Source organism: Electrona antarctica (genome assembly GCF_951216825.1).
Source record: "Electrona antarctica genome assembly, chromosome: 20".
Lineage (NCBI taxonomy): Eukaryota > Metazoa > Chordata > Actinopteri > Myctophiformes > Myctophidae > Electrona > Electrona antarctica.
The window spans coordinates 8,815,335-8,959,513 of NC_136801.1; the positions used below are offsets into that span (position 1 = coordinate 8,815,335).

The 144,179-nt window shown below is 42.3% G+C and overlaps 5 protein-coding genes across 9 annotated transcripts in view; 2 read left to right on the forward strand and 3 right to left on the reverse strand.

Annotated features, from left to right (window-relative positions):
• Positions 1-47,929: 47,929 nt before the first annotated feature.
• mtrr (5-methyltetrahydrofolate-homocysteine methyltransferase reductase) lies at positions 47,930-95,067 on the reverse strand. Of its 5 annotated transcripts, none has more exons than XR_013788414.1 (16): positions 94,958-95,067; positions 93,906-94,050; positions 92,765-92,918; positions 92,182-92,299; positions 91,502-91,976; positions 89,620-89,733; positions 89,225-89,381; positions 88,196-88,284; positions 84,589-84,769; positions 76,942-76,984; positions 74,114-74,288; positions 69,019-69,137; positions 59,700-59,792; positions 53,934-54,128; positions 48,698-50,070; positions 47,930-48,419 (listed from the first exon to the last, which is right to left on the reverse strand). XR_013788414.1 is itself a non-coding variant. In XM_079489021.1 (15 exons), exons 1-15 carry the CDS (start codon positions 94,618-94,620, stop codon positions 49,926-49,928), a joined length of 2,301 nt encoding a protein of 766 aa, XP_079345147.1. In that variant the 5' UTR covers positions 94,621-95,028; the 3' UTR covers positions 48,635-49,925. The 5 variants fall into 5 exon arrangements, 2 of the variants coding, with proteins under 2 accessions (XP_079345147.1, XP_079345148.1); XR_013788416.1 differs by having other exon boundaries at positions 94,523-95,028; XR_013788415.1 differs by lacking the exon at positions 53,934-54,128 and having other exon boundaries at positions 94,523-95,028.
• An 858-nt stretch (positions 95,068-95,925) lies between these two features.
• On the forward strand, positions 95,926-105,752 carry cct5 (chaperonin containing TCP1, subunit 5 (epsilon)). Its single transcript, XM_079489023.1, has 11 exons — positions 95,926-96,178; positions 96,739-96,799; positions 96,985-97,149; positions 98,852-99,050; positions 100,037-100,229; positions 100,413-100,562; positions 100,840-100,959; positions 101,830-102,015; positions 102,688-102,825; positions 103,143-103,323; positions 105,471-105,752. Exons 1-11 carry the CDS (start codon positions 96,074-96,076, stop codon positions 105,596-105,598), a joined length of 1,626 nt encoding a protein of 541 aa, XP_079345149.1. The 5' UTR covers positions 95,926-96,073; the 3' UTR covers positions 105,599-105,752.
• A 91-nt stretch (positions 105,753-105,843) lies between these two features.
• cmbl (carboxymethylenebutenolidase homolog (Pseudomonas)) lies at positions 105,844-111,349 on the reverse strand. The gene is made up of 6 exons (XM_079489034.1): positions 111,307-111,349; positions 110,178-110,392; positions 109,956-110,063; positions 109,265-109,407; positions 108,491-108,582; positions 105,844-106,377 (listed from the first exon to the last, which is right to left on the reverse strand). Exons 1-6 carry the CDS (start codon positions 111,346-111,348, stop codon positions 106,198-106,200), a joined length of 780 nt encoding a protein of 259 aa, XP_079345160.1. The 5' UTR covers position 111,349; the 3' UTR covers positions 105,844-106,197.
• A 1,813-nt stretch (positions 111,350-113,162) lies between these two features.
• Positions 113,163-117,367, reverse strand: LOC306913106 (carboxymethylenebutenolidase homolog). Its single transcript, XM_079489645.1, has 6 exons — positions 117,325-117,367; positions 116,288-116,478; positions 115,971-116,078; positions 115,201-115,343; positions 114,746-114,837; positions 113,163-113,679 (listed from the first exon to the last, which is right to left on the reverse strand). The coding sequence occupies exons 2-6, from the start codon at positions 116,476-116,478 to the stop codon at positions 113,500-113,502; spliced, it is 714 nt and encodes a 237-aa protein (XP_079345771.1). The 5' UTR covers positions 117,325-117,367; the 3' UTR covers positions 113,163-113,499.
• Positions 117,368-123,825: 6,458 nt separating this feature from the next.
• The window catches only part of LOC306912645 (E3 ubiquitin-protein ligase MARCHF6-like), a 24,577-nt gene continuing 4,223 nt past the window's right edge, over positions 123,826-144,179 (forward strand). Inside the window, exons 1-19 of the mRNA XM_079489020.1 lie at positions 123,826-124,290; positions 124,779-124,878; positions 127,020-127,093; positions 127,868-128,011; positions 130,050-130,122; positions 130,632-130,800; positions 131,222-131,429; positions 132,402-132,463; positions 132,640-132,672; positions 132,786-132,837; positions 133,749-133,807; positions 133,918-133,998; positions 134,486-134,554; positions 135,334-135,408; positions 136,088-136,222; positions 137,651-137,871; positions 139,570-139,707; positions 141,034-141,256; positions 143,512-143,581. Of these exons, the coding sequence (XP_079345146.1) occupies positions 124,272-124,290; positions 124,779-124,878; positions 127,020-127,093; positions 127,868-128,011; positions 130,050-130,122; positions 130,632-130,800; positions 131,222-131,429; positions 132,402-132,463; positions 132,640-132,672; positions 132,786-132,837; positions 133,749-133,807; positions 133,918-133,998; positions 134,486-134,554; positions 135,334-135,408; positions 136,088-136,222; positions 137,651-137,871; positions 139,570-139,707; positions 141,034-141,256; positions 143,512-143,581 (2,005 nt within the window). The 5' untranslated portion in view covers positions 123,826-124,271. The remainder of the gene's footprint in view (positions 124,291-124,778; positions 124,879-127,019; positions 127,094-127,867; positions 128,012-130,049; positions 130,123-130,631; positions 130,801-131,221; positions 131,430-132,401; positions 132,464-132,639; positions 132,673-132,785; positions 132,838-133,748; positions 133,808-133,917; positions 133,999-134,485; positions 134,555-135,333; positions 135,409-136,087; positions 136,223-137,650; positions 137,872-139,569; positions 139,708-141,033; positions 141,257-143,511; positions 143,582-144,179) is intronic.

Genomic DNA, 144,179 nt, shown 5'->3' on the forward strand with positions numbered 1-144,179 from the left:
GTAGGGAGGATTATCCAGAAAAAAAGAAAAAATAAGTGATATTTGAATTAAGTCAAATCACTGAATATACCTTTAATGAGATAATTTGCACATTTGATGTAAAGGTAAATTATCTTTATTGTTAATGGCATTTACTGTTTGTGTATTTAACATGAAATATCCAGTCAACAACAGAGCACATATTTATTATTTATTTATTGTCTCCACCAGGCCGAAGGCATGGGGAGAGAGTATGTATCTTGCACAACCTCCTGGCATAAATTATACATTTTTAGACTTATCTAGGGCAGAACGTAGAATGTAGTTCACCATATAATTATGTATATAATTGGTTGCTAACTTATTCATCTTTTGGTCACAAATGTATTCATCCATAATCTTTCTGTATTACTTTTCTGTATTAGTCGGATATTGTTTATCGGAGATTGCCTCACGTTCATTGTATAAACATGCATGTGACAAATAAAGTCTTTCATTCTTTGACTCTTTTAACCATGTAGATTTGATGAGTAACACTTGCCAGGTCACTAATTAAAATAGTTCTGGTGGTACTGTAGGTTAAATGAAATTCATTGATACATAATAACACAAGGCTACTGCATGCTTAAAAATCTATGAATACATGTATTATACACTGCAGCATTGTAGCCAGTATTAAAGTCCTTGCACAATTTAGGGAACCGGAGCACTCAGAACATATAGGTCTACAAAATAGGTTAAAGAATAGAGGGTATGCGCATGCTTAAAGTGAATGGCACATCGAGTGGCAAAGCAACAGGCAAAGTGAGTTTAACATTGTTTAATGTTGTTTAATGCAATCAGATTTTCTTTGTGGATGTATGGGCCACTCAGTAGGCTTACCCGCATAACTTCCTGGTTTGATGATGTCACGCGCATACCCTCTATAATTGAATTCATGAATAATTCTAACCACTGAGAAAAAACTGCTAAAATCAAGAAAATAATAACCAACAGCATATATTAAGTGAAAAAAAGAACAAAAAGATTATCAAATCATATTGGTTGTCTTTTTGTTCATGATATGAATCGCTCTCTCTCCCCTCCCCCCTCTCCTCTTCAATCTGGAGAACAGCACAACCTCTCTGACAGACAATGGATAATACTGAAAAAATGATGCTGAAGTGGTTAAATCCAAAACCAGGTCACCCAAAGGATTTATTGGCACATGCCTACATTACAAGCTTTTGCAACATTGCAGGCAGTGGCACATTTGTACTTCCTTTAGGTTCCTTCATTCATTGTGGTAAAATAACAGTTGAAGAGAGGCATTTGTGAGAGCACCTCTCCACCACCACACCTTAGTCTGGCCTCCATGTTCTTCAGCTGCACCCACTTCTCCATCACAATGCTTTCCGTGAGGTACGTGCCTCAGCTCCTTGGTCAGTCGTCAGTTTATGGGACATCTGTCCTTTACTTTCACAATCAGCTCTAGCATTGCCCTTGCACTCTCTACTCTTTCCTTGAGCCCATTATGCCAAAGATGGATATAAGAGCAGACCTACATTGCTCTTCATTCTGACATATCTATCATCATTGTGTGGAGAAATGATCTGTGCGACTCAGGACCATATTTTAGAACTGTATATACACACTGTATGATTTACTGATGTACAGTAAATCATTGGATAGTAAACTTCATTGCACAGTCCATAGACGATCACAAAATCCTTCTGGGTGGTGGTCTTATTACCAGCTGTGGCACGTTTTGTACCATGACTCCTGTCAAATCATCTGTAAGCCGTTTGCAATCTGCCTGCCAAGGATACTGTCAGCCAGGGCCAACATAGATATGTCTCAGGCCCTGAGCCAAAAGGGACTGATGCAGAATTAACATTTTGATGGCAACTACTGTCAACAATGTGTACCAAGGCCCATAAGGTCACTATTGTTAACTGGGGGCTTGTACATTCTGTACTTAAAAGTACCGTGCTGCAGTGGCGTGCAGACATTTAGAGGGGCAGGTGCTCAAGTGAAAAAAGGGCACCTTGTGCTGCGTGCGGAACTGCCGGTTGCCTTGTGTGAGATTTATAGATTTTGGGGCATAAATAATATATTAGAGGCATTTAATCCAGAATGTATCGATGTCATCATGGGCCACATACTGTACAGTACACTGTACAAAACAAAAATAAAATGAACAACCTGTACAAAAAATAAACTTTCAAAATTTGCTGTCCTGAGGGCAATCTGTGCACGCAACTGCCGTGATGCCGTTTTGTCTAAACAAGGAAAAATATCACACCTGTTTGAACTGAAGGGAGCTCTTATCATCATACATCATCACACGTAATCTCATTCACAATTTGCGTGAGGGCTGCTATCTACCTCTTTCCTAGTGCTTTTAACAAGGGTCAACATACCTGTGAAACAAGTATGGGCACAAATCCAAAACAGCTAAAATAACAAATCAAACGAGAAGGCAACGTGCAAAGTGAAAAGGAAAGCCAAGACATTGAGAAATCTCACGAGGTGATTTATAGTAGGGGTTGTTGGCATCAGCTGATTGGCTGGTGCCAGGAACCAGGGTGATGCAAGACTAATTGGGGGATTGGAAGTGTAATTGACTGGATGAATGATGGGACACCTGGATGATTCATAGATGAAGACATACAGCGAGAGAATACAAACATCACCCGATAGGCCGATACCTTGACACATAACCACTTGAAGCCTATCGTCCACATTCTGGGGGGTCGGGGGAACATTTGCCAAAAATAACAAATCTAGGCCTACAGGGGGAACAAAAGCAATACAGCCCTGGGTAACCCGGCCCTGTCAACTCAGCATTAGTTTACTATAGAGGCTATGGGCGTGACATCATCGTACCTGGAAGTTATGCAGGAACATACGTACACTCCACTCAGGTTTACTTTACTGTACCTTTAGTTAGTATTGAATTTGGTAAACATGCCTTTTCCTTTAAAGCCCCTACAGACTGGAATACCAAATAATATTAGATCCATCTCAACATTCCCAGTTTTCAAAAGTGCACTGTCTTCTTACTTTAAAGTTTTATGTTCACTACACCAACTATAAAAGAATACAATGGTGAACGATATAGTTATAGTTATCATAATGCTCAGTGTGAACGGCCCTTAACTGCTTCTACAGCCGGCCAGCAGGGGGGGAAATAGAAGTAGATAACACCTCAAGGTTCAAGGTTCTTATCACATGCACTTGCAATAGACTATTGCGGGCTGGGTCTTGGCTGGGGGCTACACATGCATAGAGAAGCACCAGGGATTACTAACAAGGAATTGTCATGTTTTTCCAAGAGTGTCAACACACAGTCACATAGTGTCACCGAGTGTGGATATTCTGGCAGCCCAAAGGTGCACAATAACAAAAGATCAGTATGTTGGATGTGATGTTGGGGCACATTATTGCTAATTATTGTCCAGTCATTTCACACTACACTATTGTTAATAATTCCTACCTCTATAGATCATATTTGGCAGACTATTCAACTCAGAGCTCAGAGCTCACTTTATCGATTTTTGAAGCATTTAAAATCTGGACAAAATGAGCGGCGTGAAGACATCCATTATACAAGTTGTGAGTCAGGCCTAAGGCCTAAGGCCTGACTCACACGTGCACAACAGATTGATGTAGGCTATAGCTGATGCATGAGACTTGTTAAAACCACAGATATTTCGTCTCCGCCTACAGGAAATACGTTGCCTGCGACCATGAGACCCGTTTCTGAATCGGTCTATAGGGATGACGCACACGCAGTGGGAAAGCATGGCTTGCAGCAGCCCCACGGGCCAGCTTCTAGGAGACACTCAAGCAAACAGAGCAGGTGCTGCCTAAATACTGGTAGCAATCAGGCCACTGATGAGTGGGCGGAGCATGGGCTGCACAGTGGGGAACCAAAGCCCATCCTGCTACATATGCATGATGGCATAGGTGTCTGTACTCTCTCTGAATGAGAGATACTCTAAGAGTTTTAACAGTAACTTGACTTCAGTTCTATAAGCTGTAGAACTGTATTCACTCTAATTAATCTTTTTAACAATGTGCAATCAATGTGCATATAGTAATCATGCAGCAGTCCAAGTGGTTGTTGTCTGGCCACCACCACTAAAGTACCCTACAGTGGTCTTGAAAAGAATTGTCCACAACAATAATAAAAGGTTTTAAAGTCTTACATTTGACTTCATGGACCCGGCAGCTAGACACCCAGCCATTCATTGTGTGTTCTTGATTAAACCATAAACACCACAAGAAAGTGGTGCTTGCTTTAAGACATTTGTAAAAGAAAATGGCCTGCTGGGAGTACTGACTGCTGCCTGGGTTAGGACGTGAGAACATTTAAAGCTAAAGTAATTTCTTGGAAACTTTGTCTTAATGTTATAGTACTACAGTACTACAGTACAAACTTGTTTGGACTTTGGAGGCAAAGCACATTTCAATTAAGTGCTTTACACAAAACCGTAAGCATTAAGAGAGTACAAAATAAACAAATACAAGGACATTTGAATATTAAAACATAACAAATAGAAAGAGCAGAACTGGGAGTTGTTGTGGTGCATAAAAACTGAATACTGCTTTTCCATGTTAGTTCTGATTATGCAGGGACAGAAATAGACCTGTCCTGTCCCAGTCTCCCAGATGACTTGGTATGATGTTTTAATTGTAGCACAAGATCATGAATGTATTTTGGCCGTAAACTATTCAGTAGTTTACTGAAAACAGGGAGCTAGTGTAAACATCAAAGAATTGAAGTGATACGGTCCACTTTCTTGGTATTAGTAAGGACTCGAGTGATCTGATCGATTTCTTTTTTCTAGGGAGATCTTTAAGGGCTTGAAATGTCAGGTGTTAGTACTGAGGGTGGTGAACTGGTATGATGCCATGGATGAGGCAATAGGTGTCAGTCCATCCATAACACCTCCTAGCTGTCGATTATTGCGTCAGCCAACGAGGATGCTGCTGTATGCTCGGCAGTCCTCCTCACCACCCTCCAACACTGAGAGGAGGAGGAGGAACACACTCCTGTGAGGAAGAGCAGGAGGATCGATGTCCTTCAGAGTACTAGTGAGAAAGCGAGGCGCAGGAGAGAGAGAGAGAGAGAGATGAGAGGCGAAAGATGGAGAGAATTGAAAGACAAGAAAAATCAGACCTGTCTGAAGTGAGTGGTGCAACAGCGCCCCCTGTTGGTACCCTAAACATACAGACATAGGGATGGACATAGGGAGGGACGGACATTGCTGTTCCTTGGAGTGGTTGCACCACTCAAAAATAGAAAGGGAGATACCTTCTAGCTTCTAGCTTCTTTCCCCGAACAATCGGATACATGAACGAACTGATGAGAAAGAGCCGTTTCGACCGATAATTCCCAGTAGGTTACTTATTACGCCGATCTTATCTAGCCGATCAGACCTACTGCATGTAGTCTGGAGCCTACTGGCTGCGATTGGTGTTGATGACACGTTAACCGATCTTATCGGTCTACTCAGGTCTACTGGACATGCTGGGAGCCTACTGAAAATGACAAGCCTCCTCATACCCTCCCCTAAATTTAACCGCAAGCATGTCGCAGTGCGGTCCTAATATTAACGCATGTTCGCCAACCTTAATCCTGTCGTTTTGGTCTACTGCCTACTAAAAACGAGAAGCCTCCTCATACCCTCCCCTAAACTTAACCGCAAGCATGTCGCAGCGCGGTCCTAATATTAACGCATGTTCGCCAACCTTAATCCTGTCGTAGAGCATGCCCATACTCGTCGAAAACAATCGTACTGATCCTAAGTGATCACTGCGGTCTTGTCTATTGATAACAGTCGAAACAGGTGTGAGAAACGGGGATGCGAATCAGGGAAAAGGAAAACACTAGCCCCCCCGCACCTTTGACCTCTTCTCATACTGTCTTTATCAACCAAGTTGCCGTTGTCCAAACAGATGTTGTAAAGAATGGCACAACAGGGCAATGCTTTTGTTATTTGTTTTGTTATTGCTTAATGTAAATCGCTCTGGATTAAGAGCGTCTGCTAAATGCCTAAATTGTAAATTGTAAATTGTAACAAAGGTGGGACCTCACTTCAAGTCCAAGAAAATGTAATGCCAGAGGGTCTCTCTCTCTGTCCTAAACACCAGTCCATTGATGCTCTGAGCTTTTGAGAGTTTCTGGCTGAAGCGCACTTTCAAAGACGCAGGGGCAGCCATGCGGCTCCATCTCCTAAAATACACTTCCCCACTGATGTGTCTGCCTTATGCAAACAGGGTTGCTTTTCAGGACATAATATATGTGTTGTGGACTGAGCATGGGTATACTGCACCCCTGTGATGGTCAAAGATGGCCTATGGAGGAAATACAGCTTCCAGTTGAAATACATTTGAATAAATTGCTGCTACTTGTGGCTCAGGGGTAGAGTGCCTGCCAGTTCAAACCCGGGCTCCCCCAGAGTTAGTGTCGAAGTGTCCTTGAGCAAGACACTGAACCCCTAATTGCTCCCGATGTGCTAGTTGGTGCCTTGGCATGGTTTCCGCTGCCATCGTGTATGAATGTGTGTGTGTGAATGGGTGAATGTAATGCACAATCTCTGTAAAGCGCCTTGGATAAAGGCGCTATATAAATGCACCATTTACCATTTACTTGTCGCAAATGTTTTTATACTAAGTGAATGCAAAAACATTGAAATACTGCTGTCAACTTTCAAAAGTATAAAGCTAACGTCTCCTATATGGATGTATAACTCTCCGACAGAAAATGCACAATATTTGTATAGTTTCGCAAGATAGTATTACCCAAAGTGTTAATGTAACACAGCTCTGGTTACACCTTTATTTAATTCCTATTTATATTCAATATTTATTTGTACATACATTGTTTTATCTTGATTGAATTGAATTGAATTGAATTGAAATTGAGAGAGAGAGAGAGAGAGAGAGAGAGAGAGGGAGAGGGAGAGGGAGAGGGAGAGGGAGAGGGAGAGAGAGAGAGAGAGAGAGGCTCATGTTGACTTCTATCAGTGCTGCAAACCAAACAATGATGAGAAGGAGTGTCCTACACTTACAGGATGCAAACAGACAGAGCTACAGTGCATCTATATTTATTAGTATTACTCTGATATGAAATTCCCATACTGGTTTCCATAGTTTGGGTTTCCTCCACGTTCCCTGAACCCTGTGTTATTTTTCAGATAAGGCTTGTCATAACAGAATTTAAAACATTTGGCTGACAGAATCAAGGTTGGAATTGACCGTTTACTTGCATACTTCTTCGATGGCATGATGGTAAAAACTGTAAAATAATATACAATACAAACATTTAGTGTGAATACTCTAGTACTTTATATTTATATACCTCTGATTGCAATTTTGCACTGATCTTGTGATACTCTTGTGATACTGTAGGCCCCTACTTGTACATTGCTGCTATTGTGTATTGTCTGTCTGTTTTAAAAAGCGTCATGTACTACTGCACTTTTGCCCAAGACAAATTTCACCTCGTGGGACAATAAAGTATATCTCATCTCATAATCTCATCTCATCATCTCAAACATTAAATTCTCTTTATTGTTAATGGCATTTAATGTAAATTAAATGCGTACATTTTCCCTTCATTGTCAATGGCGTTTTAAAAAAAACATTGAACTAAAAACAAACATTGAACCTGTATACACAAATGATCGGAATCGGATCAGGAGAAAATAAACGTGATCGGGACATCCCTAATTATTATACATTTTCACTCTTTAATTGCCCCATATTTATGAAAGAAGAAGACACGCAATATTATTGTTTGGCATTAAGCATGGAGTCATGGAGAAATAGATGCCAGCCCAGGTGATGTTTTTTCTCTTATTAGCCAAGTTAATGAAAGAAATAAGCACACATCGGCTATGATTGCAGTCCAGATATGCCCTACAAGCTCCTCATTATTTTCACATTCCTTGAATGTTTATCAAGTTAAAGTTGGAGGCCAGGCTCCACGCTATCTTATGTGTGCACACAACACATTACAGACGTTTGTTGAATTTCAATGATGGCGCGCACTGCCATTGAATTGTAATTTTCCCCTACAGTGCCAGCTGTCTGTTTGCTGGTATTGTGACATGTGACCTCGTGTGACGCTTCTCAACCAGCTGTTTTAATAACAACAGCCTTGGAGTGATGTATTCAGATGTGGACAAAATGTATATTAAAGGACCACTTCACCACTTTTCAACCTATCTTCATATAATAGGTCCTCACTATTAATCATGAAAAAATGGCGCAATTTTTTTCTACTCTGTGTCTCATAGGAGGGCTGTGGGCAGTTAAAAAAAAACGTCCTCCAGTGACATCATCGATGGGGAATACAAGCTAATAGAAACTGCAGGCTTTCTTGTCTGCCCTCCTATGAGACACAGACCGAGTAGAACAAAATCGTGCCATTTTATCATGATTATTAGTGAGGACTGAGGACCTATTATATGAATATAGGTTGAAAAGTGGTGAAGTGGTCCTTTAAGTAAAAAATCACACCCGTGTGAACTGAGTGGTGTAAGGTCTTATATAGACTGATCAGCTGTGGTCTGACGTAATGTCTGACGTAATGAAATCACACCCGTGTGAACTGGGTGACCTTAGCAACCGTGCTCATTTTTTGAGCACAGACAGACAGACAGACAGACAGACTAACAAAGCCAGTTGTAGGAGTGGTTTACACCACTCAAAAAGAAAGAAGCAGAACTCAAGAAGCATGACTCAGTAGGGGATTTGAAAACACAATCACTACAGACATAATCAGAATAGCCACATGCACACATGTAAGTATTTTCAAATGTCATTTAACCCAGGACTGGGTCTGAGAAAACGTGCAGCAGGATGCAGCAGCCTGATTGGTGCAGTATAGTATCCACAGTATATCTACGAATTAACGGCATGTCTGCATGTGTTTATCTGTTTGTCTGGCTGTCCTTCATGAATATCTCAAGAACCCTCCAACCAATCAACTTCAAACTTGCTGAGGACCGAAAGCGTTCCAATCAATCAGCGGTTCTATAAGTCCACAAATCTCTATGTATCTGCCTTTCTGTGTGTGTGTGTGTGTGTGTGTGTGTGTGTGTGTGTGTGTGTGTGTGTGTGTGTGTGTGTGTGTGTGTGTGTGTGTGTGTGTGTGTGTGTGTGTGTGTGTGCGTGTGTGCGTGCGTGCGTGCGTGCGTGCGTGCGTGCGTGCGTGCGTGCGTGCGTGCGTGCGTGCGTGCGTGCGCGATTCCCTTCTATAGCTGTCTGGTCTCCAAAAAAAGTACTCTGACAACGGGTACTGCATTAAAGAGGGAGTGCCACAATTTTTGTATTTTTCCAGTTTTTCATGTGTCTATGAGGTGACAGTACTTCATTAGACACCCTGGAGTCGTTTGTATGTGCAATGGTGTATTAACTTTGTATTTAGGGTTTCTTCCTGGAGGCTGAACCCTTGACAGTCAAACGGGCCAATGAAATAAACAGTAATATAGTGACATCACACTATCAGCCCCTCCCCTAACCCCTCCCCCTTTATCATACAACTACAGCTCTGGGTGCGGCTTCAGTTCAGGTGGATCACCACCCATCACCACCCACCAGGCAAACCAGGCATACTTAATGAACTGGTGGGCGTGCCCACATAAAAACAACATTTTAACAAATACTGTACACTTTTTTGAAAAAAGGATACCTCCTTATATAACAATAAGACCTGGTGATCATGTTTTAGGGTGGAAAAAAAATCACGGCACTCCATCTTTAAGTACTCTGACAACGGCTACTGCAGTCTGCACTACTAGTCTCACTAATGACAGCAGCAGAGGTCATGGATGAATACATCACACTCATCACCTGCTGAATGACAAATGAGCCCCTTCACAACCACAGGAAAGGAACAGATGAGAGCAGGGTGGGGGGGGGGGAGTAGAGAGATACTGGAGAAGCTATAGGGATGGATAGGAGAGAGAAAGAGGGGATAATAACACTTATGACTCATTCTGTTCTACGGTGGTGGACAGTAGCCATACTTGAGTCAAAGTATAGAGCGTCGCAGTCCCGCCCCTTTCATGATGACGCCAGGCCCAGGAAATAATTCCCAATGCATTTTTCCCATAGACATTTCAAAAAGTTATTATTTAAAGACCTTTCGGTAAGACCCAACGATGCTTCTCTGTAACATTTTTATTTTAATTAATCACTTAATTATTATAATTTTGTTCTATTCTTTTTTCACCTAAACATCATCATTGATGTTCATTGTTTAGTCTTGCAATGCCATTGGTCATGATATTTGCATATAAATACCCCCCACAGAGGCACAAATTTACACAACTTCAAAATCTCTGGACTGTGTAATTTCTAATCAAAATTGACCTATGACCTTTAATCTTTAACCCTGATAAAAGTAACTAAAATGCATGTAATACATATATTTGTGTGATCATTAGTATGTCTATAACATGTATCATGTATTATTGTGAAATATATCCACCGAATGTAAATTATTAATTTATTATTATTATTTTAATAATTATTATAAATGTGCATAACATTTTCATTAAACTTTTTTTTTTTTTTTTTAACATATTTTTTTAACATAAGTCCTAGTAGTACAAAGTAGTAGTAAGGTTGAAATCTTTTTTTTGCAAGTACAAATGTATCCGGGTCTTACAGGGGCGTCGTACAAAGCCAACTCGAGTTGTGACAAATCATGACAACAAACACAATATTTTGGACCAAACAAATAATTACAAAGAAGAAAAACAACAAAAAAAGTCTTTTTTCTTCTTTCTAATTATTTGTTCGGCCCAAAAAATTGTGTTTGTTGTCATGATTTGTCACAACTCGAGTTGGCTTTGTACGAGGCTTAAAAGGTCTTTAAATAAATACTTTTTGAAATGTCTATGAGGAAAATGAACGGGGAATCGTTTCCTGGGCCCTGGTAGGGGGCGGGACTGCGACGCTCTATAGATACTCCTGGTCAAATATTACTCAGCTTTCATTTACAAGTGAAAGTTGCTCAGGGTTAAAGTACTGGAGTACTTGCTTTTAAATATACCTAATAAGTATTCAAAAAGCACATGCTTAAAAAAAATATATCAACAATAGTGAACATAGCAGATCTACCAGCTCACAACATGTCACATCACGACACGTTGTGAGCTTGTAGATCTGATATCTTCACTACATTTGAAATAGTGCTTAACACATAATTTGCTAAGCACGTATCTGTACGTTATTAATTAATCAAACGTCCGGTGCGAATCACGTATCCATACGTTTTAATCACTTTTTTATTGCATACTTTCATTCATCTTTTTACCCACCCGGACAATGAAGAACCATCCCCCTGTCATTGCTGCTTAGTCCCGCTCAAGTGATCAGAAAAAGAAAAAAAACCCCTCCCCTCCTGAAAACAGGAGGGCGGGCCGCTTTACGTGTAGAAGCCAGGGTAAAATGGACGCGCCCATGCCATGATCTAGTCGGTGTGTGAATAGAAGAATCAAATTTCACCTAACCTCGCCTCACCAGGCTTTCCTCCACCTCGGACATTTCACCCAACACTATAATACTCGATTCCCCCCTCCCCTCCTGTTTCTCCTGAGGAGGAGGGCCTTGCGAGATGGGGGCTCTGTCTCTCGGAAAAAAACATGATGAACGGAATGCTGCCTAAACACATGATCTGCACCGGATCGGCATTGCATAACGTCTGCAACACACATGGACAGATGCATGTTTCCTTCTTCATACTACGAACTAACAAACGAACCACAGTATCGAGGGGCCGCCATGACAACAGACAGTCTACCGTTGGGGGATCACGTATCGCCATGCAGAGCCGTCATAATCGGAGATCGCTCGGACGTGTGATTGTAACGCTTTTTTATTCATTATAATTGTAGTGATAAGACCGCAATGAACGTGTCGGGGACGTAATCGACCCGGGTGTAATGTATAACGAACTTTTCCCTCGTCCTAAACCGTGGTGTTGTGGTGTTTCCTTCTTCATACTACGAACTAACAAACGAACCACAGTATCGAGGGGCCGCCATGACAACAGACAGTCTACCGTTGGGGGATCACGTATCGCCATGCAGAGCCGTCATAGTCGGAGATCGCTCGGACGTGTGATTGTAACGCTTTTTTATTCATTATAATTGTAGTGATAAGACCGCAATGAACGTGTCGGGGACGTAATCGACCCGGGTGTAATGTATAACGAACTTTTCCCTCGTCCTAAACCGTGGTGTTGTGATCTGTGGAAGTCATTTTTTCCTTGTCGTCGACATCACAGCCGGGCTTAGCACCTCTCTGGACACTCCCGGTGAAGCTTTTTTCCATCGCTCCTACGGGGGAGCGATGACAAGCTGCATGCCCAGGCATGTTCCCCTATACTAGCTTGAAAAACAAAATCAGCTAATGATGACAACGCGTCTCACCGTTATACTATAGTTCTGAACCGAACGGTGGAATGGGACTTTTTATAGCCGTACGGATCAAGACTTTTGCTGCCCAATGTGCCCATGACCCCCCCCCCCCCCAATGTTACTGCGATCAAAACAATGAAAGCAGTGAATCATCATCATCATCTAAAGGATGCAGAGTTATGAAGGTTTATAGTCAACATTGACAGGCAGATATAACAATAAACACAATAAATATGCTATACATCCTATACACCAAATGAAAGCCCTGAATGTGTACTTTTACAAGGAAAAGAGTAAACATTGATCCCATGTACAGTTTGTCATAAATTGGTTACTGGATGCACCTTGTGCCCACCAGATATAACTGCAGAGAAGACATGGACCCGAACTCAAGATTCACAAAATAAGGCCTATTGCGACATATAAATACTATATACCGTATGAAACAGAAGACTCTCTGCTTTCATAAGAAAAAAATCACACCCGTGTGAACTGAGTGGTGTAAGGTTTTATATAGCATGATCAGCTGTGGTCTGACGTAATGTCTGACGTCCGATGTGAGGTATTATATAAGGTAAGGTATTATATAGCCTGATCAGCTCTGATCTGACGTAATGAAATCACACCTGGATGTGATTTCACAACTGGCTTTTTTTGTGCAGAAAAAATGACCATGGTTGCTACGGTCATCCAGTTCACCCGGGTGTGATTTAATTACGTCAGAAATTATTTTGAACATAGCAACCATGCTCATTTTTTTCTGCACACAAAAGCCAGTTGTAGGAGTGGTTTACACCACTCAAAAACTTCTACTGTAGTAATAATAAAAATCACACCCCTGTGAAGTGAGTGGTGCAACGGACTGAGACAGAAAGTCATGTAAACCTTTTATTTACAGTTTGGTCTGTAAACTTCTACTGTAATAATAAAAATCACACCTGTGAAGTGAGCGGTGCAACTGTTCTCTACAGTTGCACCGCGCAACTGTTGCACCGCGCAACTGTAGAGAACAGTTGCACCCAATTTATGACAAACTGTACAAAACTGTACAATTTTTACTCTTTTCCTCGTAAAAGTACACATTCAGGGCTTTCATTCGGTGTATAGGATGTATAGCATATTTATTGTGTTTATTTTTATATCTGCCTGTCAATGTCTCTGACTTTAAACCATCCATAACTCTGCTCGCTGTTCAAGAGAACCACTTCCAGGCAAAAGCAGGTGTTGCAAAAAGGTCAATATCTCCAGAATGGAAGATGGTAAAATCAAAATGTACATTTTTTTTTTAAATTGAAGTGGACAAGTTCAGCTTTCTTTTGATGTATGCGTGTGATTCTCGCTATAAGAGAACATTTTGCTGTGGGCCCCCGAACAAGGCCTTCGTGCAATGTTAAACGGTAGCAACATCAAAATAGGCCTGGGGAGATTCTGTAGCAATCAAAGTGTTAAGTGGTGAATTCTTAATGTAACTTTTCCCTCCCTATAAAATGTAATGTAGTCAAAAAGTAATGAAAAATACAAATACTCAAGTAAATTAAAGAAAACATGTACAGCACTCATTACCACTACACATATAATATTTAATAACAGTTTAACTTTTTTTACAGCCATTTTTTTTCACATGCTGCAGTGGACGGATCATCCCTCCGAGGTGTGGTTTGTCTCTTTGAGTAATGATAGCACTCAATGCAGGCTGTAAAACACTTACAGGATTCACGCGCATAGGAAAATTGATTACCCATAACAAGAAAACAATGGAGAGTGGGGAGAAGTGTAATGATTTTGCACCTGTTTTACTCCACGATCATTACAAGGTGCAGGAAAGCAATCATTGTGTTTTGTATGACTAAACAGTGATAGTAATGGCTCCCATAAATGTCAGTGAAAACACTCGCTTTGTTCAATAAGAAACTCATCTAGAGCTCATTTTAATTGCAGGCATCGTGCAGCAAAATTGAACATTAATATCACAGACAAATACTGTTCAACTTTGATCAAAAAGAAAGCCTTGGGTTTATTGTTAGACTAATGCACAAGTGGTTCTAGTCTTTTGTGTTGCTATGAACACACTGTAATAAACTCAATTCAACATTACACAGGAGAGTTTGTTGACACGACAATGATAGTTTTCTACTGTGTTGTCCTTTGTTCCACAGATAACCACTAAATGTCCCTCTACTGTACCCTTCTTAACTACAGATAAGTCAGGATTGCATTTTGCTGTTTACTCTTTCAGTTTTTCACCACCCCATTAAACCCATAACCTTAGCTAATGAGCTCTGTGATGAGCTATCGATTTGCACCCGATTGTATCAGGAACATGGCTACAAGACTACACTCAAACAACAGAAATACACAAGAGTCATCAAAACTCTTCTTCGGACGCTGTATCAAGGAAGGTCAGCATTTTTGGGATGTGGCAAGTTCTAGCATTCCACATTTTGAGAAAAGGTTTAACCTTGCAATGATTCTTGCAGTGGTGAGTAATGTTGTGTCTAACATGAGAATCCATTTGAAACTAAACTGGATAGATTAATGCAAACGACAACCATCTGAGCTGCTGACCTTTGAAAATGAGTTTTAATCAATCATTGGCCCTCTTAATATGGATGCTAGTACTACCAACATGCCCTTTCCCTTCCATACACCAATTGTAAAGAACTTCAAATGAAGGCCAAAATACAATATGGCCCCAAAAATACAGGGAACTCTTCCTCAGCAATGTCATATGTGCTATCACTGTCAGTGATAAAGTTTTTCATTAATAGACCAGGACCAGATAGCCTACTGTACAAGTGAGAATGAATGATTAATGTAATTAGGAGAGAGGTTATCTCATCGTAACCCTCTGCCTCCCAAACCGCCCTCAAAGGACTTTCCATCTGGAACCAAACAGCTCTGAGGCCAAGATTAATAGCACCCACTCGTCACCTCTCTTTGTGATTTAAGGATTATATGAGTTCACAGATTCATGAATCGTCATGGAAAACCACATAGTTCTTGACTTTTCACCTATACCTATGACTTTTCTTTTTCTTGCCCCAACAGATACGTGTATATTCCACATTGATGTGGAATAGACATTGATGCATTCATCTTCTCTCTGTGTGGAGTTTCCCGTACCATGATTCTATTTGTTCAAGATAAATAAAGATCAAATCAATGATCAAATACAGATTTTATACTAAACTTACTGTAAAATGTTTTCTAGAGATTGCCACTTCTCAAGCCCCGGCCTAGAGGGTCTTTAGGCATACTCCCTCATATTTTACTCAATGCTTGCTGTATGTGTTTAATTGTTTTGTGAGTGGGGAAAGTGAGAAAGTTGTTAACGGCTTAAATCCTAGCATCCCTATTCTGAGGGGAACATTTGCTGAAACTTTCGGAACTACTGTACAAGCTCACATGTTGCTTCGCGTTGTGACTGTGAGCTTCTGGATCAGCTAAAAAGACCCAAGTCAACTAGGTATTAGTTCACTAAGTATGGAGGGTTTAAGTGGTTAAACAATTCTATGCACATGGGAACAACTATTCCAACTGAGTGTGACATGAGGTCCCGCTCCATGCAAACACAGTTTAATAGATACAGCTATGGAAGCTATGATTTCCCCTCCAATCATTCAAACAATGCTCTATTATATTTTCTACACTTCTCCATTTATTCATAGAGTAGTTTTTTTTCCCTGCTCCTTGCAAAGATTTGCAAGGTGGTAGAATTTGATCTCCCCCCTGAACAAATTGAGATGTGCTGCTCTTGCAGCGCTCAGCAGTGGGGCAGTCCAGCAGCTTAGGGAAGCCATGCTGTGCTGACTCAACTACAGCGCGCTCACCTCACACGCCTCCACTGTACAATGGACCTCTATTCCCAAGCACTGTGAGAGGAATACATAAAAGTTCACAGGTGTGCGTGTGTGTGTGTGTGTGTGTGTGTGTGTGTGTGTGTGTGTGTGTGTGTGTGTGTGTGTGTGTGTGTGCGTGCGTGCGTGCGTGCGTGCGTGCGTGCGTGCGTGCGTGCGTGCGTGCGTGCGTGTGCTGTGGTGGACAGTATCTAAGTAGATGTATTGAGTACTGTAGCCTATACTTACCGGTAAGTAAAATGTTCAAGTAACTGTATTTAATGATTTTTTTTTACTCCACTACATTTCAAAGATAAATATTGTACTCTTGACTCCACAAGGTGATCGTTACTCATTACTTTTTAGCATATAGTCCACTTGCCAGAATGTGAACTCAGTTAAGTACACCAAGGTTTTATGTTAGAAATGTTGAGTATGGGTCCCCAGCATATAGAAACTGCCAGATTTCATGATGCTGAATCCATTCCAAGCATTAGTTTTGCAAAAAAACACTCAATGGGCTAAAAACTAAAAAAAATGTGCTGACATCATCACATTTGTGATGACAGCAATGGCGTTTTTAGCCCAATGAGTGTTTTTTTTGCAAAACTAATGATTGGAATGGATTCAGCATCATGAAAACCCCCTAGTTTGACACGTCACATGCTACATAAAGCATGATGACATTTTGAATATTTTGCCGTCTATAGGTTGTTAATGGTCACATATTATCCCAATTATGAAAATTGCTGAACATATGCAAGTTAGCATCCGGCAGTTTCTACATGCTGGGGACCCATACTCAACATTTCTAACATAAAACCTTGGTGTACTCAACATGTCCGGGTTCACAATGGGGCTCTATGGGCTGGCTAATAGTAGACTAATAGCTTCAAACAACTTAAAAATCTCTGGACTCTGAACATTTTTAACCTTTAACCCTGAAGGTATTCCTCACAAAAAAGTAAGTAAAATGCCTGTAATATATATTTGTTGTGATCATTAGAGTGTCTAGAACATGTACATTTATTATTGTGAAAGATATCCTTATTATTATTTCCCTAATAATTATTACTCTTCATGTGACCACCGCGCTCTGACTGTAGGTGCACTACCCGTGCGCGTTATTACACAGTCCCAATCTGTGATTACCCACCGGGTGTGATGTGAGGTGATTAGCGGTGATTTTGTGCACCTGCACCATGTCACCACTCCTTTAAAAGGAACCTACTTTCAGTCACACTCCACACTGATGAAGGCTGGATAGCCGAAACGTTTGTCCCTGTTCAAATATGAAATAAACAATTTGAACTGAAGTCTTGGTGTTATTATTCCCGTTACTACCGTTATTTTTGATATTCCTAATAATTATTATAAATGTGCATAACATTCGCAATAAAATGCAATATCCATCCTATGTTTCTCACAGGAGGGAACTATTACATTTCAGTACCTGTTCTGAATGGATATATATATTTAAAAGCTCTTTTCTACGAGGACTTCAATCAGTTCAATGGCCACACGCTGTTCCTCAAAGCAGGAAACCAATTATCACAGCATCCGCTTTCAACAACGGCGCGAGAGCATACCTGGCAATCTGTCGCTCAAGTTAAATACAGTCCTAACCGCCTCTGCTACATGTGAAGGGCTTTTTCTTGTGCTGCTGCATTAATCGTCACTACAAGAAGGGGAAGGATTAATCTGTATGATTATGAGACCGTTCTGATACCGATATGGCATTTATATGGCCGAACTTCTACTGAAGTTAAATAAGGACTTCTTCAACTTTGAATACTATAGTCACCAACCACTAGAGACTGTTTCACCTCATTTGAGATGGACAGTATATGCCTACAGATTTAGCAAAAATCCCCCTGTTGGTGGCGCTATAGCAGGCCAATGTGAAAAGGGTGGGATTTGTTCTTCAGCCTAGTAGGAAAGTATGTGCAACATGTCACTTTGATTTGAGGCTTTTTGTTAAAAAACAGGCCAATCCTGAAACTTTGGAAGCCAATGTTAGCCAATTAGGATGGAATATGAAATATCGGACAGGTCCGTCTTGAGCACATGACTATAGAGATACTGTGTAGCGATGTGCGGGATGTTTGGACAGAATCTGGAGGAGTAATATAAAGAAATGTGTTTTACAAAAGTCGCCCTCTTGGTGGTGCTATAAAAGGCAGATGTGAATACAGGGCAAAGGTTTTTCCTTGGCCTCTAGGGAGTGTGCATTCAACGTTTCACAGATCGTTATAGGTAAAATATGAAAATCTGCCTCATGGTGGCGCTATATCAGGCCGTTCTGGAGAATTTGGGGCGGAAGTTTGTCGTTGGTATCCAGGGAGTGTGTGTGCAAAGTTTGGCATCGACTGGGTTAACGATTAGCTGTTAACGGACGGACAGACGGAGGGCAAAACATACTCTCCCCATGCGTGCCTTCGGCCTGGTGGAGACAATGAGGTCATAAATGCATTGTGATGATAACAATACAGGAGAGAGCGGACAAACAAAACATAAATGTGATCAGATGTATATTTATTTCTGCCTTTGGGTACAAAATATTTATTTTATTTTTGTGTTGTTTATGTGTTCAGGAAGTGAATGTGATTTTGTTTATTCATGTTTTTGGTGTGTTATAGTCCCGTAAGGAATACGGTAATTTTATTACAAGACACGAAAATAAAAATGTATTCATTCATTTGTTCATATTAGAGAGATGACTTCCACACACCCGGTTTAATTTTACAGCAGGTGCGTATAGGTCCTGGCAGTGCAGCAAACGTTTGGAGACGGCCGAAAGGCCGAAACGTTGCTCTTATTTAAATAAACCTCTTGAACCAGAAAGAGTGTGCGGGTCTCTCCTCCTTCTCCATTAATTTGTTCATAAAATAATATGTTGATTTAATATAACTTATATAACTATAATAATTTTAAAATAATAGTAATTAAAGAAGGTTATACTTACAGTGAAACAACAATCAATTCTGTAGGAATGTATTGGACTTCCTCTACTGATATAGTGTGGATAACCATTACCTGTGCCTGCGTGCTGCAGTCTGATATGTTTGGTTCAGCGTCCAAAATAGAAAACCTTTTATTCCCCTTTTGTCATAAAATGACAAATATGACAAAATGATAGACCGCAATATCAATAAATGAAGAAGAAGACATGCGTATATTTAGCACTCTCCAAGAAATACTATATTTTGTCTATTCTCCTCCATTTCCCTCTAATGCTCCTTCGTGTGTGTGTGTGCGTGTGTGTGTGTGTGTGTGTGTGTGTGTGTGTGTGTGTGTGTGTGTGTGTGTGTGTGTGTGTGTGTGTGTGTGTGTGCGCGTGAGTGCGTGCGTGCGTGCGTGCGTGCACACACACACCGCCTGTAAACAAAGCCCATGTGTGCATGCAACAGTGTCCTTACGGCCTGCACACTTAGATTTTGTAGTGTGTGTGTGTGTGTGTGTGTGTGTGTGTGTGTGTGTGTGTGTGTGTGTGTGTGTCTCTCTCTCTCAGGAGGGGCTGCCTCATCCATCTTCACTCCTCAGTAATGGGGGCTCAGGGTGGCTTATGCGTGGCCCCCTGATCCGTCCTCATTTGGGTGGCATTTCGTTCCGGGCCAGACACTCTGCTCTGACACCGACAGAAGAAACCCAGACTGTCCCTCCACCACCACCACCCTTCTCTCCATCTGCACTGACACGCGCACACGCACACCCACCCACCCATCCACCCACACACCCACGCATGCACGCACGCACATGCACACCCGTTCCCCCATGGCTGCATCTCGGCTTTCACAGCACAGCCACCACCGAATGAGAGCAAAATGAGGACAAATTGATATGAAACCGGAGAGAATAAGGAGGTGAGGGAAAAAAAGAAGGGGGAAAAATGGTAGCTGTACCGGTGAGGTCACTGTAAGCATAATTATATTCAGTGACACATTACTGTGATGTTCTTTCACGAAGTGTGTCATTAATCAGGCCCATGACGGTCACATAGGAAAAGCCTCCACAGGATTAGCTGCTACCATTAGCAGCCTTAGACACCTATGTTAATGTTTCTTTTCCCTTTTTACCTCCATTATGATGAATTCCTGTTCTGTTCTTTGTCTATAGAAGTGTCTATTTGTACGTCTCTAAATGTTTTGATGAATTGAACATGGTGGACCCTCTTGTAAACAAGTGTAATGCTTAATTGGGTCGTCCACTCACAGTTAACAGCCTTTGTATTGAGTTTGTGCTTGAAATGTACTGTAATTCTGCAAACTGTTGATAAATATTTCAATCAATCAATCAATCAATCAATACCAGTGTTGATTTTGGCAGCACATTTTGATCTAGTTTTAGTCAGTCTTTTGAATAGAATTTCATTTAGTTTTAGTCATATGAAATATTTTACTGTTTTATATAACCAACCATCATCATGAAACTCCTCTCAGTTTATCTCCACCTTAATAAGGTAAATGTGAACGTGCATGTGAACAGTAGTGGAAGAATATAGTGCTCGGATTGTTAATTTGCATAAGTAAAAGTAGTAATAGCATAATTTAGAAATACTAAACTCCAATATTATTAAAAATGTTACTGAAGTAAAACTGCAAAAGTATTGGCCTAAAAAATGTAATAGCCTAAATAGATGTCCCATTTCACCACTTTTTTCGCAAAATGTGTCAAACATTGGAAGGACTTAAAGGTAGGGTATGTGATTTTTTTTGGTTAAAATAAGTGTTAAAAAGTTTTATATTCTGATAGTACTCATTGCTATAAAGTGTTTGTTCAGTTAACGGGAGTCTCCATGTCTTGATCTCCAGCTTGTTAAACGGAAAATGCATTTTCAGGTCGGGATACAAATTTTATCCAATCAGGATAGAGAATGCAGTCAGGACAGAGATTAAACAAGTGATAACACAAAGAAATGAGCAGACAAAATTAGAACCGGAACACTATAAACAAATTATATTATTCTCTCCTAATTGGCTGAAATGTTGGCCTACCTGAAAATGTATTTGGACACACAGGGAGACCCCTGTTATTGAACAAACACTCTATGGATACGATCGTAATATAGTGATTTCACCTTTTAAGTTTTGTTTTAACAACAATATATTACTTACCCTATACCTTTAACTAATGTATGTTTTGTAATAAGCAGCAAGGACTTTCTTGGTGCTATCCTTTTAGACTATGGGCTCCATCTTGCGCCACCCCTATTCCTTATCCCTAAACTTATTTACCATTTTTTACTATTTTGAAAATCATTTTAAAATAGTTCAACTAGCCGATCTACATCTACACGTTGTGAGCTTGTAGATCAGCTATTTGAACTATTTTAAAAGGTTTTTTAAAATAGTAAAAAATGGCAAATAAATGGGGTAAGATATAGCCCTATGTGTTTGCACTCTGTGCTGTTTACAATCAATCAATCTACAGTAAAGTGACTAGTACTAAAGTTACCAAATAGTTGTAGTGGCATCAAAAGTACAATATATGCCTCCAAGATGTAGTGTAAAAATGGAAATACTCAAGTAAAGAACATAAAAATTGTACTTAAGTACAGTATGACCCCATCAGTATACCACATGGTGGGGGTCACATCTGATGTGTGATGCAGTCTTTGATATTATATGCATTGAGCGTTTGCTCTGTGTCAAAGTGTCAAAGTGGGTCTTTAAACAGAGGCTGTGCATGCGTGTGTGCGTGTGTGTGTGTGTGTGTGTGTGTGTGCGTGCGTGCGTGCGTGCGTGCGTGCGTGCGTGCGTGCGTGCGTGCGTGCGTGCGTGCGTGCGTGCGTGCGTGCGTGCGTGCGTGCGTGCGTGCGTAGTCTGTGTACACTAAACAAATAAAGGTGAAAAGAGTCAATCTGGGAGAAGTGATTTTCCTCTCTTTCAACATTCTCTCCATTGATGTGATTTTCTTCTCTTGGCCAGAGGCCAGAGTAAATGCAAGGCCCCACAGTGCACTGCGCCGCACGCACATCCCCCCTGCGGCTTAAAACGGCAGCCGGCAGCAAGCTGAGACAGACCTCATCTCTGCTAAAGGCAATTCTCCTTCAAGAGTGGCTCTCCAGCCCCAAGCTGCCTGGTTCAAAAACAAAGCCAGTCAATCTAATCATGAGAGATGTTGAGGCAGAGGGCGAAGGGTTTTGTGGGCAAGAAGAGTGTGCGTGGAGAGGGAGCGACCGAGGGAGAGATGAACCTCGGTGTGACTGCGAGTGTATATGAGACTGTATAGACGTGTGTGTCTGTCTGTGAGAGAGCGAGTGGGGGAGAGGGGGCTTTGCAACATCAATCCTATATGAACTGAGAGGACCCTGGCTGCCTCTCCTGAGGTGTTTGTCTAAACCCAGAATCATCCTGACCCACTGCTCACACTCTCTGTGAGAAAAGCTGGCACGAGAGGAGAATTTACTAGCGAAAATTCTTCTGCCCATGCAGTGCCGTTACCCAAGTTACATATATACTGTATAAGTGTACATTCCCTTCTATAATGAACACGCATAACTCTATATGCATAGATATAGTTGTCGTCTAAATGTAACAGCAATCCTTTCTTTTATTTTAAATACCTTTATGGGGAAAAAACTAATAACCAGGAAATATTGCATACAGTAACTCTGCCAACACTGCACAACTGTCAAGATATATGCATGAGTAGATATGAGGTTTCACCTTGTACGTGATTGTGACCTTGTACTTTGACCTTTCTGAACCAAAAAGTTAATCTCTCCAAAGGAGCATACTGATCATATTGAACAGTATGATGCACCATATCATACATTAAGAGCCCTATCTTAGCCCACTTATCCTGTAAGACCCACTGATGCTTTTCGGTAACATTTTTATATTAAAGGACCACTTCACCACTTTTCAACCCATCTTCATATAATTAGTCCTCACTAATAATCATGATACAATGGCACCATTATTTTCTACTCAGTCTGCTTCTCATAGGAGGACTGTGGGCAGTTCAGAAACCCGTCCACCATCATCGTTAGGCAGATTTTTTTTAAACAATATTCTTTTACAAAAATGTTTAGATTTTTATTATTGTGAAAACGATGGCTTCCATTTTCGCATTGCAACTTTTCAGGACTAGAAAGCCTGCAGTTTCTATTAGCTTGTATTCCCCATCGATGATGTCACTGGTGGACGGGTTTCTGAACTGCCCACAGCCCTCCTATGACACACAGACTGAGTAGAAAAAAATGGTAGCCATTTTATCATGATTAATTATTTAATTAATATATATTTTTTCCTGTTCTTTTTTCACCTAAACATCATCATTGATGTTCATTGTTTCGTCTTGCAATGCCATTGGTCATGATATTTGCATATACAATTTATAAATACCCCCAACAGAGGCACAAATTTACGCAACTTAAAAATCTCTGGACAATTTTTAACCTATGACCTATGACCTTTAACCCTGATAAAAGTAAGTAAAATAACTGTAATATATGTTTTATTGTGATCATTAGAATGTCTATAACATGTTTTATTCATTATTGTGAAAGATATCCCCCAAATGTAAATTATTAATTTATTATTATTATTTTAATAATTATTATAAATGTGCATAAACGGTCGAGAAATGATAGAGTTACCGTGTAGGGGTCCCCGGGGGTTCCCCGGAACATCCAGACCCCCAGGAACGCGCCGAGGGGGGGTGGCCCGGTTCCGGCGAGCCTCCCCGCTTCTGAAATGGTTGAGAAATGACAGAGTTACCGTGTGGGGGTCCCCAGGGGGTCCCTCTACTGTACTGTACTGTCACTGTACTGTACTGTACTGTAACACCCAAAATCATCATATATACAGTTAATGTGTGTGTGCGTGCGTGCGTGCGTGCGTGCGTGCGTGCGTGCGTGCGTGCGTGCGTGCGTGCGTGCGTGCGTGCGTGCGTGCGTGCGTGCAGTGACCCAGGCAGGGACCCAGGGACACACAAACACAAACTGTCTATAAGAGTGGTTGCACCACTCAAACAAATGGCCAAAAAGTTGAAAGATAAGGGATAACGCCAATAAAACCAATGTTCAATGTGTTGCCATGGTTGTAGATATGCTATTGTCTTTGAATGTTCGCATATTGACATGCCCAAAATAGGGACACGATGGTGCATGTGGTTAAGGTAGGCTAATTGAGGTACTTTAAGGCAAATAAAATGGATCTTATATGTTGTACCTTTTACGATTAATCAAGATTATATTCAACCAGCAAACACTGGCTTTTCTGTTGATAGATCTACATTCTGATACTAATCATTGCTAAAGAAAATAGTTTTGGTGTTTGTTCAGGAACAAATCTCTTCGTCTGTCCAGCTCTTTAGTAATTGTAACGGGAACACTATGGACTTTTAAGCTGATTGGATGAAACTGCCACCCAACTGAAAATTTATTTATTTATTAAAGAGATGGAGAGATGGGAACAAATGCTCTAATGAGCGTTTGTTCCCAGTATCAGAATACAGAGATTTTACTTTTTAACAAACAAACAAAAACCTTTTTTTTTTCTTCATATAATAAGAATAACACATTTCTAAAGCAATACATTACAAATATTTAAGATCTTAAGAGTTGGCTACACGGTAAAAAGAGAAATAACTTTAGAGCCATACGTGTCTACAGTATTTCACATGATAATTTGCAGATAGATAACAAATAAAACCATATTTTCAGAAGCCATTTAGGCTACTACTCAGAACCCAATAAATGGTACTTTCCTTTATGTCAGATCAATAGCCAACCCATCAAAACTCATTCTATCAATGATTTATTTATGTACACTGCTCCCTTGAAGTTCACTCAGATAAAACAAATGAACACACGCACACGCGCACGCGCACACGCACACGCACACGCACACACACACACACACACACACACACACACACACACACACACACACACACACACACACACACACACACACCATGTACCACTTAACGCATGTGAAGTGTAAGCTCATGGAGTGAGACTAAAGAGCTTCATTTTACTAATGCCTATCTGCACAATGCTCTCCAATGTCTCCATCAATAATAGAGGAGCCATCAGAAGAAGAGCTGAATGAGGAGGGTTTATGGTGCGTCACCAGCAGGAGGAGAGAGTTATGACAGCAATCAACTCTTTTCACGATGAGTGATAATGAGGCAAGTTATATGTACAATGTAATACAACACTCGTATGACCCCTGCTAAGAGAGACGTGGTTAAGAGGGATTTTGACCAATTTGGAGCACTTAACGCCAACTGCTGTCTCTATGACTACATTTAATGGACATGCACATACAGTAGCCACTGACATGAAGAATAATTGATTTACTGTAGCAGGAACAATTTGAGCGTTATGTTGTGGTTTGTTACATGATAGCTGATATAGGTTTGAATTCCTAGGTTATGATTCACTATATTATAGGCTATAAAACAGTGGTTCTCAAACTGTGGGTCGGGGCCCAAATGGGTTTTGGGGGATCTCCAGAAGATTTGCTTGTGTTGTATTACTCAACAGTACACAATGTAAAACCCCATAGACCCACATGGCGTCAGAAATTACTCTAGAAGCACAATAAACTGACACTAGTCTGGTTGCCCTGTGGCCAAACAAACGAATTAACACTTTCAGCGCCCCCTGCTGTTCATTTGAAATGACCGCAGGCAGCCAGCTATATCCCCTATATAGGGCACACAGCCCAATACAACGAGAGGAGGAGCAAAAACTTTTTTCGAGCATGTTAGGTTTCACAACAAGCGGTAACATGGCTGGCGCGATGCGATCAGAAATCACTATTTACATCCGAACGCTGGGCGGATTGGACTAAAACAACAACTTTGGAGTATTTTTCGGAGAAAACAAGCAACAAAGAAACAACAATGAGTGGATCCTTATGGGAGGCGCGCGCATTGATCCTCGGGAAGAACGTATAGGCGCTATCTAGCAGCCTGGGCAGCACGGAAGGTTAGTGTTGAGCTTCGGCTGCTTGGTATTGATATAACTCTTGCAACCCGCCATCTGACGGGTTCGGCGACCTCCTGGGTTAAATCTTAACACTGCGGGAAACGGTTTTCTACGTGGTCCAAATCCCAACGGTCCGATGCGGGACACAGAGATTTACGTTTAGCGCATATCTTTATTGATTTCAATCACCTTTCTACCCACCCGGACAATAGATCAAGCAGCCCCGATTCATGCCACAACATTCCGGTCACATAATCAAAAAAGAAAATAAAAGTTGCCTCTCCCCCTCCCCTCCTGAAAACAGGACGGGAGGGGCGCATTGTGTAGAATAGTATCCGTAACCGCCCATGCTCTGTACGAGCGTACATACGAGTTGTACATACAACTGTACGAGTTGTACATACAACTCCAGTCAACATAATCACACTGCATAACATCCGATCGGCTTGCCTCCACCTCCCCTCCTGTTTCTCCCTCCTCCCCTCCCCTCCTGTTTGTTTCAGGGGAGACATATGAAGACATAATAGAGCTGAGACCCAACATTGTCCCCCCCACCTAGAGAAATCATTTGTGCAACAGGAAACTCCCCCTTATAGAACACATCTCAGACAGAAACAGACGCTAAGGGAGGCGGCCATCTGCCTGTGGTTTCTTTCTCACACTGATTCTCGCACACATCTTCAAGGTTGCTATTTTCTTGCTGTGAACGCAACGCACGTGTGTGCCTTGAGATTTCAACTTATCCTTTTGTGTGCCTTAGGCACAAAAAGTTTGAAAACCACTGGTGTATCACGGTGAGAAAACTAACAGCTGGGTACTGTAGGCCCACCACAGCTAGATCCCTTCCAGTTCTTCCCCGCAGGCTGACGCATCAGAGCCCCCAATGCAGCTCAACCGCCTAAAATCCTCCTTTGTCTTAGCCTGGAAACCAGACCAGTGCAAAAACTAAAAAATAGCACACTAATATACCACAAATGTGTGATATTAGTCTGGCCATGCGAGGGTACGTTTGTCACCCAGACCCAGTCCAACCCCAAAATGTCATTTTGTGATTGTTTAGCAGAATATACTAGAGAGACTGAGAGAGAGAGAGAGAGAGAGAGAGAGAGGAGAGAGAGAGGAGAGAGAGAGAGAGAGAGCTCTCTATCCCCTGTTATTTTTATTCTTGTCCCAGTGGGCTGTGCTCCTGCTGTGTTTATGCCATAGATGCATTTCAATTAGTCAGGAAATCAAGCCAGGGGAAACAGACATGATCTGATTTGGACCCTTCACATAGGGGGACTATAATCAGGTTTCCTCTCCAAATATAATTTGGATGGAGGCCAGAGGACATAGACCATGCTGTGTAGAGGAATTGTCCTCTGAGGTATCACGGCACACTATGATGTGCTCCAATCACGACTCCCCCTGTGTCCTGGGGGGGGGGGGGGCATCTAAGTTTACAGTTAACCTACTGTAAACTTTAACACAAGGTGACGGAGAACGTTCGCTGTGTGCCCTCGGGCGATTCGGTGGCACCAGATAACCGAGGACTGGAGGCGACTGCATAATGTCAGCAGCGACAGGGAATAAGGGAACCTGTAAACAAAAGTGTGATATTTTATTCACACCTTGGACACCTAGTACGTACAGTACCGGTGCCTGATGCTCTGATATGCAGTGACACCAAACATCTGTTGGTTAATGAGTCTGAAAGCCCTGCCTCATCAAGGGCATCTGCTGTCTCCCACAACCGGGGACAAGAGGAGAGACTCAACAGCCTGCCTACGGCTGCTGCTATCGATACAAACAAGCACCGACAGAGCACTTCGATCAGTCTGCTGAGGCGGTCACGGAGACAGAGAGAAAGAAAACAAACAAACAAACACGTGGAAAAGGGAAAGAAAAAGGCAAAGAAGATGAAGTAAAGGTAAACTGAAAAGGGAAAATGGGTGAGGATGGACGAAGTACTCAACCCTGTAGGTGGGTCGCAGAGCACAGTGCCTGCGAGGGAAACAGGAAGGTGCAGAGAATAGCGAGTTACAGAAAGCAGCAAGAGATGCTGGGGTTATTCACTATGCCAAGCATTGTTGTGACTATTTGGATGCTGCTGCAGTCCAACAACTCCTTCAGTGACCAAGGACAGAGAAAGGACACAAATAATGATTTCTGCCATACACGGACAGGCCCATACAAAAATAGGAAATAACTAACTACACAGTTGTATATTGAATGATGAGAGTGTGCCTGCTGGAGTTCATGCTGAACTATATCGTAAATTATGTTGACCCAGGGTTAATGTGGCGAGACAGGGCCCTCTGGGTCACTGCCACATTTCAGCAGTGTATAATAACCCTGCTCTCAGTCCAATTATCTAATGCCTTAATTACTTTTATCCATTTCCCTGGGAGATACATACTCGGATACAACCATAAATGTTGTACGTTATAGTATATATTCTCATATTTCCCATTAAAACGATATACAAAGTTAAAATAGAAGACCTAGGAACAAACACAGATCACTTTGTGGCTAAGATTGGTCACGGACGGCGTGCATCAAAAGCGTGCAGTGGAAAAACAAATACCCACCACTTCACTCAACTCCTAAAGCATAAAGCGTACAGCAGCCGTGCACATAAAGAGAGCACCTCATTCATCAAACCCCAGTTGGCCAGCAGTGGGTGGGCAGCATTGTCAAAAGGCCAATTAACAAGAAGCGCATCCTGAGAAGTACAGAGCTGCACAGGGGAGGCCAACCATTAGCAGAGATTCATCATTAGAAGGTAATGGGTCCAGGAAAGAAGAGACTTCCTCTACCGCTGACTGACTGGACTGCATATTAACTGCCTGAATATTATACCAGAAAAAAGGTGTGCGGTATACGTACAGTATATTATCTACTGATTGCTCATCCGAGGCTATTTTCTGGGAGTGTGTGCAAAAGTGCATCTCACAGATGAGTCAGAGTGGCGCCCTTTCATGATGTCAGAGTGAGAGTGGGAGGCCAAGGCCCCACAACAGCACAACTACATGGCTCAGACATCTGTGTCCAGCTTGTCAATAAATGGAGATGAAACTTTCAGCTGTACGTAGAAACGCCGGCAGAAGGGAGAGCAGCGGAATTTCCCGCTGTGAGAAATTCAATAAAGCACAAAGAGAATACCTGATCAGGACAGATGAGTTATGGGTAGGGTATACGAGGAGCGTGTCCAGCAGAGAGACCAGTTGTTCAATGTGATGTTCAAACTGTATTCTTTAACCTAGTATTTTTCAAACTTTTTTGGCTTCAGTGTTTTGGTTTCCCTTTTCCTCATTTCTAATACCAAAAAAGGGCAAGATTCTAGAATATGATGCTATGAAAAATAGAGAAATGGAGTGAAAGAGTTGTAATTAGTGCCTCCTGATCGGATTAATTTGAGATAAAGAAAAATGTTGTTTTAAATTGAGATGAATTAAAAAAATCACACCCGTGTGAACTGAGTGGTGTAAGGTCTTATATAGACTGATCAGCTGTGGTCTGACGTAATGTCTGACGTAATGAAATCACACCCGTGTGAACTGGGTGACCATAGCAACCATGCTCATTTTTTGGTACGAACAGACAGACAGACAAACTAACAAAGCCAGTTGTAGGAGTGGTTTACACCACTCAAAAAATCAATACGAAATCATCAACGTAAGTAGGTGTGGTGCTCTGCTTAGGCTTAATGGTGGAGTGAGGCTGTAAAGTTAGGTAGATGGACGGGTGGCATGTTTATGTGGCTTTAATTTGAATAGGTTCTCGAGGGTCCTGTAGGTTTGTGGATTGAAACAGAGGGAAGATTTAAAGGACCATTCCACTGGCAATACATGTCTATTCACAGCTTTGGCAGATAAACAGACCATTTTCCTGTTAATGGCTATATGTTTCCACATGACATTTAAACATTTTCTCCGTAGTCATTAATACGTTTCCAAACGTATCTGAATAACTGAACTTATGCTTTGTAAAAGGCTCAGCAGCAATAATATCAATACAGTGAATAGTTGTCAATGTGATAAACGTGCCAGAACACCAGTAGGCCTATAATAGTCCTTTAAGCTCTATTTTCCAGCAGGAAATAAAGATTGGAAAAATACGAGCACTTGAAAAATAACGGAGGAGAGGGTGTAAAATCAAGGTACTTTATTAATTGCAAAAAAGTTAAAAAGCCAACTGGCCTTCATCAGGGCAAGTATCCGCCGTTATTTTTTGAGTTCTCGGATCGCTCCTCCTTTTTCAAGTTTTAGTTCCCGTTGATCCTAGAAGCACCAACCTACGTTTTTGTTGAGCGCCTGGTAGATCTCTCTTTCGCTTAGGAAATAAAGATGTTATTGTTTCTGCTGAATTAGCCTACTGTTCTGTATGTCGTTCCAGGTAGAGAATGTTGCATGTAATGAGTCCATCCCTTAGGTCCATCCCCGGCTCTAATAAGCCTTAATTGATGTCCCAAACATTTGGTGCGGTCAGCTTTCATCTTGCATCATTGTAGACCATAGCTATACATTCCGAATTAGTCGCTCACTATAACTGCATGCGGATGCATGTTGGTGTGAATCTGTGATTGAGCTTTGACAGCAGGCGAAGTCAAGGTTGCATGTAGCGTTCCCCAGGGGCAGAGAGAGTGTAGTCGTTAATGGATCTGATAGCCAGCTGTGAGCTGTCCCACTCAACCGCACCACCGTCAAGCACTTCTGAAAACTCTCACTTCCACTGCACTCACCTCCAAAACAAACACAGTTTGAAATATAAAACAAAAATGTACTTTTATTTGTGCCCAATATATACATAGGCGTACTATGTAGGACTGACTCTGGGACTTTCCAACTATCTTTAGTTTGTTGTCTCTAAACAAAACTTGAGGGAAGGCTTGATCTCTCGCTCTCTCCGTCTCTCCAGCAGTGGGAGACTCACATGCTATATGCACTGACTGTGTAAACCGAGGCCTTCCAAGGTCAGGGTGATGGGCTGTCAGTAGGCTGTCAGTCAAGCTGGCATTGGCAGGGCAACCTGGGTGCAGAAGATCAATGACAGTGATAGTGGGCGTGTCAGCAGTGACAGTTCGGTAGTGCAGTAACAACTGGGGGTGTTGAGGGCTAACTAAGGCAAAGGAAAGTAAACTAGAAAAAGTAGTCCTCGGAGGACAGGTCTCCACCAGGTCAGGAACATTTGTTGTGGGGGGGTGCATTGTTGTGTTTCACATAAGTTGGCCTCCTGGTGGCGTTATAAAAGGCAGATTTGAAAAATACAGGCTATAGACATTTGTCCTTGGCCTCTAGGGAAGGTGCATACAAAGTTGTTCGCAGATCGGTGCAGTTACAGTATAGGTAACTGCACCGACTCGGACTGGTATAGCCCTACAGGCAAAATATCAAGTCGCATTTCTGACTCAGCCTAGTCACTAGGCTGAGAAGCTGTGGATGCACATTCCCACTAGGCCCTAGTGGGAATGTGCATGCACAGTTTCACCACAATAGGATGCTGCGTTCATGATTTGCGGCATTTTGTTCAAAATGCTCCTTCAACTCCTTCAAACTTGAGATCTTAGCCAATCAGGAGGGAATATAATACACCAAACAGATCCGTCTTGATCACATGACTATACAGTTCATGTGTACCAATTGTGAAATGTGGATAAAATGAGTAATATATATATTTTAATTAAATACGTATCCAGCCTGGTTGACACTTTAAATGTGCGTGATAACGTGGCTTACTGGGAGTGTGCATGCAAAGTTTGGTCCAATGGCGAGATGCACACTAGGCATATAGGCGGGGACACACACACACAGACGGACGGACGGACAGACGGACACAATCACACACACAATCACACACACATGGACGGAGTGCAAAACATACTCTCTATTCGGCCTGGTGGAGACAATAAACTGAACTCAACTCAACTCTCTGATCGAGGCTCTCTACCGAAAGGGACGGGCAAGCTGTTCTTCCTAAGGAGGCTCAGGTCTTTCAATGTGTGCAATAAGCTGCTGCAGATGTTCTACCAGTATGTAGCCAGGAAGGGTTTAACTTCAACAACAAGGGATGTGTTGGGATTATCCAGATTATTCCCACTGTCGTAGGTCAGCATTTATTTTACATTTATCAGTCTCTTGTCGATAGTCTATACATAGTCTGTCTGTCTGTGAAAATACAATAGGGTTAATAGGATTAATAAAGTTGTCAAAAATATATAATTCTGATGCAGCTCAGTTGGGCACACATCCACAGCCAAGAACCACAGGCCCATCAATATGTTAGTAGTACACAGAGCCTTTGTTGTAAAATAAGATAACAGGCAGGAGGCTCCTTTCAAGTCGGGCAGATTTTTGCAGTGCAAATTCTCATAGTTTAGTAAATAAAGTAAATAAACACTTGGGCAATTTCAGCAAAGGGATAATGCAAAATCACACATCTAAGCTTTAATTGTTGCGTTTACACTGACTGTACTGTTAATCCCTTTGTCAGAACAAAAGTTTACTCTTGTACCTGTACAATAATGATCCTCTCTAATGCTCGTTATAACATGGCACCATTTCTGTCTACACTGTCTCAGAGGAGGGCTATGGACAGTTCAGAAACCCACCTTCCACCTATCGGCGACATCATCCATGGGGAATGCAAAGCTAATACAAACTCCATTACTGGAACGTTAGCATGCTACAATTGAAGCCATTGTTATTGTGAATCGAAATAAAATATTTGAAATCTTGTTTGAAAAAAATAAAAATAAATTCTGCCTTGTGATGATGTCACTGGTAGATGAGTTTCTGAAGTGTCCACTCCACAGCCCTCCTGTGTAATGATTCAGACACAGACTGGGACTGGGTAGAAAGAAATGCTACCATTTTATCATGAGCATTAGTGTGGACCATTCATATGAAGATAGGTTGAAGATGGGTGAAGTCGTCCATTAAGTGTCATTTCATTGAACGGAGCTGGTTCTTCACTAATCTCTTATTTCCATGCAAATTGTTTCCCCATTTACTGTCGAAACTGAAAAGTACAGTTTTTTCAAGAAAAGGTGCAAAGTTCCTCTCTCACACACAGATAGATGCAGTGGAGAAAAGGATGCAGCAGAGAAACACATGCAGGGTCTTCAACCATATCTTTATTACTGCTGTTTGTTGGTCTTATTGCACTCATGTCTCGCTGGGATATGGGGCTATGAAGAGAAATGTATTTATTCATTTGTAATGCTCTCTCTCTCCCACACAATGCCTCTCATGTGAGGACATCAGTCGCCAGACTGTGTCAGACTGGAAACACATGATTAACCGAATGTCTTAACAAAGTGTTAACACAAGTATAGGCCTAATTGCGTCCGTGCTCTGCAGCTTGTGACTGTGTTAATCCAGTTTGACAAAGTTTGCTCTCCAGTGCATGACTCAGTAACCGCATATAAATAATGGCAATTGTACTGGTGATAGATTATACATGCCTATATTTATCGGCAAATAGTTCATACCAATGCTAACCCGGTCAATCGAAATGCAGAAAGCCGGGTCCAAAGTCCCAAAGTCTTTAGGTCTATTTGTGAGGTGACAGAATGCCTAGATGCCTCTATTTCCATGTACTTATGCATTATGTATACCTTAACAGCCCAGGCAAAGGAGGGCCTGGGCCCTGGTGTGATTTTTATCTTTTATATCATCTTTTATATTCTGTATTCTCTACCCATTCTGTATCTTTATCGTTGTTTCCAAAGCCAGAACTGAAGTTTTGGGTGGGCCTGCATGCACGCGTGCGACGCCGCACTAAGCTTTTTTTTTTATATGAAAAAATCACACCTGTGTGAACTGAGCGGTGCAACTATATTGTTATAGGTACTGTACTGAACTTCTGGGTGCTTCAAAACGCCACTGAGCAACTTCCACTGAAATGAATAGCGGGGGGCGGGGTTATCGCTCCGGTTCAGTCTCTATCCTTAATTTAGACTCTATGATGACATACATACATAGACGGACGCGCACACGCACACGCGCACACACACACGTTTGGGATGGGCCACCCATGGCTATGCCACTGTTTCATCCTTATTGCAGTGCTGCTTTGACAACAGAACTTCCATCTGGATCAATAAAGGTCTATATAATGTAATTCAATTTAATGTTTTATCAACTCACACAAACGATATCATTTTGATGTTGCCGAGACCGCATTAATGTGTATGACATGTGCTTTATTTGTCACTCTGCAGATAGTGAAATACTCAGAGATTGTAAAAAACTGACCTTTTCATTTTATTGTGTCTTGTGGGCATGATTAGGGTCCACGGGGGCAAAGAGTATAAAAATAGAAAATACAATGGATGGCACATGCGCGCACACACACACACACACACACACACACACACACACACTAAATGCCGCCCCAAAAACCTGCTGATATGGGGCCTACATTTTATGAGCTTGATAAGGGCTGTATAGTATCCTTGATACTCTCAGTTTAATCACAAACTCGTTCTCGTCTTATCGTGGTTTTAAGTTGGGTTTGAAAAGAGTATCGTATCGCTCACGGCAGCTGGTAACTTCCTTATCATTTACCATCATGACATGACATGAAACATTTTCTTTGTCTTATACTTTTCCATAGATTAGATTCTAGACAAGTAGTAGATAGCTTCCGCACGTACAAGTGCCCATGTTAAGGCACAGGAAAGGTGTCATCTATTATGAAAAATGCTTAATGAGATCTCCCCATATACCGCCTGCTGATGTGAAATTAAACCGCTGTATCACTGAATTTTTAACGAGTTCATATAAAATATTCAAGCCCTGAATAAAGACCGGGTTGACAGCAATTAGATATTGACCTTTTGGATGTACATGTATTTAGTATTCTGCGTCATTCAGCCTAGATTCATTTCACAGGCACACAGGCGAGTCAGAGGGAGAGAGAGACACTGGGAGACAGATCACAGATCTATTCCAGTCAGTCAACATCCAAGAAGATGGGAGCTGCAATCAGAAAGGTTCTTGTGTTTGGGGGCCAGGCCAAGCATATGCAACAAGGCACACCAATGTAAGAGCGAGATGTGTTATTCATGAAAAGTAATAGAAGAACAAAAATTCCACACTGTTGAAGCGACAAGGCTGGTGCGCACACACACAGTAACCTAGATGAAAAATACTTTCAACATAAATGTCACAATATCAGAGTTAGAGGCCTGGACAGAAATAAAAGCTGCATTCATTATTACAGTATGTAACACCTTCCCATTATGACGCATATTCTTAGCATCAGGGGATGAAGAGGGAAAATGTTTGAAATGTGTCGAAGTGTCACAAAAGTGTCACCTACATGTAAGCTAAATAGAAACTTAATTGTTCCTCTTCTTTCTTGTTTCCGGTGCACCATTCTCTGATCAGAAGAAGAAAATATAAAAAAAGACACAATGAATCATCCATATTATCTTCTAAATGGAAAGGGTAAATGGTCTGCATTTATATAACACCTTTCTCCAAAGCACTTTACCATGTATTTCAAATTCTCACGCACGCATGCACGCACGCATGCACGCACGCACGCACGCACGCACACACACACACTTTATGTCCACATAAACAGAAGTACAAGGATGCCTTGTACAAGGACATATACCACTGCTAGTGCAGTCAGACAATAGGAGCACAGCCACTTCTGCACACGCCCTAGGCTGCCAAAGATAAAAACTAAAAGCCTGTGAGATGGTCAGCTCCAGGCAGCACTTTGATTAGAAAGGCTTCCTCCAAGCTCAGCTGGGGTCAAAAGTAGAGCCGACCTCGAGAATGAACACGTTTTAATTCATAACATGTTGCACAAAATCATAACTTTCCTCCTCCACTGTCTGCTTTCATGTTCTCAATGTGAGAAGTCCAACTTGTCATAACTATTACAAATCAGTCCAACTTGTCATAACTATTACAAATCAGTCCAACTTGTCATAACTATTATTGTAGAAAATTCCCCATAGCTTCATTTATTTGCCTTATTTGTGCAGGCCTATTTTGGGCAACCTCTAGTCATTCTTTAGGACCCGGTTTTCTTCTTTTAGTTCAGGCTTCTGTTTGGACACCCTCAGTGCAAGAGAGGACCCCATTTGAGCACTGTGCAGCAAGGGGCCAGTGAGGCTATTCAACGTTGGAGCTCTGGGCCCTAGTGGTAGGAGGAGGGACTACAGGCGGACCCGTGGATTCATGACCGGGAAACCCCGTGCAGCTGGGCTTTAACATTGATCGCTCGGTTGCACTTCCGCATTTGACCAACAAAATTTGGCGGAAGTAGACGTTCTGAGACGGTACTTCCGGCAGTCTTCCGGGTGCTTCAAAACGCCACTGAGCAACTTCCACTGACATGAATAGCTGGGGGGGCGGAGCTTCGCGCCAGTTCAGTCTCTATCCTTTTATATACTCTATGCTGTGCAGTCCCCATGCAGCTGCACAGACAAACAAAGAACATCTGAATGTGTTTTTGAGGAAGTAGGTTAAATATCTGTGTATAAAGTACAATATAAATTCATGTTGTAACAGTTCATTGTGAAAGATGTCATCTATATGTTGTTTAAAAAGTTAGTTTTTTGTCATTAATTCATATGCTGAAACCTGTGGCTAAGCTAACAGGGACTACCTTGTGTGTTAGCATGCTAAGTAGCCTAAGCTAGCCTTCTGCTTTCATGGCTCACAGTGAGCAAATGTGTCAACATGCTATACTATAACTTGCTATAAGTATAAAGCCACCTGTATTCATTTTCATTTCCTAATATTCCCATGTATTTTCTGTTACTGTATTGCAGATACCATTCATTCAATTCACCATCCATGTCTGTCAATCAACTCAACTTCATATAAAAGCATAAATGCCAACACAGTGTCATCCTTCCTCATGCTCTCTGACCAGAGTCCTGTGGTGGGCATAGCATCAACCCCCCTAAGTTTATGCACGCCTCCATTAGGCTATTAATATCTTTCAATGATGTAACTTAGATCTCCCACATGGACAGTCATTGCTATAGAAATCTTAACCACTTTCAACCTGGCATTCTTATTTTGGGCATGTCAAAGAATAGTCAAAAATACTTCACAAAGGCATGCATCCAATTATAAATCCGTCTGTACAGTACTATGCAAAGGTCTGGGAGACGATGCTCAAATCCAATACACTTGGGCTCCTGTCTGCTTCCAAAGTGTCTCACGCCTGTAATTATCATATCGTTTGAAAACCTGGAGTCTAATTTCCAACACGAAAAGCAGTGGGTTTCACTCCCGTTAAGAAAGCACAGGGGAATGCAAAGGATTGATGTTACTGCTCAACATACCCTCCCAGCTCGAGTTCATGCAGCATCATTTTTAACTTACAGCTTTAGTATCTCACAGACTCACACTAGCCTCACAGCCAAAGTTCATGCAAGGCAATCAAGTTTACCCCAGGCAATGGATATTGACACCCTTACCAGCCAATGAATGATGGACCTGCTGTTACAGCAACCAATTAGATTGGCAACTCTCCAAATCTCAGCTCGGCAGCAATTACAGGAGAGGCAATGCCAATGCCCCCCCCCCCCCCCCCCCCACACACACACACACACACACACACACACACACACACACACACACACACACACACACACACACACACACACACACACACACACACACACACACACACACACACACACACACACACACACACACACACACACACCTATCATTCTGGACAAGGAGCTAAGGGGGGAAATCTCAAATAGCTAACTCATATTTTTCTCTCTCAAGGCCTCAGAGAAGCATACGCTATTTTCTGCCTCTCCTCCACCTGAGGCCTAACATATGGGCTCATCTGTGCAAGCGATGGGATCAGTGACAGAAGGGGGAAGGGTCCGACTCCTATTGCAGTGTGTCATGATAGAGAGGCGATATGCAGACTTTAAATTAAGCTTATGAAACAAAACAACCTGCTTTTCTGTGCAAGCCCCAGAATGTGTATGCTGCTTTGCTATAAATTGACTCCAAGCTAATCCATTTTTTTTGTGACATCAGCAATGTTTATGGATCTGGAAATGGCATTAGGATTGGTTTTTGAGAGTGAAATTAGATTACTACATTTTTCTGTCTGGCGACACGTGCCATCTTTCTCTCTCTCTCACACACACATTTATACACTGTACGACCGGCTCACTCCTCTACACACACAAGGGGCTGGAAGAAAGACTGGTGCCTATAAGTGGCTTGCTTCATTAGTCACCAAGTCTCCATAATGAGGGCTACATTGAGGTTAAGTCACCCTGTTCTCACACACACACACACACACACACACACACACACACACACACACACACACACACACACACACACACACACACACACACACACACACACACACACACACACACACACACACACACACACACACACACACACACACACACACACATCTTTCTACTCAGTCTGTGTCTCATAGGAGGAGTTCAGAAACCCGTGACATCATCGTTAGGCAGATTTTTTTTTAAACAAGATTTTTTTACAAAAATGTTTAGATTTGTATTATCGTGAGAACGATGGCTTCCATTTTCGCATTGCAACTTTTCAGGACTAGAAAGCCTGCAGTTTCTATAAGCTTGGATTCCCCATCGATGATGTCACTGGTGGATGGGTTTCTGAACTGCCCACAGCCCTCCTATGAGACATAGACAGTGAGGATAGGTTAAAAAGTGGTCCTTTAAGAGAAGACTCACTCACACTCACACTCACACACACACACACACACACACACACACACACACACACACACACACACACACACACACACACACACACACACACACACACACACACACACACACACACAAGAATATAATTTACCTGGTACGATATAGTTTCAATGAGATCATTATATTTTGATAGTATATTACTATATTGTTCAGACTGAGGCTAGGTTCTTGGTTTACCAGGGATAGTAGGCTACTTATTCTGTCTCTCTGCATGTCTCTCCTTGCTTATTGTAAATGACTCTGCATAAGTGCGTCTTCTAAATGCCTTAATGTAATTGAGCAGACGCCTTGGGAGAGACTTCAGCACCATGGACAGCAGCCAGCCCTTGGCCAGCTGATTCAAGCAAGCTACCTGTTATTCTCAGGCCTCATTCACACGTATCAAACACCAATCAAGCAAATGTTTGGTCGTTTTTTTGGGCCACCACAATGCTTTTCCAATGGGAGTCACGTGGTTTGATGAAACATTTGTGTTTGATTGCTGATTGCTGGTGGTGTTCTGCCCCTCCCCCCCCATTAAACAAAAATGTTTGGTCAAACCATGTGACTCCCATTGGAAAAGCATTGTGGTGGCCCAAAAAAACGACCAAACGTTTGCTTGATTGGTGTTTGATACGTGTGAATGAGGCCCTATAGTCAGACAGCTGTGGCTGGTCTGATTAGCTGTCGGCTAGACTTTTTCACTCACGACCCAAAAGATAAAAACAAAAAAGGGTCTGCGAGTCGACTCACAAATGTTGATTAGCAAGTGCTGACAGCTGCGCTCTGATCAGCCTATAGGGCCGTAAAAGCTGCCATTCTCCAAGGCGCTCACTCCCCTCGGTGGACATTGCGCTGTCTCGCGGCAACGGGAGAGGCGAGCTTACTGGAAAGTACCGTTACTTGTTGAAATTACCCCGAAATTGGGAAGAACCTTCATTTGGCTTATCTTCGCAAACTGAGTTAACTTTCACCTAATGAATATTGTTATCTGAAAAGACTGCCTCTGTTGTCGGTTCAGCGCTTCCCAGCGCGCGTGCGCACGCACACACGCACGCACACACGCACACACGCACGCACGCACACACGCGCACACACGCACACACACACACACACACACCAAGTGGACCTTTGGTGACCTGTGTATACACACAATTTTCCTTTGTTGACACACAAGGAAGGGGGGGGGGGTGAACGTTCTGCAAAAATAGCAGATCAAACAAGCAATGCATCACAACGCAATGCATATTTTCTCATTGGAAAGTACCTTGTTGAAATTCCCCCGAAATTGGGATGAATCTGTTTGGCTTAATTATGTTCACAAACCTTCCCCAACCCGCCTGAGTTAACTTCCACCTAATAAATTGTAATCTGAAAAGACTGCCTCTGTTGTGGGATACAATCAGCACTTCCCAACTCCCCCCCCCCCCCCCCCCCCCACACACACACACACACACACACACACACACACACACACACACAAAGCAACCAAATGGACCCTTGGTGACCCTTGTACACTCTGAGTTACAAATACACAAATTAACTGTTTATACAACACACACAATCCTCCTTTGTGGGCACATAAGGAGGGGGGATTGAACGTTCTGCAAACATAGCAGATCAACAAACTCACACTGCATCACAAATGTGAGTTTTCAGTGAAAGTATTTGGTGTAGAGGGAAAAAAAGTATAGAGCACTGCGCCCCACCCTGGTCAACTAAGTATGGGGTTAACTATTCTACTTTCATCTTTCACTCAAATGTGTTTTGCGTGTGTGCATATATTCGAGGCCATGCAAATGCACACACGCACATCTCCGACTATAGGAGAGAGATTTTAGAGAGAATATTCGAGGCACACATATGTCAACCCAATCCAATTTGTTTTTTTTCATGGCCAAGCTCATGAGCTTGCATGAAAACTTGAGATATCCGTCAACGGTGGTGATTTATCACAGAGACAACCCGCCTGCTCATAAACAGCTAAATTTGCGCTTCAGCGGTCGTGCAAGCGCAATATTTGTGTATTGGATGTAAACATGCATACGCAAGCGTATGTATCAGCCCTCCAGAGAAATATAGCCAAGTGTTGTGCAGTGGAAGACTTCATTATTATGATTACTTTTTTAAAGGAGAATACAAATCAACCCCCAGAATTGAATATTTTGGATGACACGGCATGTTGTGATGGACTCCGGACGCTGGATTTAGGCCCTGCTTGTTTCTCTTCCTGACAATATGTCTGCACGCAATATTATGCATGCTCTGCACCCTATAGACGCCTTATCAGACGACGTCACACTGATAAGAAATAAAGGCAGCAGAAGAACACCACCTCTCATAAGATGCAATGGAAAAGTTCTAACTGCACTCACGTGTAAAAAATGTCCCATCAAACTTTCAGATGCTGTTTTTCTCCCAGTGTGGAGGAAGAATGATTAGGATTTTTATTGTGATCTCTCGCCCTTGAAATATATAATCCTTGGTTTCTGTTGTGTTTGAACAATAATAGCAATTCAAAACAATTGTCCTCAAAACCACACCTCCAGTCGCTGTCATAAGAACGGGAGGTGCGCTCATGAACACGGCAGCAGAGCCTATTTGTGCACGGCTGCACGCGCACCTGCAGTCCATCACGTATAATTTATGCTTCGTCCCGCGATGGTGTCGCGCGCGCAGGCCTCTAAGCTCACAACAGTCGCATCTGTGATGCGATGTGAGCTTGTATATCAGCTGTTCTCTGTGCGCAATACTGTTGGGCTTTGAAGTATAAATGTCTCCTAGGGTGCATCTTTGCACCTCACTAGCCAACTCACAAGAGGAGGTTGAATGGACTGAAACCAGCGCTCCCCAAAACAACAGGTTTGGAGATCTGTTGGGAATTAGCCCTTCACTAAGTCCCTCCCCAACCCATCCTTGTCCAATAGGCACGTTAGCAGCGAAGAAAGCTTGACCTGCATAGCAACCGTTGCTAAACTATTTGGATTGGCATTGGACAACCGCTTTTTGGGGTGGGATTTAGTGAAGGGCTAATTGATTACATGAAACAGTCACCCGTGCGCCCTGTCCCAATGTTTGTAAACAAATAATTGGTCTATATGGATAACTTAAGTCTCTTTAATTTACTTCAGTCATGCTAGTGTTAAGACACTTGAAAACTAGCATTCCTATTCTAGATGGACTATTCGCCTGAAAATAGGCATTCTAATGCTCACAACATGTTGCATTGCGGATAGGCAAACTGCTATAAAGCATTATTTCTTTCACCTTTTTCCCCAAACTTAAAGCTTAAAGAATAGTTTTACCATGAAGACTTGTTTAACGACTTTAAACCTGGCATCCCAATTTTGGAGCTTACAGTATTGCATCAACCAAGATCACTCTGCAACTCAAATAGTGAAGAACTAAACCAGGGTGCCCTAAAAATATGCTACTTCAGAATAAACCACAACCATAGCTATTGCCATTCATTCAAGACAAAAAGAAATCACAGAAATTAACATGGCCCTCAAAAAACACTATCGAGAACAATACAAATAGCAACTGGCACAGAATTTACCACACGGCAAAACATTGACGCGCCTTACAAGTCAATACTTCCATTTGTTAAATTAACACTAATTTTGCTGTGCAGTTACTTAGCAACAGCCATGGCAACCGATTGGGGCAGCATCACAACTGAAATGAAATGAAATGAAATCTATATTTACCCAGGGTATCTGGGCTAAGCTCAAGAACTTGTTTCCAGCCAGGCCCTGCTCATAGAACACATTTCATCGTAGTGGTTGATGCCTTGTTCAAGGGCATTTCAGCGGTGGTAATTTTAACGTGTCGGACGGCTGATTCGAACTGGGAACCTTCCGGTATCTAGACCGCGCCGCTATCCGTTCGGCCACCGCTGCCACAACTGCCAGTGTTCAAACTCTAGTTATCTGGATACATGAATGTGTGAGCAGATTATACTCAATGACGCTGATTGTTCTTTTTTTTATGTATAATTTTTACTGTGTGGATAAATCTTAAGCAACTACTCAGATTATTTGAATCACCTTTACTATCTGAAAATGTCATTTTCATTCATTCATGTTGGCAAACAGTAAGCTGCATTTTGTCCATCATTTCAACATATCAGTCATTTGAACACAAATTAGAAAAATGTCTAATTTCAACACAGATATGATTGTCCTTTACAAACCATTTATGGTGTAACATTTATGGTGTGTAATTGCTTTGTGTATGGATTTTCCAATACCGCAGTAATCACAGAGAAATCCCAGCTGCCCCATTACGCACACACGGGATGTCACTTTATGGGAAGATGATTAATCACGCAGTTTATACCCATTTTTGAAGGATGCATTTAATGCATTCTCCCACCACCACAGGGGCTAGTATACACCACCATAAACTTTTAAAATGTATGTTGGACATTTACAGCTCAAGGGAGGCCCACCAGTCGCTGTCTTCTATTTGAATGTTTGAGTCTGTCTATGTTAGACTGTGTATGTGTGTGTGTGTGTGTGCTTAACAATGTCTTATTAATTTCTTGCCTTGATCTCCCACCCCCTGCACCCCACCCCTCTTCTTCCCTTCCTTTGTTTCTTGGAAAAATCCCACGATGGGAACTATATGCATACTGTGTGTGTGTGTGTGTGTGTGTGTGTGTGTGTGTGTGTGTGTGTGTGTGTGTGTGTGTGTTTGTACTTGCTACATAGTGAGGACCGGAGAGAGTTTTTAAACAACAGCGTGAGGACATTTTGCTCGTCCTCACTTTATTTTCACTGAAATTGACTATATAGAGATGCTATCCACTGATCTTCTGAAAGGTCCTCACTTTTGGTCCAAAATTAGTTTAGTACCTGGTTTAGACACACACATTTGCTCGCTGACTCCCCCTACAGCATGTCCCCCATACTGCACCCAAAAGATCCCAAAATTGCTAAGCATATTATGTGGAGCTATGTTGTGCCAGGATGCATAACGGGAAATGGAATGAACAGTTTTGTACTAGATATTTAAAATTCCTAATGGCTTTTGTAAAACTAGGCCATTCGACTGATAGAATTGTAAAACGCAACCGTTCGATTGATAGAATTGTAAAATATGCGGCCGTTCCGCTGATAGAATTGTAAAACGCGGCCGTTCGATTGATAGAATTGTAAAACGCAGCCGTTCGATTGATAGAATTGTAAAACTAGGCCGTTCGACTGATAGAATTGTAAAACTGATACTATCAGTCGAACTGCCTAGTTTTACAATTCTATCAGTCGAACGGCCTAGTTTTACAATTCTATCAGTCGAACTGCCTAGTTTTACAATTCTATCAGTCTGATAGAATTGTAAAACTACGCGATGATGCGCGTTTTGCATGCCTGGAAAGGCCAAAACGCGATGATGCGCGTTTTGCATGCCTGGAAAGGCCAAAACGCGATGATGCGCGTTTTTCATGCCGGTCAGACCCCAGGGGTCAGACCCCCTTAATTAGGTCTGACCACCACTTCATAACCTTCTCTCTCTCTCTCTCCACCCTCCCGCCTAAACCTACTAACCCTCCGAACATCACCACCCGACGCAATCTCAAGTCCCTAAACCCCTCCTCCCTCTCATCCTCTATTCTCTCCTCTCTACCCTCCCTGGAGTCCTTCCTCTCTCTCTCACCTGACTCTGCAACCTCATCCTTCCTCTCCTCTATCTCATCTGCATTCAACCAACACTGGCCGCTCTCATCCAGGCCAGCTCGCTCATGTCCACCGGCTCCCTGGTTATCTGAAACTCTCAGATCTGAACGAACACCTCTAAGGGCAGCCGAAAGGAAGTGAAACGAAATGAAAATTCAGACTGAGTCACTGTTTCCACACCTAAGCGCAAAACGGCCGACAGCCGTGCACGTCTTACGGCTGTCCGCAGCTTATTTTCCGAGTTTTTAGACAGCTGGTGGATGGAATTTAAGCTCCACCTCCGCGGACGACTTGCGCGACGGCCAGATTCCCGGAAACGCTCTCCTCCGCGCAAGTCGTCCGCGGAGGTGGAGCTTAAATTCCATCCACCAGCTGTCTAAAAACTCGGAAAATTTCCAGCTGTCTAAAAACCCGGAAAAAGAAGCTGCGCACAGCAGAGAACGTGCGCGGCTCTTTAGATAGTCTGGCAGCACCTAGTGTCAGGCTAGTCTCTGAAGTCATTGAAGTGTTGATCACGGTTCCATGTCAACATGGCCCGTGACAGTTGTCTCACAGCACGTATTGGACACACACAGACACACGCTATCATATCACATGGTGCTTCTCCCATCCCTCATCAATCTTTTACTGTACATTCATCCTTTCCTGGCCCAATAGGCCCATCCCACCAATTTGCATAAGCCATTATGGCTGTCAGCACTCCAGAGGCTATAAATCCTATAAGTATTCATCCGCTGGGAGAAGTTTTTAAAAAGACTTGTAATACATGTACCAGGGTTTAACCTGTGACTAATGAGGAATGAGTGAGGGTCCACACCGGTGAAGCATCATCCAGACATTATGATGAGTAAGGAGCCTTCGTGATGAACACGGCCTACACTCATGAGGAGAGATGTCCCTCTTCTTTATTCTATTCCCAGCCAAGTGCGCATGCACAAATGTTAACGGCGCCTCAGGCGCAATCTCATATAAAATGCATGATTATGATACTTAATACTTAAGTTGCCTGGCTCATTTACAGTACAGTATGACAGTATGTCATTCCTAGCCTGTCGAATTGAACGGGATATATTCCTTTAAAACCTCAGGAAAGAACACAGCCTTATGATTAAATTCTACCTCCATCTGCCAGCATCAATTACAGCAAATGTTTGCCTTGCTGAATTGGAAGCAGGGATATCTCTCGGTACGCAGTACGCTGCCGAGAGAATAGGAAACTCAATAGAGGCACAATATCACTTTTCCAAAAAATAGATCTTTTTTCTTCATCCCTCCCGACAGATGCCTAAGTTAAAGCTGTAGTGCACAGCTGGCACTCTGCACTATAGTGGATCTGGGCTGGCTCCCGCTCTTGGCGAGTGTGAGCATGACTGCTTGATTCGCTACATCAAGACAGGCAGAGTTGACATCATCAGGGTGAGAAGAACAGAGGCAGAATGTCCTCCTTTTTAATGACAAAACACACAGGCGAGGCCAAACCCAAGAGGGGGCTCAGACAGAGATGGAAGCATTCTGCCAAGTGCACTAATTCGAGATGACTCCTCCACAGGGCAGCCAACAACTTTCAAACTCAGCGAAAACTTAAGCCTCCCAGTAGGAGCCCATGCCTTCAGAAGTTCAAAACAGACACTGTATTAAATACTGTATATAGAAGGAATTATGACTCAATGTTGGAAGCACAACCCCAAAAGATGTCATACAGGACTGGACAACCCAAACGCCTTGGATTCTAGTTTATCCATAAAGAACTATATCTGTGAACACCAGCCCCATTTGGCCTGAAGTCAATCCGCAGCGCTAAGCCAACTCTGCATAGACTACATTGTCTCCAGTCTAATTAAGGGGCTCTCCCAGCCGCAAGCGGATAAGCTGAAGAGTGTGTGGAAGCTTTAAAGTTGCAGTCGTCAGACTTGGAGTCGTCACCACTGCTTTAACCGTCTGCATCCACAATCTGAATGGCTGCCAGCCAGGTGTTACCGGAAGAGTCTTGTAAAACCTGATTGAAACAAACTGCGTTGCCCCCACGCGGGCTCACTCAACACTTCCATAATGACACGTCATTATCTTCAGCACACATCTTTCTGCTTCATTTAAGCAATTCCTAACCAGGGAAATCCATCACAGAGGTGCCGCTTATCCTACGGTCGCGCCAACCTCCAGCACTCGCTGATTTATTCTATCTGCGATCAGCTCTGTCTTTTGGCCTCCGCCGTGTGGCACAGAAGGGCACCTTGAACCTTTCTAATTATGAAGCCATCATTTAAAACTTCATCAGTCCATGGTGTTGGGTGGCCAATGGACATGGAGGCAAACAGCAGGATCCGTCTTCAGGTGGGGCTCATTATTTAGGTGAAGGCGAGGGCATGTTAATAGGCTATATATGTAAATATGGGTGATGATGGGGATGGGAAGACTGATGCTCTGTGGAGTTCTTTCACTCACTGACACTAATAACAGTCCAGGGTCGTGTTACTTTGTTTAAGATGAGGCCAGATTTGATGAAAGCTCACCCCATTAGTTAGCCACTCAAGTTAGTTTTTCTCATTTATCTAGAGGACACAATGTTCTTCTCCAGTGTTCTTCTGCTCTAAGTGGGCCTATACATCCTCTGGATGTTAAGTGCAACAACTACACTGTGCAGCATGCAAACACTTTCTCATGATTGTGATTCTGTCCTCTGCTCCTCTGTCTTGGTGGAGCATCTGGACAATGAAAGATGAAGGTGGTGAGGTGTGTGCGCGCGTGCATGTGTAAAAACAGAAGGATAGCTCTACATTCGACAACCGTAATAAAACCAATTATTCGCCACTGCATATTGTTCTCCATGGCCATTTATGTTTACCTGGAACATTAGCGAGTGACGCATCGTCCGCAGCGCAGGTGGAGGAGATTGTAAACATGTTTTTCTCCCAAAGAAATAACGTCAAGATTTAATTCTGAGGATCCTCTCTCTCCAGGGCCCTCAGGGACATCTGCGACGTATAGCTTGGCTATGTTCATGCACAATACTACCGCACAACTATGTACATAAATCTGTTCAGAAGAGCAGAAAGCCTTCAGTTAGCAGACGACGCATCCATCGTCTGACCAAAGTCACCTTGAGCAATCAAATGACTTCTAAATACAATCACTCCGAGTCCTACTCGATCAGAATTCAGAACTGACAATTTTCCATTTCTTCTTTGAGGTGCCAAGAATACTTTCGGTTCCAGCAACAGCCAATGCAACCACGTTCCAAGCATTACAACTACCTGTACCCAAACGGGGAATAAAGAGAGAAAGATTAAAACCTCAGAAACCATTTGTTTTAATAATGAAATAAAATAAGAAAAGGCAGAGTTACAGTTGTTTCAAACGCGCACATACAGCATAGAGCAGTGGTCCTCAAACATTTTCATATATATATATATATATATATATATATATATATGTGTATATATGTATGCAAGCACCTGACGAAGCCAAACGGTGAAACGCGTCGTGCAATAAAGAAATGAAGCATAACTAAATCTTGTCCTGAGTCTCTGGAGTGTGCGGTCCCTTCCTTTTCCCTGGGGAAGTTCTCTCTTTGGCATCTATACCTTGCCCACCTGGATGTGCATGTGAGAAGCTATCTGTATATATATATATATATATATATATATATATATATATATATATATATATATATATATTCCAAATCTTTAACAGATACAAAAAATACAAAATAAATCTAAAATAAAAAGCTTGTATACCGGTATCTGCCATTTTGACGTAGCCAACGTACACACTACAGCAGGGGTCCTCAACTAGAAATGCTGAAGGTCCACTAATAATTTATGAAAAAGACTAAGGCTGAGCTCACACCTTTCATGCAATTCTCTGTGCTCGTTGGGTGTTGTGTCATGGCCGCCCAGCGGCCCAATGCATTCCCCTCCCCCTCACACAACATTGTGTTGTGTGAGGGGGAGGGGCGCACGACTGCGCCCCTCCCCCTCACACAACACAATGTTGGGTCAAACCATGTGACCTCCATTGGCAATGCATTGGGCGGCCATGACACAACACAACATGCATCCAACGAGCATCCAACGAGCACAGAATTGCATGAAAGGTGTGAGCTCAGCCTAAGGTCCGGTCCCATGCCACGCAGCGCGGGCCACGCAGCGGCCAGCGGAGAGCGGGGCTCTATATTTTTTAGTACAGTCACACCAAGACAAGCTTATACAAATCGGATCCCCTCCCAACCAACCAATACTGGGTGCAGAGTATGGAAATAAAATGTTTCACAAATATTCCCCTCCAAAAATTCACAGCAAAACGAGAGGTATTGTGTTGAGGCACAAAGAACACTTATATTTTGTCAAGTTTAATACAAAAAAACTAAAAACAGAGAGGTGGTCCGCGGTCCGGTCATGGACCGCGGTCTGCCTATTGAGGACCCCTGCACTACAGTATATAGGATTAAAAGTGGTTAAATAGATGTTTATGCTATATTAACTCAATTAGCCAGGGACCCCCTGGATCCCCTCAAGGACCCCTGGGGTTCCCGTACACCGCTTTGAGAACCACTGGCATTGATCATTGTCATGATAAATCATGGACAATTATTTTAATCTCCAGCAGCCTCATTTATAAAAATGTACTTTGACTTGATCCTTCTATCATACATAAGTTTGACCTGTGATGAAAAATAAATGGAAATTCCATCTGCGGTATAATCATATCTTGGTTAAGGGTGGAAGTACATTTTTGCTTTTGATATGGTACAACTGGATGACGATGAATGGGACCCGTCCATTTTTGCATACAAATTTACTCATTTTCCCCCCATTAATAACTTTCAGATTTAAATCACTAAGCATGCATAAATGAAGCAAATGGCAATTTCTGATGATCACATGGTGACTTTTCTACCTAACTTTGGAGATAATGGCAACAGCTCAGTTGAGGAACTTGCCTCTGCATAATCCACCATAAAACAATTGCTAAAATCACAAGTTCAATGAACCACAATGAAAAACTAAATGTCTGTGTGTTGCAACATAGAGGATTCACTGTTCCCCACTTTCACTCAAGTGTATCAACAATGGGCTGAAAGTAAAAGCTTTTCCCCCAGAAAGTAGAAGGTGGAGTGGGGGCTCATCGACAGTAAAAGTATACCACAGGGCCAATCTAACAGCGGTAATGCCCTGGCCAAGGTTATTTCTGTTCACACACAACACAGACCAATATGGGTGTAGTTAGCAGATATCCCCAGGCCAGCATGCTGCAATCCATTTCAGTTTAGTTACTTTTAGGTGGCGTAAACTACCTCTGGGCTTCAATACCCACAATTAATGTTCTCATCCGTCTTTATCCCCAGATGTCCTGGAGATAGCGTTTCTCTTCTCTCAGTCCTGCCAGAATCTTCATTGCTTCCAATTGGTCAAGCTGGAGTTCTGCTCTGATCATCTCGATCAGAGTGTCATTCACATCCTTGGCCATGTTCTTGGCATCCCTGGTAATGGAAAGAATGTGAATCAAATACAATTTAGCTCAAAATGATGACCGTCTTGGTTTGGAAACATAATTGGGAGCATTGGTGAGTGCAAATAATTGTAAAAATTATATATATAAAAATCCGATCGAAAGACCATTTTTCTGTACATTCTACTGTACAGAAAAGCTCTACACTCAGTGTAGAGCTGACAGCATAGGCTCTTTGTATGTAGGAAGGTATTATGTAGACCAGGGGTGGGCAACTTTGAAGTTGGAGAGGGCCAGTATATTTCCACACTCACTCCAGTTTGGAATTGTAACTGCTAGCTGAAATCAATAATATATCAGCATTCCAATAACCTGCGGGCCGCATTAAGTGAAGGTTGGGGCCGCCTGTGGCCCCCGGGCAGCCAGTTGCCCATGTATGATGTAGACAGTAGAGCATTAGTGTGGACATACGTATATATTTGTATGACGGAGCAGAGATATTGCCGAGAGCAATCATCATTCCATCATTCCAGAGCTTTCAGTGTGATTAATCAGTGACTGCCTGACATTAATCTACCTTAATTTTCCCTTCTCAAAATTTCTACCATGCTGTCTGTTCTTGTTAATTTGCCTCAATATGCAATATCTATTTCCTAAGAGCATTTGCGCACTTGCTGGCTGTTATAACTAAAGTCAAGTCAAATCATGCTAGAAAAGTGGGCAGAGCTCGACCAGGCCAGTTTGGCTACCCAGGACCTGCATAATTGAATGATCCATTGTAGTCGATCGGAATAGAATATGAAAGATCTGACTGATACATTTTCATCACCTGACTTCAGAGTATGTGTACCAATTTGTGAGATTTGTCTAGAATCTGTAGAAGCAAAAAGTGTGAAAACGCCAAATGGTGGAAAATCTTGTCAGGTGCAATTTTGGGATATGGGGAGTAGCATCATGATCCAAGAATTCCAGGGGCAAAGTGCAAAATTTCACACCGATCGGTCCAGTCCAGTATTGCCTGAGACAAGCTGTTCAGAGACAGACTCACGAGACCCAATACATGATCCCTCGCCTTTGGTTACAACATACCGTAATGAATACTCCCTGATGAAAATGTAATTGATGTACATCATGTACATGTTTCTAACACCCATGTGGACACAACACGGAAGTACATCAATTACATTTCCATCTGGCAGTATTTGACTTCAATGAAGGAAGGAATCCACACACAGCAGCTTGCATGGTTTATCCCATTTAGGCCTGACCTCAAAATTTTAAAAAAATCTCCATTCTCCAGTTTTCTGAAATAAATATTTTCACGATTTTTAAAAAATAGCAAGCTCATAGTGCGCCACTCGGTGGCGCGCTATGAGCTTGTAGATCTGCTATTTTTCAATAGCTAAATTATAACATAATGTGTAAAACACCAAAAGGGGTTCCCGCCCAAAATGAGTTATCGAAGCACCTTCTTCAGGCATGATACAGACAAGCAGACAGATCACTACTGACATTCAAACAGGCATGGAACAACCAATCAGAATTGACATATGGCATCATCACATCACGAGATAACAGCTTGTGCTGTGAAAAATCAATGGTCAAATGACCTTAAAAAGGTACAGGACACAAACATCTAGAATCCAAATACAACATTGAAAGTAAAAAATTAAAATAATTTCAAATAATGTTAAGGAGCTCAACCATGTGATTAAGAAAATGTGAACATGGCTCAAGAAAGAGAGAGCACATATAGCATTGCTACAGGAGACCCACTTAACAGACACTGAACATGAGAAACTTAAAAGGGAATGGGTAACTAATGCAAAAATAACCAATTTTTTTCTTCTTCTTTTTTCTGTGTCTATGTCTATTGTTTGTCTGTTTTTGTTAGCCTGTTTCGTACTTGCTTTGTTGTTGATGTATTGAATGTAGGTGATTTATATTTTGTCTGTCTTAAAAATATATATATATATAAATAAACGATGTTTGGCAAAATGTTTAGGATTAATATAAACATGTTTTTGAAGCATTTTGTTCCAAAAATGTGTTTTGCAAAAATCAACCTGTTGGTGGCGCTATAACAGGCCAATGTGAAAAGGGTGGGATATATTCCTCAGCCTAGTAAGAAAATGTGTGAAAGATTTCACGTAAATTGCATGCTGCGTTCATGATTTGAGGCTTTTGTTCAAAACGGGGAAATCTTGCAAACTGTGAAAGCCAATTATAGCCAATTAGGATGGAATATGAAATATCGGACAGATCCGACTTGAGCACATGACCATAGAGATACTGTGTAACGATTTGTGAGATTTTTGGACAGAATCTGGAGGAGTAATATAAAAAAATGTGTTTTACAAAAGTCGGCCTCCTGGTGGCGCTATAAAAGGCAGATGCGGAAAATGCAGGTCAAAGGTTTGTCCTTGGCCTCTAGGGAGTGTGCATGCAACGTATCACGCAGATTGGTGCAGTTTTAGGTAAACAATGTGAAAAGCTGCCTCATGGTGGCGCTATAACAGGCCGTTCTGGAAAATGTGGGGCAGAGGTTCATCGTTGGCATCCAGGGAGTGTGTGTGCAAAGTTTGGCATTGATCGGGCCAACAGTGCCGGAGATTAGCTGATAAAGGACGGACGGACGGACGGACGGAAGGAAGGACACACACACACACACGGACAGAGTGCAAAACATACTCTCTCCCCATGCCTTCGGCCTGGTGGAGACAACAAAGTCACTAGATCCTTCTCACAAGACAAACGTTCCTGGGCGGAAAATTAATTAAAATCTATAAAAACAATAAGTTGCAAAAACAAACCAAAAACCAAATCAATACAAGTACACACACAGAGTACATGCACAACAAGGTGGGGGGGGGCACAAAGTGACCACACAATCTGTTATCTCTTGATGTGATCACATCAATTCTGATTGGTTGTTCCATACTTTCGATAAATAAAACTGTGCGGCTTGTACTGTGCAAGCTGGCAGTGTGTGTGTGTGTGTGTGTGTGTGTGTGTGTGTGTGTGTGTGTGTGTGTGTGTGTGTTCCTTCATTGATGTTGCTTTGCCTGCTGCATTTAGCCTACGCACCTGCTTTTAACTTTTTTGTTATACATCTGGCAGTATTCAAAATCACACTGTGAAGTCTCTAAAGAGGAAGGTGTTAACGACTGTGATGAGATAAGCGACTGAAAGTTCTGACACAATCTTCTTCAAGTAAATGTAATTGCGTCCGCGTGCAAAAAGCTATGTGTGCACAATCACTTTAGTTTTCACTTTTCAAGTTGATGCATGACAGGTTTTACTTTCGCCTTTGAAATTATCCACTGTGAAAAAAAGATGAATAAAAGATTCTCTGCATAGGGCTATGACAATTATTACATTTGCTAAAATGCACTATCAGCGGTAAACCGTTTTATAACGAGAACACAGTATTTAATCCATTAAAACCAGGGAAGTATCCGTCATTCATTTTAGATACAGATACAGATACAGTCAAAAATATATACAAGCTCACAGCGTGTCACTTCATGCCACACTGGAAGCTTGTACATCTGCTGCATTTCTTTTAACATTTTTGAAAAATCTTGAAAGAGTGTGAACTACTGATTTAGAAGGGTTAAAACTATGGGTTAACCCATTTTGGGCGGGAACCCCTTTTGGTGTTAGCATTATGTTATGCTTTAGCTATTGAAAAATAGCAGATCTACAAGCTCATAGCGATACGAGCTTGTAGGTCTGCTATTTTTGAAAAATCAAAGAAACATAGCTTTTTCAGAAAACTGTCAGGATTTAGAAGACATTTTTAGAATCTGATCTCAGGTCACAATGGGTTAACTACTGATTTAGAAGGGTTAAAACTACGGGTTAAAACTACCACTATCCAGTCCATCTCACCCGCAAACGTAGAGGCAGCCGTTCTGTTTGAGCAGGATGTCGGCGACATGTTGGCCGTTAAGAAGCAGGTTGTGTTGGACATATCTGGGTCCTGGTGGGGGACCGGTGGGGGTCTGGTCCTCCTGGTTGTCTCTGGAGAAACACACCCTGAGGTGGCTCAGAGTACCGCTGGACACAAAGCCCTCAAGCTCCTCTCTGGGGTTAAACAGAGAATGAATGTGGGGAGAGGCATCTTTTGCTGTTAAAAAGGAATGTCCACTTTGAATCAAAATGTCCAAAAATGGAAATTGTAGCGTAAAGATTATCATGATAATGTTGTTAAGACAAATGAAGATAGTCATAATTATGGTAATAAACTTGGCAAATGGTACATTTATTACCATTATTATGTCAATCTTGTTACCCATATTATGGGGAACATTCTCTGGTTCACAGCAAATTTTCTACTCTAAAATGATATACGTAAGCAGTTCAAAGATAATCGAAACTGGCGCCCGTAAATAAAGTCTGAGCCCCCCCCCCACACACACACCATTTTCCCCCATACTGTACGTCTCTAAAATGTTCGGATGAATTGAAAATGGTGGACCCTGTTGTAAACAAGTGTAATGTAATTAATCATGGTGTCGTCCACAGTAACAGTTTTTGTATTGACTTGTGCTTTCGTTTGAAATGTACCCATTCTGCATACTGTGAAATTAAAATTTCAATCAATCAATCAAAGATGCACTATGTAACGTCCAATTACAATGTTTACATACAATCTGTATGGTAAGGTATGTTACAATATGACTTATACAATCAATGTGGTTCTACTGAGACATACATTATAGGTCCCGTGACTGGTTTGACAAGTGGTATACTGCCTGAAGGTCAAAATTCAATTTCTGCCCTGAGCAAACAGGCAGGCTGTATTAGCTCAGTGGTAAAAATGTCAGCACTTGCACAGGAGATTCAAATCTGAGGTAGAAAAGTAGCGTTTCTGGATTATAGCTTCAGTCATCCATTATAGATGTCCCATCTGATTTCTTTGGTAAGAACCACATATTTCAGCTTGGCAAAAATGGGTTTTCATATGCAAAGTTCAGTCACTGTTATGCACATCAGTCATCGCGCACGCACACACGCACGCACTTTTCCTGGGTAGTCTTGTTTTGCAGTAACCTCTAGACTTGGGCATTTTTCAATAATACATGAATGCCACGGTATGAATACAAAGGGTAGAAATTAGTGCTGTGGTTGCCTTTGTTCTGTCACTTTCATTTAGTTGCAGTCCAGAATTGGAAACTGAGATACATGTATCTTTAGCTGGGTAGTCATTATAAAAATCCCACCAAACTTTTTTTGACTACATTCTTACATACGCCTATCACAACTCCTGGTTATTAGTCCATCTGCTACAGTAACTAGGGTTCTCCATTTCAAAGTATTTTTGAAAGTAAAAATGAATAGATGAGATACCATGGCATTTGCCTCTCAATAATCACCGACTGTCATATCTACCAGTGACGATATAGACTTATGGTTGTACTTTCTGGTAGGGCCGGGTGATAGGACTTCAAATCAATATCACGATTATTTCAAACCTTTGCCTCGATTACGATTAATGAACAATTATTAAAGATGCATTTTCAATTAACCCATTTTGGGCGGGAACCCCTTTTGGTGTTTCAAGCATTCTGTTATACTTTAGCTATTGAAAAATAGCAGATCTACAAGCTCATAGCGCGCCACCGAGTGGCGCGCTATGAACTTGTAGGTCTGCTATTTTTGAAAAATCGTAAAAATGCGGCACAAATCTTTGAATAGGTATATATTCTTTCAGAGCGAAGGTTTTTTTTATTTCGATGTCAGGCCTAAATGAATGAATAATGAATGAATAGTTTATTTCGGTGCTTTACATTTACATGTTAAGTTTCATAATTTGCATTTAAGTTTTTTACAAATGGGTTAACCTACGGTTATTGGTTCTAATAATATGGGTTTTGATATACCTATACCACAACAGTCGCAGGGCTCCCACCGCTAGACCTGGTCCATGCTGTCTGAGAACAGCCCATGGCAATATTCCTGGAGCCTAGAAGAGCCCATTCTGACCTGAGATCAGATTCTAAAAATGTCTTCTACATCCTGACAGTTTTCTGAAAAATCTATGTTTCTATGTCAGTCGTTCTTCGATTTTAAAAAAATAGCAGACATACAAGTTCATAGCGCGGCACTTGGTGCCGCGCTATGAGCTTGTAGATCTGCTATTTTTCAATAGCTAAAGCACAACATAATGCTAACACCAAAAGGGGTTCCCGCCCAAAATGGGATAGAAGGCTGTGTGAGTGAACACTACAGAGAATTGAACATGTGTAGTTTTCAGAGTCGATTGTGCTAGTGCACATTCTGTCATAAGATTTCTCAGCACTTATTATTGTTTTACATCAAAAGCCAGATACACTGAATTTATCCATTATTAAATATAAAAAATATATAATTGGATACCACCCTTGCGGCGAGGTCCAGGGTTGATTTCATGCTCTCCGACATGAAACCAATCCGGGATTGTTTTTCTTCTCTTCATCCTGCTGCAGGTGTATATATTTTTTTGTATTCCCATCTATGCAAAGTGAAAACACATCCTCACTGACTCATACAACAGACGGACATAATCACACTGGTCAACACTGCAGGGGGTGTGCATCAGATATTCCCACTTATCGACAAAACCCTGCTGGGAACAAACACAAAGCTACCTGGCTGTGAGTCGGCGATTCAACAGAGAGATAGAGGAAACACGAGAGAACAAACAAGGACTTCTATGATCTGTTCCTCTGTGATTAAAGATGTTAATCCATGCATGCCGTTTAATCCTGTGACAGAAATTGGTTTCTGATTACATGTCTACCATTGACTGGGTACACCGGTCAATCAGCATTTAGCCAGTGTGAATTAAGAATAATTAATGTTTGACCAAGAATTCCATGCCGGGGGGAGGTGTGCACTCAAGGTATTTGCAGACTTTGAGTCATGTGCTCTGTGCCACTGTCTTGACTGAGCACAGCTGGTGAGACACACAGTCTGGGGGAGAGAGTTGTTAAGAGTGACGATCGTAGTTGACGTGAATAGAACGAAGTTGTGAACGACATAAGTATGCCATCGTTAAAGGGGACAACTGATCTGTTTTCAGCGACCCAACGCAGTAGCCATGCAGTCGGAAATCAGCTTGGTATGGGCACGTCCCTAAATATAATTTGTGTGAGGCAGGTCGTCGCGGACGTCAGCCAAGGGATCCGTGGATGCCAGGTGTGTGTGACAATGCGGCCATTTACGAGCCGGGTGAAATCGTTGGAGGGGTCTGCTCATAATTCTGCCATTGCATTATTCAGACCATTAGGTTAGTATGAGGTTAGGTTTTAGGGCCGATTCATACATTTACATGCCGAAATGATTTCGGCTCGTCAGAAATTTTCCGTAGCACTGAAGAGCCGACTTTAGGACGGTACCCGCCCCGCCAAACCTCAAATGACGTCACATTGTACTTGTAGGCTCTACAGAGCCGAACCGACTTTTATTTGGCTCTAAAATAGGAGTATGAATCGGCCCTTATATTAGTTCTACAGCAGTGGTTTTCAACCCTTTTCATATCAAGGCCCATTAATTATTCGACATGTGAGCCACGGACCACCATTTGATGAGATTTAGTCTCTCAGACTTATATTTGTTGTCATGGATAAAGATTTGTCCATGCTGTATTGAAACGTTGAACATAACAATTATTTTACATTCTCTAATTGTGTAGACTTCTGATGAATTATGTAATGCAGATGTTTAACACTAATGTAACTCTTGAAAGTGTAAAATGAAACCAATTTACGCTCTCAAGAGTTAAAGATCTATAATCCAAGGGTGCATTTGGTTAACAAGTCTCCATCGTTTAGCTTGGGACCACCTGGCAACCCCTCAAGAACCACTGGTGGTCTCCAGACCGCTGGTTGAAAACCACTGTTCTACAGTAATGGGGCCACATTCCACGTCAACGTGCATGCTAGACTAGTGCTATATGATATGATATCCAAAGCCCCCCACCCCCTTTTAGTTGTAGGATAAGGTGAACAGTCTGAAGGAGAGACTAGGTTGCACTGATTCTAACCCTTGTGAACTGATAAGTAATAATGAATTGCATTTTCATAGCGCTTTTCCAAGTGCTCAAAGCGCTTTACAATGGTTCATTCATTCATACATTGGGAGGTGAAGCGGCGAACAGTCGACGCCAGCGTCCTCACTTCCCACATTCACACACCAATGGTGGCAAGCTTACACCGACCGACTCATTGGAGGCAATGTAGGGTTCAGTGTCTTGCCCAAGGACACTTCGACATGTGGACAGGAGGAGCCGGGATTCGAACCGCCGACCCAGGGATCATTGGACGACCTGCTCTACCTCCTGAGCCACAGCCGCCCAAGTAAGTAATAAGTAACTAGAGAGGGGTGCTCTGTGGAGTGCAGAACTGCACCAGGCTGGGTGGCCTACACAAGGCTGTGCAAGTCATGGGTTGCAGCCATAGGAAAGCTAGATGGCTCACCCGCGCTCTGGCCAATGGAGAGCGACGTTGCTACGTGGCGGCCATCTAACCGAGGGGCAGCAAAACATTCTAGTCTATGGGGCATGTACTTTATAAATAACCATAACTTGCTCAATTGTCAACCGATTTTGGTTTGTTATAAACGTCAGAGATGTCCGCATACTTATATGCTTTTATACGACGCTCTTTTTTTTAAATTAACACTTAGACCGCTATCATTTATTGAAAAATTAGGATCTAATTCACGCCAGCATTTTTTTAATTTGAGCTCTTATTTTGAAAATCCGCCATTTCCGGTCCACAACCGGTAGTCCTACGTTAGGAGTTTTCACACAGCTGGATGGGCCTTGTTTACAAAGTGAATCCAGGCCGGAGCTCCGGAGAGCTCTAGATTGTCAGCTCTGTGCCGTCAAAGAAACGCTGTTTTGACCAAAAATGCCATCTGGGACAAGGAATAGGAGTTACAGGCGATTGAAAGAAATGGATAGAATGGATGCTTATGGCGACGACGATCTAAGATGGGCGATCCAGTTCTGTGCTAACAACACAGCTAGCTAACCGGCTAACGTGAGTAGCATTTTGGCTCGAGCAATCGAACGCGCTATAAAAGCTCAATTGCCGGAGGCCGTCGGCAATGGCGATAAGCGTCACTATCAAAATTAGGCTTCAATTGACTTTAATCGTCGGCAATGGCGCGGAGGGTGTTAAGCAGATAAGCGTCCTGAATCATAGCCATGTTGACAACGTTTGTAATAAACCAACCAGTTTGTAAATCCGTCAAGATTTGAGAGAGTTATGACTATTTTTGTTTGAGCTGCCATAGAACATACTGTACTGTAGCCCCTCAGCAAGATGGCCGCCGGGTGAACTACGTCAGAGACTCCGCCTTGAGCCATCTAGCCTTTATATATGTCTATGGTTGCAGCTGCCAGGACCCGAGGAAGCTGCAGGAGAAATAGCATTTCACCGACATACAGTAGAACTCTTCCCATCTTCTATAGGAGTGAAAGCATTTTGGAGGTGCGCTCTAAAAGCAGTGTGTGTGTGTGTGTGTGTGTGTGTGTGTGTGTGTGTGTGTGTGTGTGTGTGTGTGTGTGTGTGTGTGTGTGTGTGTGTGTGTGTGTGCGTGCGTGCATGCATATCAATCATTGGTGTCTACTCACTGTCACACTAGAGGGACATAAATTTAACTTACCTGAAAAGGTAGTCTCTGTCTTTGTGGCGACAGCCAAAGAACAACCAGGTCTCACCAAACGGCACCTCAGGCTTCATCTGCCTCTCCTTCTCCCTAAAAGGCAATTAGAGAGTATCTCAGTGCTCAATCAATATTAAGAAACAGCTAGACTGGAGAGAGAAAAAGAGTCCTTTAACTTCTGTCTGCAGAGACAATCAACCAAGCACCACAGTTTCCTAATGCATAGGAATGAGTGTGTGTGCTGCAAATTGCAATGAGGTTATTACTATTATTAAATTACCCACAAACAGCAAGATGGATCGCATCACCATCAACTGCTGCTAAACTGGCTCAAGTCCTCGGCAGTACACGACACGTGTGCATGCACACAGGCGTGTCTTTTCAACTACACTTGCATGTGAAACCACCGTAAAAGCTATTCCTCTTGTGGCCCGGAAATCTGGCATGGCTCCCAGAATGCTTTGCAAATAATGGCAGCGTGATGGCACCCGGCACCAAGGATGCTGCTATCTGCGATGCACACCTGCTGGGAAGGTGACAGCACCGTGCAGATAACAACAGTTGACCCCCAACCTTGTACAATGCCATCAGTCAGTTGACCCTCCGAAGGGCCAGGCCTTATCCGTTATCCCCATCTGGCAAAGGGGGACAGAAGGATGCAAAGAGAGAGAAAAGGATAAAAAGAGACAGGAATGTTGCTGAAATTACCAACAGGGTACAATGGGTCACAGAGAGGCATGGAGATTTGGGGCCTTTGTGCCGTGTCTCTGCACCTTGAGGATAAGACGTCTGCTTCCACTGCTCCCCAACCTGCGCCATTCTTATACTGAATGACTCAGGTTGTTGTCGCCCCCACTCCCCACCCCACCTCTAGAAAGTGCTGAATTCTCTGTGGTCACAATAACAAAATGGAAGCCGAGTGTCACACAATTGAGTTGTATGGTACCTAAAAAGGTATTAGAAGAGTGTTGACAGCTATTCTGTGGCGGGACAAAAATTGTGTCCGGTCTGAATAAGCATACTACACAGAGCCTCGCCTCATTGAATTTGAAGGTAAGTTGACAGTTTTTGTACACGTAAGTTTGTCTCAACTTTGTGCTAGTAGAATGGGGTCAGGCTGCATGGCAGAGCTGCTCGGGAACCCTCTGATCCCCAACCATTAGCATCCTGGATGAGATTCTTCAGATGTGCAAACAGCCCCCCAAGTAAACTCATTTTAGCGGCTCCGTCTATCTCCTCTCCTCGCCCTGCCCCGGAGGGATCAATACCAATATGAAAAACCAGGATCCCATTCTGAGCAGACCACACAAGCCGTCATCTCCAGAATACAAATTACATTGCATAGCCAACACTGAACGGTCTGCAACACAGTCCCAGAGGGGACAGCAGCATTGCCAGTGCACTCCATTTGGGGGCGGTCACCTTTCAGTGGCATTCAGAGTGAACAGCGGGTGGAAGGAAATCGCAATGGATGACATGGTTAACACTCGTGATTACTTCTATATACTGATGTAAATATACATTTTTGGCCTTTAGTGCTCTTATTTCAGACAGACCGTGAATAGAGAAGACAGGAAAGGTGGAAGAGAGAAAGGGGGATGACATGCAGTAAAGAGCCCCAGGACGCAGTGGCGTGCACAGACATTTAGAGGGGCAGGTGCTCAAGTGAAAAAAGGGCACCTTGTGCAGCGTGTGGAACCGGCCAGTTGCCTTAATAGTGTGAGATTTATAGATTTTGGGGCCTAAATCATATATTAGAAGTTTTTTATCAAGAATTGATCAATGTCACCATGGCCCACATACTGTACAGTGTACACTGTAAACAAATAAAATATAAAAAATATATTTTTTTTCTTCAAAAGGCACATTTGTCCAGAAGGAAAGGGGCACCCCCTAGTGTCTATCTGTGCACGCCAATGGCCCCAGGTTGAGTTTCTAACCCAGGACGGCTGTGGGTAGAACAGTAGCTTTGTTTATGTGGTACAGTATGCTCTAATACTCTGTGATCCACCGTGGGCCTGTTTATGTGGTGTGCTCTAATACTCTGTGATCCACCGTGGGAGAGTCTCAAAAGTCAATGAAAGGATAAACAAACAAACCTTGCACACAACAACTCACAATTGCCTTGACAGTGCATTCCATATACATGTTTACTTCTCTGCATGTCCACTTTACAATGCATTCAGCACGCCACAATACAGTACACATGTGCACCACACTCCAATTATAATCAGCCATTTGACGGATGAATGGACAGTTGGACACACACACACACACACACACACACACACACACACACACACACACACACACACACACACACACACACACACACACACACACACACACACACACACACACACACACACACACACACACACACACACACACACACACACACACACACACACACACACACACACACACACACACACGTTGCTAAAAAAAAAGTAAAAGGTAAATGTTATAAAAGCTTAATGATATCCCTTCAACTATAGGCACTACAGCCTACATAGAAAGGTTTCCCAATATCCAGATTGTGAGAATCTCATGCCCCACCATTACTCATATATACACTCAGACTGAAATCAATACCAGACTGCCCAGGGTCTTCTCTACATCTCCAGATAGCAGCAGCTCAAGCGTCTACTCTTGACCTTTCAGCTGTTTCACCCTACTTACACTTGTTACTAATATAGCTACAAACTAGCACAAAGGAGTTTCTAAAACAAGCAATTAAATTCAAGGGAGCTTTATTGGCATGAGAAAACATCCGTTTACATTACCAAAGCAAGTGTCAAAATATTAAAACAGTTGAAAATGGGGAAAGTATACAGTTGCACGGACAAAAGCTAAAACAGGCATCAATTGACAAAGGTGGAGGTGTGACTGTGTGTGTGTGTTGTGCCGTGTGTGTGCTGTGTGCTGTGTGTGCGTGCCGCGCACACATGCGTGCATGGCTTAGAGATTGGAGCATGGAAGTGTCCCTGTGTCGTTTTCCTGCTAGCTCGGACCTTGAGGCAGCATACATCATCCTGCTGACAAAATGGTGATTGTTATCTCTTATCAAAATGCAGCATCAGCAGCCGGTTCTTTGTTTGGAATCTCGAGTCACATTGTGTACACCGCCGTGCCCCATGACAGCTTTTCACGTTGCGCTGACACACAATGCACAGCTGGCAGGAGACACAGACAAAGAGAGAGAGACATCGATGGAGATAGGAAGACGGCAAGGAAGGAAGATGGAGACTCTAAGAAGATGTACTTGATAGATGCTTTCACATGGCTTCCTCCTCCCAGAGAAAATTAGTCTCTTTGAAGTAGCGTAGTCTGACTAATGCCAGATAGGCAGTAGAGAGGGAATATCTTTTTTAGGTCCCGTGCAGATATCAATGAACCACAAAACATTTACCGTTATCATTTATTTTGAGAAATGTAATTGTAAAGATAATAAGCCACTTGGCTGAGGTTAGAAGAGCCTAAACTGTTTATACGGTCAGTGTCTGATCAATCTGGGAACCCATCAGTTTAGAATTTGTTGCAGAGCTCTGAATCTACCTTGAGAGATTAGTGTCCGATATACATTAGGGCTGACCTCGGTTAGTCGGATAATCGATCGGAATGAGTCTTAAACTACCCATCTCTTAGTCGATTAGTCAATGTTTTTTAGGTTTTTTTTTTGTTGCATGATTCGACTTAGAGATTGGCCTAATTTGTTGTATTAATTAACAAATAGTTTGAAAAAATAGGTTATATATCATGATTTATCGGTAGAAACCAAGCAACTATACTGTATGTTATCAGACATTAAGCACCCCCCCCCCCACCCCCAGAGTTCCCCAATTAGTTTTCCCCAAGGGCCAAATTGTGTCTAGGGTGACATGCTGGTGCCACAAAAATGTAATTTTATTAGATAAAATACATGTAGAAGACCTATTTGACAGTTGCAGATTTTTTTTTGCCTTGATGCATTAACGAGCAATATATGAGCTGGACACAGACACACACACACACACCTCAGTTCTACAGTAAAGTGACTGGATTATGGAACACTGTGATTATGGTAAACTATAGCTCACATTTCATATCACACACACCATACCTGTATCATTCACCAGCCCCCACAATAATATATAATAGTTTACTATAGACAAGATTTGGCCAATCCTAGTCGACTATAAAAATCCTTAGTCGGAGACAGCCCTAATATACATACTGTACACTTGAATATTCCCTTTCTCTCCCAATCTCTCCCTCTTTCTGCATCTCTCTCTGTATGCATGCACTCGCACTCACTCTCACAAACGTTGTTTTCACAGGACACAATATATTATCTTACCATGCAGCTTCATTTGGACTTGTACCATGTGACATTTCTACAATAACGTGTTGTGGCTACTCAAAGCATTTGTGGAAAAGATCAATGATTTGATATCATAGGACATTAGGCTTATTATAGTAGGCATCAAAGCAAATTTAAACTCCAGAATAGAACAGAAAACGACTGACAGAGAAGTAAATTCACCCAGACATGGTTGAGACTATAGCAGGCAGCCTATTTGATCAGACACAGACCTGTATATTGGGCGCAGCAAGTGTCCATAAGGGTACCATAAGGACTCTAAAAGATGTGGCCACTCGGCCGTGGTGTAATTATAATTCAAACGATTAAAGAAGTGGGGGAGGGGGGACCAAATAAAAGTCTCCATGCCCGTGGTGCGTGGTTATTAATCAGCGTCCTGTCCACCAGAACATGTCCTCTCTGGCTGAAGCTCACATTGAGATGTGACGCGTTATGAGCTTGTATAGATCTGCAGTTGTTTTTATACACATTTTTTTAAGTATAACATATATATTAAAATCACACCCGTGTGAACTGAGTGGTGCCACTCCCCCCCCCCCCCCCCTCTCTCTCTCTCTCTCTGTCTCTCATTAGCAGGCAGCAGTGCAGCACTATCTCTCTCTCTCTGTTTCTGGCACAACAGCGCCACTTTTGGTACTCATTGGTACTCGTGCTCATAGTGACAGTGGTCACATAGTTAGTTAGGTGAACACGGACATTGCTATTCCTTGGAGTGGTTGCACAACTCAAAAACTGTATATGGTCCGTTTTGGCCATAGTACATTATTTATTCGGGTTATTGTGCCTGTCATGTCAGTCATTTATTTTCTGAAAGAAAAGAGACTGAAGCAGGTTTATAAAACGGAGGAAATGAATGCAAGGTTACAATTGAAAATGGACAGATTCAATATTGAAATATAGCTGCAAGCAGCGATAAAGCGGGACCAAGATAGAAGAAGAACAATGCGCAATAAGAACAACATGCACAAATGAGACTGACGAGCTGAGTTGTCGGTATCGGGATTTGAACTCACAACCTTGTGGACCAAAGGCGGGAGCTCTACTGACTGACCTACACAGAGACAATCAGTGACTATATTGTAAACAGTAAAACCATTCAGTGATTTGGTAACAAGAAGGTGTGTCCTCATTTTAGGCCTGCCTGCCTGCCTGCCTGCCTGCCTGCCTGCGTGCGTGCGTGCGTGCGTGCGTGCGTGCGTGCGTGCGTGCGTGCGTGCGTGGCTGCATGCGTGTGTGTGTTAGGCAGCCAATCGTTCATAACCATGGATTTGGATTGAAGATCATCTCTTTAGTTTTTGTGGTGTTTAACATAAGGTGGCTATTATCACACCAGTCTTTAAAGTTATTGATCTCACTGATATAGCCCATAGGGCGTTCAACAATATGTACAAATAAGACTGACAAGCTGAGTTGTCAGTAGCTGGATTTGAACACACAACCTTGCGGTCCAAGGGCAAGAGCTCGACTGACTGAGCTACACGGAGACAATCAGTTACTCCATTGTTAACAGGAAAATCATTCAGTGTTAGTTCAGCATAAGTACTCAAACTTTAGTGTGTGTGTGTGTGTGTGCGTGCGCAATTTTCATTGGCTCAAAAAAGTTGTTCGGCATGAGGAGACACATATGTGTATCAAAGTGTCATTGCCAACGGTCAAACGGTTCATGAGATATGCACGTTCAAAGTTTGCAAGTTTGCAAGTTTTGCATCAATTGAGTGCTATAGCGCCACCATTTGGCCAATCGTGATGGGCTTCGCATAGTCACCGTTTGGCATGGTCCTCTATCATGTTGACAAGTTTTGCGAAAACCGACTGCACGGTTCAGTCAGAACAGCTATTTTTGGCGGAAGGAGAAGGAGAAGAAGTACTGATCATATCATTCAAAATGGCGGGTGATCTAAAGGTCAGAGGTCAAAAGTCAGAACACGAAAGTTGTTCAGCATGAGGAGACGCATATGGGTATCAAAGTGTCATTGCCAACTGTCAAACGGTTCATGAGCTATGCACGTTAAAAGTTAGCATTTTCAATTGAGCGCTATAGCGCCACCATTTGGCCAATTGTCTTGGGCTTCGCATATTCACCGTTTGAAATGGCCCTCTACCAGATTACCGCGTTTCGCGAAAACCGACTGCACCATTCAGTCAGAACAGCTATTTTTGGCGGAAGAAGAAGGAGAAGAAGAAGGAGAAGAAGGAGAAGAAAACTAAACACAAAAACAATAAGTGACCAAAGTCACTGCGTGACTTCTTGGTCCCTAATAAAGGCTTTCCTCCTCATTTTAACCTTGAGTGACCGGATCGTTTCTTTTTTCTTTATGCCTTGTGTTATAAGTGCTGTTTGTCGGCTTTCAAACAGTTCCTTGACAAACCCACTGATGCACCCATGGGTGTAGGCTTACGCAGGCATGAAGCATTTCAATGTCCACAAGTTGCATTCATTTTGCTTTGCTTTTACTGGAAATAAAGTGCATAATACAAACATTTACTCATTCTTCTGTGCTACTGGTAAAAAAACTTGTTTGTCGTTTACACGGCAACGGTCTCTAAAGCAACTGCATTATCGGGGGTTGAAAAAGCAACAAAGTGTATACCTTCCAGAGTGGAAATCATTGAAAACGCTGCACCTGGCGTCTCCATGGCAACATGAAATCCTCAAAATGTGTGATGTCATGGCTCTGTTCACATCGGCTGATGTAAACAAGCACCACGTGCGTTCGTTCGTGCCTCCTTCTAGATGCAGAATAAGGCATCGAGTCCGTCATCGTCTAAACGTGGCCTAAGTTAACCCATCCAATTGTCATTGGAAAGCCGTCCAACGAGAATTGCTGTTGTAAAGCAATCATTCATTGCAAGATTTCTCTGGCCCCCTCTCTGACACATACTTATTCATAAAGATGCATTTTACAGGGCTTTAATGTCAAGATGATACGACAGTAATATTAGGAGGCGCAACTCTATAACTCTAACCATTGTTTTACCGTACATGATATCAATTCATAACCTTATTGTAGTAAGCCTTTTGTTGTGTATATTATGCATGCATAGTTGATTGGTGGAAGAGCATATAGGACATAGTGCAGGCAGCCAACAGTCAATATCCCCACTTCACCTCCTCAGCAATTACTAGTCATGATTTACATTAACACCCTCACCACCCCCTAGAACTCTTTACGTCGAAATCAATACGTCTCTTTGCTCTCACCTGACCCGTGGTTGTTCATTACAGATGAAGTCATAAACGGTGGCTTTGGAGAGGGCTTGATTTATTCCTGCTGGGACAACTGAAGCACCCGGTATAATCCCTGACGTGTTCACAGCCCTGTCTGCCAGATTAACGGCCGTCCACGGAGCGCCAGGACACGCCGACGTTTGTGTTGCATTAAGCCAAGTCTTTTGCAATTGTTGATTCAAAATATATGCAGATTATCTTCACTTGACATCACTTGAATGTCAATGACATGAATATGAATTAATGCATTATTTTTAAAATAATCATTTATCACATATTAAGTCAACATTAAATGTCAAAGTCAATGTCAATGTTGAGAGGGAGATTGATCGATTGACGGGCCGTGACACATACGTGATTAAAACACACGGAAGTCGCCGGCTCCGGACAAGTGGAGACAGACAAACGAGCAGGGAGCCCACGTGAGACCTGATCATGTTTGATCTTTAATAATCTTGTCTAAATGCTATTCGGTGGAATATAGCCAAGGCTACCATGTTCCAACTAACCGGCTGAAGAGTGTAACCCGGCTGGGACCATCATCTACTCCGGACCGGTGAGAGTTTTGTTTGATTGTTTGTATCCAGCGAGGAGTACCGGTTGGGTTTCCGTTTGGAGGGACAGTAGAACTTCTGTTGGATTCGTTTTCGTTCGGTGGATCATCTTCACGTTTGGATTAACTTTATTATTTCGGGTTTGGAGCGTCAGGGACATCAAGGAACATCAAGGAACAATACGAACAATAAGAGTGAGCATGCGTGAGAGGCACGGAATGGTGCGTTCGGTTAGGACAGGGGTTCTCAACGTTTTTGGCCGGGGACCCCCGGAAATGCTTTGGCAATGTCTTGGGACCCCCTCCCGACCCCCAATATAAATTGACTGCTACAATAACCTTAATAATAGAGACAAACACCATAAATAAATACTGAAACCAGATATAATCATTAGGGAAGGTGCATGTACTATGTGTACTATATGTAAACTCTTCATTTCCATTTTCTAGCCATTCAGTTGCAAAAGAAAAAGAAAAAGTTTCTTTTTTTTTTAAATTATTTGGGGACCCCCCAAAATAATTTGGCATCCCCCCCGAAGGGTCGCGACCCACGGGTTGAGAACCCCTGGGTTAACAAATGTTTAACCTGTCATGAACTGTGTTGTAACTGATTGCAATTGTTTATTTATTTCATATAGATAAACTATTTATTCTGAGACATTACTTCTGTGTTGGTGTCATTGGTTTATACGTAACGTAAAGCATGCATTGGTTGCTACGTTGTTGAAACATGTACATTTTATCTTAACCCATTTAGACCTGAGAGAGGATTATACAAATAATGTATGTTTCTATGTCAGTGGTTCTCAAACATTTTCATGTCAAGGACCCCAAAATTATCTGTAATTGGCTGCCGACCCCCATCTGAAAATATGTAGTTTCAGGGACCCCCCCAGAAGCAAAGATTTGAGTTTTAAAACGCTCTGAAAGAATATATATTCAAAGAATTGCGCCACATGTTCACGATTTTTCAAAAATAGCAGATCTACAAGCTCGTAGCGTGGCACTCGGTGCCGCGCTAACACCAAAAGGGGTTCCCGCCCAAAATGGGTTAAGGAGGATCATTAATACCCCGTGAAATTTTAACTTGTGATATAAATATCTGACCGTTACAAATGAATGCCCCACTTCGTCCTACAGCTACAAACAATACGTGCTCTTCAAACAGCTGTACCTTTGCTGTAAGAAGCCAATGAAGGGTGCGACTCCTGTTCCTGGTCCCACCATAACGAAGGGCAGCGACGGGTCAGAGGGTGGTCGGAAGGTGCAGTTCGGTCGGAGACTCGTGCGGATCTGGGGTCAGAAATCATTAGAAGTCATTTACGTTCAATTAGAAGAAATTACTGCGATAATGAGAAACCTCCACATATAATGATCGAAATGATCGAAATTAATGGACCTATTCCAAAACAATACACCGGTGAGGAGACCCAAGAGGTCCCCCTGGAAACTGGGCAGGATATGGCTGTCAGGTTTCATTTATTTTTATGTCATTTATGCTCTTAGAATCAATAAGAGCATAGGAGAATAATTTTCTGATTTATAATGAAGGCCAGTAGAAGTCGACCTCTTCCGGATAAAACCATATTATCCACTTGAAACCAATTAGAATCCCTATTCTGGGTATGTTGAATAGGTGATTATGGTGATCATTCGGCAAAACATTTTGCGGGAATAGCAGATCTACAAGCTCACAATGGGTCGCACTCGCAACGTGATGCGAGATCACCTATTATTGCCTAAGAGATTTAGTGTAGAGCCTGAGGGAGAAAACAAAAACGATGGGACCAAGTTTAGACCGCTGGGGGACCCTGGTCAACAAAGTATACAGGGATTAAAGGCTTAAGGTTAAACAATCCTTGATTGATGATTAAAGAGAACCGAACCGCTAATCAACAATAACCCAAAAAGGGAGACCCGTCTGAAGTGAGTGGCGCTGTACTGTACGTACTGTACTGTACTGTACTGTACTGTACTGTACTGTACTGTACTGTACTGTACTGTACTGTACTGTACTGTACTGTACTGTACTGTACTGTACTGTACAAGCTCTCCTTCCTGGCCTGTGTGTGTGTCCTGGGCATGACGTTAAACTGCTCCGTTGTAACTACCATCGTCAATGTAGTACCTGCATGGATGCATTTGCAATTTCTGTGGACTATGTAACTTGCATACAAAAAGGCACTAATAAAAAAACGTATGCATGAGAACAACTACAGAGAGTGCTTTAACACCAAGCAACAGTGCAAGACTAAGAACTTTGTTTCCTATGGTCGGACTGGTTGTCAGAGGGTTTCGACAACTTGGGATGCCCGCCCAAAGACGAGGCAGAAAGGCTGGCAAAAGTGTGCCATCTCTGCTGCCCTATATGGCGGAGCTGCCACTGCTTGTGGCCATGGAGTGCTAAGTGACATGTGTGTTATATCATGAGGACATATCCATGAGTTTGTGAATGTAACCTTTACTGCACCTAACATATTTGTGTTCCTGTATGCTTTCCCTGTGTGTGGACATAAATAAATTGTTAAACGGTGTGTGTGTGTGTGTGTGTGTGTGTGTGTGTGTGTGTGTGCGTGTGTGAGGCTGCACAACAGTGAGACTTGGTGGTGTGTTGGGCTGCACAACAGTGACACTTGGTGGTGAAAATATGCTATTTCCGTGCTCGGACCCAGGGACACAGCCAGGGACCCAGGGACACAGCCAGGGACACACATAGCTGTCTATAGGAGTGGTTGCACCACTCAAAAATAAAAAATACTTTCATGTATGAGTCCAACAACAGAATACACCTTATTTCATCAATAACCCACCCTTCTAAGTTTCTGGCAACAGGAAGATTGCAGCATACCCCAAACGAACAAGAACTTGTTGACCTCACACAAAACCGTTGTACACTTCTAGCTCAGACAGGTTGTGTTTATGGTGACTCGGAAACTCCCCAGGCAAACTCTGTTGTTTCCACTGCTGGCAGATTGAAGCCTTGGGCAGATTGCGGAAAAGAAATACATGAACAAAATAAATCACACCCACCTCGAACTGCTGACCAAATCGCACACAATATTCAACTAAGAACTTTGACAGAAAACCTTGGAGGTGCAAGAACTAGCAAACAAAGTTTTGAAAAACCACTGCCAAAGTTCTTCTGGCGGTCCTGACCCCATTTTGTTGTTATTGACCTACCCTAGTAGAACAACATTTTGTTCTTATTGACCTACCCTAGTAGAACAACATTTTGTTCTTATTGACCTACCCTAGTAGAACAACATCTTGTTCTTATTGACCTACCCTAGTAGAACAACATGTTGTTCTTATTGACCTACCCTAGTAGAACAACATGTTGTTCTTATTGACCTACCCTAGTAGAACAACATTCTGTTCTTATTGACCTACCCTAGTAGAACAACATTCTGTTCTTATTGACCTACCCTAGTAGAACAACATGTTGTTCTTATTGACTTACCCTAGTAGAACAACATTTTGTTCTTATTGACCTACCCTAGTAGAACAACATCTTGTTCTTATTGACCTGTACAACTTGTCTTTGAGGTACTTTTACTTTACTTGAGTATGTCCTTTTTGATAATTTATACTTCTACTCCACTACATCTCAGAAGGAATACTGTACTTTTTATTATTAAGGCCCTGAGGGTGAGAAGCGACCTCGCACGCATCCGCCTGGCTGGGGGCAGACTGCTGGCCGAGCGCTGGCGCGTTGGCATGACCATCAGCTGACTATCAGCTCCACATATGGAAATCCATGTGTTGGTTCACTTGGTTCATTTGCAAGTGTGACTCGCATCGCGGCAACCACACTGGTTATCATCATGAGACTGTCACAGTATGGCCATATATTGATATTCCCATATACTGTATGGGCTTAATATTGATGACAAACCAAGGATCTCCATATATGGGCATTAGAGGGTTTGATGTCGGTTTGATGTCAGACTGACATATATGGAAAACCATATATGGAGATCTAAGTGTCTCCATGATGTCACAAGATGTCACGAGGGGCGATACCATATATGGAGACGTGGGTGACTAACTAACTAAAGTCACAGACATTACCCATTATGTCCTACAGGGTTCCCCAATAGGCGGCCCGCGGAGCGCCCCCTTGTGGCCCCTGGAAGATTTTTTTTTTTTAAAGAAAGGGGTCCCAGATATAAATGGCATTAAATGGGGGTCAGTAGCCTATGCATGTCAAACTGGGAATCCTTTTCAAATGGAGTCTTTCCCTGAAAATGAATTTTCAGGGCAAGACCTCGACCTCGTGCGTGCGGACTCGGCCCCCAGCCTGGTACCCTAGTCAAAATATGGCCCTTGAGGAAAATTAATTGGGCAACCCGACCTATATTATACTTTGTCTATTCGAAAATAGCCGATCTACAAGCTCACAACACTATGCACAACGTGTTGCATTGTGATCTCTATAATAAGTACTGTTGATACTTTAAGTAGAATTTGATCCCAACACTCAAAATTTACTTTATGCTTTATTCATATGGATCCCCATATGGACTACTTAAAGATACTCGAGTAACGTTTTTAATTTAGAACTTAAACTTTGTAGTTTAGTATTATTTAGTAGAGTATTTCTACATTGTGGTATTGTTACTTTAAGTAAGAAATCAATACTTCTTCCATGCACCACTGAATATACGGTGCAGCCTTTAGCTGTGGCAAACCTTCCATTTGATCTAGCCCTGAAATGAAAGAAGTTAAGAAAAGTGACAGGGGTTACAATCTGGGGGCTGCCCGAGTATTGAACAAGACGTACTTTGGTCTCTCTTCCTGGTGAGCAGGGAAACCTTGGCTGAATGCCAGATGTCTTGAACTCCCCAGGCCCTCAGACTAGTCTCGCTTAGCTGAGGCAGTACTTGTACAACTGATTTTCCTGTGACTCAGACCCCTCTCCCTATCCACTCCTAAAACTCAAAAATCTCTTGTTGTTTTGAAAAGAGCACCCGGGTGGCTCACCACCACATAAAGGAGGCTGTAGTCCGCCCGCTGCTTGCCGGGTTTTAATCGACCGAGGCTCTTTGCAGCATGTCATCCCTTCTAGCTCTCCTGCTTTTCCTTTCTCAGCCACCATCAGAAATAAAACGGAAATGTCAATATAATAAGATCATTCCAACTCCACTGGTATTTTGCCCCCATCAACCACTTAAACTCTCTATACTTAGTGAAACGGACCCGAGTTGGATTGGCTCTGTTTGATTGATTGATTGATTGAAAAATGTATTAACAGTTTGCAGAATTACAGTACATTTCAAGCACAAACTCAATACAAAGGCTGTTAACTGTGAGTGGACGACCCAATTAAGCATTACACTTGTTTCCAATAGGGTCCACAATGTTCAATTCATCAAAAACATTTAGAGACGTACAAATAGACACTTCTATATAGACAAAGGACAGAACAGGAATTCATCATAAAGGAGGTAAAAAGGGAAAAGAAACATATACAGTGAGGGAAAAAAAGGGGTGGGCGGTGGGGGGGATTCACGTTCAGCTCCGTTCATTTGTTTGTTGTCCTTGGAGGAGCTGCGTTGGGTCCCCAAGTCGGCTCCGTGGCCGTACCTTGAGTGGGCTGTGTGGCCGTGTACGTACTTGGTCTGCTTTTGTTTCTTTCTATACAAAATCTCTTTGCCAGAAATAGACGATCTACTGTAGGAGCTCGCCAATGTGTCGCATTGCGAGCTTGTATATTTGCTACTTTTGGCTAATGTTCTCCCAGAATATGGATGCTGGGTTTCAAGTGCCTAGCAGCGGTACAAAGTCAAAGCAAAAATATATATTTGTAAAAGCATTAGAGACATTGGGGAGACGGCTCTAGCAGCATCTCATCCGAGGTCAGTAGGAATATAGTATGTCATTCTGATGCACAACATCACCTCTGAACTTGAGTGAGGCTCCCTTGCTCCCATGATTTTTGTATTTTGATTATACCCGCTCTTTAACCAATTTTAGTTACATTATAATTATTGTATTTTATGTGAGCAATTCCCCAAGCCAAATTCCCTGTACAGTAATGTAATACTGGAACAAAATTAAAAGTATATCAACCGAGACCATTAAGATTGGACCCGTGGAGGGTTCAGTGAGGCAGAGCCCACACACGTTTATGATCTGATGCATGACGCATTAGTCATGTTTATCTTTTTATACAGATAATATCGACATTGGTTATCGACCAGAACAGAGATGTTGACATGGCCAGACGTTTCACATCGTTTCACATCCCTGTCTGATAGGCTCCTTACCGTTGGGGGAGATGGCCAGCAGGGAGCATCGGCAGATTGCACCAGCATGGAACTGACTAGGTCAGACAGCCAACCAGTGCACAGGCCCTGCCTCCCAGCAGGTCTCCCAGAGCAGACGGGGAACTCCACCACATTGAATACAAATTGCAGCTTTCCTGGGTGCCTTAGATTGGAGCTGAGGACACAGGAGTAGACAGACAGACAGACATTATTGAATCAACCCAAATAACGTTTACAAAGTTTTCTATGGACAAAATGTGAGAATCCATTCCCTACTCGTCTACGGCAGGGGTAGGCAAGCTTTGGCACTGGTGCCAACATTTGCACAAAGGAGGGTGATCACTGGCACACTGGCATAAGTGTGAGAGAGAGGATTTTGTGTTTAAAATAAACTATTTAAAAAGACCACGTCAAATAAATGAATTCACTTATATTTGTATGCGAATTACATCCTGCACATCATTCTACGTTCTACTCTGAACTCTGACTGGGGAGGCAGGAGGGTTATGCTCCGAGTCTAATGATCATTATAACAATGTGATATTTAAAAAGGGAAATGGTTATATTCATGGACAATCAAAATATGTTTTGGAATTGTGGTGTCATTAAAATGACAACATGGTACACTGACTATCTAGATTCTAGAAAATAAAAACATGGCACTTTGTTTCAAAAAGGTTGCAGATCCCTGGTCTACGGTATGATTTGACAAATCAATCTCTCATATTCAGAATCTTATCGACAGAGCAAATAATGGATACTGGATATGCAGACTCTGGCTCCAAAACAATGCCTCATAAAATTAAAATTTTCCTAAAGATACTCAGCCGAGGTTGTCTAGCTGTTAAAGGTTTACATGTTGCCAGTCTGTAGTACCGTACTACAGACTGGCAACATGTAAACCTTTAACAGCTAGACATTCAACTTATAATGGGAACTGTGCATTATGTAAATGCAGCACTTAAGCGGCAAATCGAGTGGCAAAGCAACAGGCAAAGTGAGTTTAACATTGTTTAACGTTGTTTAATGCAATCAGATAGGACTTTTCTGTTTGGATGTATGGGCTGTCGGGCCAGAAAGTAGTTTTTTGCCACTCAGTAGGCGTTCCTGCATAACTTCCGGGTTTGATGATGATGTCACACGCATACCCTCTATATACAGGGGTTCCAAAACATTTCCATGCAAAGGACCCGCAAATAGCCACCATAAAAATACAACTTTTCACCCGTTTCTGTATTGGGAAATGTCGGGAAAAATGATGATAGTTGTATATATTGCAACAATAATGTGTATTTGTCATAAAATCCCAAGGCACAGGTGGACATGTGTCATGGCACACCGTTTGAAAAGCCCTGCAGTAGAGGAAGATATGTTCCGTTCTCATCTGCTACACTGGTCTCACCAAGAACCCAACTTTAGAGGAGGTGCATTCCAACAAAGGATAATCAAAGGAATGAGGTTAAGCACTCATTAAATGCAACTCTAATTACAGTATGGAAATGAGCATGGGAGAAGTAGAATGAAAATGAGAACGCTAAATCATGATCTACATGAAATGTAAATTAAACCTAATTTGTGCGTTAATGCCAATTCGTGCTTTGCCAACTACAGCGCCAATTCAAAACGACTGACTTGACTCTTTCCAACAGACAAAACTGCGCCCGTGCTTCCTCTATCCTTTACCTCCTTGCTTTAGGAAAGCACGCTCTCCGCAACTCTCACTCTCCATTTCCTGTGTGCCACTGGAGACCTCTATTGACCACAGCATCAATAATGCAAGCCTCTGTAATGTCTCAGTGCCATCTGATAAACTACAGACCTCATCTCTCATTCCTTTCTCTTTTAGTGTGCACACATACACATACAAGCATGAACAGTGAACACACACATGTACCTGCGTGCAAAGTTGCAAACAGAACAGATTAGTGGAGAACTAATGAGAGGAGGTAGGCAGTTCTGACATTGGTTTCTTTAGATGTTGCTGTTCCATGTGAGGTTTAAAGCAAATCGAATAGGCACATTTAACAGGAAGCATTGATTGATTGATTGATTGATTGATTGATTGAAGAATTTATTAACAGATTGGAGAACTACAGTACATTTCAAGCACAACTCAATATAAAACTGTTAACTGTGGACGACACCATAAAGCATTATACTTGTTTACAATAGGGTCCACCATGTTCAACATTTAGAGACAACAAATAAACACTATATAGCCAAAAAATTGAAATCATCATAGAGGAGGTAAAAAGGGAAAAACATATACAGTGAGAGGAAAAAGGGGTGGGTGGGGGATTCAAGATTTTACGGGGGCCAGTTTCGAATTGCTGCCGTCCGTAGGTGCCCTTTGAGAGCGGTTTTGAATGAGTCAAGGGATTTGCATGTCTTAATGGCTGTCGGTAGGGCGTTCCACATTTTGGTGGCATAGGAGCGAAATTAATTTAGTCCCTTCTTGTGCCGAATCTGGGTTGTTGAACTCCCTCTGGTGTTGTGGGTGTGGACTTCGTTGACATTAAGGAAGTATTTAGACAGGTACATGGGTATCTTGGTGGTGTAGCGAATCTTGTGGAACAGACCCATTGCAAGATGCTGTACTCTGTCGTCAAGCCTAAGCCATTCCAATTCCGGACTGTCAAAATGGGCAGGGGTGAGGTGGGTTTGGGGAGTGAGGCCAAGTAGTAACCTGACCAGTCTGGAGCATGAATCAATGACCAGCTAAGTGTACCACAATAGCTACAGTGGTAGCTATTGTAGTGAACACAGACAATGATTCATGTTTACATGGTTTCGTGCAGAACAAAAGATAAGTCTCTTTGTCACCTTACCTGGCTGCTGAATAAGGCCTAGACTGCAACTTTGGCAGGTGCTCTGCAAAGCAAACAAGCAATGTATGAGTCATAACGTTATCTCTCACTTTTGACTGTTTCATGCCGTCAAACCCCAATAACCAAAGGCAGTGAATGTCACCCTGGGCTGCGGGGACATCCTAGTACCTACCGATCTATCCCCCGCCTGTCCTGACAGGGTTAAAAACTCATTTCTAGGACACACTTCTATATTTATGAAATTTACAAACTCAGGGTTATGGAATCCCAAGTGTCCAGATGTTGGAGCCAGTAGGAAACAGATTGCTTATGCAGACCTTATTTCAATAGCAGCCCTGAAGGTGCCCTCCTTTGGGTCAGCTATGTGGTGTGTGGCGCATGCAGTACGTGTTGGAGGCTTCAATAAAAAGCCATAAAAGTTGAGGGAGCTAAAGAAAGGTTGTAGGCATTAGCAACAAGACGTCGTTTTTTTCCCCCCACCCAACATGCTCACAGTGAATTTTCTTATTTTTCATCCATTAAATCTAATGATAAATGAACCCAAAAGCTAGGCTGCACCATGTGTACCAGCTGAGCCCTTGGAAAAACACACATTTTTCCCGATAAGCCCTTTGGTAAAGTAAGCAGCTGGGTGAAATCAGCTCTCTCCTGCCCGACGTTCCCTCTTTCTCTGACATCTAAACAGCTCAGGGTGAGACAGCTCCCCACGTTGACGTATGAAGTCTGCATTCCATGTCTTTGTGTGCCGTTGAAGATTACAAAACAAAAGCTGATGATGAATGATACCACTTAGCCGTAGTTTGCGTTAAAGCCTGGTGACAAATGAACAGGTTTGGTCTTCCTTCTAAATCTCACAGCCCCCTTTTCACGCCCCCTTCCGGTAGATAGTGGTGTCATTTAACATTAGCATTTACACGATTTTTTCTCTGGAGAATCTAAGTACATTTCCTAATGTAAAAATGTGACAGACCAATATTATTATGAAGCAAACAAGATGGTAAATCAGCTCGAACAGATAGAACAAACCTTACCTTGAGAAAACAAAAGTTGTAGACTTCTTAAATTACCTCTGTTAACATGTAGCGTCTATGGAGTGACGTCACATCACCACTAGCCCCGAAAGGGGGCGTATTAAGGGGGCGGGGAAATTCTGTGAGATAGGCCTATGTGCATCACGTTCCCGACAGAAGAGACTACACAACAAGCTCAGGTTTTAGCTAAAAGAAAGACCCAGTAGTACTACTACTACTACTTCTAAAATCCAAAATTGAATCATGTGGATCTTGGGATCCACATGGGAACAAAGTGTGGATCTGGTCTAAACATGGTGCATCTTGGCAGGAGGGCGATCCGTTACTACAGGTTGGTCGAGGCCTGTTCAATATATAGGGAGCAGAATTGAGATGAATAGCATGTATCTCTGTCTGCATGCGTATGTGCTTCCGGTGAAACTCCTCACTGGTCAGGTGAAAATATTTTTGAGTGGTGCAGCCACTTCAAGGAACAGAAATGTCTGTCCCTCCCTATGTCCATATGTCCATCCCTATGTCTGTCCCTAACTATGTTTAGGGTAACAACAGGTGCTAAAGTGGCGCTGTTGCCTACAAACACAAACACAGAGAGAGAGTGTTGCCAGTTACCGTGCTCTCCCCTGCGTTCTCCGTGCTCTCCCCTGCGCCCACCGCCTCCCCCAGTCCCCGTTCTCTGTGCTCTCCCCTGCGCCCACCGCCTCCCCCAGTCCCCGTTCTCTGTGCTCTCCCCTGCGCCCACCGCCTCCCCCAGTCCCCGTTCTCTGTGCTCTCCCCTGCGCCCACTGCCTCCCCCAGTCCCCGTTCTCTGTGCTCTCCCCTGCGCCCACCGCCTCCCCCAGTCCCCGTTCTCTGTGCTCTCCCCTGCGCCCACCACCTCCCCCAGTCCCCGTTCTCTGTGGTCTCCCCTGCGCCCACTGCCTCCCCCAGTCCCCGTTCTCTGTGGTCTCCCCTGCGCCCACCGCCTCCCCCAGTCCCCGTTCTCTGTGGTCTCCCCTGCGCCCACCGCCTCCCCCAGTCCCCGTTCTCTGTGCTCTCCCCTGCACCTACCGCCTCCCCCAGTCCCCGTTCTCTGTGGTCTCCCCTGCGCCCACTGCCTCCCCCAGTCCCCGTTCTCTGTGCTCTCCCCTGCGCCCACCGCCTCCCCCAGTCCCCGTTCTCTGTGCTCTCCCCTGCGCCCACCGCCTCCCCCAGTCCCCGTTCTCTGTGCTCTCCCCTGCGCCCACCGCCTCCCCCAGTCCCCGTTCTCTGTGCTCTCCCCTGCGCCCACCGCCTCCCCCAGTCCCCGTTCTCTGTGCTCTCCCCTGCGCCCACCGCCTCCCCCAGTCCCCGTTCTCTGTGGTCTCCCCTGCGCCCACCGCCTCCCCCAGTCCCCGTTCTCTGGCCGAGCGGAGTGAGAAGAAAATGAATCTGCAACATGCAGCATGACAGCCAACGCTGAAGCCAAGCGGCACAACAAGCGCTACATAATATAGATCATATAGGTCCAGTACTGTTTGATGCGTTTGTAAAGCGTTATACTAGTTCGTATTCATTATAGAGCGCTAAAGTCCGGACTTCACTCGCATACTTTGACCAGCAGCAGCCTGCATGTAGAAACTGCAGTGGTGGATGTCTCGGAGTCAGTCAGACGGACCTACAGGCCCTGTAGCTGTAGGAGCTGTATTGAACTTGATTCAATAACAGCCGTGCCCGTAACCGTAACCAATAAAAGCAAACTGCATTGTGCATCGCAAAAGCCGCCATAAAAATGAAACTTCTCATGATGCTCCCTTGCAATTTTTTCTAATTCGTCCTCGCGCATTTTTCTAATTCGTTAAAGTCAAACTTCTCACTAGTGTCAGTGTGTGTGTGTGTGTGTGTGTGTGTGAGAAAGTCTCTCTGTTCAACAACAGTCTTATGGAAGATTTTTGAGTCCGTTCTCTCGCTCTCTGTCGGTCATGTGAGAACTGTATGAGAGTCCCAGTTTCATTGCCATCGTTTTGCTTGACCGTTTCGGACACAGGGTGGCTTGCCGGAACCGGGCCGGCATCCTGGGCTTGTTCCTGTGGGTCTGGAGGTTCCGGGGACCCCCCGGGGTCCCCCACACAGAGTTGCACCACTCAGTTCACACGGGTGTGATTTTTTGTAAAGATTTTAAATATATTGGAGGAGACACATGGTTGTCTAAACCCTCCCCAAAACCAACCAGAAGGGGTAAGCACTAAGCAGTGAATGGTGAGAGATTCCGCCTGGAGAGCCGGAGTCCCCACAAAAGTGTCCTTGAGCAAGACACCTAACCCCTGAACTGGTCCTCTCCTCTGTGGGCAGCGATCATCTGGGTTGAGCTGAAACTAAATGTCCACTTGGGTGAGCAAGTAGGTCAATATCATTATCATTGGATGGGAGAATTGGGATTTGGCATAATAACGACTAAATTGGTAAATGGTGCATTTATATAGTGCCTTTATCCAAGGCGCTTTACATAGATTGTGCATTACACATTCACACACACATTCATACACTGATGGCAGCGGAAACCATGCACCAACCAGCATAATCAGGAGCAACTAGGTTACGTAGACAGCACTAGAATTTCATTTTTATTTAGTCATATCACTTTATAGTACACATGTATAATATATAATATAGTATAGTTTACATAGATACTCCACTGTTACGTTCTTAGCTTACGCATGTTTCATAATAACTACTTTTATACATGTGATGTATGCCATGCTTTTTGTTATTGCTTAATGTAAGTCGCTCTGGATTAAGAGCGTCTGCTAAATGCCTAAATTGTAAATTGTAATTGCATTCAGATGAGACTTCTGATTACAAAATGGGAAGTGAACCTGTCACTACTATACCAGATGCTTTACGGATTATAATGTTGACTATGGTATCTCAATGTTTTATATCGGTCATTAACCCATTTTGGACGGGAACCCGTTCTGGTGTTTTAACTTAGCATTATGTTATACTTTAGCTATTGAAAAATAGCAGATCTACAAGCTCATAGCGCGCCACCGAGTGGCGCGCTATGAGCTTGTAGGTCTGCTATTTTTGAAAAATCGTAAAAATGCGGCACAAATCTTTGAATATATATTCATTCAGAGCGAACTTTTTTTTTATTTCGACGTCAGGTCAAAATGGGTTAAATAAAGCCCAACACTGTATTTTTACAGAGAACTTCTATCGTAATCAAAATAAATATTGATTGCGAGCTGTGCATTTGATGGGCTGCAGAGATACAGTATACATACGGCTGAAACACACTTCACATACAGTATGTCTCCTAGCCCATTTAGGCCTGACGTCGAAAAAAAAAAAAACGTTCGCTCTGAAAGAATATATATTCAAAGATTTGTGCCGCATTTTTACGATTTTTCAAAAATAGCAGACCTACAAGCTCGTAGCGCGCCACTCGGTGGCGCGCTATGAGCTTGTAGATCTGCTATAGTCTGCTATAGTATTACATATAAGTATTACATAATGCTTAGTTAAAACACCAAAAGGGGTTCCCGCCCAAAATGGGCTAGTGGGCATGTTATCCCAAAATCAATCCCAACCAACCACTCCACACTGCAGCAAAATTGATTTAACTTTGGAGAAAATCTCTTCATTCTTCAGGACCACCTGAAGGACGAATGCTTCTAGGCACAAGTCTAAAGAAAATACACACACACACCGTGTGTACACGTGCACAGTGCCGCACACACACACACACGCACACACCCTCTGCCTTCGCCACGTATCACTGTGACTGTCTCCTCAATACGCTATGTGACAGCAATGTCGGAAAACGAAGGTGAATTAATCCATCATCTCTCTCCCACTGCTGGAACAGAGGATACCGTTGCCGCTGACACAATTGGGATAGGGATATAATATCACTTTTAACCCTTTCGAGTTCAAAGTTCTGCAAGTGACTCATACGAGATGGCCAAGAACCATCTCTGATCTAACCGCTATAATCGATTTCGGGTTTCAATGTCGAACGATGCCGCACAAAAGTCCCTCTAGTCTAGTAGTCTGTATGCAGAGGTACCATTAATTTGGATGTGTGTGTATGGACTGGAGGCACATCCGATTCTGTGCTCAATGCAGTTTTTATTCTACCGTCAAATTGCCGATGTCATTCATTACTTGGGCATGGGAACCCTTCTCTGTAAAGAGTATTGGGAGGGGGAAAAAACATGGTATCGGAATATATCTATTTTCCGATACTATATCTATAAATTAGATTTTCTCACTTCATGATATAAGACTTTGAAATGTCAGGGTTTTCTCAGGTGTATGTTTTTACTTGTTATGTATCCAAGACTCCTTGGATACTGACATTTTAACGCTATATCAGTCACACTACATTAGACCTACAGATATTTCTCAATCTCATATATTTCTCAATCTCAGTTAAGCCTACAGCTTAAATAAAAGATGCCCAGACTAGATACGATTCAGTTCTGTGTTTTTCATGGTGCAAACCGTTCAATCCAGAGGGCTTTCCACCTGTTCCACATTACACGGACATTAAATCCAGGAACCAATTTATATACCCCTTTTTATACCCTGCAGGCACAGGGCCACAGACAGACGTCTGGATGTATGTGCCTCTTTCCTCATTATTTATAGTTAAGAGTACAATGGCATAAACATCAATCAGCACAACCCTTCCACTTTCGGTCAAGCTAATGAAGCACCAATGGTAAAGTAATGTGTTAATTTGCTTTAACAGTGTACAGAGAGTAAGGGCTGACCATTAACCTATGCTCCTGAGTCCTGGTTGACCCTGCATTATGTCCTTGTGAAGCTCACCCGCTGACCGATGAATGGACCGCCACATTCCTGGGCAACAGCTGTTGCCCCGAAGTGCCTCCAGCAGCACATTTTTCACGGGGGCACGAATGTCCACTCCTGATTGCCAATTTCTGCATCGGTTCACCACGGAGAAAGGTGCTGCGGTTGGCATACAGGCCAAAAATAACCGACATTGGGTAGGCCAACTATATGTGACACAGCTGTTTTAGAGGACAATTCAAGTTGTATGTAAAGTTGTAGCCAACTCATTTCACTGTCTGGTAGTTTTCAGTCAAAGGATATTAGATGTATATTGAATGACCAGCCAACTCTCTAATGAACTCACTGAAAACATTCTTTCACTAAGCGCCGGTTTAGAAGATCACAAAGGTGATCGTGTGAAATGCAGAGGGGAAAGGCAGAGAAACAACTGATCAATGTCATTTAGCAGGGAATGAGGGGGGAAACGGTTATCTTTTGAAATGGTCAGGTCATTATTTTCACAGAAACTATCTCAAAATCTCATTTGTGTCTAATGGGGTTAATAATTGCACCAGTGAATCAATGTACATTATTTGGAGAAGCTCTGGGATCTCTAGCGAGCCATTTAATGTAATTATGGGTTATGACAAGTAGGACAATAAACAAGATCCATACTTTGCTGGGGTTATACTGACCCCTAGTGAATGCAAATATGCTATACGGACAGACCTCTCTTGACTACATTTGTTATAGGTTAAGGAGCACTTGGTGTTGGATCCTTTCAAAAGTAAAGAATAGAGTATATTATTCCACTGATAGTTTTTTCCCAGGTGTAGTTTACAGCAAAAGGCCTTTGCGGTCTCCATCCAATATCTACAATTAATCACATCTGATTCAAAACGCTTACGGTTATAAAAGGCATTGTATTGTAACTCACTTAATGTCTACACTGAAAGTCCAGAAAATTAATGTACCACATCTTCAAAAACTGAAAAGCCCAGGGTGTTATATAGTTTTTCCCATATAAAAAGATGATGGAGACAGAGCATAAATGCCAAGCAAAAATATATAAAATGAAAAACTATCTCATTGTGAAATAATAATAAAAAAAAACAATGTGAAAGAAACCAAAGAAATGTGACACCCGTCATATGTCATTGGGCTGGAATTCTCCCCTGGGCATATTGGCATTTAAGTATAGAAGGCCCATACTTTGAGGAACATGCACTGTTTTCCCATTCACCAAAATACTGCAGACAGACAATATATAAGTGTTTGTCATTCTGACCTATGAGGAGGCTGAGAGGAGGCGAGATGGACAGACGTGTGGATGTATGTGCCTCTTTCCTCATTATTTATAGTTAACCCATTTTGGGCGGGAACCCCTTTTGGTGTTTTAATCATTATGCTATAATTTAGCTATTGGAAAATAGCAGATCTACAAGCTCATAGCGCGCCACCGAGTGGCGCGCTACGAGCTTGTAGGTCTGCTATTTTTGAAAAATCGTGAAAATGTGGTGCAAATTTGGAATATATATTTGTTCAGAACTTTGATTCTGGGGGGTCCCTGGAACAACATATTTTCAGAGGGAGGCATACTATGGTCCGACGGAGCATTGGTTCGACATGCGTCCGCACCTCGGACTAGCGCCTGCTCCCGTGCTTTGGTTGGTTAGGGTTATGGTTAGGTTAGGGTTTGAGGTGGGTTGTCGTTTTCCGGACCAATGACTAGTCGGACCAAACACATGCACCCATTTTAAGATGCGGGTCGGTGGCCAATTACATTTTTGGGGTCCTTGACATGAAATATTGAGCACCACTGATACAGAAACATTAGTTATTTCAGAAAAATTCTGACCTATGAGGAGGCTGAGAGGAGGCGAGATGGAAGGGAAAGCAGAGAGCAGGTCCAACACACTGAGGCGTGTGTCTCTCACAAACAGATTGTAGTCCGCAGAGCCTTGTTTACTGCATAACTCCTGCAATCTTCTCCTCTGCATGCCGTCCCCTGTATATTCCACCAACGCTCTGACAAACCCCTGAAGGGATAGAGAAAGAAAAGTAGTGTGGTTGGTTTGCATCTCATTTAGTCAATGGTGTCAGGATTTTATTTTCCCCCAGAGGAACACATCCACTTCAGTTCTCATTTAGGAGCACAATCTACCGGTTGTTTTTTATGCAAAGTTCCACCTTTTCAGACTCCATCATGGCCCGTAGCACTTACCCCCTAGCGCCTGGCTTAGATAGCCCTTTTTGTAGACTTAGATAGCATTTTAAATGTTTTTTTTTGTGGCTTTCGCCTTTATTTTATATTTTTGGAGGGACAGACAGTAGGCTGACAGGAAATGGGGAGAGAGATGGGGGGAAGACATGCAGTAAAGGCGAGTCGAACCCGCGGCACACTGCCAGACTCGATTACCAGCCAAGGTGCCTGGACCACTGAGCCATGGCCCAGGCCCTTAGATAGCATTTTATACAGACTTATAGCATGTGATGTAGACATCACTAGAATTGCATTGTATGTAGTCATAGCACTTTATAGTATATATGTATAGTTTCATTATATAGAGATTCCACTGTTACGTTCTTAGCTTACGCATGTTTCATGAAAACTACTTTTTATGTATGTGATGTATTGCCATGCTTTTAAATTGTAAATTGTAATGCTGTGCTCCTGTCTACGTCTTCGCAACATAAACCTGTGAGAACTCGTATTTTCTTCACGTTATGGTAATACAATGTCAATGTCTTGTGGCATGCCGACGCCACACTTGCAAATGAGACTGCCAGAAAAGCCATCGGCAGTCATCACATTTACAGCATGTTCAACAATGTTGTGATGTTGTCAAGCCAAAGGAGCCAATTAATTTCAATGGACATCAACAGCAATTTAGAATGCCTTCAGCTTAAGGCCCTCTTTTCTGGACACACACACTACAGAATAAAACCATGTATAAAAACTGAATCTCCTTTACCATAGCAGAATATGAAGCTAAACATTTGTCACTTTCTGGGAGCCATATTTAGAAAATCCAGTCTCAGTCCTGAGCTCATTAAAATGTACTGGAACTTTTGTAAAATGGGGACCCAAAAGAAACAGGCCAGTGGCCCAGTATTTTAGAAGTGATGCCATAGATATGGTGCAGATAACTCTCTTTACACAGCATTATACTAAGTGAAGTCATTAGAAGGCCATTTGTTTGGACTCAATTACTTGTAATCCCAAGATGAGAGAATTGTAAATATCAACAAATTTGCAATGAATTTACATTAATTTGCATTCTTTATTCTGTTAAGTCCCAAATGCATTCTGATCAGTTGAGATAATATATTCTGAGCCATACGGCTGTGATGAATAGGATGTTCTGGGTGATTAGACATTACTTTACTGTACATTGTAGTGAAGCATAAATCCACCTGTAATGTTGTTAACCCATTTTGACCTGAGATCAGATTCTAAAAATGTCTTCTACATCCTGACAGTTTTCTGAAAAAGCTATGTTTCTATGTCAGTCGTTCTTCGATTTTTCAAAAATAGCAGACCTACAAGCTCGTAGCGCGCCACTCGGTGGCGCGCTATGAGCTTGTAGATCTGCTATTTTTCAATAGCTAAAGCATAACAAAAGGGGTTCCCGCCCAAAATGTGTTAAGAGTATGTCCTGCATTGGGGGGACAGAATTCCTCTGTGGTTCTTTGGTTAGGCCTGTCACAATTATTACATAATCACCTAATCAACACATCACTTGTAAGCTTGTAGATCAGCTATTTCTGCCATTTAAAAATGTGTTGGAAAGTATAGAATTATTAAAATTGTGTCAGTAATTTCTCATTTGTCATATCTGCACTGTGCAATTTGTGATTATGAAAACAGAATGATCCAGGAAAGTAAGTCAGGGAGATGTCTCTCTGAGAAAGTTGGCTGGTTGTTGAGCCACAAAGCAATGCAAAACTGTGAGTGGGTGGCGCAGTATAGTAAAGTGCCTGCACACCACCGCAGAGGTTGGGGGTTTGAATCCACTGCGGTGCATCCGGCTTTGTCGAGCGTCTATACGAACACAATAAGGGCATTTCTCGGCCCCACCCCTCTCACATTGTTTATATTATGTTTAGGATCCAAGATGGCCGCAGCACCAGGAGGGGGTGGGGCGGAGGTGAGTGGGCGGGGTCGACATGCCCTTAATGGGCTGCATTCAAGACACTTGCCTTGACACTGACACCTGAACACAGCTTTGATGGATGCGTTCTGCCCCCCTCCCCCCATCAAACAAAATGTTTGGTCAAACCATATGGGCTTCCTTTGGAAATGCATTGGAGCAGCCATTATACACAGACACAAGACAGACACAAGACAGGTGTCTTGAATGTGTGAACGCAGCCCAGTAAGGCCACCCCAAGCCCCCAGTAAGGCTATCCAACGTTGAAGATGCCACTACCTACTGGCGAAATGAGGAATTGCAGCACTTAATGGAAGTGGACGGACGTTCATGACGTCACGTGAAAAGCCCGGACCTCAAAATTGAGGTCCGGGGCTAGGCTAGGCTAAACTTCCGCTCGCTCGAGCCATTGAGTTATCATTATACTTCCGGAAGTCTTCCGGGTGCTTCAAAACGCCACTGAGCAACTTCCACTGAAATGAATAGCGGGGGGGGGTGCTAACGCTCCAGTTCGGTCTCTATCCTTTATATACTCTATGGGCCACCCCCTCCTGGTGCTGCGGCCATCTTGGAAACTAGAACACAATGGGAGAGAGGTGGGGCCGAGAAAGGCCCTTAAGGTCCCCACACACCGAGCGCGAATTCGGATTTTTAAGCGGCGTTTCTCCATCGGGTTTTCCGAAAAACGCGGCCGGTGTGCAACCACCTTTATTGGCCAGTGTTTGTGGAAGGGAAGCCCGGCAGGGAGGGCAATATTTGTCACTGCACACGTACTCCTACGGGCTAGGCGGGCACCTATGCCGGAGAGTTGGGTGGAAGGAGTAGGACAGAGGCTCTAGTCTACTACGTCCTTCCGGTAGGGGCTCCTCACTGGCAGGTTAGTCAGTAGGATTACAACAGCAGTGACAACACACATGTGTGGGTAGGAATTATTTGGCATAAGAACTGAAATCGGGGAGGTACAAAACTAAAACAACAACACTGAGTGACTTTGGTTGAATAAAGTTTTCCTCCTTTTTAACCTTTAAGTGTGCCCGGATCTCCGCTTTGTTGAGTGACTATTACTGTTCTCAGCAGTAAGAACAGTGTTGTCAATTAAACTAGTACATGAAATGCAACCGTTTTTGGTTTATAACAACTTGAAATAATTAAAAATGTTGGTGTTGAAAAACTTCCCCTCCCCTTATTACAACTACAAATAATTGGTGTGACTGAATAGCAGCCCACAAAAGTATACCTAGTGCTTTTACAGATACAGTATTGCAAACTTAGCGGCTTAAACTTTTACAATAGAGTTTAAGAATAGCACACCTTCTTAGGCACACTCCTTATCTCCAGGCACCATGTGAGCAGGTGTTGCAGAGTGCTGTTTTCAGGGATATAGGAGGGCACCTGGGCACCTACATGCAGGGAGACAAAAACACAGACAAAGTTATGTCATGTTCATGACACTGTGAATACTGTGCAGGAGGATGCTAAACGCACACCAGTCTTAGTAGTGGTGCGAGCTCACGGCAGAAACATCTAAAGAGTCCTAAAAATAAAAATAAACGTTTCGGCAGTACAACTGCCTTCTTCAGGGTATATACAACTGCCTTCTTCAGGGTATATATCATATACCCTGAAGAAGGCAGTTGTACTGCCGAAACGTTGGTTTTTACTCTGCATCCTAATAAATAATCGGCTCTTTGGCTATCAGTGTGTGCAACCACTCTTTTGTCTTTTTAAGACTTAACTCTTTACATGACACTGTGAATGCCATGAAGCTAACAATCCAAAACCTAGAAGATGAAAACAGTGGGTAAATGATTGACCATTGTCAACAAAAGCTGAGTGATATATGAGAGTCCTGTATGATAGAACATAATGACTAAGACTCATTTTCCCCATCTTATCTGTACCTATTTTGCATTATTTTATGGATTTACTATGTGATGTTATTACTATGTACCGTATTACTTGTCCTGGTTGTTTTTATGCATTTCCTTTTGTGCAGCACTTTGGAAACCTTTTGTTTATGAAATGTGCTATATAAATAAATTTGACCCATTCCATGCTTTAGTGCAAATATCAGGTATTTTGGTTGTGGAAAAGATTTAATAACCATCCTGTGGCCTGGGCCGTGGCTCAGCGGTCCAGGCACCTTGGCTGGTAATCCAGTCTGGCAGTGTGCCGCGGGCTCGACTCCCGATCCCGACGGCCTTTACTGCATGTCTTCCCCCCATCTCTCTCCCCATTTCCTGTCAGCCTACTGTCTGTCCCTCCATAAAAAATATAAAATAAAGGCGAAAGCCACAAAAAATAACATAAAAAAAATAAAATAACCATCCTGCACATTACCTTTCTTCTTGGTGTCGTTGCGCAGGGAGAGCTGGACGCAGTGGTTCCTCTGCTCCTGCAGGCCCAGTCTAGAGAGAAGCTGTTGTACCTCAGGCGTTCTGTTGGGGCATAGCACCTCAAACGAATCCCCCGGCAGGCAGGTCATCGCAGGATTGGCCTCGAACACAGAAAGAAGGAACATTGTAAACAAAACAATTTCAAGTTGGTGTTTTACTTTCTTTGTTTACAGGCTGTAAACTTCCTTGCAGCAGAGGAACAAGAGGCGTGAAGACATAACTCATACAGTGCTTACTACAATGCACACTGCAGACTTGCTGCAATATCATGCTGTAGCCCTTCATCATTTAGAACAAAAGAGACAAACACAGTAATACAGTATATGCTGTGGTGCTTACAGATATGTCCAGCTCTAACAGAAGGGCTGTCTTGACTGAATCCCCCCTGGTCAGCTGTACAGCCCTGGATATGGGCACCTCCTGAGGCATTTCGGTATTCAGTAGAGTAGAGCTCTGAGGAAATAAAAGATTTATTTCAAATAAACAAAGCCAAAAGAGGTACTGTAGTGTCACGCAGGAACACCCCAGAGCTCTCTCAGACAATTATTAAAGGCACAATAGACCAATTATTTGTTTACAAACATTGGGACTGGGCGCACGGGTGACTGAAGTGAAGTGACTGAAGTGCCCTTGAACAAGGCATTGAACCACTACGATGAAATGTTCTATGAGCAGGGCCTGGCTGGAAACAAGTTCTTGAGCTTAGCCCAGATACCCTGGGTAAATATAGTAATCATTTCATTTCATTTCACTGTTTCATGTAATCAATTCCCAACAGATCTCCAAACCTGTTGTTTTGGGGAGCGCTGGTTTCAGTCCATTCAACCTCCTCTTGTGAGTTGGCTAGTGAGGTGCACCCTAGGAGACATTTATACTTCAAAGCCCAACAGTATTGCGAACAGAGAACAGCTGATATACAAGCTCACATCGCATCGCAGATGCGACTGTTGTGAGCGTAGAGGTCTGCGTGCGCGACACCATTGCGGGACGAAGCATAAATTATACTTGATGGGCTGCAGGTGCGCGTCTAGCCGTGCACAAACGGGCTCTGCTGCCGTGATCATGAGCGCACAACTGTTTTGAATTGCTATTATTGTTCAAACACAACAGAAACCAAGGATTATATATTTCAAGGGCGAGAGATCACAATAAAAATCCTAATCATTCTGCAGTTAGAACTTTTCCATTGCATCTTATGAGAGGTGGTGTTCTTCTGCTGCCTTTATGCACGCGCATGCTGTTTCTTATCAGTGTGACGTTGTCTGATAAGGCGTCTCTATGAGACACTCAAACAGAACAAATAAAATGGGTAGCCAGCCCCACCACCAAAAATAAAATATAATAAAGTAGTGGATACATGTTTGTATTGTCTCGAGGTGAGTGACACAGCTCTTGAAGGACTAACGTTAGACTAACACTAGAAAACAGAAATAATTTTCCTCCAACGTCTGGCTTTCAGTGGGCGCCCCTCACTTCACACAAGTGTGATTTTAAACAGTATTTGCAACATTGTGTTTATGTTGGTTATGTTTGAAATTAAAATGCCTATATTTTTGAGGGCCTCCTATGTCCATCTTTTGGTGTATGTGTAAACACTGAACAGTAACACAAACATTGCGTAACACAAACATTGATGACGAAGGTGAGGACGCAAATTGTGATTGGCCGGAATGAGACGATGTATGATGATGTACGATGATGAGAGCGCCCCTCACTTCACACGGGTGTGATTTGTATTTATGACAAGGTAAGAACTTTCCAAATAGCATATTTTCCATCTACAAATCGAACTATTGACCAGACAGTGGCCTTGTGGTTAGAGTGTCCGCCCTGAAACTGGGAGGTCTCAGGTCGGGGTTCGATCACCGGCCGGATCATACCAAAGACCCAATGCCTCCCTGCTTGGCACTCAGCATCAATGGGTTGGATAGGGGGTCAAATCAACTAATCAAATGATTCCCGAGCGCGGCACGGCTGCAGCTCACCACTCCTTGGCTGCGGCTCACCGCTCCAAGAGATGGGTCAAATGCGGAGAACAAATTTCACTGCGGTAATGATTGTGTGACAAATCGTACGACTTTGACTTATTGTGAATGCATGTGAATATAACCCTCATTTATACTGTGTATGTATGTTCATGTTCAAAACAAACACTGCATTTGGCCTTTAAAGAAAGACACAGAGATATAATGCCTGAATTGTGTGCAGCAGCAAATCTCACCTCCTCCACTTTGTCTTGCTGAAGTGAGACATCAAGGAAGGCAGAGGGCAGTGCAGGAACGTTCAGAGCTGATTGTGACAAAGGCGGGAGTGAGTGCGTCAGTGAAGCCTCCAAATCAGTATGGGGTACTCCAGAATCCCCAGTCTGTCTCTCTGGCTCTGATTTAGAAACATCAGCAATGCCATCTGACCCAGACGATACCCCAGGGCTATCCGACAAAGATGCTTGTCTGGGCTCAGAAACAGTTGTTTGTGCTGAAGCCACAAATAATGATTTGGAGTCGCTTGCTAAAGGCTCTCTGTCTGGGTCAGAGTTCTGACCGTCAGTGTCAGTGAGACTTAGCAGGCTTAGTTTGACATCCGGAAGACTGGGAGTTTCCTTTATATGCGTGTCCTTCTCAGTGGCCATGATTGATAAGGCACCTTTGATTGCTTCCCACAGTCCTTCAATCCAGGGGTCCACAACCAGCTCCAACCTGGAGCAAAGACAGACAGACAGCAAAGTCCACAAGGTGACAAGGAGACAGAGCCTGATAATATCTCAGTTGTACCAGAGGATTGGAAGAAGGCTACCGGGTCAACTTGGGAAAGTACCTGGCTACAGTTGTGAAATTCAGTCCATGAAATCCTGAGCATGTTGAAATAGCAGCACACGCACACACACTCTCTCTCTGAACTTACCCTACACCATCGTCTGCATGTCCTGTCGCATAGAAATGTTTGGCTCCAAGTTCCTGTAGACGACTGTCAATTGTCTTGCCACAGTTGCAGAAATTTGCATAATTTGTGTCTCCCAAGGCTGGATGGAGTGTACACAACAAAGCCTGTGTTAGGGGTTATTTAAATGGTTTACCCAGTCACTGCAATGCCTGATTTACACTTGGTTGAACACCGGTGTTGTGCACTTGAAATATTAGATCTAAAAGCTCACTCACAAACAACACATCAAGCTGTGACGCATTGTAGACCTTGAATTTTCGGTGCACAACACCCGCCTGCAACTAAATATAACTCAGGTTTATACAATATGTAACCTAAATTAAATTTCAAGTACCTATTGAATGACATAACCTGAGTGCTTGCAAAGTTCTCTGATTATAGTTTATAAATGACGCCTAGTGGTTACCTTTTGAGAACATTTTTGCACAAAAAAATGAAAGTGTTATGTAGAGTAAACTGTCGTCATAGATTGACTGTTGTCTGTGTTCAATGTGTACATTTCTAATATTGACGTATAGATAGACCGCACAATGCAGTAGCTTACCTAAAAGAGCATAGCAAAGGTTTTTTAAATGGTCTGATGCGAGCGTCTTCTTCTTAATGATCCTCACAAATTTGAGCGAGTTGTCTGGTGGCTCTCCGTCTCCAGTAGTAGACACAACAAATACCACTGGAGCTTTCGCCCTCTCCACGTCATACTGGAAACGGCAAGAATGATCAGCAAGTGGTGTTAACATTACTGTTAATGACAATGCATAGGACTGGGACACATGCAGTGGCGTTTCCAGGAATTACATTTTGGGCATGCAAGAATTACATTTTGGACAGGCAAGATGTGTTAATTGTCGTCCCCGCGCACAATCTTAGCACAAAAGGTTTTCAAAGAGATATACCTGCCAGACGAGTAGGATACAAAGGCTGAAAGGCATGCATTTACATTCGAATAGGTGATTGAGGGTCGCGCTCTACCGCGACGGCCAATCAGCTGTCCACTAATAGTTCTCATGTCTTGTTTTTGTCCTCTTTTTTCTCATTGTATGGATTTTGGTCAGGCCAGAAATGGATTTGGACAGGCGGACGCCTGCCCTCGCCTTATTGTAGATACGCCTCTGGACACATGTTGATATTATATTGATATCATGATATATTATGAGACTAGATAATATTGTCTGGAATTTTGTACAGAGTACGCGCATGCATAAAGTGAATGGCAAATCGAGTGGCAAAGTGAGTGGCAAAGTGAATTCAATTGAATGTTGTTGAATGCAGTCGGATAGGATGTATGGGCTGTCAATGCCAGAAAGTAGTTTTTTGCCACTCAGTAGGTGTTCCCACATAACTTCCGGGTATGACGACGATGCCACGCGCATACCCTCTCTATTGTCATAATAATATATATGGTGGAAAATGTATTTTCCTGGTTTTAAAGGCTATATAAAAGCAAAGTGATGACATTTTCTGAACTTGCCGGACTGTTCTAGCGTTCTATTATTTGCCTTAACACGTTTAAGCAATAATTCATCATAATTATTTATCAAAAACTGTCATTGTGTAAATACTTTGTGAAAACACCAATTATTGGGAATATTTGATTTGAATTTGGTAACAAATAATGTGATACCCTCCCACATAATAGCATGAAGTCATGCAGGATTTATTCTGCTCGGATTACAAATGTTAACTACCTTTTCGTTCAGGTCCAAGCAGCTAATGTCAGCGACCAGTCCGTGTTCCCCTGCCTCTTCAGCTATCCCCTCTGCAATGGACTGGGCCTGTCCCTTTTGAGAACCATACAAAATCAAGAACCGGCGATTCGCTTCACAGGGCATTCTGCAATAGTAAGAAACACAATCAAATTATTTCAATAAGGAATACCAGATAGGCTCTGCACTGGTCCTCAAAAGCCTTCTATGGAATGCTTTGATATGTAGCTAAAATATCATTCTCATATTACAGCTATAAAGACATAATAGTATAGATGTCTGGAAAGACTAGCAATAATATGTGCAAATTATGCATATTATCTGCAAGCAATTAATACTGGTGTGCCAGTTGAATCATTGCTGATCAACACAGACGTTATGATGAATTGAACAAGGTGGACCCTCTTGTAAACAAGTCTGGTGCTTTATTGGTCGTCCACTCACAGTTAACAGTTCTTTGTATCGAGTTGTGCTTTAAATGTACTGTAATTCTGCAAACTGTTAATAAATACTTCAATCAATCAAAAAGTTCACCTAACTAAAACATGATTTTAGCTGTCACAGAGTAAAACATATTTGCATATAGTACTCAGTCTTACCTAGTCGCTGAGAGTCTGGAAAATAAACAGACTGGCTGCCACAGAAAATGCTCTGCAGCATTGTGGAGATCTTTTAAAAGCAACCTCAAGAAGACCATGAACCACCTCCGGACATTACGTCACATTTGACGTCCAGAGACGTACTCAGGAGTGAGCACGTGGATAGTCATTTATATAAGTCACTCTGTGCTGCTTGTCTTCTCTACAGACAGTAGTACTGCTTTAGTTACACAGTAAATGAATGGCTATTGTTGTGGTAAACATCATGATGGTCACTGAGACCGTGAGACGGTGTCAGCACTGGTCAGCTCAGCTGTCAGTCAAAAGAAAACTATCAAAACAATAAACCAGTGACATTTACAACTAACTGAAACGTGTCGAAATGCACATAACAGCAATTATGTTTGTCGGAATGTGTAAAAATGTGTTTTGTACCTCCAAAATAGCTTCTTCTACTGTCTGTCAGTGTGTGTGGACTCTGGAGTCGGACCATAGTGTTTGTGTGTGTGTGTGTGTGTACTCCATTGATCCATTGATGTATTCAGTCACGCGAGATGGTCGCACGAGATTGGACGAATCCATGTTAAAAAGGGGGTAAAAATGACACTTACAGTCACAGATGTTAATAAAAAAACGACTAATAACGTTTCAACATATTTTCAGACCCATAGTTTCTATCATACACAATTGAAATGTGCTTTACTTTTAACCTCAACTTCCTCAAGTATGTGGGGAATATAGGGGGAATGCCTGGTTTCTATTCCGAATTAAGTCTGATCTGGTCTAGAACCCACCTACTGTATCCGGTCTTTTGCAAACCCACATATGCATGCATGTATCGTTTCCGTATCCGCTCTACACCCAGACCGGATCAGTGATCTGTAAAGTAATGATGCCAGTCTAGCGTGCAACTCATAGCTCTTGGTCTAGTCTAGCTGTTGCCATGTCTGCTTATTACAAGCGAAGCATACGTTTCTGTAAAGATGCTTGTAAATATTGGGTGGCTGCGGGATTTTTCTTTTAGATTGCTTTGCTTGTTGTTGGATTGTGACATTAAAAAAAGGTTTTTGTAATTTTTCTTTTCTTTTTATTATGTTTTCTGGGCTCAATTGCACTGGCTTTTCTGGCTCAAACAATTAAGTGCTCTGATTTTCCTGTGGACTGCATGTAAGAGTCCACAAATCCCATATACATTTGTCAGCAGACACCATCTAAACATATGTTGTGCCGGGGAGGGACCCCCATCCCCCATACAAGATTTGTGTTGTTGTTACAATGTTTAAATAGCAGATCAGTACAAGTTCACAACGCGTTGCATTTTCAAATAGCCGAGTGCTTATGTGGCCTCTTTTGGTATTGTTTTCATATATGTTGCTTATTTATCTCTTTCTTCTCTGTGTATCTGGCAACACTGTTCACGCCCCGAGACCCTTCTAGAAGTCGCCGGCAAACTTGGTCGGCTTGCAGTGTTGCACACTCCCAACCCTTTCCAGTTAAAGAGTCACGGTTTGGTCGGTAAGACGCTTGTAAGCGTCCAATTCCTCCCTCGACATGTCCAGTTTGGGGACTTTGGCCTTCGATGAGTATGGAAGGCCGTTTATCATCATCAAAGACCAGGATAAGAAGACACGACTAACGGGCCTGGACGCTCTGAAGGTACAATGGGCTAACAGTGACGCATGCTGATAGCATAACTGGATGCATGTTCATCGTGGTTGAAACGGGAAGGATCCTTGATTAAACATTGTTTTTATTAAACCCCTGTTTGTTCCGTTGGTACCCTTTTAAGTTAAATTGTATTTATGTAGTGTGCGATGTTCTTGCAGTCGGATGAGATTAGCCAGAGGATTAGCCTCCCTGCATGCTAGCACGACAGTCCATGTGCTCCCTTGTCTCGCGGTCTCGGGTTCAGAATGATGCTGCATGTTGAAAGAAGTGTGGACTGGACATCATAAATTAAACTTGAAAGTATCATGGACACTATAACTCATTCGAATGAAGTGTGTATATTATAACTAGTAATTTAAAGAATGAAGCATTGACATTATGATTTTTTTTTCACGTGAATGAAATGTAGACAAGACTCATCCTTTTTTCATGATGTGTCAAGTCATTCCCATGAGTTGTGCGGTTTCAACTAATCTTATGCAAAAGAAAATAAACTGATGTTTTTAAAATGATGTTAGTTGACACTGTAGTGTTTGTGGTTTTTGCAGTCTCACATCATGGCAGCCAAAGCAGTTGCGTCGACGCTCAAAACATCCCTGGGACCAAACGGTGAGTACAAACAATGTGTTATATCCTCATCACACATATGAAAAGAGACTAGTTGAGATGGACTAATTTACTAAGCTTCTAAAATTACTAAAATTCAATTACTTGGATAATGGATTATATATGAAAAATAATGTGTCCTTGATTCCCACTTCCCTTTTAACTGTTCTCCTGTTATCTCTGACCAGGCCTTGACAAGATGATGGTTGACAGGGATGGGGAAGTGACTGTCACAAATGATGGAGCCACTATTCTCAGCATGATGGATGTGGACCACCAGATCGCCAAGCTCATGGTGGAGCTTTCCAAGTCCCAGGATGATGAAATTGGTGATGGAACCACTGGAGTAGTTGGTAAGGAGGAAGGAAGAAGATTATACAAATGCCTTCGCGGGGCCGCCCTAGTGTAGTGGTTAGACGCAGCGGTTCCCAAACCTTTTTGGCCATGCACCCCCTGTTACCTCCTAACCTAGCTGACGCACCCCCCCCCCCCCCCCCCCCCCCCACATGGAAATATAAATTGCATAAGATAAATACATATATTTCCTATTTACCACATACAGGTATATGCACATATATTAACCTGAATATGGCATATATATGCAGCAATGCAGCATATAGGCTATATTCTGCATATACTTGCCATAAATTGCCATAATATGATATATTTAAAATAAAACCATAGCACCACCATTAGCCTTTTCATGTCGCGCATCCCCTAGCCCATTTGGGGCGGGAACCCCTTTTGGTGTTAGCATTATGTTATGCTTTAGCTATTGAAAAATAGCAGATCTACAAGCTCATAGCGCGCCACCGAGTGGCGCGCTACGAGCTTGTAGGTCAGCTATTTTTGAAAAATCGAAGAACGACTGACATAGAAACATAGCTTTTTCAGAAAACTATCAGGATGTAGAAGACATTTTTAGACTGATCTCAGGTCAAAATGGGCTAGAAGGTGCTAGCGCGCCACAAGGGGTGCACGTACCACCGTTTGGGAACCACTGGGTTAGTGCATATGCCGTTTAATGCGTGAGATTGTGTGTTCGAACCCTGCCTGTTAGAATTCAGCAGCATGGTGCTAGAAAACCATGCAGTGCTGACATGCCCTTCATTGTGATCATTGACTGCTGAGTGTGGTTAATGATGATACATTTCTTTCCCCGTCTTATCGACTATGGTGAAAAAACTAAAACGAAAAGCCAATTTTGTCTGAAACCACATCTCAGTAAAGCATTTTAGGATTTGGCTATTTTATCAATGGGCAGACCTAGACCTATCGGATGCTGTTCGACACATTCGAGAGAACACATATCATATGAGCTGGTCTGACTGCAATAACTATGCCATTATTGGCCCGGATGGTTAGCTCAACCGTCTGGGCACCTAGGCTGCCAAGCCAGCCGGACGGCGTGCTGCGGGTTCGACTCCCGAGCCCGACCGGCCTTTGCCGCGTGTCACTCCCCATCTCTCTCCCCCTTTCCTTTCTAGTTACTTTACCCTATCAATAAAGGCAAAAAAATATCTTTCAAAAAGAATAACTATGCCATTACCTGATTGTTTTGGAGAGAGTGCACTTTACACATATGCACTTAGAATGCAACAGTACTTTCTCCTGCCGATGTTGTCTGCTCCTTTTACCTTTTAATGTTTTTTAAAAGGCTTTTCCTCTTTTGAATGTGTCTATTGTTTTTAAATGTGAAGCATCATGAGCCGTGGAGAACGGTATTTTGCTCTCCTGTATGCCCAGTGTATATTGTGGAAGTGACAATAAATCTGATTGAGTGCATGAAATCTGCACAGTCAAGACTACACAGACTGCAAGAAGACTGAAACAGCATTAATGCCAATTTCACACCTGTAGTATTGTGTTTTTAAATGCATGTGTACAAAGTATCCGAAACACCTTGAAAGCTGATGTGAACTTTTGTGCCTTTGTGGGTATGTGTATGCCTAGTAGTCCATGCTTGTTTCAGACCAACACAGTGTTTCTGGCTGGCTGCCTGCTACACTGTTCCAGTTTTTCTTTTGGCCTTTTTTAACTTCTTCTTCCCATCAGTTCTGGCTGGAGCTCTTCTGGAGGAGGCCGAGCAGTTGCTGGACCGTGGCATCCACCCCATTCGTATCTCTGACGGCTTCGACCAGGCTGCACGTGTTGCCATTGCGGAGCTGGACAGGATTGGCGAGACCTTCCCCTTTGACCCCAACAACATAGAGCCTCTCATCCAGACGGCCATGACAACTCTGGGATCCAAAGTGTGAGTATTCTGAAAGTACTTCTGTGTTCAGTTATTTGATACAAAAATGAACATGATCTTCTATTGTTTGTGTTCGAACCCTGCCTGTTAGATTTCAACAGCATGGTGCTAGAATGCCCTTCATTGTGATCATTGACTGCTGAGTGTGGTTAATGATGATACATTTCTTTCCCCGTCTTATCGACTATGGTGAGAAAACTAAAACGAAAAGCCAATTTTGTCTGAAACCACATCTCAGTAAAGCATTTTAGGATTTGGCTATTTTATCAATGGGCAGACCTAGACCTATCAGATGCGGTTCGACAGATTCGAGAGAACACGTATCATATGAGCTGGTCTGTCTTACTATGCCATTATTGGCCCGGATGGTTAGCTCAACCGTCTGGGCACCTAGGCTGCCAAGCCAGCCGGACGGCGTGCCGCGAGTTCGACTCCCGAGCCCAACGGCCCGCTTCTGCTGGACGTTGCTTCACTTTGTTTCCACTTGTTTTCTGCTAGCCAGACAGGCTAGTCCCTACCTGTGCAAATTGTTAACCATGAGGTTTATATTACTAACATGGTTTGGGTTGGTTGGCTACTCCTAATAGAGGGTATGCACATGACATCATCGTACCTGGAAGTTATGCGGGAACACCCACTGAGTGGCCTTTCTGGCCTTGACAGCCCATTCATCCAAACGGAAAGGTCCTGTCTGATTGCATTAAACAATGTTAAACTCACCAACATTGCAGCTGTACGAAAAGCTTGAATTATCCTCTTTCTATCTGCAAAGTTTTCGTTTCATAAAAATCCACCATAGAAACGTTATGAGCTACTTTCTGTCAAGAAATGCCCTACATTGGATTATGTTTCTAAGTTTCAGTGTCTAAGTGTCCTGCATTATGTGACATTTAGAAACGGGTGGTACGTAGGATGGTTGAGTGATTTCCATTTGCTGTCGAGACTGTTGGAGATGTTTTATCAAAATATCACCTTTTGCCTTTCAGTATCAATCGCTGTCACAGACAGATGGCTGAGATTGCAGTGAATGCCATCCTCACTGTGGTTGACATGGACAGGAAGGATGTGGACTTTGAGCTTATCAAGATGGAGGGCAAGGTGGGAGGAAAGCTGGAGGACACGCAGCTCATCAAGGGAGTCATTGTGGACAAAGAATTCAGCCACCCACAGATGCCCAAGGTACACACAAGCAAAGATCAAGTGTATTCTTTGTAGTCACTTTTCCAGACTTCTACCTAAGAAAACTGAAGGAAAAGGCAATAATGAAAATGTTTCGTAAGACCTGAAGAGATTTCTTAAGTCATTGCATTTGCTTCCCTTTTTACTGTTGCCAGTAAAAGCAATGTCTTTGTTTGTGGACAGACTCTGAGAAACTGCAAGATTGCAATCCTTACCTGCCCGTTTGAGCCCCCTAAGCCCAAGACCAAGCATAAGTTGGATGTGTGCTGTGTGGAAGACTACAAAGCCCTGCAGAAGTATGAGAAAGACAAGTTCCTGGAGATGATCAAGCAGGTTAGTGTTGTCAGCATCCTTCAACAATTAGACGGGTAGCGTAATGGTAATAATGCCTTATTATATTCAAACATGTACTGTTCATATTCCAGAAACCAAAGTGCTAATTTAATTTGGGGTGTCTGAGTTAAATTTATACTTTTAGTGGGTACTATCACTTACAATAAAAACTGAAATCAATCTATTGTACAAATGTTGAACAAATGTTGAATGATTGCGTCAAGTACTTGTTCTACTATTGATCACTACAAAACGATTTGCGTATTTCTTAATGCAGGTGAAAGACAATGGAGCCAACCTGGCCATATGTCAGTGGGGCTTTGATGATGAGGCCAACCACCTTCTGCTTCAGAGTGAGCTGCCTGCCATACGCTGGGTCGGCGGGCCTGAGATCGAGGTGAGGCAGAAAATGACAAGACCCTTTATTTAAATGTGCAAATTGTATCCCCCCAAAACAACACGCTGGCTTAGAATTTGATAAAGGTGCATTGTCAAATAATAGTTTTTTATACAATAAATTCCTTTTAATGCGGAAGATTGTGTGTTCGAACCCTGCCTGTTAGAATTCAACAGCATGGTGCTAGAAAACCATGCAGTGCTGACATGCCCTTCATTGTGATCATTGACTGCTGAGTGTGGTTAATGATGATACATTTCTTTCCCCGTCTTATCGACGATGGTGAAAAAACTAAAACGAAAAGCCAATTTTGTCTGAAACCACATCTCAGTAAAGCATTTTAGGATTTGGCTATTTTATCAATGGGCAGACCTAGACCTATCAGATGTGGTTCGACAGATTCGAGAGAACACGTATCATATGAGCTGGTCTGACCGCAATAACTATGCCATTATTGGGCCGGATGGTTAGCTCAACCGTCTGGGCACCTAAACTGCCAAGCCAGCCGGGCTGCGGGTTCGACTCCTGACACTGTCAAATTATTGTTTTTTACACATTTTGTCGTTAAATTAATCAACGTGTCACCTAATTTGGATTCATGTCTGTATAGATTAAATAATTTCATTGTAACGGCTGAACAAATGCAACTTATTATTTTTCATAGAGCTGGCTATTTTCCCAGTGTAATTCAACATTTGACACCTCTGAATTATTGGTTTAACACTGCCATGCTATCCGTTGGCCTTGATAATCCTGAAGGATTTGGCGCTTGGCGTTTCCCCATGTGTAAAAAATCTATAAAATGCTAAGAAACGTACTGTCCATGTCCAAATATACAACATTTTTTTTAAATATGCGTCTCCTCCACAGTTGATCGCCATTGCTACTGGTGGTCGCATTGTGCCACGGTTCTCTGAGCTGACCCCTGAAAAGCTTGGCTCAGCCGGTTTAGTGAAGGAGATCTGCTTCGGCACCACCAAGGATCGCATGCTGGTCATCGAGGAGTGCAAAAACTCCAGAGCTGTGACCATCTTTATCCGTGGAGGCAACAAGATGGTGAGTGAGAGATGAAAAGTGAAATTCCAGATTTCCATCTGGAAATCAAGCTTCTCCACTCTGTGTGCGCGACACTGTGCGTGTGTATGTTGTGAGTGATTTCGGACCCCAGGAAGACTAGCACTAGCATGGAAACAAAACAAAAGTTAACATTTACCGAATCACGAAAGGAAAGGTGATTTAATTCATACCATGATGAATTGCACTTAAGTTCTGACTAGTAGGCCTCATTCGTTGTCGCTGTTGTGCCTTCCACTTTGCAAAACTTGAACATGGTTCTAGTCAATTGTACATTCTGTTCTGTTCCAACAGAAGCCTGTTAATGTCATTTTCACTGGGGATCAAATTAATGTAGCTCTTTTCCAACGGCAAACTGCTACATTCCTGTCAATTTCATTAACTTCCAGTAGGCAGTAATTAGAATTATGAACCTCCGGCACTTAAGTGCTTATAATAAGCAAAAGTGAAATGGCCTATGTGGATCATGCACATCATTTTCACAAAATGATTGCTTCTGCTAACCAAATGTTATTTGGCACATTTTGCCAGTGATTCTGAATATTTAAAATAGCCAAAATCTTTATCCACAGAAACCATGACTGTTGCAGATGTTTGTTAGGTAATTTAGATGATTGCTTGACAATGATTTATTTTGTTTTTCTTTACTGCTAGATCGTTGAAGAGGCCAAACGTGCCCTCCATGATGCTCTGTGTGTGATCCGCAACCTGGTCAGAGACAACCGTGTTGTCTACGGTGGAGGAGCCTCTGAGATTGCATGTGCCCTGTCTGTCAACAAGGCAGCTGATAAAGTAAGTACTAAGGATAAAAAACATTATAGTCTTTATGACTAATACATTGGCAATGTTATAGTAGTGTTCAGTAATTTACAGGAATACAAGTGTATTCAGACTTTACTTTCCTCTGAGTACTATAATACCTGTAGGTGATTTCTCTAATGGCACAGGAATAGTAATTGGAAGTAATAATGAAATCACCCAGTGTTAGGATGGAATAACCACAGTATATAGATGCTTGATTTACTTTGTAGATTTAAATCTGTAGATGCACTGCGCAAATATTATGCCCATGCCGATGGATACCTGACTCCAGCTCTTCTCTCTTCTAGTGCCCGTCATTGGAGCAATATGCCATGAGGGCGTTTGCAGATGCCTTGGAGGTAATCCCAATGGCACTGGCTGAGAACAGTGGGCTGAACCCCATCAAGACTATGACGGAGGTCAGAGCCAAACAGGTCACGGAGAACAACCCTTTCCTGGGCATTGACTGCCTCCACCTTAACACCAATGGTAAGTAACCAGCTTCATGTGGGGGGACTTAAGCATAATTGAGATTGAGGCATTTAGCAAAGAAAGGGAGTGATACCAGTCTGTAGTTGGTGACGTCTGGAGGGTCCAGGGTTCGTTTCTTGAGGAGTGGAGTAACTGTGGCTGACTTGACGGCAGATGGGATGGGACGCAACCTGAGTGAGTTTTAAGTATGTGTTTAAGGTGGTGGGAAAGAATGAGAGAAGATAAGGGGCAATTTAAGAGTAAGGTGGAAAAGAGCTTCATTGGATTAGAGACAGAGGACTGAATCTTGTTAGTGTCATAGTCATTGACAGACATCTTTAATGAAGAACATTCAACAATAAAAGTATATATGACCATAAGCTGAAGGCAGTGAGAGCCTCATCTTGTGCCACTTTCTTTCGGCTGCTTGAGATGTGTTCGCTCAGCAGCAAACGGCGAACAGTTTCAGATAACCAAGGAGCTGGTGGACAGCTGCTGTGCTAGCTGTGATACAGAATGAAACGGTGGAAAGGATTGAGGCGGTTCCAGAGTCTGTTGAGAGGGAGGGGAGAGTGGAGTGGAAGTAGCCAATGTGGTTATTTTAACCCCTGGACTCCCGTTGACGTAATTAACGTCAAAATCCAGCACTCCCATTGACTTAATGAGAAAATATATATTAGTCAGAGGATATTAATATAATCTGGGAATACATTTTTTACCAAGACTTTTCTTCACTTCTTCACTGTTAATAAGGGTGTCTACTAACATCCACCCTAGGGGAATTTTTGACAGCTGCTGAAAGTTGTGGTACCATACAACCATTATAAGGCAAAATTTTCTAAATTTCATAATGCTTTAAGTAGCATGTGATGTGTCAAACTAGGGCGTTTACATGATTCTGAATCCATTCCAAGCATTATTTTTGCACGAAAAACACTCCTTGGGCAAATGGCCATAGCCGTCATCACAAATGTGATGAAGTCAGCACATTTGGGTGTGTCTAGTCTAGTCTAGTGTCTATGGCTGAATTTAGCCCAGGTGTTTTTCTTGCAAATGAATGCTTGGAATGGGTTCAGAATCATGAAAACCCCCTAGTTTGGCCATAGCCACTTGCCCAAATATGCCGAAATGTGTTGACCTCATCACATTTGTGATGACGGCAATGGCTGTTTTTAGCCCAAGGAGTGTCCTTCGTGCAAAACTAATGCTTGGAATGGATTCAGAATGATGGGGAAAAAAGTTTAGTTTTAGTTTGACACATCACATGCTACTTTAAGCATAATGACATTTGAAACATTTGCCTTATAATGTGGTTGTATGGATATGTTAGTAGACAGTGACACCTTTACAAACACATTGGTGAAGAAAATTCTTGGTAAGAAATATTCCCTCACTGTGTGTGTGTCTTTCTCTGACTCCAACAAATAGCATAGCGATAGCATGTCTGTTCAGCCTTATTAGATTAGGGTTTGGCCGAGTGCAGTGCAGACAGAGACATTGCTGCTACATGGTGGTAAAACGAGAAGGACAGAGAGTGAGAACCGCAAGCACTGCAGACGAAAGATGCGCTCCTCTCAGGCTCCTGGCTGGTAGCCTACTACTGGTCCGCAGGCAGCCTCAGGCTCCTGGCTGGTAGCCTACTACTGGTCCGCAGGCAGCCTCAGGCTCCTGGCTGGTAGCCTACTACTGGTCCGCAGGCAGCCTCAGGCTCCTGGCTGGTAGCCTACTAATGGTCCGCAGGCAGCCTCAGGCTCCTGGCTCCACCCAACGCTAATCTAAAGGCTGAACAGACAGACACGCTATTGCTATGCTATTTGTTGACGACAAGTCAACGAGGCGAGTGACGTCGTACTCGCCAGACACTGTAAAATGGCACCCCCCCTTAGGATTAAAGTATTAACTATTTTTAAAGTGAATAAGATGTCGCATGTGTTTTACATTTTAAATTTTAGTTCTAGAGGGCAAGTATAATGTTTAAAGCCATAAGTCTTATCACCCAGGGTTCCTTTTAAGGCTTTCATGGCTGGAGGCGGTTCTCATGTCTTTATCATAGCATGAGCTGTGATTGGTCTGCTTTTGAAGGGACATATACAGTATATATACCTTAGTGTCTTGACACTGCGCTTGGTCAATGAACTAATACATCTGTTTTTACTCCACTACAGACATGAAGCAGCAACATGTAATTGAGACTCTGATTGGCAAGAAGCAGCAGATCTCATTGGCCACTCAAGTGGTTAAGATGATCTTAAAAATCGATGACATCAGAAGCCCCGGAGAGTCTGAAGACTAAGTCCAGCTGAGTGTGCATTATGTGAAGGCTCTGCCCTATTCCTAACCCCAAGCATTGTCCAAAACGTTCTACATACTGTTATTTATCCTTTGATACAAAATCTCTCCCCTTTCAACGTGTTGTAGCACTGAAGTCATTAAAATGTTCTGTTCAAGTTGGTTTATTTGGTCATTTTTATTGGTATGACATGATGAAGCATATCACAGGTATTACAGAACTTTGAAAACTATGATAAATGTGAAACATGCATATATACATTTGAATTTAGTGGGTGCCCTGCATAAATTACTGTATTGGTTACAAAAAGCCTTTATTTAATATTATTTATTTAAAACGGTATCCCTACAATTTACAGTTTCAATGCCAAGTAATTTGTAGCACCATAATTTAAGTCCACTAAAACTAAATTGCGCTGTACAACGGCAAGGTATGCAGGTTTGAAAAGGAATGGTTGGTGTTGGAATGGTAACTATCTTGACAATATCCAGATCTTCCTATATGGGGAGATCTATTCACTTTAGTTTACGAAACTAAAGTGTGAATAGTGAATACCTAACATGCAATGTTAAGCTGAACAAATATGGTTTTACACTGAAGCCCTACATGTATTTGTTCAGCCAGTTAAACATGTCTTTTCTAGCCTCCTGAATGCTGGGCTTGTCTGTGGGATTGATGTCCTCTCTTTTGCGATGGACAAACCCATGACCCTGACCGGGGTAAATCTTCACTTTGTAGTCCACGGTGCATTTCTCCTTTAGTTTCGCCTCAAGGACACTTACCTGAGAAGACCACATAACTAGAGCATGAGAAACATGACATCAGGTCTCTAGACTATTAAAAGCTTCCTACAAAAAGGGATGTATCTAAATATTTTTAAATGTTCTCACCCCACCCAAAACGTTTGAGCAATTCATTGAACCATTTCTATGCTTTTGAACTGAATCCCTTTTTTTTTTGTCCCGACTAAATTATTTAAAATAATTGTATGCAATGGGTTTCCCAGGGAAATCGACCAAATGTCAAGGGGGTAATTTCTTGGTATTAACGAGAGGAACCAAGAGATCCTTTGTAAAGCCATATTAAATGGCTAAAATATCATTCCAGAAATCCCCTGAAATTATATTAAACAAATTTAATTCAACCCAACTGTTGTAACGTTAAACTGCATAGGTTCAGGTAAAATAAGTGTTTTGAAGCTCCCTAGACTACAGTACACATGCATTACATTAGGAATTTAGAAGAACAATTTGAATACAGTAGATACATTACACATACAGCTCCTCAAAAAAATTGAATATTCTGCAAATGTTTTTATTTCAATTCATTGCGCATAAAGTGAAATATTTAACACCCTTTGTTTTAATCTTGATGATTATGGCATACAGCTCATGAAAATCTATCAAAATATTAGAATATTTTACAAGACCACTAACAAAAAATATTTTTTAATCCAGAAATGTCGACCATCTGAAAAGTACATTAATGTATGCAGTCAATACTTGGTCTGGGCTACTTTTGAACAAATGATTTCATCACCGGCCGTGGCATCGAGGTGATCAGCCTGTGGTAACGTGTTATGGAAGCCCAGGTTTTCTTTGATAACAGCCGTAAATTCATTTGTATTCAGTCTTATGTCTCACACCTTCCTCTTGACAATACAACCTAGATTCTCTGTGGGGTTCAGGTCAGGCCAGTTGGCTAGTCAGTTGGTCAATACACCAGCCGTTTTGGCACTGCAGGCAGGTGCCAAATCCTGCTGGAAAGGAAAATCAGCATCTCTATAAAGCTTGTCAACATACGGAAGCACAACGTGCTCTAACATATCATGGTAGATGGCTGTGTTGACTCTGGACTTGATACAACACAGTGGACCAACACCAGCAGATGACATGCAGCCAGATAGAAAGCTGGCCCGCCCAAATACATGAATAATGTTCTGCGGCGTCACGTGTGTGCATGCAGGCCCACCCACTCCTGGCCAGGTCCACCCAAAACTTCAGTTCTGGCTTTTCCACTGATGGCATGGCACCCCAAGTCATCACTGACAATGAAAACATCACACTGGAGTCAACATAGCCATCTATCAGGATATTTTGGAACACTGCTTCCATATGTTGACAGCCTGGCGTTATGGAGATGCTGATTTTCCTTTCCAGCTCCCCACAGTCTGCCCACAGTGCCAAAACTATAGTAACTGGTGTACTGACCATGGTATTACTGTACTTAACTGACCTGAACCCCACAGAGAATCTGTTTTATTGTCAAGAGGAAGGTCTGAGACATAAAACTCAACAATACAAATGAATGGCTTACGACTGTTATCAAAGTAAACCTGGGCTTTCGGTGGCCGAACGGATTGCGGAGCGGTCTTGATACCGGAAGGTCGCCAGTTCGAATCAGCGGTCCGACACGTTAAAATTACCACCGCTGAAGTGCCCTTGAACAAGGCATTGAACCACTACGATGAAATGTTCTATGAGCCTGGCTGGAAACAAGTTCTTGAGCTTAGCCCAGATACCCTGGGTAAATATAGTAATCATTTAATTTAATTTCATTTCTCAACAGTGCCACACTGCCACAGGCTGATCACCTCCATGCTACGTCCCATTGATGAAATCATTTCAAAAGTAGCCCAGACTGCATACATTAATATACTTTTCAGATGGTCTCGTAAAATATTCTAATATTTTCAGATGGGATCTTTTGATTTTCATGAGCTGTATGCCATAATCATCAAGATTAAAACAAAAAAAGGTTTTAAATACTTTACTTTATGCGCAATGAATTGAGAATATATAAAACTTTTTGAATTATATTACGGGAGAACAGTTTTTTTTGCAGTATTTTTCTTCAAAACTTGATTACTAGTGGAAAGTGAAGAAAATGACTAACCTGGTCCAATGGGATAACCTCATCTTTCTCCCCGAAGATGAATAGTGTTGGACTCTTAAGCTCATATTTATCCTCCTTCTCCTTGATAATACCTGCCCACATGGGAATGACAGAAAATACATTATTTCAGAAAGCTAGCAAGTGCATGCCGTCTGAAGATTCCTTTACATTTTTCTAAAATAATTGTAATTCTCATCACTCATTATTAGTCACATCTTAAAGGAGCATTCAGTGATTTGGGTGATTTGGAAAACCACCCAGTCCGCCCCGGTAACAAAATGTGCACATGCACGCTCTACAGTGGGGGGAAGTGCAACAGGCCAACAGCATGTTCACCAAGGCCCGCCCCCAGTCGATCATGATTGGAGGAAGGCCCCTCTCATCCTGATTGGATGAAGGCTTTGCCACCCGCCACCAAAACTGAAACTAGGGTTTTTTTTACCCCAGGGGCTCACTGGGGACAGGGAGGAACTCCTTATATGGTCAGCACACTCTATAGTAGGGAGGATTATCCAGAAAAAAAGAAAAAATAAGTGATATTTGAATTAAGTAAAATCACTGAATATACCTTTAAGATATACTATCAGTGTCTGTACAACATAGTCTCTGTGATTTAATGACAAAGTCATCGTAATAAGAGAGTAGTGTGACAGTGTCGCTAGCGTAGCTATTGGAATCATTTAACATCATTTGATTGGAGTCATGAGTGCAAATGGTGGAATGTAAATTAAAAGCTTTTCAATTAAACAAGTTATTGGGTACCAATCACATTACCATAGACTGAGACTCCAGCTTTGACCTCTGGATACTGCAGGGCCAGTAAGTGTGTAGCAACCCCTCCCCAGCAGAAGCCCACTGCTCCAATGTGTTTCGCCTGACATTGTTCCTTAAGAAATGTCAGCACTGCATCCACCTCTCTAGGCAGGAAACACAGGGGCGAAGAGTAGAGGTCTGTTATAGAACGTTGCAGGCCCGCCCCCTTCCATGACGACGAGCGGCCCGGAAGAGAATTTCCCAATTATTTTTTCCCATAGACGTTTCAAAAGGTATTTATTTAAAGACCTGTAAGCCTCGGACAAAGCTGACTCGGATGGTGACAAATCATGACAATAAACAATGGTGCAACTCCCCTCTCCCCCCCCCCCCCCCCTCTCTCTCCCTCTCTCATTAGCAGGCAACAGTGCAGCAATATCTCTCTCTCTCTGTTTCTGGCACAACAGCGCCCCTACTGGTACTCATTGGTACTCGTGCTCATAGTCACATAGGTGAACGTCACATAGTTAGGTGAACGTCACATAGTTAGGTGAACACGGACATTGCTGTTCCTTGGAGTGGTTGCACCACTCAAAAAGAAAAACAACAACAAAGGTGTTGTACCCTGCCCTTTTTTTCTTGATTCTAATTTTAGGGGCTAGCGCCCCTCAAAAAATGGACTATTGAATTAGATACATATGACAATAGTTACTTGTTGATGTTTGTGGGCTTCTTGTCCTCCAGCCACTCCTGGAACTTGGACCAATCATGTGTAGGACTCCATGGTTCCTTCCCCACAAAGAAATCCGGGCAAACAGCACTGGTCAATGGCACAACGGGAGAATAAATCATCATTACAATATCAGAGCGGTCAGCTTTTAAAAGCCTGAACTGTCTGTCAATGTTAGATTATTAAAGATTTGATTTTACACACATGTATCCATTAGCAGCCAGCATATCTGCCATATATCTAGTATTGGGCAGCTGCCATCCATATATATCCTGTATGACAATGATGGCTCTGTCGGATGCTGTGGGCGGCTTTACGACATAAGCCTTGATGTGCTCTATCTGGACCTCCTGGCCGACGGCCCCATACTCCATCCTGTCACCAATATCACACGGGCATGGCTTTGCTTCATTTGCCATCTGTAGTACATTAAACACAGAAATATAGCTTAGGTGTGCATATCTTGTACTGAGTAGTGAGGGGCAGCGGTGGCCTAAAGGCCTATTCATACTCCCAGTTTAAGGTGATAAGTGGTTAGTAAAAACAGTGTTGGGGTGAGCTGTGAGTCGCTTATCACTGCGGCATAACGTATACCACAGTATAAGACTGTGGTATACGTACTGGTCAGCTCCCAGGTTTTAATGTGTGTTTCTATGTGCAGGGTGTTGCTGAAAACAAGCACTCACTCAGCTATTACCCTGGGTAAATAAAGAACAACACAAAATGGCATATAGATAGTATATGTTTCTTTTCCCTTTTTACCTCCTTTATGATGAATTCCTGTTCTGTCCTTTGTCTATATAGAAGTGTCTATTTGTACGTCTCTAAAGGTTTTTGATGAATTGAACATGGTGGACCCTATTGGAAACAAGTGTACTGCTTAATTGTGTTGTCCACTCACAGTTAACAGCCTTTGTATTGAGTTTGTGCTTGAAATGTACTGTAATTCTGCAAACTGTTAATAAATATTTCAATCAATCAATCAATCAATCAATATTTCAATCAATCAATCAATGTGCTGTGAGTGACTGAGTCATGCAATATCCAAAGTTCGTTTAGTTCAAATAGTTCAATAGGCTAGCTTTCCTCTGAATTCTCTCTGAAACTATTAGAGGGAGGGAGGAACGATGGCTCAGGTATGCACAGCACAATTTACTTTAACATGTATTCATTTTTTAATGGATATTAAAAAAAATAGTTCTCAGCCAAAGTAGTTTGTTATAGCTGGTTGATGTTGGTGAGGATGATGAGTCGACCGTTCTCCCCAAAACCAAAATAGTGAAAATACTTCTTCAATCTATCAGATATTGTATTGATCAGATCTCAAACTTACCTTCTTTCCGATACGAGTGAGCCAGTGAGGACTCGGGACCATAGATATATATAAACACTAGATGGCTCAAGGCGGAGTTTCTGACGTCGTTCACCCGGCAGCCATCTTACTTCGGGGCTACAGTACAGTATGTTCAATGGCAGCTCAAACAGAAACAGTCATAACTCGCTCAAATCGTGACGGATTTACAAACGGGTTGGTTTATTACAAACGTTGTCAACGTGGCTATGATGCTTAATTTATGTTTTTTATATGAACGTTGTATAAAATCATATACGTATGCGGACGTTTCTGACGTTTATAACAAACCAAACCGTTTGAAAATCGGTTGAAAATTGAGCAAGTTATGGTCATTTAAGAGTACATGCCCCATAGACACAATGTTATGTGTCCCGAGGTAAGATGGCCGCCACGTAACGACGTCGCTCTCCATTGGCCAACAGCGCGGGTGAGCTATCTAGAGTTTATATATATCTATGCATGATCTATGCTCGGGACAGCTTTATTGAAGGAAAACGACTGCTTTACGGTATGTTCAGATTCAGAACTTGTAGACAGATCATATGAATGGCTGGCTGAAACGCACGCCCCCTTTATATGAATGCACACCGCCAATCACATTTCGTCCAGTGGCAGTGCTGTTTGACGATTAAAGGACCATGCCTTGGATCTATTGAGTCTATCAGATTCATAGTCGCATTTTATCGATTTTGAGTTTTGACATTTGCATAAGATACGAAAGTAAACGTAAGACTCGATTAGAGCACTGGCCTGGCACTGAGTTGATTGGTTGACTTGATTGACCCACTAAGTCTGGTGACGCGAGATGTGTCCCACTGACTCCCACAGTCAGGGCTGTCTGTCTGTCACATCATGGCACATAGGAAGGACAATCATCATTGCCATGGAAACCACGTGAAAACATAATTTGCTGCTTAAGAGTGATGAAATGAATGAAAATACAATTCTAATCACCTCCTCATTTAATTATTCATCTTATTCCAAAGAAAACGAGAACTTGTTTATCATTTTTCCAATCCATAGAAGTAAGTAAGTAAGTACATTTTATTTATATAGCACTTCTCACAGAGCTTTACATGCAGAGAGAAAAAAAAATAAGTCTAGTACTAGCAATTGAGTGTTCTCTATTATTTTGTAATTACATTGATTGACATTTATTATTTTCAGATGGAGGAAATTGGTTATTGGTTTGATATAATATGTCAAACAAAGGAATAAACCTATTATTCCTTTTGATTTTGGAATTAGTGCGACTGTGCGACCTATGTGTAACACTGACACTGTTACCCGGTTGGGTAATACTGAAACGGGTTTCAGTCAAGTGGTCACCTCATCACAGAAAACTGGATGCCCACCTGCGTGTGCACACGCGAAGGCTCGGCCCTGTTCTAGAAGGTACTTCCCAGAGCACTGTCCAAAACATTCTGCATACTGTTATTTATCATTTGATACAAAATCCCTCCCTCCCAACATTGAAGTCATTAAAATGTTCTGTTCAAGTTGGTTTATTTGCTCATTTTTATTTGTATATGACATGGTGATTGGTGAGGTATATATCACAGGTCTTACAGAACTTTGATCATGATCAAAAAGTGTGATAATTTAAACACACACACACATGTAGGCCTACATGAATTAGAATGTAGTGGGTTCCCTATACATAAATTAGGTTACAACAAGATGCCTTGATTCATATGCCCATATAAAATGATTATACTGCGCATTCAAATTGTAATCTACACAAAGGTTTAGTGCCAAATATTGTTTTTGAACCATGATTTAAGTCCACTTTTCATTGTGACTAAAATCACTAACTGCTTTGTCCAACAGTCTAAGCAGGTAAAAGGAAAGTGTTGTTGTTTTCTTTTCTTTTGAAAACAAAATGCCTGCGGTCTCTGTTGTTGTTAGTAAAAAAAAAACATCTTTATAACACCCAGATGTTCCAACATAGGTAGAAAATCACCTCTCTAGATAGAATATCACCACCACCACCACAGTAGTTCTGCAACACATCACAGCACTCATTATCTGCCCCCTCTAACATTTATTTCACCTTTTCATAAAGGTAGGATACCTTTATGAAACCAAAGTGTGAAAAGATAACATGCAATGTTAGCGATGTGCGAGAATTCTACTAAATGTATCAGTATCAATTACTGCCACACTGAAGTTCTACATGGATTTGTTCAGCCAATTGATCATGTCTTTCCTAGCCTCCTGGATTCTGGGCTTGTCTGCAGGGTTGATCTCCTCTCTTTTGCGATTGAAGAACCCATGGCCCTGACCGGGGAAAATCTTCACCTGGAAGTCCACGGTGCATTTCTCCTTTAGTTTGGCCTCAAGGGCACTTACCTGAGGAGACCACATTATAAAAAGAGAATGTGAGACAATATGGTGTCATGTGCATGACCAAGCATCACCCATAGGAGTTTGTCACCTCCATGTTTGTTTTGTTGAGCAAGTAATTGATCCACTTCTATGCTTTTCTTTGCCACTGAGGAAGTGAACATTTTAAGTGCCCTGAGAGTAAATTAGTAGAATAATTGTATGCAATGAGTTGGTCCATTGGATGGGACCAAATGCCAATTGGGTTCATTTCTTAGTATTAACAAGTCAAAGCATGCAAGAGAACCTTTGTAAAGCCATATAAAATGGCTAATCTGTCATTCTGATAGCTCCAGAAATCATACAAAGCAATTAATTAAATTACATTCAACCCAACCCATTTTGTAATGGTACACTTACTGCATAAGTTTAGGCACAACAAAAAGTGAGCTTTGAAGCTCCCTAGACTGCAGTGCAAACAAGCAATACCGTACATAAGGAATGTATTTATTGTGTGTATTATAATTGTGTGTAATATAATATATATCATTTAAAGTGTGTGTGTGTGTGTGTGTGATGATGAAATGAAATGATTACTATATTTACCCAGGGTATCTGGGCTAAGCTCAAGAACTTGTTTCCAGCCAAGCCCTGCTCATAGAACATTTCATCGTAGTGGTTCAATGCCTTGTTCAAGGGCACTTCAACAGTGGTAATTTTAACGTGTCGGACCGCTGATTCGAACTGGCGACCTTCCGGTATCAAGACCGCTCCGCAATCCGTTCGGCCACCGCTGCCACTGTGTGTGTGTGTGTGTGTGTGTGTGTGTGTGTGTGTGTGTGTGTGTGTGTGTGTGTGTGTGTGTGTGTGTGTGTGTGTGTGTGTGTGTGTGTGTGTGTGTGTGTGTGTGTGTGTGTGTGTGTGTGTGTGTGTGTGTGTGTGTGTGTGTGTGTGTGTGTGTGTGTGTGTGTGTGTGTGTGTGTGTGTGTGTGTGTGTGTGTGTGTGTGCATGCATGCGTGCATGTTTTTGTTTAGAAAGAATAGTGCAAGTGTACATAGTATATAATTTATATCGTTTATTATACATACTAACCTGGTCCAATGAGATAACCGTATCTTTCTCCCCAAAGATGAACAGTGTTGGACACTTAAGCTCATACAAGTTCTCCCTGTCCTTGATGATACCTGCCCTCATGGGAATGACAAAAACATATGTCACAAAGCTGGCCAGTATACTGAAGATTCCTTTACATTTTTGTAAAATAATGGTAATTCTCATCACTTCATAACATATCTGGAAATTATACCGTATACCTTTACAACATAATATCCATGCTTTGTTGAAGGAGAACATTGTCTTCTCGAAAGCACTTTGGGTCAACTACTATATACATAAACTAGTAATTACAGCAGTAGCTGATGTAATTGTAATATGAAGTCACGACACAGCAAGAATGTTTCCCCCACAGATGTCAGTCGACTAATGAGTTCAGATGATGGAATGTCAATTAACAGCTTTTCAGTTAAATTATTAATTAATCACATTACCATAAACAGAGACTGCAGCTTTGACTTCTGGATACTGCAGGGCCACTAAGTGTGCAGCAACCCCTCCCCAATTCATGCCGACTACTCCGATGCGCTTTGCCTGACATTGGTCCTTCAGGAATCTCAGCACTGCATCCACCTCCCTAGGCAGGAAACAAAGTGTAGAAGTGAAAAGAAGATACGAGTTGAATGGAGTTGAATGAGAAGTGTTGATGTAGGAGGACCTGGGTGTTGAAGTAGGAGGAGAGTAGGAGGAGCTGGGTGTTGAAGTGTGAGCTGGCTGATACACGATCAGCTCTGCAAGCTGATAAAAATGTATGACACTTGACAGGCTAGCATGAAAGCTAGCCTGATAAATTTCCCAACCAAGTTTGGAGGGAATTGTATGCACAGGGTGAAATCAGCCGTCAACGGCTTCTGACGTACTTAGTAGAGGCAAGGCCCCGTCTGTCGTGGGAATTTGAACGCACAAACTCACAATGTGAGATATTGTGATATGACTTGATTTATTTGGTTGTTCTATTACTGAATGAAAGGTATTTTGCATAAATTAAAGCATATCCATGAGTGGAACCAGGAGGACCTGAGTTTTTCAAGCTTGTCATAATAGACTTTCCTGGGTCAAGGACTTCTATAATTTATGTCCTGAGTGCTAGTAAAACCCAGGTAGCTTAAATATAAAGTAGGCTATTGCGGGGGGAAAATAGAGCTCTTTCAATTTCCTGCATCAGTTTAGTAAGATCAGATAAGATGAATATGATAATAGTTACTTGCTGACGTCTGTGGGGTTCTTGTCCGCCAGCCAATTGTTGATTTTGGACCACTCGTGTGAAGTACCCCATGGTTCCTTCCCCACAAAGAAATCCGGCACAACAGCACTGATATTGGCAAAACGGGAGACAAAGTCACCATTACAATATCAGACCGGTCAGTCCGTTGTGTAAGCTACACAACGAAGAACATTCAAACACAATAAAAAAGGTTTACTACAAAATGAACTCTTATACAATATCCGTATCTGTATGTTTGTTTTTTTAGAGCACAGCTTTCATGTTAGTATGATTATTAAATATTAGATTTTACACACATGTATCCATTAGCAGCCAGCATATCAGCTAGATATCTAGTATTAGTTTGCTTCCATCCGAAGATGTCCTGTGCAACAATGACGGCTTTGTCAGAAGCATTGGACGGCTTTACAACGTAAGCCTTGATGTGCTCTATTTGGACTTCCTGGCCAAGGGTGCCATACTCCGCCTTGTCACTAACATCTGCCATCTGTAATAAACAGAAACAGAAAGATAGTTATGAAGATGTGGAAGAAACGAATAGTGCATAAGGCTAGCCTATTTGTTGAGTGATCAAGCAGAGGCCGGGAACCTGGATGGCGCTACAGTGCATGCCATCCACTTTGCCAAGAGACACACAAGAGTCATCAAGTGTGATGACAGTGACATTCTTGTGTTCTTTATTATGCAAGTTGCAGCCAAGCTCAGCTTCTGCCCTTATGCACAATAACCATACTGTGTAGTGTATATAGGCAAAGAGTTTTGTGCCAATCAATACAAACTCATGTGAAAAGCTGCAGGGGGAAGCTTTGTTTCCAGCCAGGTTCCCTAACACCTCATTGTCACTAAAATCAATACTACAGAGTAGACCTCTCAAAAGAAACAACACTACAAAATATCAGAGATAGCCGCGGGAAGTCGTTTTGACCAGGGGGTGCTGAGGACCTCTGTCCCCCGCCCAGCAGGTCCGGTGGTGCATCATAGGAGAAGGAAAATGGCAACAGAGGAGGCACCGGAGCAATTGCCTTTTTATTAGGGTCCACAGTACAAATTACAGTGGACTGTAATGTGTACTCTAAAAAACAAGCAGTAGATTTATCCTTCTTACAATATAAAAGTATATTTGAATAATGTAAAAACTAAAGAAGTAGAATTGAAATATTTTTAAAAAGAGAGTACGGTGTAGAAGAATAGTTTAAAAAATCTATAATAAAAGGCAGCCGCAAATAGAAAAAAGAAGAAAAACGAGACAGACCTGTTACAATTATATCAAAAACCAAAGCCTGTAAGAGATTTGTCCATCTACTATTTGCAAATGTTCAGATCTAAAACTTACCTTACAGTTTCTGTGTGAGGATGAGGAAAGCTGTATTGAAGACTTCAAGAGCACAAGGTAAAGGTATGCTCAGAAAGACCGTTTATATTAATGGCCTAGACCACGCCCCCTTTACAATGCACACCCCCAATCACATTTCTTCCGGTAATTCGTTCCGAAAATGCTTGAGAAAGCCAGAATAGCCATGTTGTTTGCAATGACGCCAACACCACCCACGCATGCTTGGACTTGCGTGTCACTGCAGACAGTGCATCTCAAAAGGCACCGCAGGGATTCGAACCCAGGATCTCCTGTTTACTAGACAGGCGCTTTAACCATCTAAGCCACGGCGAAATGTTTGAATGTTGAATGATTTCATTGATACACAGAGAGATATGTTATTTATTACATTACAAATTCAACTAACGTTTTAAACCCTTAGGCGACAGTGTGTGTGTGTGTGTGTGTGTGTGTGTGTGTGTGTGTGTGCGCGCGCGCACGCGTGCGTGCACGTGTGTCAGTACATTTGCAAATCAACATTCCTCCACATGACAAACATTTATTTTTGATTAAAACATTTTGCTTTTCAATGTGATTAATCAGTCAGAACATATGTGTTGGTTAAAGGAGTATTTCACCCAAAAAATTACTTATTTTCAATCAATTACACAGCCCATGACGCATTGAATGTTTTTGTTTTTGTCACATTCCTGAGCCAATAATTTGATGACCGGGTCATCAGTCAATAAGAGACTCATAGGAGACCGGTCAACAAATGATCTGCATATAATAGGCTAGAATTGCAAAACTCATTATAAAATTCACATTAACATTGTTTTTCAGTTTAATAAAATGAGTGGATTAAACTTGTGAAATCAAAACAATACATTTTACAGTTAAATGTACAGTTATGACCCAATTGCTTTTTATTTTATTGGGGGGGGGGGGTTGGGGGGGACATTCTACCTTGGATACAAAGTATCCAAGTACCTTGAGAGAACAGGCGTGTAGTGTGGATAAAAGTTTTGACTGGGCGCCAATTAGCATCGCAGATATAGTTGACACCGGTTTTGTGGACTTGCATTTAAAACAAAGGCGACTTGCTGCCTTTGTGTCTGACAGTGCAGTGCACTGGAACCTTTTCTTTGTTTTTCAAAGATACCCTTTGCAACCACTCCCTTATTATTATTAGTATTGTAGCTATACTACGTAGGTCTACGCAGTGTTTTTGGAAGTGGGGGGATGCCCCATAAGACAAACCACCAGAGGGGTGGTTTGATTGATTGATAGGCAAATATTAACTTTCCCCATGTTGTTACGACAGTAACGAAAAGTGTGCCTGCGGCCGTAAGGAAATGAAATGAAATGAAATGAAATGATTACTATATTTACCCAGGGTATCTGGGCTAAGCTCAAGAACTTGTTTCCAGCCAGGCCCTGCTCATAGAACATTTCATCGTAGTGGTTCAATGCCTTGTTCAAGGGCACTTCAGCGGTGGTAATTTTAACGTGTCGGACCGCTGATTCGAACTGGCGACCTTCCGGTATCAAGACCGCTCCGCAACCAATGTGTTGTCTTGTGTGTTGTTGCTGCTGCTGCTGACACTGGTTTGTAATGTGCATAGTGCGTTGCCGGGCCGGCGCACCTTTTCAGCTCACAGTATACCTGTTCAACTCATCTCCTTAGTTGTGTGCATTATTCTCCAACGCAACACTGCTGAAAGCATGCAGCATGCAGGACACAAGTAACTAGTAACTTCCAAAGTGACCAGACCAGTAACTGTAATGTGATTACCAATTTGGAGGAGTAGTGTCGTTACATTACTCGTTACCGACCAAAGTAGTGTGATTACAGTAACTAATTACTCCGTTACTAGTTACACCCAACTCTGCAATAATCATGGAGAACTTATAGATTTAACATTTGTAAAACATTAAAATATTGGTAGGGTAGGGTACTACTGGCCAATCTGGACTGGAGGGGCACAAAATCCTATCTGGGGGGACAATGCCCCCCAATGCCCCCCTATAGAGACGGCACTGGCAGCGTTTCTTTCACCTGACAAATATCACTATGTGATAATTTCTTGTTTCTCTGTTGCCTTTGACTGATGGAACATTAGGTTGTCCTCTCTCCTAAGCTCTCCTCTTGACTCTTTGGTGAGTCAAGAGGTCACAGTTCATAACAATCTCTTCCTTTTGTAGCCACTGTAGCTCCATCTGACCTGAAGGGCTATCCAGTCAAGGGAACTACAAAAACTAGGGGTAGGGCCAAGCCAAGGGGTGGATTAGGATTGTATACCTGACGAAGGCCCTTGAGGCCGAAACTTTGTATTGTTTTCCGCTCTGTTGTCAATAGATTGTTTTGGGAGCTTTTAAAACGGTGTGTGGATCTCCTCTTTCATTTCTTAGTTATTCTGTTGGATCCTGCACCTGTTGCAATTTGTGGATGTGTGTGCACCTCTTGACCGTTGTGGATTGGGATTGGGCCACTCTTTCTACTGAGTTAAGTAGCCTATTCCTACACTAATAATGCTGTGTTCACACTAGCACGGACAAAAGCTACAAAACAACCAAGCATGGACGACTGTGGCTCAAGAGGTAGAGCAGGTCGTCCAATAATCCATGGGTCGGCGGTTCGAATCCTGGCTCCTCCTGTCTACATGTCGAAGTGTCCTTGCCTCCTTGGGCAAGACACTGAACCCCAAATTGCTCCCGATGTGCTGGTTGGTACCTTGCATGGCTTCCGCCGCAATCTGTGTATGAATGTGTGTGTGACTGTGAATGGGTGAATATAATGCACAATCTATGTAAAGCGCCTTGGATAAAGGCGCTATATAAATGCACCATTTACCATTTATGGTCAGCTACATTCATTGATGCCGAGTTGTGTTCAGTATTTCTCAAGCCACACATGTGTACATGAAAAGGGTATTGTTACATAGCACAGGGAACTGGTTAAGGGCAATGAGTGTTTTTTGGAACATACCAGGAATTGTGGAGAGAGAGAAGGGGAGTGGAAATAATTAAATGAAAACATGTATTGATTGATGTTTCACTGCGTCATTGGAACACAGAAAAAAGGTTGGAGCCAGCTCAACTTTTTGACATCCGTCATGCAGTGACAGTGTCAGGCACGCGCATCGATTTGTATGTCGCTGACCTCCCTGAGGAAATGTCTTGTAGGCTAGTCTCAGTAGCCTGTTGCTTTGTCGACACTGGTGTAGGCTAGTAAATGCAGAATCAGTCATTAGCCTATTTTGACCAAGTTTCTCCTTATTTTCAGAAAGCCTACTATTTTGAGGTTTTGAGACACAAAGTCATAATTCTGATATACACGCAATTGTTTTGAGATACCTAGTCTGAGAGCATCTCATGGGATGTTTTTTTTTATTTATTTTTAATGTTTCATCACATTGAAGGTCTATTTATCCAATGAAAACCATTCCAGCCTGTTGGAAGATGGTTCATGTTTTAGGTTGTTATTAAAGAAAGTAAAAGATGAAGTGTTACATTTTTTTCATTTGCTGCTATCTTTCGTTTTAGGGACAGCTAAATGTGTATTTATGTAATATGTATTTACGATTTATTATTTTTATTATTTACTATAGTCCTACTAGACACCAAGAATTTACACCTGGCCACAAAAGATCACGAGATCTACTGAATGTGTCAAACTGACATATTGAGCCTATATGACACACAATGTGGCTTCCCCCCAGTAGGCTACCTTCACATTCAGTAGATCCTGTGATCTTCTGTGGTCAGATGTCATTTCCTGAGGTCTAGTAGGACTATAGTAAATAATAAAAAAATAAATCGCCATAATATTTTGTCAAAAAATACATATTTAGCCCCCCTGTCAAAAATAGCGAAAATCCCTAAAACATGAACCTTGGTTGAAAAAAACTAAAGTTCAACCAGTTTTTTCAGGCTGAGAGCCAAGTTATTATTATTTTACTGTCAAAGCGCAAAGAACTACTTGACCTAAACTGCTCAGCTTGCTTATAACTTGACCAAACCTCATAATGGAATTGGAAACTTTAGGCAAACAATGAAGGTTTGCCGTGCTGTGCCAGTGCAATGGAAAGGGGCCAATAATAGCTTGGTGGTGGACTGTCTACCTCATAATGGAATTGGAAACTTTAGGCAAACAATGAAGTTTGAGCCGTGCTGTGCCAGTGCAATGGAAAGGGGCCAATAATAGCTTGGTGGTGGACTGTCTACCTCATAATGGAATTGGAAACTTTAGGCAAACAATGAAGTTTGAGCCGTGCTGTGCCAGTGCAATGGAAAGGGGCCAATAATAGCTTGGTGGTGGACTGTCTGTTACCGACCATGGTCTGTTCCAAATAAAAGACCACTCAGCCGTACAAGCAGAGGGTGACCAAGAGTTTTTTGATTGATTGATTGATTGATTGATTGTATACCGATACTTACTACTTATTAACAGTTTGCTGTGTGAAAAATACTAGCCAGATACGGCTAGAATTTTATAATATAATTCTGATTACATTTATTTAAGGTGTATATTCTGTATAATATAAGATTTACTGCTGTAATCTTCAATATATAAGCCTATCCAAGGCTAACAAACACGTAGGATCAAGCGTCTATCAATCAATCAATGACAGCTACCGGAACACATAGACACGGAAGCTCCTAAAAAGGACCTCAGAGCAGAGTTAAAGATAGATATTGTGGTAGTAGTGTTCAGCAACAGGGGTCTTCCCGTCTCTCCAGCTCTTCAGGAAAATATGTTCAGTTGGGCTAATTTCGTCAAATCAGGAGAGAGAGCCCATTTATCAGCTTCAGTTTTATATTGCTCCTGTTCCAATGTGAACTGCTATTTTTTCTAAAGTACCCTGTACTTTAGGAAACATAATTGTGCCCTTTGTTCAGGGTTGACTGCATGGTCACAAAAACAATGGTCTCAAAAACATAAAGGAAAACTGGTAGAAAAATACTTGCTCTAGTCTCTACATAAACTTTTAAGGAAACTTTTAACCCTGTAACACCCAGCGTTGCAATAATACAATATATTTTAATTAATTAATTTATTTTATGTTCTTTTTTCACCTAAACGTCATCATTGATGTTCATTGCAATGCCATTGCAATGCCATTGGTCATGATAATTGCATATAAATACCCCCCACAGAGGCTGAAATTCACACAAATTAAAAATCTCTGGACTCTTAACCTATGACCTTTGACCTTTAACCCTGATAAAAGTAATTCAAATAACTGTAATGTTTTTTTTGTGATCATTAGAATGTCTAGAACATGTTTTATTTATTATTGTGAAAGATATCCCCCAAATGTAAATTATTAATTTATTATTATTATTTTAATAATTAGCAAAACACCTTTTTTATTTTTTACATAATTTCCTCTGATAAGTCCTAGTAGTAAAAAGTAGTATTAAGGTTGAAATCTCTTTTTTGCAAGTAGAAATATATCCGGGTGTTACGGGGCTAACTTAGACAGAGAACATGTTTTCCTCGTCACTTCTATATCTCACTTAAAGATTAAAAAAATAAAAGTATGAGTTCTCTCTCCTGAACTGGTTGGATAAAATGTGTTACATTACATCCCAACCTGAAATTATTTATTTACTAAAGACCTGGAGGGATGGTGAGGATAAAGGAAGAGTGGCCACCGAGTCTGGGCACCTATTGTGTGTGTGTGTGTGTGTGTGATTTATTTATTTATTTATTTATTTATTTATTTATTTATTTATTTATTTATTTATTTATTTATTTATTTATTTATTTATTTATTTATTTATTTATTTATTTATTTATTTATTTATTTATTTATTTATTTATTTATTTATTTATTTATTTATTTGTTTGTTTGTTTGTTTATTTGTTTGTGTAAACAAACAATGTGTTTGTTTTTTGGTTATAGTCACAACTTGTGTTAGTAAAAAATATCCATGTGTGACTGTGTAGCCTACCAGTGTGGACAGACCGGTATCTGATTATTTTCTGTATACCACGTGACAACAGTCACGGATGTTTTCCTGCCGTAAAACTCATGGTAAAACTAAACGTTTCACCGAAATCGGTGATCTGTCAAATTCTGTGACTCCAGGAAACAATCAATTGTTATTTTTTACAGTGAACTGAGCGCATTTACCGAAACGAATAAATAATATAAATTATTAAAACTATAAAGGCCGTGGCTCAGCGGTCAGCTCACCTTGGCTGGTAATCCAGTCTGGCAGTGTGCCGCGGGTTCGACTCCCGATCCCGACGGCCTTTACTGCATTTCTCTCCCCATTTCCTGTCAGCCTATAAAAATAAATCCATCAAATCAAATCCATGTTCTTGCATTTTACAACCTAGAAAACAATCACATGTTGTTGTTGTTGTTGTTGTTTTCTTTACAGTGAACTGAGCGCATTTGCCGAAACGAATAAATATTCATGTTCTTGCCTTTTACAATTGCGACTTCTGGAGTCACAGTAGTCGATAGGTCACCAATTTGTGTGTAGCGCTTGGCCTGAACGCTGCCGTACATGGGAGTGTTCTGTTGTGACAGGAGATGTGGGCCGTGGGGTAGCAAGGCTCACTGACTTGGGCAACAACTAGCGAGGTTAGCATATTTTGTCTGTCAGAGTCAGAGACAGAGTCACTATTGAGCAAAAAAAGAGGAGGATGGTAACGTCAGCCACGTTTCTGGTGGAAATGTCACCGTAGAAATAATAATAATAATAAAAAAAAACCTTTTGTAAACACAAAAAATTGGTTGTAAGATCGGACGTGAAGAAGCAAAGCAGCGTTGCTGGGTCTTAAAAACTGTGTGGACGGACACCATTTTATGATTGTCAATGCATCCGAACCCCAAGGATAAACTCTGATCTCTCGCAAGCTTAACGTTGTTAGCCAGCTATACATTATTACGTGAGGATGGGTTCTCAGTAGAGCATACCACTGGGGGAAAAGGTACATTGCGAGCATAATGGATACCGCCGAGGAAGGTAAATGAACTGACTGTACAAATTGCATCATTGAAAGAGAATCAAGTCTGGTGGTGCTATGGTGGCCTCCTAGTGGTTAAGCAAGCTTACTAGCTAACAATCAACCAAGGCTATAGTGAATGTTTTTTAGCTACAAGAGATCATACTGCTAAGAATAATGTTGTCATTCAATGAAGCTGATGTGATGTGTTGTCAACACGTCAGGGCGCATATAAACGTATGTGTCAATTTGCCACGTTATGGTGGTCAGGTGGACAGCAATAGCCCAACTTGGCATGCTCCTAGCTGAGCCCAGTTTGTATTAAGTCTCTTTCCACAATAGTCAAATTAATCATACATCAATCCAATTCGCTTATTATCTGAAAGTTGTTCAAATTTATATTCTCTCAACATGATGCCTCTAACAATGCTGTTTTCCCCATCCTCCCTGTGCCATGGGTACCTGTCTTTATATCTCAAATATATCTTCCTCACTTTCATATGTGCAGCGGATATTTGTCGTGTGTGCCGCTCGGAGGGGACCCCGGACAAACCCCTCTATCACCCATGCGTCTGCACTGGCAGTATTAAATTCATCCATCAGGAATGGTATGTGAGTTTGTCTCCTCCATAAAATAAAACAGTCATTGTTGACTGTGACCCTGCCCATCTTCCACACCACACTACCATCTCTACCATTCATCTACTACAGTGTCAAGTAGACAGTGAATCCTATGACATGTTACTGAGGGTAATGTATGTGATAATGGCTGCATTGACAGCCGGTGTGTAACAGAAGACATATGTGTGTATATATACAGTACGACGTATAGAATGTTTGAGCTGACAACCGCTGTCGCTGTGTGACAGGTGTGACGCTCTACAAAAAGGTCGACCTGTCTTCTACTCTTTCAGTGCTCCTATGACGCAATCAATCAATCAGTCAATCAATCAATGTTTTTGTTTCACCATTTTCACTCCAAATTCCTGCTCTTTTCTATAAAAGGAAGAAAAACGTAGTCATGTCGTTAACCAGTTCTTTAACACTAACCTTTTCATACACAATGTGTCTTGAGCAACACTTCAATGGCGACTCAATGGTGAGAAATGTAGCTGGCCACGCTCAGTCGGGGGTCCGCTCATAATTCCGACATTCCATTATTCCGACCATTAGTTTACTGTAAGGTTAGGAATAGGGTTAGATTAGTTATAACGGGGTCAGTCGGACCGACGGCGGGCGGAATAATGGCATAGCACTTCTCAGTCGTTTACTCATTTTGTAGCTTTTGTCGTGGCTAGTGTGAATGCAGCATTAGGGTGTGGGGTGGGGGGGCAGAAAGGCCAGGCCTGGATTGTTCTGTGGCATTTGTTGAACCTGTGGCTGAATCCATATTAGCTCATGAACTCCACAGAGTTTTGAACAACAGGTTGAGGCCAGGGTTTTTGGGGAGGGGGGGGGGGGGGGGGGGGTTGCATCTGAATAGTAGAATTGTGGAGTCTGTAGGTTTTATCACAGTTTATTTTGTACTGCCTGGTCAGTGTGTTTGGAAACAGCTGGGACTAATCATTACGTTACACATAACCCAGCTGTTAATCCCACAGCCTAGCCTTATGTCATAATATGCCAACAACATGGTACTATTACAACCGAGTGACCGACTTGCTGAGGGTAAAAGACTTTTCCACAAGTCTTGTTTTTCTTGGTGGTTAACCAGATTGTGATCAGAAACTCATGATATCATCTTGTGTCTGTTACTATGACTGAAATATTATCGGCCTACGACATGCTCACAGCCTGTGTGCGTGCGTGCGTGCGTCCTGAAAAGTTCACCAACTTCACCATAGCCGAGACTGTCATCATTCTTATACTCCTATTTTACCGCTGTAGTGCCGAAATGATTTCGGCTCGCCAGAAATTTTCAGTAGCACCGAAGAGCCGACTTTAGGACGGTACCTGCCCCCCTGAACCTCAAATGAGGTTCGGGGGGGCCATCACATTGTAGGCTCTACAGAGCTTTAGGACGGTACCTGCCCCCCCCCCCCCCCGAACCTCAAATGAGGTTCGGGGGGACCATCACATTGTAGGCTCTACAGAGCCGAACCGACTTTTATTCGGCTCTAAAATAGGAGTATGGATCGCGCCTTAGGCTAATCATATCTTGACTTTATTTTCTGAGACCTGCTGTGTCATAGGCTGTGGCTTCAGTCTGCTGCAGCACTTTATTGTATAGCCAAACCTGGTTTACTCACACTCCATGAATAGAGTTCATTCAGGTGAATGAAATGTCTGGAACACTGAAATGTTCAGAAAGTGATTTGAAACAGAACAATATGCAAATTGTGCCATTATTTTTCCGATGAGGGCATCTGCGTATAAATGCGTGAGAATAAACAAAACTTTGCACATTGGCCGGGCCAGTGCTTTAATGAGTGACTTCAACTGGCAATTTTGGGATATAAATAATCCTGATGTTGGTGATACTGCAACTGTCTGCGAGCAAATTGCCGTTCATTGCCGTTCCTCTAAGTTTAGCCATCGTATGAAGGGCTTGTCTTGCACAATGGATACATATTTTGTTGTACTAGTAGTAGCTATTAACTGTCAGCTCTGTCTTAAACACACATCTATGAACATTATAAAGACTTTGATCATCAAAGTTTCTACCGTATATTGAATTTTGATGAGGATAATTATAGTGTCTGAAATAAGCACTGTCGGAAAAACCTTGTTCATGTTGTTTGTTTTACAGTTTGGTCCAGTGGCTGAAACACAGCAGAAAGGAGTACTGTGAATTATGCAAGCACAGATTTGCTTTCACACCAAGTAAGTACTTCTGCCATCAACAGAATAGATAGACTACTTCAACATATTAAACAGTGTCAGCTTTCCTCAAAACACATGGGATCTTATGGACTCTAATAGCATTTTTACGGAGGGACATTACTTATACAACACATTATACTCATTTATTTCATGTGTAGTGTACTGTACTATCCTTGACCTGTTTTCTTCTATAATAGATCATAGTTCTTGTTGGATCAGCAGTTTTAAAGTATATACATAAGGATATGTATATGTAAGGCATTCATGGGCAACTGGTGGCCCGGGGGCCACATGCGGCCCCCACCTTCACTTAATGTGGCCCTCAGGTTAATGTCAGAATACTGATATAATATTGATTTCAGCTGTTTACAATTCCACAACATGCAAACATGACCCGCTTTAATTACGCCAAGTCTAAATTAGTAGCTCATTGCTTCAACACAAGTATAACTAAAGGCATTTGAAATTACATGAAAATGTTCATTTTCAGGATTCCAATTAAAAAATAGCAAAAAATAATTCAAGATTTCAATTATTCGAATATAGCAAAAATAGCCGATCTACAAGCTCAAAACGTGTCGCAGCGCGACGCGTTTTGAGCTTGTAGATCGGCTATTTTTTGCCACAACAGTAATATATGGCCCTAGGGAGTGAGTGTGGAAATATAGTGGCCCTCTGCATCGTCAAAGTTGCCCACCCCTGATGTAAGGTAATACATAAGGATGCTGTGGCTCTGTTATTGACCTCTACATCTGTCTTATCTGTTACCCCCAGTCTATTCCCCAGATATGCCGTCCCGTCTTCCCATACAGGACATCTGTGCAGGCCTGTTGACCAGCGTGGGCACGGCGATACGCTACTGGTTCCATTATACACTGGTGGCTTTCGCATGGCTTGGTGTAGTTCCTCTAACTGCATGTGAGTGCACACACACACGCACACACGCACACGCACACTCACACACACTCACACTCTCTCACACACACACACACACACACACAACACCACATAGTTACGTAAATTCAGTGTGTAATTGTCAAACACTTACAAAGTAGTAAGTAATTATGCAAAGTGGTAGAATTACTATAAATTGACATTGTCCCACAGTATGTGTTATAAGCACATCTGTTTGTTGAAAATCATTATTGCATTTATTAACATTGGGAGGACAATCTTAAACAACATCAAACACAATGGTTGTAATTCTCATCTCATCTCATCGCATCAGAAGTACAACGGGCCCTTTCCTTCTCATGTGCAATTTTCAGCATAGTCTGAAGTGAAAACTCTGAATTCACCAGATAATTCTGGTTTAGTCCTCTTTTACATTACACATGACATTGATTACATTGATCAAAATCTTAAAATTAAAACCAGTTACACACTTTGGTTGGCTATTATAACACATACTGTATTTTTCTATCAGGATCTTGTAAATCCTCATTTAGGATAGCTGTGTCGGCCCACGGTTCATCCTTCCATCCAACACTGAATACAAACTGGATTGTCATGGCCAGAAATTATAACCTCGATCATATTTTACTCCCAAACAAGATTATTGGATGGATTACATTGTAATTTGCAGTGCACCTTCATGCTGCAGTACAGACTCGGAGACGTTGGTCTCTAGTGCCACCATTAGACCAAAAGTTCTGAAAATGGAATGGTTTGCCTTGAAACTTGCAGTGTGGTGAACCCTAACCCTTTGAAGGACCCTCACCCTTGCAGGTGGGCCTTATTAATTTTGTGACCCCATGGCCTTGCCGCCATTCCTTCTAGTACTTCATCAATGAATATACAATTGTATGTCCACCCCTAATTCTGCCACTATTGCTAATTAATATGCATTTGTAATGTTTGTTTTTTTTACTTGTAGCCCTACTAGTGATAGCAAAGGGCTGTTGCGCAATCTCTACCCTCTAGCAGATGCTAGTGGGTCTTTTAGACTCATTAAGGCCCTGACATACTGCAGGCGACATTGACCCGTGGCAAGTTAGGCAACTTGGAAGCCTGACAACGTAAAATTGTTGATATAATCAGCTTTTTAATATATTGTTGCTTTGCCTTTTATATTGAACCATCTGTATTGTCCCTCATTGCTCGCTGTAGCTTGATTCCGCACCGGCACAGCACTCAGAAAACAGTCCACTGTAGCACTCGTCTTGTTCGTGTCTTGTTGCATATAAGTATAGTGCAGGCTGCACCGCAATTATTATTGATTTGAACTGCATCACATTGACTCGAATTTAACGAGATACGTACCATAACGCACATGCAAGCATGTGCGTTGGACTGTACTCCATTCACACCTCTTCTCCTTTCTCTGGTCTGTGCCGCATGTCAAATTAGAACTGAGCTAGGGGTGGGCGATATGGAAAAATATAACATCGCAGTATTTGTATGGTTATTTTTCAAGTTACTTAACAGTACAACCACCTACAGCCAGGGTAACAACAACTAGAAGAAAAAGGAGTAACTTTAGGCCAAAATACGTATTATTTTGTGAACGAAACCGTCATTCTACAGAAGTATAAATTAAGATATAGAACTGCAAATCATAGAATGTGCATTCACTGTATCACGATGTATACGATATCTCTGAAAAGGCATATCGTGGAGACATTGTATACGTCTCAACGATATTTATCACCATATCGCCCACCCCTAAACTGAAGACACGTCAACAGGTTTTGGCGTGTCCAGTTGACGCCTCATTTGTGGCCGCAGTCATTGTAGACAATCGGTGAATTTGATTGACGAGCGCATATGGTGCTTACAGTGTGTCAGGGTCTTCTTTTGAAAATAAAGCTCATATTTCGCATATCTATTGCAACTCTGTTGTATAAAGTTTTGTGTCTTGTGCTCACCTGGAGGTCATTGTATAGAATTCAAACGGGCAGTGAGGATTACATTTCATAGGTTGTTACATGACGACAACGTTTTTGTTTCATCACAGGTCGCATCTACAAGTGTCTGTTTACTGGCTCTGTGAGCTCACTTCTGACACTGCCATTGGACATGCTTTCCACGTGAGTGATGATCAAACTACTGTACTTTAGTAATATCTGTCGTTGGACCACATGAACCCTAGAAACCCTGCACTGGGCATGTCATTATAGGTGAAAATAGACAAATATCTGGTGAAAATAGAAGATATATATATAAGCTTGTGTGATTGGCTATTTCCACTGTCCTCCCTGGTGGAGTGAGGTCCAAACATGTTGGTATAATAAAGGCTGTTCCCTCTTTTCTTTTTAAACCCGGATCGCCTATTTCTTATTTGATTGCTATTTTCACTTGACGTACAACAAATAATTCTGTGTTGAAGTGGTTAACTTATGTGAAGGTGAAAAAGCACCATGGTCAAATTGAAGACAAATCAACGTAATTTACTTTCCAACAACGCCTGCATAACTTACAGGACATTTCAACTAGTTCTCTTCGACTCCTGAAAGCATGCTCGCTACAGGCACACTCAAAATTCCCTCTCATGTATACTTACTTGTGTATATGCTTGCATGTGCATTTGATGTTTTAGAGAAAACCTGCTGGCGGACTGTCTGCAGGGCTGCTTCGTGGTCACCTGCACTTTGTGTGCATTCATTAGCCTGGTGTGGCTCCGAGAACAGATCGTCCATGGCGGCGCCCCCCAGTGGCTAGAGCAGCAACAGCCGCCGCCGCCCAACGTGGCTGCACAAGCCCACGAGGTCAAATGCACTCGCACTGAAGATCACCCATCCATCAATGTTTTTCCTGTGTTTGTTTAGCAATTCCAATTTGTGGACAGGTTCCATAGAATCTGAAACGTTCTAAGGATAAGTTGAGGTCAAGTAGAAGGAGAGGTTAAGTGAATCATTCCAGGGCTTTAAAAAAATGACTGCTGCACACTTGCAGGTGTCACACTACATTTTCTTTGTAGCACCATAGCTTTCACCGATAGGCTCTTACAACATTTATCTACATAAAAATATTGTGAAATGTCCTGCAGTCTATATGGAGTCACTTACTGCAAAATCTATGTCTTCACTCAGCGTCTCACTTTTGTTCTCACACTCACATTCACACCCATACAAACACCTCCCTCTCTGATGTTCCTGGAAACTGACTTATAATGTTCGCTGACTCCAGGCACACGGTGCAGGTCACGGAGCAGCTAATGAGCCCCCTGTGGCCCAGCCGGCCCCAGCTGACCTCCCGGCCCAGAATGAGGCAGAACCAGAGCCCCCTGATGCGCCCCCGGACCAGGGCGACGACGCTGAACTGAACAATGAAGAGGATGTGGAGATAGAGGATGGGGCTGCTGCTGAAGATGCAGACGCTAACAATGGAGCGCAAGGTTGGAGAGATGTTGTATTCAATCACAGTTTTTAGTGCCAACCAGGTCATTAATTCAATACACCCGTGTAAAATAAAGCAATAAAAACAATGCATATGGTACAGTAGGAAAAAAAAAAGTTACTGTAAGGGCAGTTTAAAAGCAACAAGGCAATCATATCCTATTTATAAACGTGCAAGAGCATCAGGGGGACTGAAAGGCTTGTGAATATAGGAATGTTTTTAGCCTGGACTTAAAGCTCTCAACGGAGGGGGCAGATCTGACAGCAAGAGGAATGCTGTTCTATAATGTGGGAGCTGCGACAGCAAAGGCACGGTCGCCCCTGAGCCTCTTCTTTGTCGCTGGAATTTCTAGGAGTCGTCTGTCTGCTGACCTGAGGGTCCTAATGGAGGAGGGATATGATAGGAGGTCAGAGATGTATGAGGGGGCCAGTCCGTTTAATGCTTTGTATGTAAAAAGAAGGGTTTTGAATTGAATTCTGAACCGAACCGGCAGCCAGTGAAGAGAGGCCAGGACAGGGGTGATATGATCTCTCCTCCTGGTGCCAGTCAGGAGTCTGGCAGCCGCGTTTAGCACCAGATGGAGACAGGATAAGAATGACTGGCTAATTCCGGTGTAGAGGGAGTTGCAATAATCTACAACACTGTTTACAGAGGGGCTATACTTTAAGTATTCCTTTTTTGTAAATATCACAGGGGTTGTATTCTGGAAATTTGTCACATTGTTTCACCCCTCATGAGTTTGCAGTTCCAGCAATTGTTTTCCACTACATTGTTAAACAGGACAGGATTGATTTACCTCAATGAATTTGGATCACAAATTGCTCTCTTTTGTCAGAGAGATATTACTGGTGAAGTCTTGTTAACAATGTAGGGCTATTGGAGTTTTTGTGACCTTGAGGAAATCACTTTGAAGGCACAAAAAAAACAGTCATATGGCAAAGTATAAATCAGCCTGAATCCCTATTTGTAGATGACATGAATTGGAATGCTCTGGAGTGGGATAGAGCAGCCGAAGAGTTGACCTGGGAGAGGGTAAGTCTGGACAACAATATCAATTTAGTATCAATAATATTGATATCACTGATTTGACATCCCCCTACACTTAATTGCATAAGTTCACATTCTGTACACTACAGTACTAATATAGTCCTGCTATATACCTAGAGCTATTTCATTAAAACGTCATGTCATTCTACGCCTTCTCCCAGATGCTTGGTCTGGATGGATCTCTGGTCTTCCTGGTAAGTTGACGTAAGCCTACAGTATTATCCGATGTCTTGGAACAATTGCTTGGAAGTATGTCTGGGATTTGAAAGACAGTCGGCTGATGATTTTGTGTTTTGTCATTTTCTAGGAGCATGTGTTTTGGGTGGTGTCTCTAAACACACTCTTCATCCTGGTCTTTGGTGAGTAGATTAAAATCAAACTGTGTGAAGATAATCACAATTTGGTACTATAATGTTATTTATGATATTATAAAATAGCATCTATGATAAATAACCCTAACAATTACACATGTTGTGAATAACCACACAATGGCTCACCTGGTAAAATATGCATTCCTGACTTATTTTAACCCATTTTGACCTGAGATCAGATTCTAAAAATGTCTTCTACATCCTGACAGTTTTCTGAAAAAGCTATGTTTCTATGTCAGCCGTTCTTCGATTGTTCAAAAATAGCAGACCTACAAGATCATAGCGCGCCACTACAAGCTATGAGCTTGTAGATCTGCTATTTTTCAATAGCTAAAGCATAGCATAATGCTAACACCAAAAGTTTAATGAATACAATAATATTTTAACTCATTTGTATGAGTATGTTAATACAATAATAACTGAAGTTCAGAGGAGTGCACCAAACCTTTTGAGGTGCCGGCTGCGGGAGCAGAACTAGGAGGAGATGAAAGTAGTCACAATCTTAGCTTCAGTGCCACAAACTGAACTGAACTATTGATGCACGAGAGAGAATTAGAAATCAAAGCCATTTTATTCTCTCTCGTCCGTTAATAAGGTTTGTGGGACTGAAGCCAAGAGTTTGTGTCTACTTTCATCTCCTGGCTTGACCCCTATTGGTTGTCAAATAGTACTGCCTGAAGCTCCTACAGTACATGCATTGCCCCTGGTATCATGTGTGGGAAACACAGGTTCAAATCCTGGTTAGGACATGAAACTCATGGACTGCACTGCAGCTTTAAATAAAGGAGAATTTAAAAAAGAATGGAACTGCATATAATAATTTATATTAAGTATAGGTACTAGGCTCATGATGCAGGTTAAATGCATTACGTATTATCTTATTATACTTCCTCTTTCAGCGTTCTGTCCTTACCACATTGGGCACTTCTCTGTCGTTGGACTTGGCTTTGAGGAACATGTAAGTAACGTATTTACATCATGTCAGTCAAAACAATTCATTACATCCAAAAACCATGGAGCTATGCTAAATAATTGTTCCTTGATTTGTCTGTGACTTCTTGTCCTTAGGTCCAGGCTTCCCATTTTGAGGGCTTGATCACAACCATAGTGGGCTACATACTACTGGCTATGACTCTTATTCTCTGTCATGTATCCTTTGCCTTGTGCACATTTTAAAGGTCGCTCTTCTTTAGGGCATTTCTAGTCTTGATTAGCGTATTGCTTGCTTATTACTACTGATACCTTGATGAGGACCACAATGGAAACAAGCTGCCAGGGCTTTTTGTTTTAATATTTTCAGCTTTATTGTACAACTGTACCACTGTATTCAATCAATCACCCAATCAATCAATACCATATCACCAACACATCTTCATATAAAATGATCATGTCACAAAGGCCCCCATAGATTCATTAATTTGTCTTCTGTGTTTAACATGTAGGCACGGAGTTGCATATGAATGGAAATATCCATTTCATACATTTTTATATGCACAAGCAGGCAGACATAATTTGACAAACTGTAAGCTGCCTACGTGGGCTGTGTCTTACCAGGTTACTTGAAGATGAATTTCATAATGTATGTAGTTTTAGAGTTGAGTTGGTGTGATATTGAACCTTGACAGCTATGTGTTAGGGTCTGGCTGCATTGGTCAGGTTCCAGCGTTCACGACGTCTCCTGGGAGTCTGCTACATCGTTGTCAAGGTAACTCTTTTTCCGTATCTGTGTTCTTTGCATAAGCACTGCAAACATGCACTGGTTTTAGTGTCTTGGAGGGTTGTCAACAAGGTTGTATGTGGGACTCGATAGTGGTTTGAGTTTGTACAGTATGTGTTTGTAAATTAGGCAGATTTAATTATAGTGCTAGCAGGTACAGTATAAACCCCAACTGTCACCATTTCCCTTAGTGCACAGGATACACTGGCATTGGTTTCTCGTCCACTGACAGCTCGAGCATTTAGCATTTTATGTGGCCAGCCTCTTGTTTCTAAAACAAAAAAGCAGAATGTGTATCGGAGGAGAGGTGGTTGTCTACACATAGTATACTGTAGTATTTTAGGGGTACTTTACAATGTATTTCATGAAGTGTGTGTGTGTGTGTGTGTGTGTGTGTGTGTGTGTGTGTGTGTGTGTGTGTGTGTGTGTGTGTGTGTGTGTGTGTGTGTGTGTGTGTGTGTGTGTGTGTGTGTGTGTGTGTGTGTGTGTGTGTGTGTGTGTGTGTGTGTGTGTGTGTGTGTGTGTGTGTGTGTGTGTGTGTGTGTGTGTGTGTGTGTGTGTGGGGTACTTGATCAGGTTTTAGACTATATAGTGTTCTATTTTAGAAAAGCCTCCTGTGGACAGGTGTTGAACACCAGCACTCGTGCTAATACACTGTAAGCAGTGTGTCTTGTCCATCCAATGTGATTGTGATGTTCATGTCAAATAAATAAACATAACATAAGCTGCTGTAGTGTTAATGAGGATCGGCTGTGCCTCTGTTCTAGGTCTCTCTGCTGGTTGTGGTGGAGATTGGTGTGTTCCCACTCATCTGTGGCTGGTGGCTTGACATCTGCTCTCTAGTAAGACTCCTCCACAACTCACACTTTTCGCTTTTTTAAATCAATATTGTACCAATGACTTTCAGCAAGAGTGTGTGACTAAATAATAACTACTTTGGATATATTGGAACACAGGTTATTTTGTCTATTTCTTGAAAAGTAACCGTTTTGGACGTTGACCTATAAGGTTTCCGCCCGACAGCAGCAACGTTATACTGTCACTCTTGCATGTACATAATTTCTTTCCATCTGTAAAAACCCCAAGCTGCTCTCATGTTACTGTTCCACCACACTTTTCAATGTACAGTGGGTTTAGCCAACTCAAGGTACGGCCACGGAGCCGACTTGGGGACCCAACGCAGCTCCTCCAAGGAAAACAAACAAATTAACGGAGCTGAACGTGAATCCCCCCCACCGCCCACCCCTTTTTTTCCCTCACTGTATATGTTTCTTTTCCCTTTTTACCTCCTTTATGATGAATTCCTGTTCTGTCCTTTGTCTATATAGAAGTGTCTATTTGTACGTCTCTAAATGTTTTTGATGATTTGAACATGGTGGACCCTATTGGAAACAAGTGTAATGCTTAATTGGGTCGTCCACTCACAGTTAACAGCCTTTGTATTGAGTTTGTGCTTGAAATGTACTGTAATTCTGCAAACTGTTAATACATTTTTCAATCAATCAATCAATCCTTCTGCAGGAGATGTTCGACGCCTCGTTGAAGGACCGAGAGATGAGTTTTAAATCGGCACCAGGCACCACTATGTTCCTACACTGGCTTGTGGGAATGGTCTATGTGTTCTACTTCGCCTCATTCATCCTCCTCCTCAGAGAGGTGAGAACCTGATTCCAAACATAGCCCTGCTGAGGCGTCCAGGTGGCACGATGGGGTAAAGTTCCTGCCCACCACCGCAGAGACTATGGCTTTGAAGTCCCTGGTGCGTCCAGCTGGGCCAGGTGTTTCGACGAACACAGTTGCCCGTGTTCGTGGGAGAGAAGCATGGTGGGGAGTGCCTAGCCTGGCTAATAAGCCAGACTCAAATCACACTGTCCAGGCTATTTTTCTTTTGCCAACGGCTGATTCGGTCTGGCTTATTAGCCAGGCTAGGGAGTGCCATGTGTGACACGCTGCACTAGCGACTCCTACAGCAGTGGCTCTCAAACATTTTAGTTCCCCTCTCCCCCTCACCCCCTCTCTCTCTCTCTCTCTCTCTCTCATTAGCAGGCAACAGTGCAGCACTATCTCTCTCTCTCTGTTTCTGGCACAACAGCGCCACTTTTGCCCCTACTGCTACACATAGTCACATAGGTTAACACGGACATTGCTGTTCCTTGGCATAGTCACATAGGTTAACACGGACATTGCTGTTCCTTGGAGTGGTTGCACCACTCAAAAATTCAGGCGTGCCTCAAGAAGGTCCATAGGGACCGACACGTTGCCCGCATAATACATTTGTCCTCTTGTACCGAGCAGATCTACAGTGTGCGGGCGTATTTTTCTATTTTATTATTGATGTGCACTTGCCTACGCACCTGTTCCTAATCCTCTACTCTAGGTGTGCGAAAGCTTTTCTGTACTATCTCTGAGACGCCAATCTACACTGTCAAATCCTGATTTTAATTCTTGAGAGGGTACAAATGTAATTTGTTCACTCTAAGAGTTACAGACCTGTAAGGGTCTATTTGGTTCAATAATGAAGCTGGGGACCCCCTGAAACCCCATCAACGATCCCTAGGTGTCCCCAGAACCCACTTTAGGAAAGACTTAACATATAATAAGTTAACAAGTTATCTTGTATAACAAGTTAATACACGTGACGCCACCGGTCCACTAATCGAGTGAGGAGTTTCACCAGGAGGACAAACTCCTCACTTAATTAGTGGCGTCGGTGTATCACAGTTGAAACGTTCTCGTCTACACCCTCCCTGGTGAACCAACCAGTGGGGGGGTTAGCAGCAACAGGGGACTACATTAAAGATAATTATAAGATGATTAGGGAATTGGCTTGACAACTTAATTGGGAGAAGAGGGGATAATAATAGCTCTCCTGGTGTTTCTTTTTTGTTGTGGAAGATAAATGTATTAACACACATTATGGATTCTTTATTGACTACAGGTACTGGCACTGGTCGCACATTCAGTTGAGGATAATACAATCACATCACCATTGAAGTGTAAATCATTGAATACCACACTACTGCCATTCTCCCATTTATGACGCTTACTTCGGCTCTCTTTTCCCGTCCCTCCATCTCCCTTAAGGTGCTGAGGCCCGGAGTGCTGTGGTTTCTGCGAAACCTCAACGACCCCGATTTCAACCCGGTTCAGGAGATGATCCACCTGCCCATCTACAGGCATCTGAGACGCTTCATCCTCTCCGTGGTTGTGTTCGGTTCCATCGTGCTTCTCATGCTGTGGCTCCCAATTCGGCTCATTAAAGTGCTGATGCCCACCTTCCTCCCTTACAACGTCATGCTCTACAGGTAGCCAACAAAGCTTGCTAGCATAGAGGCTAGGCTCCCTTAGTCAGTAGTTGTGCATTAAAAAGCCTCACCCCATTATACGGAATCTTTGGTAGTATTGGTGACCTTTGTCACACTAACATCATGCATGTAGCTAATAAAGCTAGCGTAGAGGCTCGCTTCCTCAGAACAAGATGACCGCCTTGCCTATTCTATTCTATATCACTGATTAATTCTGCTGTACACCAAGCCCTACCCAGTAGCACGGAAGCTTGGTCAGGGTAGGATTAGCAGTGGAGCGAGCTGAAGCCCTTGCCTCCTGTGTTATGTTATCTCTTCTTTGATAATAATCATTGTCACCTTTCCTCCTTACAAAGTCATGCTCTGCCATTTTTTTCTACCATTTAATAGAGGGTATGCGCATGCATAAAGTGAATGGCAGATTGAGTGGCAAAGTGAGTGACAAAGGGAATTTAATGTTGTTTAAAGGTATATTGAGTGATTTGACTTAATTTAAATATCACTTATTTTTTCTTTTTTTCTGGATAATCCTCCCTACTATAGAGGGTGCTGACCATATAAGGACTTCCTCCCTGTCCCCAGTGAGCCCCTGGGGTAAAAAAAACCCTAGTTTCAGTTTTGGTGGCGGGTGGCAAAGAGTTCATCCAATCAGGATGAGAGGGGCCTTCCTCCAATCATGATCGAGTGGGGGTGGGCCTTGGTGCACATGCTGTTGGCCTGTTGCACTTCCCCCACTGTAGAGTGTGCATGTGCACATTTTGTTACCGGGGCGGACTGGGTGGTTTTCCAAATCACTGAATGCTCCTTTAAAGTAATTTCATGCAATCAAGTAATCAGTAATTTTTTGTTTGGATGTATTGGCTGTCAAGGCCAGAAATTAGTTTTTTGCCACTCAGTAGGCTTTCCCGCATAACTTCCTGGTATGATGATGATGTCACGCGCATACCCTCTATTGATGTGGTGTTAATGTAGCCTGGCTAATAAGCCAGACTCAAATCACACTGTCCTGTGGTATTTGAGTCTGGAGATGCTGTGTATGGATCTTGTTTCCCGGGGGGGCGGGTTCAAACATTTTCTCTTTGACGCAATTGGTCAGAGCTACTGTCAGTCAAAGGTCTCAAGCATTGAACATCACTGTACCAAAGCCCGCCCATATTGCATACCGTGTCCCGATTGGCCACACCAGTTCTCTGGTGTAGGAAATGGGCGTACAATTGAGCCTCTCCAGACCGTAATCCGCCGGCAGGCAATTTTTTTTTGCCAACTGCTGATTCGGTCTGGCTTATTAGCCAGGCTAGTGTTAATGATCCACTGCTCTCACTTTATTGTCTTTAACACTCCAGAAAGGCAAGGCATCGGTGTTGTATTTTAAACCTGAACGCCTCTTCCTCTTTCCCCATCAGTGGTACCCCCCAAGCCGTGAACCACTCCCCACCCCACCACCAGTGCGGTTAATGTTTATGAGATACACATCTTTCCCCAGGCTTGTCTCTTCTTTCCTCTCTGAACAGGAAAGAGAGGAAAGGGGCAACACAGTGATGTGTTGCTGTCTCAGACTCTCAGTGTAACCTCACATTAATGTAAATCCAAGTCTCACATCGTTTCAACTGAGAGAGCATTATATTCCTAGTAAATGGCCTAATCACTGAGCTAGCCGTCTCTTTTTCTTTGACCACATCTCTCCTTATCTCTCTCCAGTGATGCCCCAGTCAGTGAGCTGTCTCTGGAACTGCTGTTACTCCAGGTGGTGTTGCCGGCTCTGTTGGAACAGGGTCACACCCGGCAGTGGCTCAAAGGCCTGGTGAGGGCCTGGACAGTCAGCGCAGGATTTCTACTGTAAGTCAATCATTTCTACATTATGTACAGAATTGCAGAATACAATAATAAGACTTGATGTTTTCCCAAGTGACTGCATTTCCCATCTATTAGTTTCTGTAGCTTTACTGTATTGACAACAAACAAAAAAGCATTGTAGGATATTGTAAAATATTTAATTACTCCATCTCCCCAGAATAGCTATTGTCTTGAAGGCAGATAAACACTTTTTTCAGTTTTTATTTGTTATTACAATAAACTTGTGTGAAGTGAGGGGCGCTCTTATCATCATACATCATCATACATATCATACATCACATTCCGTGCTCAGCCAATCAAATCATCACAAATGTAATTCCGGTCAATCACTTTTGGCGTCTTCACTTTTCTGCCCTCACTCAAATCATCGCTATGGGGTGATCAGCCAATCATCAGCCAATGTTTGTGTTCACACAAACCAAACCCTCAAAGCTGGGAATAGGTGGGGCTAGTGCCCCTCAACAAGAGATGAGACCTGATGTAAAGGGTGTCAGGATGCTCCACAGTAGTACATCTATCAGAATGCCTACAGTGCTTCACTTTTATGATGTAAAATCGCTCAACTTTATTTTACATCTGTGTCCAGCGGAGCACGTGCAATGCATTGTAATTATCGCCATCTGTCTATCCGTCAACATTCATTTTAATCCAGATTTGTTAGATGAATTGAGGGTAGTATTTATTTTTCCAATTACCGGTAGTCCAAGTTCAAGATCACTGATCAGCCCAATGCTTATACACAGTATGGCTGCATGGCATACATTTATATTTTTCTTTAGGACTACACTATTAGTAAACTATTTGCACCACTACCAGGACCAGTTGCATGTGTGTGTTCCAGAACTTTGATAGTTGTTAGCATTGGATTGTCATGCGTCTGTGAAGTACTGGATTATTCCTCCCCACTGTCTGTCTATTGAGTGATGATCGTCCTAATCGTCCTCTATATTCACTGGTTCAGCCGTTCAGGTCAATAGCACTCTGAAATTCTCTTTCCAAAAACATCTAATCTACAATCCATAAAATAATAATAATTAATAAAATATATATCTTGCCAAGTGACTCATTTATGTATTTGTTTAATTTGACTGGACATTTTGATTTGATTCTATAATTATTATAATATTAATTTGTCTTTCTGTGTTCATTTTTTTTGATTGCTTTATATTGTATATATATTTGATATTGTATTTGCTTTGTTCAGGGCCTCAGGAAGCCTAGAGGCTCACTGGTGTGTCTCTAATGTGGGTCCTAATTAACATAACTGAGTCAACTAACCGCATTTATGTGTTGTTGTAAACTATGCAGAGACCTCCACTCTTACCTCCTGGGGGAGCAGGAAGACAACGACCCTAATCAGCCCGTCAACAACAACAACAACAACCCCGCCGCAGGTCACCATAACAACAACAATAACAACCCCGCGCCTGCTGTAGGGGAGGGTCTCCATGCCGCTCACCAGGCCATTCTGCAGCAGGGCGGGCCGGTAGGCTTTCAACCCTACCACCGGCCACTTCGCTTCCCATTCAGGGTGAGTCGGCCCTCCTTCCTAATGTAGTAGCAGATCTGCAAGCTCCATCTGCCATTTTGAGCTTGAAGATCTGCTACTTTTGATGCTATTTAAAAAAGAGGCATACCCGTATGCCTCTTATTTCGTCTCCACCAGGCCAAAGGCATGGGGAGAGAGTATGTTTTGCACTCCGTTCAATGCCAAACGGCCTGTTATAGCGCCACCAGGAGGCCGACTTTTGTAAAACCTTTTTTTTATATTACTCCTCCAGATTCTGTCCAGAAATCCCGCAATTCGTTACACAGTATCTCTAGAGTCATGTGTTCAAGACGGATCTGTCGGATATTTCATATTCCATCCTAATTGGCTAACATTGGCTTTCAAAGTTTGCAGGATTGTGTGTGCGTCCGTCTGTTAACAGCTAATCTCCGGCACCGTTAACCCGGTCGATGCCACATTTTGCACACACACTCCCTGGTGTCCGATGAACGGCCTGTTATAGCACCACCAGGAGGCCGACTTTTGTAAAACACATTTTTTTATATTACTCCTCCAGATTGCAGCATGCAATTTACGTGAAATCTTTCACAGACTTTTCTACTAGGCTGAGGAATATATCCCACCCTTTTCACATTGGCCTGTTATAGTAAAGTAAGTAATAATAATAATAATAATAATAATAAGTAAGTAAGTAGCCGAGCCATGAGGCCCATAGGGCAGGAGCCTATCTCCTGTTTCTGTAGCGTGAGGCAGCTTGATGTACAAGTACACCCCCTGGACATGACGCTAGTATGTCGCAGGGACTTACCCCCAATTCAACCCTTGATGCTGAGTGTCAAGCAGGGAGGCACTGGGTCCCATTTTTAGAGTCTTTGGTATGACCCGGCCGGGGATTGAACCCCGACCTCCCAGTCTCAGGGCGGACACTAACCACAAGGCCACTGAGCTGGTTATAGTGCAGGTGGATTTTTGCAAAACACATTTTTGGAACAAAATGCCTCAAATCATCCAATTGCCATCCAAGGCGTAAGAAGAAATGGCACCCTTTTCACATTGCCCTATCATAGCGCCACCAGGAGGCCACAGCCTGACCTGCCCTGGTGGAGACCTGTGCCCCGAGGGGCAATTTATCTAGTTGTGCCATAAAATTGTTAATTAGAGGGCTAGTTTTGAATGAGTTCCTCACGCTCCGGTCATGAGTTATTCTGCAAGAGGATGTTGCAAATTAAAATGATGAGAAACATGAGTTGCTCAAGTGAATGCCAACTTTGTATTTTGCCAGTTCTGATTTCCTTAGCAATGATGTAGTTCATATACTCTTATTAGCCAACGGTGTGCTTACTGTAGATGCCTGAGGGCTGTGTTAAGGATGCACTTGATTGGATTGATTTGCATCAGCGTTGATTGAATAAGATTAGACTCTAATAGGATAACTTCCTTAAGTCGGTTTCCTAAACCAGTATTCAGAGTAAAGCTTGAATCAGTTACTATCATCTTGTTGTAGTGTACTGTGTTAGTCTCATTAACACTGAAGTGAATAGGAAACTGTTATTGTTAAAACTTCATCATTTACTAAAGACAGACATGTACAGTATGTATATGTAGAAGCACAACAATTCAAATTAAAGCCTCTTCACTGGAAAGCATTTTAGGACCACCTAAAGTTTGTGGTGTGCACCGCAGTTAAATTTAGAAATGTGCCTACGCCCTAACTACCACTTACAGCTTCATCCCTATAACTCCACCCCTAGCCATTCCTGGAAAAGTTATGCTACATCCTCAGACTTCAATGGTTGCACTCACTACTGACAACTCTTAATACTCTCAATGACACAACAATGGTGTCCTGATAGTGATTATTTCTCTCTCCTTTACTTTTTATTTAACCAGTAAAAACACATTGAGACTGCGTCTCTTTTACAAGTGGGAACTGGCCAAGAGGCAGAAATAAAATTACACTTCAATACCACATCGTCAATGTTACATTTTGGACCAGCAAATACAACATCCAGAATACATCTTACAGTACCTATGAATAAATACAAAAAGTCCCCAGTCCTACTATTTAGTAGCAGGGCAAAATACACCATATACACAATCTACACCATAGTGTACACCATAATCTAATTCAGATCAGCTCGTGTCACGTCTAGACAGTGATAACATGATCACTGTTACTGGCTCACGGTTCAGACAAAAATAGGTGGTAGAACACAACAGCTTGTCAGTCGACAGAAGACGTTTTATTAACTTTGTATTTACCTCTCTGTCTGCAGATTGTGTTGCTGATAGCGTTCATGTGCATCACCCTGCTGGTGGCTAGCTTGGTGTGTTTGACCCTGCCAGGTAAGACAACAACCAACAGACTGCCATTCCTCTTCGTAACCCCACGCCCAAGCCATGATTGAAGAGTGAATGTGTATAGTTGTGTATATGTCTCCATAAACACTGAACAGAACCACACTCAATTAAGTTCTTTCAGTATTTATTTGACATGTTCAAGATGATATATATAAAACAGACAAATAGTATGGTTCTGCTGCCTTCTTCAGAGGCTGTGTCCGTGTGTCTCTATAGGCGTATGCATAAACTCAATTTATGTAACTTAAATAGCATTTTATGTAGACATAGCACTCTATAGTGTATACACATAGTTTCATTATATGTAACTTCCACTGTGTTGTGGCTCTTAGCTTACGTACGATTCATGATGACTATTTTTATGTATTTGATGTATTACCATGTTTTTTGTTCTTGCTTACTATTTCTGCTAAATGCCTAAATTGTATAGTGTATGTATGTACTACTGTTCTGTATATGTGTCTCTTGGGAGTTAAGCGTAAGATCGACTAGAGATCCACAATTCTATCGATGTATAGTAATAATTAGTAGCTGATGAGTATTATTACTAGCTTATTGAGTAATAATTATGAAGTGTGCAGAG

Bases quoted from the DNA above. Each gene is read 5' to 3' on its own strand.
- mtrr (XM_079489021.1), bottom strand. From the start codon at position 94,620: ATGGTCTTCTTGAGGTTGCTTTTAAAAGATCTCCACAATGCTGCAGAG. The intron at 94,051-94,522 runs GTAAGACTGAGT...TTACTATTGCAG, and splicing joins TCCAGACTCTCAGCGACTAG to AATGCCCTGTGAAGCGAATC. The intron at 89,734-91,501 runs GTGAGATTTGCT...TTATTTCCTCAG, and splicing joins AGCAAGACAAAGTGGAGGAG to AGCTCTACTCTACTGAATAC.
- LOC306913106 (XM_079489645.1), bottom strand. From the start codon at position 116,478: ATGGCAGATGTTAGTGACAAGGCGGAGTATGGCACCCTTGGCCAGGAA. The intron at 116,079-116,287 runs GTGTGTAAAATC...TGCCAATATCAG, and splicing joins CTGGCTGCTAATGGATACAT to TGCTGTTGTGCCGGATTTCT. The intron at 115,344-115,970 runs GTAACTATTATC...TTTCCTGCCTAG, and splicing joins AACCCCACAGACGTCAGCAA to GGAGGTGGATGCAGTGCTGA.
- cct5 (XM_079489023.1), top strand. From the start codon at position 96,074: ATGTCCAGTTTGGGGACTTTGGCCTTCGATGAGTATGGAAGGCCGTTT. The intron at 96,179-96,738 runs GTACAATGGGCT...TGGTTTTTGCAG, and splicing joins CGGGCCTGGACGCTCTGAAG to TCTCACATCATGGCAGCCAA. The intron at 102,016-102,687 runs GTGAGTGAGAGA...CTTTACTGCTAG, and splicing joins TCCGTGGAGGCAACAAGATG to ATCGTTGAAGAGGCCAAACG.
- cmbl (XM_079489034.1), bottom strand. From the start codon at position 111,348: ATGGTCCCGAGTCCTCACTGGCTCACTCGTATCGGAAAGAAG. The intron at 109,408-109,955 runs GTAACTATTGTC...TTTCCTGCCTAG, and splicing joins AAGCCCACAAACATCAACAA to AGAGGTGGATGCAGTGCTGA. The intron at 108,583-109,264 runs GTAATGTGATTG...CCATGTGGGCAG, and splicing joins AGCTGGAGTCTCAGTCTATG to GTATTATCAAGGAGAAGGAG.